The sequence below is a fragment of the Callithrix jacchus genome, chromosome 4 (assembly GCF_049354715.1).
Source record: "Callithrix jacchus isolate 240 chromosome 4, calJac240_pri, whole genome shotgun sequence".
NCBI classification, from domain to species: domain Eukaryota; kingdom Metazoa; phylum Chordata; class Mammalia; order Primates; family Cebidae; genus Callithrix; species Callithrix jacchus.
In genome coordinates this window covers 149,384,162-149,528,340 of record NC_133505.1, presented here as the reverse complement: position 1 = coordinate 149,528,340, position 144,179 = coordinate 149,384,162, and the positions used below count along the sequence as shown (strand labels likewise).

The 144,179-nt window shown below is 39.3% G+C and overlaps 1 long non-coding RNA gene across 1 annotated transcript; it reads right to left on the bottom strand.

The window, feature by feature from the left end:
- Positions 1-68,690: 68,690 nt before the first annotated feature.
- LOC128931683 (uncharacterized) lies at positions 68,691-135,272 on the bottom strand. Its single transcript, XR_013534938.1, has 3 exons — positions 135,004-135,272; positions 102,915-102,964; positions 68,691-68,933 (listed from the first exon to the last, which is right to left on the bottom strand). It is a non-coding gene; the product is annotated as an uncharacterized LOC128931683 (long non-coding RNA).
- Between the last annotated feature and the right edge of the window lie 8,907 nt (positions 135,273-144,179).

The window sequence follows — 144,179 nt, the reverse complement described above, 5'->3', positions numbered from 1 at the left end:
TTGACACCAAGATCAAGACCCACTGGGGTAGTGAGGCTTTGAGGGTTGGAGCATGGCGGCCACATGCTCCTAGCACAGTTCTGTTGGTGACTTAGGTCACTCACCACTGATGTTTGGTTGGACAGCACATCACTTCAGCTGATCAGGACCCAGTAATCTTCCTTTCCCTCTCATTCCTCCTTCATCTTTTGAGTTCTTTTGAGAATCCTCTGACTCAGTGGTTCTTGACCTTGGTCATGTATTAAAATCATTTGGAACATTAAAAAAATACTAATGTCCAAATCTTACCTGCAGAAATTCCGAATTCTTTTCAGATGAGCCTGGGCAGCAGAGTTTTTAAGGCCCCCCAGGTGATTCTAATCCATTTCCATGATGCAGTAGTGCTCCTTCTCATTCATGCTGCAAACAAAATACAGATTTAAAGCGTAGGAGAATCCTTTTCGGCATGATTATGTAGGTCCATGTGTATCTGCAGGTACAAAGGTTCTGATCTGTAAGACCGTCCCGACTGGCTTGAGCAGCTTTCTTCACCAGAGTGTTCTTGACCAGATGCAGTTTGCATTCTGTTCAGAAGCCTTGCCACAACTCTGTAAATGCTCTTAACAAATAACAAATATGCAGGAAGTTCTGAAATCTGCTGGTTCATAAGGTGTCTGGCCATCTTGATGTTTCTGATTGGAAGCTTTTTGCAAGGGCCATTTAGGATTCACACTGCCTCTACTCTACGAAAATGTAAGCTGAAGTTACCAAACACATCCGGAAAGGATTTCCTTTGGCCCAAGATTTCAGTCCCTTTTTTAGTCTCTCATTTGCTCGAGATTTCTTGGGGCTCATTACAGGATGGAACAATTCCACTCCGACATTTTCACTTGCCATTTAAACCCTAGGTTGTCATCAAGACACATCCTAATGAGTAATGCATGCAACAGGCATACCAGTATTGTTTCTTTTCCCTTCCTCCTTGCTGTGGGATGAATAGAAAATGCACACTTGCAGAATCAATCAACCTCAGTTCTAGTTCCAACTCCAGCTAAATAGCTATGTGACTGTGGGACAATCTTCATTTCTTCACGATTTACTTACTTGTAAAACTAAATAGTTGGACTGGTATCTCTGGTTTTCAACTGTTGTTGTTTTCTTTTGGTTGTGAGAGCACCCTTTCTACAAAAACATACTTTCTGTAGAAGTCAACATATGAAACTGATGGTCAGAAAGCTGAACTGTTGTGGGGCTTTGGGGCCCCTGAAATTTTCTGAGTTTCTTCAGTTTCTCCTCCTAAAACTACTCTGCCCTTAAAGGGGTTCTACAGGATCCCTAGGCCAAGACAAAGATCTAAAAAAAATATGGGCTGATTAGTTAAGGTATTTTCTGCTGTATCATTCTCTGAGTTTACATGCATCCACACATGAACATATGTGTACACATGCACATATATCCACAAGCACACAGAGTTTGATTGATGAGTGTCAAGAGGTAGCAGAGACGGTCAGACTAGAAGGGATCAGGATTTGGAAGCTAAGCATATTTACTGTGAAGGGAGGGGTTCTTGGAGCATGCCCTTGGAAATGCACTGTGCCTGCTTCTAGGGACAGCAGGGAGTGAAATACACTATGCTATCCAGAGTTTGGTAACCAGCAGGTGCTCAATGGTCTGGTGGCTCAAAATCTTGTAGCAGATGATATCTCAGGGTGGTGACTTCATGACTGGAATTCTGGGACGGGATCTTGGAGAAAGATCTGTGAGGAAGCGGACTTGAGATAGCTGGTTACTCAGAAAGTCTATGATCAATGGAAATTCACTGCCCATTGGAAGAACCATTCCCCAGGTCTCACATATCTCACACAGACTGGTAACTTCCAAATAAGTTATTATACATCCTTTATAAACAGCAAGAGGCCAGGCACGGTGTCTCATACCTGTAATCCCAGCACTTTGGGAGGCCAAGGCGGGTGGATCACAAGGTCCAGAGACAGACCATTCTGGCCAACATAGTAAAAACCCCATGTCTACTAAAATACAAAAATTAGCTGGGCATGGTAGCACATGCCTGTAGTCCCAGCTGTTTGGGAGGCTGAGGCAGGAGAATTGCTTGAATCCAGGAGGCAAAGGTTATAGTGCGTCAAAATCATACCACTGCATTCCAGCATGGTGCCTGGCAACAGAGTGAGACTCTGTCACAAAAAAAAAAAAAAACAGCAATGAAGCAATGATACATAGTGTGTCTCATCAGCACCCCTGGACCTTCAGGACATTTGCATGATTTTAAATGCTTATTTGAAAGACAGCTGCTTAGCTATCATCTGATTTAGTTGTCTCAGAAAAGATTTCATAGGATTTTCTTTGCCCCATATTTGAATGCCCTTTCTCAATTCAGAGGGGATTTCAAAAAATAAGGAAAGCACTTGTGCTTATTTCCCCATTTCCTTAACACACACATATTTAACTTTAAGCTTGCTGAGTCTTAGATATTTGTCTAATATGCCGGGGATCCTCCTAACTCCAAATGAAGAGGCCTAAAATTTCTCTATTCTTGTTAGAAAAAGGAGAGTTTGACTTGCAATGCCATACTCTTAAATAAAATCAAAAGCCATCTCAGGACAATTTCCTTCCTATGCATCACACTGCATGGTCTGAAGAGTGATTCGTGCCATTCACCTGATGAAAACATTGATAATTGGTGTTATTCAGATAAGTGAGATATCAGTCAACACTGTCTTACATGATGTTTAGCAACCTTAAAAACAATTAAACCACCCAAGAGATTTCAGCCCAAAGCAACAGTCTTGAAAGCTTTCTTTAGTTAAGGCCCAAATAACTGAATTGAAGTCCAGAAAAGGCTGGCCTGCCAGGAAGTAATAGGTGATTATGTAGGAATATGATTTGAAGGGCTCTGACCATCCAATGACAACACTGTGTGAGTTTCTTTGCTGTACCCAGGGGACCAAGTGTCAAGATCCTCACCATTGAGTGCTGGATAGAATGGGGTGGCAGGTAGTGTACCATTATTTTGGTATGCTCTCTCTGAATAGTTGTAAAGGGGAGAGGGTAGTTAGTGACTGCTGCTTTGATATTGGTTGCATTAGGCTTTAATCAGCCATTGTGGAAACACTAAAAGGGAAGTGAGTGAGGGGGTAGCCTGATGAGGGTTGATGAATAGGATACATGGTATGCTGGATACGGCAGAAGAAAAACTTAGGTTAACTTCAGGCTAATTTCTAGCAATTTTCTTGACCCTTAATCTTCATAATTTGATGAAGGACATCCTTGTGCTGAATGTTTGGGAAGAGACAATAAAAATGGCAGAGGCCAGGTGTGGTGGCTCACACCTGTAATCTCAGCATTTTGGGAGGCCAAGGCAAGAAGATTGCCTCAGCCCAAAAGTTTGAGACCAGCCTGGGGCAACATGGCGAGACTCCATCTCTGAAAAGAAAAACAAACAAAAACTAGCTGGATGTGGTGGTGCCTGCCTGCTGTTCCCCATCTACCCAGGAGGTGAGGTATGAGGATCACTTGAATCTGGGAGGTTGAGACTGAAGTGAGCCATGATTATATCACTGCACTCCAGCCTGGGGAACACAGCAAGATCCTGTCTCAAAAAAAAAAAAAAAAAGGCAGCGATGACTACTATGCCTACACAGTGTATAATTTAGAGGAAGAGATAAAACACACGTGAAATGATTGATGATGCATTTTCTAGCATGCAGCCTGCAATGGTTTATCTCTTGCTTGGTATCCCATTTTGGTGTGATAATGGTATCAGCAGAATTCATGGTGAAATGGGGTCATAGTGCTGTTGTTGTTTTTATTTTTTTTCACTGTAAGAATGCCCTGTTAACATAGAGAAAGTTTTAGGTAACTAAGAAAGTCTTATTTTCCTCATGGAAAAGATACAAAAGGTTTAATTCATTTTCTGTTTCTTTTTAAAAAAAATGTTGTAAAATGATACCTTACTCAAACTTAAACATGGACCAATCTGTTCTCTTTATCCCACCTCTTATATAAATTCATAAGAAAACATCAAGTCTCTGCCAAAGCCTCTGGGAGCCTACTGGTATCATCATGCAGATATAGCTACACAAAATGTAGTTCAAGGGCTAGTAGCATCAGCATGATCTGGGAGCTGAGAGCTCATAGAAATGCAAATTATCATCTTCCTAATCTCTGACTCTTTGAAAGGTCTTTCCAAGAAATTTGTATGTTAGAAAGATCTTCAGAAGATTCTTTTACAAGCTAAAGATTTAGAGAATGCTTACAGAAAGCAGAGATGGTTGACTGAGGACAGAGCTGGCTCTTGGTGAATCAATCTCTGGCATGCAAATTTTTAAAAATCAACTGGGCAATCTTTGTCTCTTAATAGGTATATTTAATCCTTTTATATTTAATGTAATAACTGATATATCTATGTTTATAACAATTGCCTTACTATTACCTATTTTCTATTTGATCTCCCTGTTCTATGTTCCTTTTTTCTCCCTTTTTAATCTTTTTTGAATGAATCAACTCTTGTTAGCAGCCTATTTTTCCTCTTTACAAACCTTTAGTTATATATGCTTCTACTTTTTATTTAATCATTACAACATATATCCTTGATATATCAGTATCTACATAAATTTTTTTGCCATCTCTCTAACTCTACAAAAATTTTATGACACTTTAATTCCATTTACTTTCTCTGATCTTTTAGTTATAGTTTTCATGCATTTTAATTGTATGCATATTTTAAACCTTACAAAACATATTATTTTTGGCTGTACAGCTATTCTTTATTCATATTTGGCCAAATATTTGTTCTTTCACTTGCTCTCTATCCTTCTTGAAATTTCATATTTCAAAATTATCCCAATTTTCTTTGTTATGAAAAATAATTCAATATGGGACGTGGTGGCTCAAGGCTGTAATCCCAGCACTTTGGGAGGCCAAGGCGGGCGGATCACCAGGTCAAGAGATCGAGACCATCCTGGCCAACATGGTGAAATCCTGTCTCTACTAAAAATACAAAAATTAGCTGGGTGTGGTGGCATGCACCTGTAGTCCCAGCTACTTGGGTGGCTGAGGCAGGAGAATTGCTTGAACCCGGGAGGTGTAGGTTGCAGTGAGCCGAGATTGTGCCACTGCACTCCAGCCTGGTGCCTGGCAACAGAGTGAGACTCTGTCTCAAAAAAAATAATAATTCAATATGTTTTTTATACAGATCTGCTGTTACAAATTCAGTTTTCAAACAACCTCACTAAAAAGTGGGCAAAGGACATGAACAGACATACCCTTCTCAAAAGAAGACATACATCTGGCCAACAATCATGTGAAAAAAAGCTTAACATCACTGATTATTAGAGAAATGCAAATCAAAACCACAATGAGATACCATCTCACATCAGTCAGAATGGCTATTATAAAAAATCAAAAAATAAGAAATGCTGGTGAATGTTTGGAGAAAAAGGAACGCTTTATGCTGTTGATGGGGGTGTAAATTAGTACAATCATTGTGGGAGACAGTGTGGCATTCCTCAAAGACCTAAAAACAGAAATACCATTCAACCCAGCAATCCCTATTACTGGGTATATACCCAATGGAATATAAATCATTCTATTATAAAGATGCATGCATATGTTCACTACAGCCCTATTCATAATAGCAAAGGCATGGAATGAACCCAAATGTGGATCAGTGATAGACTGGATAAAGAAAAGGTGATACATATATATCATGGAATAGTATGCAGCCATAAAAAAGAATGAGATCATGTCCTTTACAGAGACAGGGATGCCAAATTAGCAAATTAGCAAACTAATGAAGGAACAGAAAACCAAATACTGCATGTTCTCACTTTTAAAAGTGGGATCTAAATAATGAGAACACATGGATACATGGAGGGGAACAATATACACTAGGGCCTATCAGAGGGTGGAAAGTGGGAGGAGGGGGAGAATCAGAAAAAATAACTAATGGATACTGGGCTTAATACCTGGGTGACAAAATAATCTGTACAATAAACCCTTATGACACACGTTTTCCTGTGTAACCAACCTGCATATCTGTGCATGTACCCCTAAATTTAAAATAAAAGTAAAAAAAATCAGTTTTTTTCCTAGAAGTGCCTTTACTTACCTTTTACTAGTGAAGGATATTTTCAGTCTTATAGAATTCCTGGTAGATCTAGCACTTTAAAACACTTTAAATATATCAGTATGTTATCTTCTGATTTCATGTTTCTGTTGAGAAGTCATCTGTCCAATGTCATTGATCCTTTGAAAATAAGGTTGCCATTTTATCTAGCAACATTTAATAGTTGTGCGACCATCACAACCATTTTCAAAATGTTTCCATCATCACAGACAGAAACTCCATACCCATCAAGCAATAAATTCCCATTACAGCCTTTCCCCAGCTTCTGGTACCTCTATTCTACCTGCTGTATATAACTTTGTCTATTTTAGGAATTTTATATAAATGGAATAATATACTATTTACTTTTTTGTGACTAACTTCTTTCAGTCAGCATAATGTTTTCACGGTTCATACATGTTGTAGCATGCATCAGAATATTGTAGCATTCCTTTTTATGGCTGATTAACATTCCATTGTATGGATATATTGATTTTGTTTATCTATTCATCTGTTGGTGGATATTTGGGTTGTTTTACCTTTTGGCTATCATGAATAATCCTACAATAAATATTGGCATAGAAGTATCCATTTGAGTCCTTGTTTTTAATTATTTTGGGTATATACTAGGCATATACCCAAAATAATTAAAAATATATATATATATATACCTGGTATATGCCAATTTTAATTATTTTGGAAAATTGCCAGATCATATGATATTCTATGTTAACTTCATGAGAAACTGCTGAACTGTTTTCTATGGCGGCCACTCCATTTTATACTCCTACCAAAAATACGAGGATTCCTAAATCTCTGTCGCTTAGTTTGTGTCCCCTTGGCAATTTGACAAAGTTATCCTTGAATGCCAGGAAGTTTTAAAAGTTGCCTTTCTTTTAATTCAACATTTTTTGGGGTTGTTGTAAATCATGACTCTTTCTCAGAGTTCTTCCATACTTGGTTCTGATAGTTTTTGCTGCTTTTTTGATGTTCCTTTGGGGGTATGAGTTCTTGGAGCTGCCTACTCTGCAGTTTTGCTGACATCATTTCCAAGAGACTCTTTTTCTTCCATTTTTAGCAGTGTTGCTAGGGTGCCTAGGTATGATTTTCTTAGTATTTCTCTGATTTTTTTTTTTTGTTTTTTGGAGCTGGTGTCTTGAGCTGTTGCTCAGGAGTGCAGTGGTGTGATCTTGGCTTACTACAATCTATGCCTCCTGGATTCAAGTGATTCTCCTGCCTCAGCTTCCCAAGTAGCTGGAATTACAGGTGCCTGCCACTGTGTCCAGCTAAGCTTTGTATTTTTAGTAGAGATGGGGTTTCACCATCTTGGCCAGGCTGGTCTCAAACTCATGACCTTCTGTTCCACCCACCTCAGCCTCCCAAAGTGATAGGACCACAGGCGTGAGCCACCGCACCTGGCCTGATTTGGTTTTTATAAAGCTCCTTGAATGTATCTGTTGCTTAAGTCCTTCAACAGCTTAGTAAATACTAAGACATTATACCTTCAGATAGTGTTTCTTGCTCATTGCCATTCTCTCCTTGCCTCTAGAACTCCAGTTACACATATTAAAGCATTCTCCTGCTCCCATTTGTGTCCTTTGCTATCTATCTGTCAGTGTTCTCCAGAGAAACACAACCAATCAGGTGTGTGTATGTGTGAGTGTATGTGTATACATTGTTCTGAAGTTCTCACAGTTGCATCAACTTTTGGTTCACTCCTCATTGATGTGTTAGCTCCCAGAAGTCTCAGCTGAGATCCTGGAGTATTAACAGGGGCTTCTTCTCCTTGACAAGGTCTGAACTCTAATTTTTGTCACTTCAACTCTGTGAGAAGGTCAAAAACTCTGCTCTGATTTTCTGTGACTTCCTGTCTTGTGCAGCTTAAGAAATTGACAAATACCTCTAGGAGAAAATGGGCATATCTAGTCTATTTCCTCCTGCTACCCTCCTCTCTTGGATTCCATACCCTCAGGTACTGGATACTTGGGCAACTGCCCACCTCCCCCACCATTGCCCATCTTATTATTTTTTGTTTTTTTGTCTACGGCCATGTGAGATTTCTATAAGCTCTGTTTTTCTCTGTTTGTCAGCTACAGTCTTGTAAAGTGGATTCTTAACTTCTGGTTTCAAGCCAAAATCTGTCAATTGCTCTGAGGGAAAAACCTGCTTGCAGAATATCAGATCAGCTCTCTGTCATTCCTTTTTCTCTTCTCTCCAGGATCTTGGCTCCTCAAATCCTGGTTACCTCAGTCATTTTCCAATACTTTCAAGTAGAGGGTTGTTGTTTCTGATTTTTTAAAGAAATATTTATCTGGCTTTTCTATTTGTTCTTAATAATTAGTTTTGTGCAAACCGCTTCATCTTCTAGAAGTAAAAGTCTAATTCATGATTTTGAAGACATCACTTAACACATCTTTTGTTTCTTGGTCAGTTACCTGAAGAAAATATTAGCCCCTTGCCTTCATCTTCCCATTCTCCAGCCCCTTCCAGAGAATTTGACACGTGTTTGATAAACTTCAGAAATAAAAGAAAAATTATGACCTTGAGATATGCATTAGAAATTTTGAAATTTGGGGAAAATAATAACTAAATAAAATTTTGTACATGATTAGTGAAGGTATCAGTCATCCTTATGACAAAGATATTATTAATGTTTGTTCCCCTCTTATTTTAGTATACCAAGGCTTTCTCAGCCTCCCTTAAGGAAATATTTTGCATCAAGACATTTGATATTTAATCTGGATGTGTTTGAAGTCTGATTGCACCTAGTCTAGCACCTGCAAATTTTCCAATTTATTTTTAATCTCTCCTGTTTATAATTTCTACATTTCATTCAGTCATTATAAGGTAAATTATAGGTAGTCATATTTCCTGATGTTTAGTTACATCAAGCTTTCTGTTTGCTGATATTTTTCCTGAATATCACTCTGAATTAGTCTGACTATGGAGGTTGGCCTTGTCCAATACGTTAGAAGGAATTTTGTGTCTTCTTGCTTGCAATTCTCTGCTGGTTTTATTACTTGTCACCCTGAGGAATCCTGGAAGAATCAGTACTAAGCATAGGAATAGAATGCAGGTTTTCTTACTTTCTGGCCTGAACTCTAAATCAGAAAACTGAAAGGCCAGATCCCAGATGAATTGCTTTCTCTTTTATTTCTTGCATTAGAACAATCTCTGCAAGAAGTGACCTACTTTCTCACAAGCCATTTACTCTCATATTTTGACCCATCTACAGGTACACTGCCATAATGTTAGTGATTCTTCTGAGCCTGGAAACATAATTCAAACCCAAACCCAAACCCACACCAAAACACCAAACCCATTGTCTTACCACAGCTCTTGTTTTTTTAAATCGACTGGCACAGCATATAAACAGTAATTGTATAACATTGATTATATATATACCTATGTACGTGGTAAAATGTCGTAAGCATTGATCACTACCCCAATGAGCTAAGGTTGGCTCCTTAGCAAAAATAGCATTGTTTCTACTGGAGAGTAAAACTTAAATGACTGGAACCAGAAAACAATGAATTCACTCTACTTTATTCTTCATTGTTCTTGTAGCAGAAAATGCAATCATACTATTATTACTAATTCTAAAGTCTTCCACCCACCTGAAAGGGGCTCCAGACATTGTAATGTGATTCACAAACAAAGAAATCATAACATCATGGCAACTGCACAGCAAATTGGAAAAATTAAGACTGGTCTCTGAAATTGCAAGACAGAGCGGAAGTAAGGCAGCTAAAAGAAAGGTAGGAAAAGAGAAAGTTGAGGAATTATTCTCCAGCAACCATTGCAGTAGAAAACCGTTATGAAATAATTATTTTGATGTGAAGAGTGGAGGGTGGGGCAGGAACTACCGAAGAGGAAACATTTGAGGGCTAACTCCCTTTATACAGCAAATACACCAATGTGCATGCCACTAGGATACTGGGAAAACATTTTTAGGAAGCAGCAGTAAAACTAAAGTAACTTGTGATCCTCAATTGTGACATGTGGCTTCAGGTCATGTTGGTATTCCCACCCTTCCAGGCCTCTCAGGATGCCCTATCACAAGTGATTGAGCCACGCTTAAAAATGAGGAAGAGGTTCGTTAGTTCCCTATTCGTCTACCCCAGAGATGGAAGCTGGAGGTCCTCTCTGCATACTGCTATGGAAAGCCCAAGTGGGGGCATAGATTCATGAATTCATAGTGGACCCACCAGTTATTAGTAAATTTTACTTTACACTTCTTTTTGGCTTTTGAATGTATTTCGCACTCAAGACACACGGGAAATAATGAGTGAACCAAGAGACCTTTGACTGAGGAGCAGTGAAGATGCTCTGGCATTCACCACCTCTCATCTCTGTGAGTTTGGGCAAGTTACTTAGACTTCTGACCTCATTGTTTTCATGTAATGAATAGAAATAATAATCCTTAATTAAGAAATTAAATAAGATAGTGAATGTCAGGGGACTGGCACATAATAGTTGCTCAGTAAGTAGTAGCAGTTTTTGTTAAATCTTTTTTTTTTTTCACAATTAAAAGAAAGTAATAAAATAAAACAAAACTTTTTTTTTGAGACCATATTCAAGGGCTGGGGCAAAGAAAATTCACTTTTGTAGTATTTGGGAGAGGATATGAAATGAAACTCGAATGACAAGAGAAAGTTCCAATTACCTTGACATTTGCTTTAAACGCTCTTGATCAAATTTGGATAAGTGTCACCACTTCATGCCAGAAGGGCATTGAGTCTCGTTTTCTCCACTTGAAGGTTTGATGATTGGGCCCTGCATAATTCCCAAATGCCACAATATGGGCTGCAGACAAGTTCTCCAGCTTAATTGTGAGTTGACATTATCTAAGACGCCCTGACTCCAAATGATCTCAAAGATTTCCAGTATTGCTTTATGTCTTTCAGACCCTAGAAAACAAAATGTTTAACTCTGCGATGTGCTTATTTCCTTTGTAATCAAAAAGAGCATTCCTGTTAAAGGTTAGCAGTTTGCATTGAAAATGAGCTCGGGCTTAATATTAATGTGTAACCGTCCATGTCTTTCCCAGTCAGTAGCGGCAGATATTCCTAAATAGCTTGGATAATGTTCATCTTTTACATTTTTTTCTGTCTTTTTTCAGAATTTCTTATGTTGATTCTCTTCAGGTAACAGTAGCAAGTCCCATTTGATGACACAGTGACCTTGTCTTTTTCTTAGTTGCCTGTTGAGAGGGTAACTGCCAATTAAGAAGTAGATATTTGATAATTTCTGATCTAAGAAAAAAAGGGCCTGGACCTACCTGTTCCTCCTTTTAAGCCCATATGAGTTTCCCACGTCCACCATAACAAATCACCACAAATTTAGTGGCTTAACATAAATTCATTTCTTATAGTTCTGGAGGTAAGACATCCCACTCAGCCCTCACTGGAGTAAAGTCAAGGTGTCTGCAGAGCTGGCTTCTTTCTGGAGGCTCTAGGGGACAATCGTTCTCTTGCCTTTTCTGGCTTCCAGAGGACATCTCTATTTCTTAGCTCATGTTCCTTTCTTCATCTTCAAAGCAAGCAGTGTTGCCTCTCTTACTCATCTCTTTCTGATCACAGCTGGGAAAGGTACTCTGATAGTTAAGGACCCATGTGAATACACTGATCCCACCTGAATAATCCAGGATATGCTCCTCAACTCCAGACCCTTAACTTATCACAGCTGCAATGTCCCCTTTGCCATGTAAGGTGACATATTCACAGGGTTCTGGGAATTAGAACATGAACATCTTTGTGTGTGTGTGTGTGTGTGTGTGTGTGCGTGCGCGCATGTGTTGCGGGGTGGGGGGGGGCGGGTCATATTGTGCCTAACTTGAAAGAAAAATGTAATTATAACTTTTGGGGAAAACTTCTAAATAGTGACTGCACAAATTTCTAAATATTGTCTCTCTTGAGATAGATGGGTTTGTCCGAATTGATAAATATCTTGAGTAGGTACATCAGTTTCCCACCAGAGGGGAGTCTGGAGGTGGCTTGTTAGAGAGAACTTGCCAGTAGTTCCTTGACTGAATGGTGTAAATAGAGGATCTCAGCCTTTCTATGTCATGCAGCACCTTGCAGGAAGTGGGGCTCTCCATCACACTCAAGACGTTATCAAGGACACTAAAATGCCCCAAGAATCCTGGAAAGTGTGAATGAATGTGAATGAATTGAAATAGGCATAGAAAGTGGGGTCTAACCAGAAAAGACCCTAAACAGTGTGGGCAGGTAAGGCAGCGCAGCCTGGCTCAGAGATGGCCTCTCTTGAGGGAGACAGATTTGCCAGAATTGATAAATATCTTGTGCCTGGCAATCTGGGCATGATTATAACAGAAACAGGACAATGTAGCTCTGATTGGATTAGAGAACTGGAGGCAGCTGCAGAAGCCCCACAGACAGTAGAGACAGTGAAAACACCCCCCTGCCAGGCAATGTCACTGTGTGCGGTGGTGCCAGGGTGCCTGTGTCTGTCTCTGGGAGGCTGAGGTAATGGCCCCTTCTCCTCAGAGCCCTGGAGGCTGGCTGCGAGCTTCTGGGCCCAGACGGGACTGCTCTCTTCATGGGAAGTACAATGTTTGTTGTGTTCCGGTATTTGTCCTGTGCTGGTTTCCCGGGCACATTTTCTTATGCTGCAAATGAGGAAGTGAAGAAGTAGGGAGTGGAGCTGGGGGCGGGAGTGGGCGTGAGGAAAGGGGAAGTTGAAAAGGTGACGGGTTTCCTGGAGTGGGTTAGGCCACGTTCACGGCCCTCCTCTCTTTCTCTCTTTGGCCACTTACAGTAACAGAGACCATTTCCAGAAGCCAGAGGGGTTTGAACAGAGCCTTGAGGGAGGAAGAAGGACAGTAATGATGATGAAGATAATATGACTGGAAACAGGGCATGGAGGAGTGAAAAAGACATTGCAACTTTTTTTTTTTTTTTTTTTTTAAAGATTTCACCTCAGCCTCCCTAAGTGCTGGGATTACAGGCCTGAGCCATCACTCCCAGTGGCAACTCTTGATCTTGGGAAAACAGAGGCAGCTTCATTGTCAGAGAGACCTTGGACTTGCTGTTATTTTTTTATAGTTATTGAAATCTTGGGGGCCAAACTAATGAATGGCAATACAGAGATATGAGGAATAATAAGCAGTAATGTGGAGGCTTTTGGAAGTGAATCGACGTGGTAATCCTTTACAATGTATATATCAAATCATCACATTGTACACCTTGAAAATACACAATTTTTATTTGTCAATCACGTCTCAATAACGCTGGAGAAAAAAAGAAAGTAACCCAGTCTGAATGGTTAGGATCTGTGCTTTCGGAAAAAATGCATTAAAGTAGATATGCAAGTATCATGGTTTTTGTTGTTGTTACTTACAGCAGTCACAAATTATGGCACTGTGGTGAAAACTACAGGCTTTGGATTCAAATGGCCTGTATTGAATGGTCAATTCCAGCTTTACCATTTATTAACAGTATGACTTTGGGAGACCCCTCCAAACCTTGCTTTTACTCATGCAAAAAATGGGGGTAATATAATAGCTATCTTAAAGAGTTGTCAAGATAAAATAAGCTGATGTGGTTACATGAGCTGATGCGGTTAAATGAGGTGACGTGGTTAAGTGATTGGTGCCATGTCTGCATCCTGATACTCAAAAATGTTGGCCTCTATTTTTTTTTTTTTTTTTTTTTTTTTAAGACGGAGGTTCGCTCTTGTTACCCAGGCTGGAGTGCAATGGCGCCATCTCAGCTCACCACAACCTCTGCCTCCTGGGTTCAGGCAATTCTCCTGCCTCAGCCTCCCGAGTAGCTGGGATTACAGGCACGTGCCACCATGCCCAGCTAATTTTTTGTATTTTTAGTAGAGACGGGGTTTCACCATGTTAACCAGGATGGTCTCGATCTGTTGACCTCATGATCCACCTGCCTCGGCCTCTCAAAGTGCTGGGATTATAGGTGTGAGCCACGGCGCCCGGCTGGACTCTATTTTTTAACATTGCTATTTGGTGAATAAGTATTTTACAAAACTTACTCTCATTGGGCTACTATTGTATATGTACACCCTGGGGTGAATGAGTTTATCAGACCAGTTTTCTTCCATCAGAGCTCTGATAATAGGAAACATAATAGGGAACTGCTGACGGATAAGAGGATGGAGAGACCCATTCGAAGTATGGGACACTAATCAGGAGAAGTTTGATGATGCGTCCCAGGGGTGTATTATGAGGCACTGCATACTTGGGGGTGTAGAACACAGTCTGTTTTACTTATTCTAAGTGTGTCAAGTATACAACAGAGACTGTTGTCTATAACTTTGAAATGTACCAAAATTCTGTTTTCCAAGGTATTGAATCTAATTGTGTTTGTTTCTGAAAGAAAAAAGGAATCCCATTCAAGGCATCATATTAAATAGCTCCATAACCTCTGGCACACCTGATCTCTAAGATGCATGCATAGGGCAAAATGATGTCTAATATCCCCTGCGTCTTACATTCCAGGACTCTAAAATAATGCCAGGACCAATGTTATCTATTTCTTTTTATAGGCATTCTCTTTGTCTGGGGAGAGCAAGACCATATGCCAGAAGCATTGTGTAAGTCAGGTCAATTAAGAAGGATTGCTCCTTCAGCCTTGGGTTTGCTTCAGCAAATCTTTAGAGCTGGGTTTTTATTTATAACTCTGTAGAGGACCAAAACAACTCTGCATCTGACTAGGGCGTGGAGGAGCAAAACATAGCTCTATGCATTCCTAAATCATGAATTTTTCTCCTTGACGTACGTGCCATCACAGACAGTGCAGCTGCATGTCATAGATTTTTAGGGCTTGATTACAAACAACCTCCGACAGACTTCCCACGGAGGATGATGAGGAAGTTGTCCCCGGCACACAGCTGATCCTTCTCCTCCTTGGAACTGAGGCTAGAGTGTTGAAGGGCAAAGATGAACCAGTCCTGGCCCCTAGGGAAGCATGGGACGAGTTTAGGGTTGGGGTAAAAATCTAGAGCATTCATAATCAATTCTCTCATATTTTGGCTTTGGTATATATTTTTTTCCTAGTGGCCCTTAACATTCCTCACTTCTACCTGTCAAGAAATGCTAGAACTTGGGGCTGGATTTTCTGCAGCATTCGGGCGTCATTGTATTCTGTTTATTTGGTTGCCTGAGTTTAGACTGTCACCCAGTCTCATGCTCCAACACCCTCAGGTTCTGTCCTTTGGTTTCCAGGACCTTAGACTGTGGTCTCTATGCTCAGTGGTTCAGATATAACTAGGGTCTTAGAATTCACATTCCTATCTCCCCACACCCACCCCATATTTCATTCATAAAGCCAGTTAATAACCCCCAGGACTAGAATAAGTGCTTCTTGTAAATGGCCCTATAGTAACCTGTGCTTGTGCCTTTTGAAATACTTCTTATGTGTGTTATGTCTTCCTTTACAGAAGAAACTCCTTGAGGACAGGAACTGAAACTGATTCTAATTGTATCCCTAGGACCCAGCACATATTAGAGACAAAACACATTTTCGGAATGACGGAATGACTAAATCTCCTCTCAGATACCAGACATGAAGACATGAGATAATCACGTGATCGTTTGGCCCATAAGGACTCCTACCCTGGTCCAGCTTTTGGGTTGCAGTAAACAAAACTACCGTCATCCTTGATGCTCATGAAAGAAGCCTCAGCGTAGTCATGATTCTTTGCTCTGCTTTGTATACACAGTTCATGCAGCTGGTTTTTCCTCTTGAACTTCTTGCTTATTATGTGAAGACAAGCACTTGTATTTTTAGAAAGTCTGTAACATTCATTTAGACCCTTTGCTCAAGTGGAAATATGGCACTAAATGACTAAGTTGCAATTAGTCCTCTGAAACAAAGACATTTACCTATTTCATGGAAGAATGTTTTTCTGTCCTTTATAGTAGGGTAACCATATCATTTATATTCTAAACCAGAATTGCTTTGAGAGTGAACGAGGCCACTATACATAATTGTACAGGTCAACTAGGGGTAAATTTGGACTCTACAGGGCACAGTGGGACATATGGTTGACTTATTTATAGATGAAGATGCTGCTGAGCTAGCACCACAAAGCGTGTGATGTGTACGTGATGAACCAGTTACACCTCATTACCAGGGCATCTCTGTTGCTGGTATGACAGATGTGGACAAGGTTGATTTGTGCCTGGCTCTTAATTTATGGAGGTGAATGAGTGATGACAAGAGAGGCCAATACTATTGAAGGAATGTTTTAATTACTTACAGTTTCCAAGAGAAAGGGGCCACCACACCACAGAAGGCCACGTGGGGAGGCACCAGGTTTGGTCAGGAGGCAGAAAGAGGTGTAAAGGAAGACCATGGCCAGAGCCCTCATTGTGTCACACCACAGAAGGCCACGTGGGGAGGCACCAGGTTTGGTCAGGAGGCAGAAAGAGGTGTAAAGGAAGACCATGGCCAGAGCCCTCATTGTGTTTTCATAGGAGAGGCAAGGGAAGACCGGGAAACAGCTTAGGGTGGCTCAGTTTGAATAATGTCAGTGGTCTCTGGTCTAGTGGGGTGGTTTCTAGTTGTTTGGTACCTAGCCCTGGGTAATTTAGGGCAGGGGACTTCTGACTTGGTTTGTGGGAGTTAGTTAAATGAGGAGGTTCAAGGAACAAGCTTGGGATGGATTGGAGGGTTGTTAATGCAATTTTTACGGGCCAGAGCAAGGGAATCACAGGGAAGACACAAACAACTTTGGCTGTTCATTTGTCCCTGTGATTAATGGATGCCAAATGCAGAATCTAAGAGACGTAGAACAAAGGTAGTTGTTGAAAGTAGCATGCATTTCAGGGAACAGAACATAGACTGTCTCTGAGGACTCACTGGCTGGGTAGCGATTAAACCAGCAAACTTCACATCATTAGCTTGAAGCTCTGATCCGTGCTTACCCAGCCTGTTCTCAGCTTAGGGAATAACAGCTTCCAGACAGCTTGGAACCCAGAAGAGAAAGGCAGCACTGGGGGCAGGTTGAAGATGCATCTTGGAAATCAATGGTTTGGAGAAGGCTCCTGTCCACGTTTTGCATGAAGATGTAAAAATTAAATACTTCTTAGTGCATTTTAAAGAATGTCGTGGCTGATTGGCTTTGTTTTAGGAATTATGTGATTGTGAAGTTCTTCACTTAGTTTTATGTCAGGAGGTGTTTACCATGGCGAATAGATGACCCAAACTTGTGCTTTCCAAGGATGGGGTGAGGAACCAGCACGTCCAACAGGAAGTGCAATGAAGCCACAGCTCCACAAGCCCTCATTGGAGCCTGACAACAAGGCTGTGGCAATATTAATATCCTTAGTTTACAGGTAGGGAGACTGAGAGGGGTTAAGTGAAGAGTTCAAAAGGCTGCAGCTTTTAAGAGGCAGAATTTATCACAGAACCAGGTCTGTCTGACTCCTCACCCAGGGCCCTGGCAGTCTGACTTCCCTAAACTCAGCTGTGAGTTTCCATGTGAAGGAAAAGCAGTGATTCTTTCCACTGAGCCAGCTCTCGCCTGGTCTGGGGCCTGGTTTAAAACCTGCAGACAGTCTCCTAGGAATGGAAGGGCCTTCCTTCTCTGGTTCTAGCAGCGGGGAGGCTTTTGCATATCTCCCAGCATGTTGCCATTTATGGATTTGGGCAAAATAACAGCATTGCACAGCTTCAGAGTGTCAGACTTCTTTTTTTTCCTTTTTCTTCCACACTGAGCTTCCTGTTTCTATGGCAATGAATAGGATGTTTTGCACCAAGAAACACTTTAAATGCCACTGGGGGAAGGTAAGAGCCACGCATAGCTCTCTACAGAGCAGGAAGGTGAAATGAAATGCAAAGAAGAACTGAGTGAAACAAGGAGAGAAAGGATGCAGAAAAGCCGGGAGCGAGGTGGGAGGAAGGAGGGAGGAAGTTAAGAAGCAGAAATAAAACAGAAGGAGAAATAAAATAGAGATAGCAACATGGCCGGCAACTGGAGCCTTCCGAGTGGCAGCACAGGTCCCCCGTATCTTCCAGCACTCAGAAGGAGCACTCAACTTCCTGAGAGCCACAGGGGTGGAGGGACCAGCAGTCTTCCGGAAGCAGGGCTGCAGGAATGCTGGAGGCACTCACACACACTTGTACTACATAGGACCCATTTGAAGGTGTCTCCCAATGTGACCTCTAGAATAGGGAGGTTCAAATATCCCCTGTGAATACTTGCCCTGCTCATCGAGGCTGGCACAAGGCCTGTGAAGTCAGCCCTTCCACCTACCAGGTCACAACCAGGGTTTCCGCTCTGTGATGGATGCCTGTGGGCTATGATGTCTTCCTTGGGAAGGCTGTGATGTCCTCCTCTCTTTATTTGGGTGGGATCATCCATGAATATTCCCAAGGAGGCAGCTGTTTATAATTATGCAGCATAGGAGGGATGTAAAAGGGCACTTCGAAAATCAAAGTGCCAATGCAGGAAACTTTCTTTCTCTCTTTCCCCTGACCACCTTTCTCCAGCCACACACAAAATTATATAACCTCATCTGCATGCAGAAAAGAAAGGCCACAGAACACTGAAACATGGAACCTAGTAGAGCCTAAGTGCATACTAACTACTTCTCACTTTTAATTTTGCTAATTCTAATTCCTCCACCACAGCCACGCGAAATCAAATCAAGCTCTGTCTAGCTTGACGTTCCTGTTCTGTAAGGTTTTAAGAGCTATAAGCTACAATTAAAGGCACAGTAGTAGGAAGAGCCAATCAAAGGGAATCTCAAAATAGCTGGTCCCCTGGAAGGCCAAGGCAGATGTATTTGTCCAGCTGCTTGTGGGAGAAGAGCTGAGAACTCTCACTCACTCGCTAGAGGCTCATAAAAGGCTCACCTACAGCTGCTTGTGAAATTGGTTCCTCGTAAGTGAAAGTCGACCGGGAGTCCTATGAGTTAGTGGCAGCTGGACAGACAGGACAGGGGGTGCCAAACGGGGCAGGAAATGGCTGGGGGCCAGGGTAAACAACCTGGGGCAGGAGCCGAGGGGAGCATCTGTCCCAGGGGAGCTCAGAGAAGTGCTGCTTTCCAAGGGTTTGGCCAGGGCAACCTGGTTTATTTTCAGTGAAATCTGGGTATGCTCTAATTTACTATGGGAGCCTTGAATTTGCATGCCTGCTTTAAGAGACCCTAACAAGTACACATAATAAAATGTTAATTTATGCCTTCTGCTAGGATGGGAATTGAGTGTGGCTTGACGCAACTGCAAAACAGAACAAATCTGGGAACTCTGGCAGGCAGAAGAGGAGGGTGGAGAGAACACGTTTCTTTGAGTTTGGGAAGGGAGGCTGAGAGGAGTCTGGGAAACTTCCTGGCATCCAATTCCCTCCAGAACCCCCAAAGGGACTTTCTACAACAGCAGAGGGATGGCCCTTCTGTCTCTGCAGCCTGACCTAGCACTACAGTATCCAACAGCACTGGGCACAGAGTATGTCTTTGGTAAATATTTGGTGTGCTGATTAATAATATGAGAATGTTCTGAGGTCAAACACTTCCATCCATGTTTTGGGAACTATGAGGTCTTGCTTAGCTCTTCAAAAACTCCACACCCAGCTTCACATTAAAGTAGAAAGCCAGCACACCTGTGATGTTCTGAGCTATTCTAAATAGCAGTCCTCCCTGGGTGTCTGAATTCTTCTGTCCCTAAGAATGTGCACTGTCTTGGGCAGTTTTGTGGAAATGCCTCTTCCCATTCAGCTTTGCCCAGACCATTCTATCCTGATGTCATCCCCATGGCTGGCACTCCAATGTGTCCTAAACATGACCTGTTTCTAGAAATAAGACAAACATTCCCTCTATTTCTCCCTTTCTTTTGTCTCTACTGACATCGAGCTTGCAGGATGGCAGGATTAATATACACCAGCAGACTTCTGGCGGGTTGTTGTAAACACCTTTTGGAGTTCCTTTCCAGCCCTTGATGCCATTTCTCCAGGATTCATCCCCCTCTCCACAAAACGGAAGCCCAAATAACTGGGTTTCCACCATGACCCTTCCACTTTGGCCATGGATGCATCAGAGTTCTTACTGAGCCGAGCTGGACAATCAGTATCTTTCTCTTGGGAATTTGGAATTGGATTTAAAGAAATGGACAAATAGAGATCAACATCTGTGCTTGGCTCAGACATGAATTTTGGAGCCATAGTGGCCATACGAAGGGAGAATCAGAGCAAGTCAGTGTGTAACAAAACCAAAAGGCAACTCTAAAGAATGAACCAGAGTCAAAAGAGCCCTGGCTATGCCTCCTGCTATTGACTTCTGAGGATGACTTTGCATCTTTACAGTAAGTTCTTGTTTCTTGATTAGCTGAACTTCATTGGCTTTGACACTTTTAACCAAAAAGTCTGTAAAAAAGACATGAATAAGTTTCACCATCGACTTCTGTTGCGCCAATCTGCTCTGTGTTCCTAACTCTCCTCCCTTTCAAATGCCACCACTCTAGGTCATGGCAGGGCTCCCAACTGCCTATGCTGTCATGACCATGACCCCTTACTAGCTCTCAGGGCACTCCCTATACTGTCCTGCCCACCCGTCCAAAATGATTTTTCTTTCCCTCTGATGTGCTCCTTCGCTTGAGTCTGATCATGCTCTCTCCACTCTAAACACACTTCCCTGGCTCATCCTCCTCCTGTTTCCCTGGACGGCTTCCCAGGCTTGGGATGGTCTCCCCCCTCCTCTGGACCATACAAATATATGTAGATGGGACAGTAGATGTAGACAGTAGACAAGATTTTCTTGTCTGCAAATGGAATGTTTTCTACCTGATGTCTTATGTTAAAGGAACAGAAATTATCACAGTGAAAAAAGAAAAAGCCTATTGGTGGGGTACAGCACCTCCAGCCACTTGGCTTCAGTGTGCCTGATATGGTATCTTCTGATGCCTGCTAATATCTGTGTTTATGGTAATGAAATATTTACCCAATTAAAATAGATCTAAACTACTGAGGAAATGAGTGAGCTAAAATGTGTTCTTGGTTCATACAAGGAGAACGATTCTCCTTCCCTGAGGAAGACTTGAAGGGCATCCAGCCCTAGGGAAGTTAAGTGGGTCATGCGAGTGTTTTCCCAGGCAAAAAGGGTAGACTCGATCTGGGGATACATACCCAGTATATGATAATTTATCTGACTGACGTGTCTATTTGATTTCAATCCATGATCACAATGAAAGTGCTTGTGTTAGAGGAAAAGTGTATGAAATGCATGGCCGCCTCACCATCAGATGGAAGTATAACCAGGGTGATGCCTCAGACGCTAAGTGCTCTTGGTGAGGGGCCCAACAGGAAAAGGGAAATGCTACTTTCAGACAGAATGGGACCGAGCATTTCAGGACCCAGGGGCCGTGCCATAAAATATTTCACATGATATTTGTGACAAGAAGCCTGAAGAAGCTATGAATTTCCAAACTGATGTGAAAGAAACCCACTCTACCTTGAGCCACACAAATATTTAAGCCACTTGCCATTGAGCATCAACTGGGTGTAGTGTCCAGCCCTGGGTTTTAGTCTTCTGCCTTCCTTGTGGTTCCTTTGTCATATTCTTTTTCTTTTATAAGAAGCACTGTTTGGCAATAGCCACAAGAATTGTGGGGGGAAGGGGAGACCATTTTCATTAAGAGATAGCGTTGTATTCTACATAGGAAACATAAGGAATCGTAATAATTTTTTTAAGTGGTTGCACATATGAAAAGGCCTCCCGTTGCTTTGCTCCCTCCACTGGATCTCTCCTCTATTCCTTCTGGCTTCCTGTTATTCCCTGCCAAAAGAAATGTTTTTAATTTTGTTCTGGAGTGGGCTCCAATTTGTTTAAGTGTGGGATTGCACGTTGATACAAATAATTACAACTGTAATTGAAATAGAGCCCTATTAGGGAAAAACTACAGTTAAAATAAAAGCTTTCACCAGGACAAAAGCGTTTAGGAGGTGGAAGACCCATGTAACACTGAACATTTTCTAGTGATTGCCAAAATGCGTTTGTTAGTTGCTTATTGCCAACACATGGTGGGCACTGTGCGTAACAGTGATAAACCTCATGGATTCAGTAAGTTAGCTCCACTAGACACTCTCTAAAACAACCACAGCACCAAGTATTGGGTTCCACTGGACAAAGAGAATGGCTTCTTAAGGGAATGAAACATTCGATTTTCTAGTTATTCCCCAGGCCTAAGGTTGAGTGAGTAACTTCCCAGGAAATCCACAAGCTTCAGCTTTGGACTCCTCATCCTCACGCTGCTCACTCAGCTACTCTCTGTTTGCAGTAAAAGAACAGAATGAAGCAAGAGTTTTTAAAAATTGGATTATGAAAGACTGAGGTGTGCTGAAATATTGGAGATGTGGGCATCTGAAGAGAGGGGCGATGTGTCAAAGACTCACGGCTGCATGACCTGATTGGAAGATGAAACACAGGAGAACTACGAAAGCAGGGATATTGACCAAGGGCCCTCTGGTTTGCCCTTGTATTTAAAGCAATGCTTCTCCAGCCTTCCCAGGGACCCCTGAGGGGAGATCATCTGAATGCCTGTCCCTTAGGAGTAGAAAACGGTGAAAACAGCAAGGGTTCAGGAAATACCTGACTTGTGAGTGGAGGAGGGGATTCCATCAACTCTTCATGCTGCCAAGTGATAGATACCATTGTGAAACCAATCCTGGAGAAGGGGGCCGTCGCTGACAAAAATCACTGTGGAGAAGATGGCCTTGAAGATCCCGAATCTCAGTCCTCATGCGCCCCCTCGTGTAAAATGTGCGGTAGTGCGTTGGCTCCTGGGTGGTGAAAAACTGTCATTCTCTAGGGACCACCTTTGAAGAACAAGAGACGTTGAGTGAGAAGTGCATGAAAAATAGAATAAAGTTAAGTAATAAGTTAATTTTGCAGCTGTGACAATTGAAGGCTACAAATTAATAGTCTATTTTAAAAAGCAAGTAGCTTTGAATGCGAAGGGCTAAAATGTGAAGAAACTGAGCAGAACCGCCATTGAGTAGACCAGAGCTTCTCAAACTTCAATGTGCATGTGAATAACCATCCTAGGATCCTGTTAAAACCTAGATTTTTGACTTATTAGTTCTGGACGGGGCCCTCGATTCTGCATGTTTAACAAGCTTCCAAGTGGTGTAGGGGACGCTGGTCCTTGGACCACGCTTTGCTATCACTTGCAGTAGCGTGCAGGACTGACTTGTCCCCTGAGCTAAGCCTGTTGGTATTGTAGGGTTCTGAAGTTCTGCTAGAACTTCCATCTCCACCGACTCTCACAGGATCCCTGCTAGCGCACTACACAGTAATTCCTTCATTTGTTGGTAGAGCCGTAAATTTGTCAGCTCAAAGATAATTACCTTTGATTTCCTGAACCTGAGTAGCATTTACCAATAGCATGTACTGTTTGTAACGTTGAATTGTTAATTGCTACACATCACCTTGTGATTTCAAGAGTTTATTTTGTTTTTGCCCTGAAGTGGTCTTTCATAGTTTCGGGCAGATAAGAGACAATTACAGAATTAGTTGATTGGCTTCCTACTATAGGCCCTGATTTGAAAACATTAACAAATCTTTTTCCTAAGCCTGAATTTTGAATTTGAGGTGTCAGGGGGAGGAAGGGTTAAGTGTCTGAAGACAGCAAAGAGTGGGTGTCTAGGGATAATGTGAACATCTTGTAACATTAAAGATAAATGTATTCAAAGTTTTACCTAAGGCTTTTCTTAGTTAGATGTCTTGTTTTGAATTTGACTTAGGTTCACACTTAAAGTCACTCCACATAAAGCTATTCAGACATCCTGAGCAGAGATAGAACAACAAATGAATTTGATAACAGGACACAAAACAGACAAAAAAGACAAAGTCCTAATGTGCTTTGAAGATGGCATTTTAGTCAAGGAAAATATATTCTATAACTAGTGACAATATATTTAATTTTCATTTTGGTAGATCAGAGTAGCTACAATACCAAAAGATCGAGTGCAGGCTACAATTTCATGCTTGAGATACAATAGATGAAGATCGTTTCATGTACCACTGGGCTGGGCGTTTAGAGGCAAATGTGTTTCTTACCTGCCAGTGTAGACCAGTGAGCAGCAGGAAGGACATACATTCCTGGCCATGGACAATCCTCTCTCTGCATATGTGGCCAAGGATTTTTCCATACTGTCTACATTGGCGGGAAAAGTTGACTTCTGAATTTCCTGACTTTTTATTAATCATAATTATCAATAACTACAGGTTACATGTTGCTACTTACAATAGTTATAATTATTGTTATAATTACTGTTTTATGCAATAGATTCTCAGAATCTGAAGCACGATAGAGGTTAAAGAGGTAACAGCCATCTTTCTGTCTATAGCAGTCTCCTTCTCAACATCCTGAGAGTTAACACCACCAGTCACAGGCTCTGCACAAACACCCCCAGCAAAATAGAACTCCGCATGTTCCAACACAACCATTTTTGCTATACAGTATTTTCCTGTCATAAGAAAAATAATTTGCCTTCTCTGTAAAACAAAACTTAGTGTACAAAATTAATATTAAAAATATCTGCAATACTATTACTCAGAGATAAACACCATGAACCTTCTGATGTATGTGCCCAGGTGTGTGTGTGTGTGTGTGTGTGTGTGTGCATGTGTGTGTGGGCGTGTGTATGCATGCCTTCATTTAAAAAAATTGTGCTACTCATATTTTAGAAACATTTTTTATTGTACTTCATTATTTGTCTATAATATCACTTTTAAAATTTCAATAAGCATATTTCTTTTTTAAATAGCTACAATTATTAAGAGTCTTCCTTTTATCAAGCTAACTCTTACCTCTTTATAATTCATATGCCTTGCTCCTTTCTCTGTCCTCCAAAGTCAGGTGCAATAAAAAGTCTCTTCCCTCTTTTGCAGGACAACACTTTAAATATGGGAAAACTTCTTTCTAGTCTCCCCACCTGTCTCGTTTTTCATTTTTTAACACCCTTATTGAAGTAAACCGGTGTTTTTAATGTACAACTTGATTAATTTTAATATATGCATACACCTGTGAAGCCATCTCTAAAATCAAGGTGAGAAACACATTCACCTCCAAAAGTTTCCATGTGCACCTTTGTGTATGTGTGTGTTTGTATCAGGTAAGCATATGTATTTCTTGTGGTACATACACACCATGGAATATTATGCAGCCACAAAGAGGAACCATATCATGCCTTTCGCAGGGACATGGGTGGAGCTGGAAGCCATTATCCTCAGCAAACTAACACAAGAACAGAAAACCAAACAAATACTGCATTTGAACACATGAACATTGGGAGGGGAACAGCACACACTGGGGCCTGTTGGTGGCAGGGGAGGGAGAGCATCAGGATAAATAGCTAATGCATTTGGGTGCATTAGTCAATGCCTAGGTGACAGGTTGATAGGTGCAGCAAACCACCATGGCACATGTTTACCTATGTAACAAACCTGCAGGTCCTGCACATATATCTGGAACTTAAAATAAAATTTAAAAAATTTAAAAAGAATATTTATTTATTTTGTTTTAGTTTTTGGTAAGAATATTTAATGTGATATGCCCTCTTTAATACATTTCAAGTGCACAATACAGTTAACTATAGGCATAGTGTTGTATAGTAGATCTCTATAACTACACATCTGGCAAAATTGAAACTTTATACCCATTGAACAACAACTCCCAATTTGTGCCTCTACCCAGCCCCTGGCACCACCATCCAAGTCTTTGCTTTCGTAAGTTTGACTATTTTAGCTACCTCATGTAAGTAGAATCATGGAGTATTTTTCCTTCTGTGACTGGCTTATTTCACTTAGCATAATGTCCTGCTGGTTCATCTATGCTCTTTCAAGTGGAAGGGTCTCCTTTTGCAATGCCAAATAATATGCCACTGAGTGTATAGACCACATTTTTTATCTGTTTATCTGTTGACAGACACGTAGGTTGTTTCCATATCTTGGTCATTGTGGATAATGCTATAGTGAACATGGGTGTGCACTACCTCTTTGAGATCCTGATTTCAATTTTTTTGGATATAAAGTCAGAAGTGGGATTGCTGAATCAGATAGTAGTTCTATTTTGAATATTTTCTGAGAAGCTCCAGAGTGTTTTACATCATAACTATACCAACTTACATTTCATCATCAGTGTACAAGGGTTCCCTTTACTCTGCATCCTCACCAAAACCTGATGTCTTCTGTTTTTTTGTTAGTAGCCAGTCTAACATATGTGAAGTGCTATTTCGCTGTGGTTTTGACTGCATTTCCCTTAATGATTAGTGATGTTGAGCCTTTTTTCATATATACATGTTGGCTATATGTATGTCTTCTTTTGAGAAATGCCTATTCAAGTCCTTTGCCCAATTAAAAAAATTGGGTTATTTGATTTTTTTTTTTTTTTTTTTTTTTTTGCTACTGAGTTGTAGGAGTTACTTATATATATTTTGGAGATTGATCCCTTATCGGATATATAATTAGCAAATATTTTCCTTAGTTTTGTAGGTTGCAAAAGAAACAATCATTCTGCTGATGATTTCCTTTGTGGTGCACTCTTTTAGGTTTGATGTAGTCTTACCGGTCTACTTTTGCTTTTGTTGTCCACGCTTTGAGCATCATATCCAAGAAGTCATTGCCATGACCAATGTCAAGAAGCTTTCCTCCTAGTTTTTATAGAAGTTTCAAAAGACCCTGAATAGCAAAAGTAGTCTTGAGAAAGAAGAACAAAGCTAGAGAGATCACATTTCTGATTTCAAAATATAGTATAAAGCTAAATTAATTAAAACAATATGATACTGACGTAAAGACATATGTCTAGACCAATGGAATGGAAGAGAGAGATCATAACTAAACCTATTTGTATGTGGTCAACTGATCCTCACCAAGGGTATCAGGAATACACAGTGGGAGAGGATCGTTTCTTTAACAAATGGCTTTGGGAAAACTGGATATTCACATGCAATAGAATGACATCGAATCCGTATCTTACACAATACCCAAAGATCAGTTCAAAATGGATTAAAGACTTAAAGGTAAGATCCAAAAATCATCTTTTGGTTTTAATCAGTCTCAGGGTTTTAGGCCTCTTTCATAGTTCACAGGCCCAACTATCAAGTTAGCTTGCCTCTGGATTAATTTCAGTTTGTCATTTTCCCCAGAATTGGAAACACAATTTAAGGATGACTGGAAGTGAATTATCTCCTTCTTTTTTTGGTGGAATTTTCAATTTGTTGTGCTGTACTAACTGTTTGAAGTCTTGACTTACTTCTTGACTTACTGCTGATGTAGTGAGTTTTCCATATTTTGCAGTCATACCTGCCACTCTTTAGCTGGCACAATCTCCACCACCCCCCTGCTACAGCTACTAATCATACACTAATGCCTTTAGCCAAAATGCATAACATTTTGTATATTTCTTTTTTAATTCAAAGAATTTTTATGAAACACTTGTTATGTGCCAGGAACTGCTATGAGCAGTACATAGGAGTACAATGGTGAATGCAATAAACTTGTTCTGCTGCCCTCAACAGATTTACAATCTGCAACAAAGAAAGGAACAGAACAAGATGCTCCAGAAGCACATGGGAGGTCTTATATGGTCTAATGCTTGGGGGAGGCCTTGCTGAAGAAATATGATTTCAGTTAGGTCCTGAAGGAGAAGTGAGATTTACTGGTGTTGGATTTGGCCCATTGTCCCAGCCTTTGAAATAATTTCAGATCTGAAGTCAATGTTTTTAAAGAATTTTTCTTGTAAATGATAGAAATAGCATCTATACTGTCATGTGAATCTCAGAGAAATGATGAACACGACGAGGCCCAGCACAGATCTTTGTGACACCACAGATTTTCCTCTAAATTTTTCCGGATGCATCCGATGGCCTTTTTCTTTAAGGAACTTTCAGTTAATATTAAATTCACTTAACTTTTTGCATTAGGATTTCCTGCTTAACTCACTGATATGCTTAAAGCTCCAAAGGTTTGCTCTGGACCAAATGTGGACACATTTCACACAGCCTCCTGAAGTAAGCTGCCAGTCATGAGCTCTGGCTCCTGAAGCAAACATCTGCCACTAAAGCCTCATGTTTCTTTGGGTGGTACTCTTAGAAATTGCTCTCAGCTGGATGGTAAGCATGTGAAACTGCATTTTCCACCACGTTCTGCAGCCTCCACTCCAGAGTTTTTCATTATTCTTACCCATATGTTTACAGTCCTTTTGCCCTTTTAAATAAGTGTGTGCTCATAATTCCTCCAAGTTACACTTTGCAATTTCCAAAGGGACCAATTCAGCTCACAAACAGTCAAATATTTGTTTGCATCACCAACATAAACAACTGAGAGACTAAGTGCATCTTTCATTCTTCAACCTCTTTTGACATTGTGGAGACACTTATTGATCTTCCCTTGCTCTCAGCAATCTTCAGCCACTACCTGCATGAAAAAAAAGATAAAGCAATATTTTCTAATCGTAAGATTGATTTTTTTTTCCCTGAATTGTTTCCTCGTTTGATCATAAATATGTGCTTTGGATACAGGATTGTAAACTCTCAGAAAGACTGAGTGGTTTGCTACAAAACGTGAAGTCAGAGTTTTTGTACCATGTGCAACACAGGGACTGTAGTTCTATTAGTGACTCTCAATCCCAGTGAGGAGCCAGGGAAACACAAGGAGGGATCTATGTCCATGGTGCAGAGTAACTGCTGTTGAAAATGATGCTGCTGATATATTTTTTTGTGGAATGATAATTTTTTTAAATTACTTCCAAACTTGCTTTAAATACAGTCTTGCCAAGAAAGCCAGACTATCCTTCCCTTCTCATAACTCTATGACTTCATTCAGTTAAAGAGAGCATTTTTCAGATGCATCTCCTCTGTTTTACTTCTGCTATTTGATATGATCTTACGTCCTTCCATGAATTTACTGAAAAATTAGACCTTTCTCTTTTTTTTTTTTTTGCATATTTATGTTCTAATGCCACCATTTATGCAAATTCATTGCAGGCTTGTTTTTAGGGTTTAATTTTTTTTAATTTTAGCAATAACATGGTACTGAATTTCTGTGCAGAGAATACTTTTTTCTGTCTGGCAGTGAGTCATGGTTTTAATACCTTGAACGGCTTGCCACAGGCCCCTTTCTCACATGTGGGTTGCACTTTGAAATAACAGTGGGTTGAACTGGCTGATGTGATTTTTAGGTTAGCTCTTTTGCTGAGAGCATACAAAGAAGAGATAGAGAGGTATTTTGTTAGAGGTCTCGGGCAGGGTGAAAGTCCACTTTAATAGTCACTGTCAACTTTGATGACACAAAGAAAATATCTCTCCCTGATACCAGCCATGAGGCAGACCCTCAGCGGGAGCCAGGGCTAACTGTCAGCTTTTCACATTTAGCAGGCTTTTTTTTTTTTTTTTTTTTTTGTAAATGATACTTTGATGTCGCTCTTGGAGCCATCAAACACATAGAAATCACTGAACATTTCTGCACTTCTCTAGGCATATTATGTATAAACTAGCACCTATTTTCAGGTCACATTTTTCAGAGCAGAGTCCTACATTTTACTTGCATCTTAGCAATGACTGAGCACCTCTTCCACATAATTGAATGCTTTCCTCATTTGGGAAAATTTGGGCAAGGAATATAAATTTGGCCAGTCAAAAATATAAGACTGAACTGTTGATGTGCAGTATTTATTGATTCTCTAACATTTAATAAGTTGAATGTTAAAACACTAAAAGGGGGCAGGGCATCGTGGCTCACATCTGTAATTCCAGCACTTTGGGAGGCCGAGGCAGGCAGATCACCTGAGGTCAGGGAGCCTGATCAACATGGGGAAACCCCATCTCTACTAAAACTACAAAATTAGCCAAGCATGGTGGTGCATGCCTGTAATTGCAGCTACTTGAGAGGCTGAGGCAGGAAAATCACTTGAACTCGGGAGACGGAGGTTGCAGTGAGCCAAGTTTGTGCCATTGTACTCCAGCCTGGGCAACAAGAGTGAAACTTCATCTCAAAAAAAAAAACAAAAAAACAAAAACAAACAAACAAACAAACAAACGAAAACACTACTAGGGATTTAAAAATCTTGACAATTGGTTATTATCCATTTATCCCTTTCCTGTGGAACAAACAATTATTAAAAGTTCTGCACTGAGCACAGAAGATAGAAAGGTGAATGAAGCATTGGCTCACTTTCTATGAGTTTACCATCTATTTAATAGCAGTACAGCAAGGTGATATGGTTTCGCTGTTTGTCCCTACCCAAATGACCCCTTGAATTGTAATAACCCCCGCATGTCATGGGAGAGACCTGGTGGGAGGTAATCGAGTCGTGGGGCTGGGTCTTTCCCATGCTGTTCTCATAATAGTGAATAAGTGTCACAAGATCTGATGGTTTTATAAAGGGAAGTTCCCCTGAACACGTCCTCTTGCCTGCCACCATGTAAGACATGATTTTGCTTCTCATTCACCTTCCACCATGATTGTGAGGCATTGCCGGCCATGTGGAACTATGAGTCAATCAAGCCTCTTTCCTTATAAATTACTCAGTCTTGGGTATGTCTCTATTAACAGCATGAGAACAGACTAGTACACAATGAATGTCGGGAAAAAAATTATATTTATTTTTCTAGAGGGAAAATAGATGGGGGATCACAGAAGAGAGTTTATTTTATTCTTTATTGGAGAAGAGATAGAGGTCCAGGGAAGACATCAAGATCTAGTAACATTACACAAATATCAGGAAAATCCTAATGTAATTGGCAAAACAGAAGTACCTCACACAGAGCAGCACTGGTCAGTGTGATACAGGATCTGCCTAAGTGCTGAGCCACAGAGCATCCATGCTCTGGGACTGCAGTGGAGAGGTGACCCATAAAGGCAAGAGTCCTCATGGAAGCCTCTATGCAGGGACTGTGCTGAGCATGAAGGAATGGTGAGCGCTTGGGTAGGTTTTTTTATTTGTGCATCTCAAGTAGGTTAATCCAGGACAAGAATATTATCTGTCATAGGAGGCCACCATCTATGTTTCCTGGAGATACATGGAGTAAATAATTCAAAGACAATTTCCTTTTCAGTGATAAACCCTTAGGTAAGGTTAAGTAGATCTACATGTACCACATCTGACTTCTGAGACTGAAATTGAATAAATATCTATAGTGAAAGTAACAGATGATAAGAATAATGAACTAAAGTCACACATTTTGAAGGGAGTGGGCATGGGGATACATTGCAAGGAAAGGCTGAGAACAAATCCCAGTTTTTATAGAAACAAGAAGTAGCTTTCACAGTTTTACAAGAATTGATATATTTTTGTTGATCACATGAGAAGCACAGGATGGAAATTAAGGAATGTTGAGATTATATACAACTTTCTAAGAAAGGGAACTTAAGGCTCTTTAATGCACTGAAGGGGGTCAAAGGATGTGGTTAAAAGATATAACATGCTTCAATAGTCACTAATACATGCATCTGCACTGCAGGTAATGAGCAGATGAGATGCATTAAAGTCATCTGTTCTGCTATTCATTTAACCCACTTACATAATTCTGGGTCAATGTTTAGCAGGAGGTTTCACTGAGTTTCCTCTTCCGTAGTTCCCAATAAGTGATGAATCACTGTGTGCTTAAGCTAAAGAAGACAGATTCCTGACAACCAAGAGCATAATTTGGAGTAAGTGGGGGTAAAATAGTTAAACAAGAAACTCCCTGTGATCAGAAAGTTCATGGTTTGATTCACAACTGCTGTCTTTCTGCGGCCATTGGCCGGTGTGATTCAGGAAGTCACCTTGGGTAATGCCTTCCACATAGCCGGGAAGCATTCTTTAGACAATATTCAGTTCAGACATTTTTTTCATGCCGAAAAGCAGGAAGGGCCATAGAAGCCCTTCCGTGGCTGTGGGCACAGAAGAGAAGGGTTTTTTTGTAGCAGGCAAGTGGCAGCAATCCCACGTTGTAGAGTGGGCCCTGGAGGCGAGCCATGCTTTCCATCGTCTTGCATTTGCATAAGTCTGTGCATTCACAAGTAGGAATAGAAATAGCTAGAGTTATATAAAGACAACTGATGAAGACTCTGAACTTTAATGTGTGAATGTTGTGAAATCATAGAAGCCACTAAGAATTCTCCCAATCTGTCTATAAAGAAGGTCACATACACACTGGTATGGAATACAGGAGGATTCCTGCCCTTTTGAACGAGGCCTATAAAATGAAGATGAGAACAGAACCATGACAGAAATATTTGTCTTCCAGGTATCTGTCTAAGTGTTTATATTAACATGTTGGAAAGATCTGAGGTACTGCATCAAACCACCCTATAGTTATATCTGTGCAGTGATTGTTGCTAGTTGATGCAACTGTGGATCTTTATGTGTAAATATATCATTAATAAATTGATGCGTGGAACATGGATGCACAGCTTATTAACATTCTGCTTACACACAAAGATCCACAGTACATCCATAGATTTTTGTCTCCTTTAAAACTCTAATAAAACATAATCTTACCAGGACTTGCTACAGAAAGATGTGTGAACTAGGTAGGCCCAATTGACATTGGCAGAAACAGTACAGAACAGGCTTCCCTAAACGGAGCCAGAACAGGTCAAATTCCCCTTTGGGTGTGCCACATGAACATTCGCAAGCTGATGCTTGTTAAATAGACCCATGGAATGTGTGAGAGCTGAACAGACACCCAGCCCAGGGCCTTTTATTTTGTAGGCAACGATGCTGAGGCCATGGGGACTTCTCAAGGAACAAAATGTCATCCCAAGACTAGAACCCCGGACCTCAGCTCGCAGTTGGGTGTTTGTACAAGTACACTCACTCAGTCTTGGAAAAAGGAAAGATGGGATCTCTATTGGTTTTCAGTAAGAAGATATTGTAAAAAGTAAACGTTTTTATCTACTCCCAAGAAAATTGCATTTCTCAATTTGATGAACATATCCTGCATATATGTGTATATATTTTGAGACAGGGTCTTACTGTTGCCAGGTTGAAGTGCAGTGGGGCAATCATAGCTTACTGTAGTCTCAGTTACTTCCCAGGGTCAAGCGATCCTCTTATTCAGTCTTCCAGTAGCTAGGGCTAGAGATGCACATCACCACACCTGGCTAATTTTTGTATTTTCTTTTTGTATATTTGGGGTTTTGACATGTTTCCCAGGCTGGTCTCAAACTCTTGGGCTCACGAGATCCACCTACCTTGGCCTCCCAAAGTGCTGGATTACAGGATTGAGCCCATATCCATGCCCAGCCCATATCATGGATATTAAACAACCATGACAAAGAAGCCAGCAGAGGTCCCACTTAGAGGTTCTCTTGCTCTTTTCCTTTTTCATGGGCTACCAGAGAGAATGACACATCTAATCTTTTCACTGACTCCTCTTCTTTCCTTTGCATGGCTAGGAAATAACTAATTTACAAAGGCTGACAGCAAGAGTATTGGGGGAATTGAACAGTTTTGGGAACTGTGACGGCGGATGCATCTCACCGTCTGGATGGGCACATCTGTGGTCTGAACACTTAATGAGCTCTCAGGAGGAGTCAAGGGTTCTTCTTCACTCCTGTCTTTCTAGTCACAGACAAATCCTGTTAGATTACATGTTGCCTCATCATAAAACAGAAGAAAGCCTGCTTTATTTATTATAGGAAAATGAATACCACTTTCCCTTTGAGAAAATATGAGCATTTCTGAAGACACATCAGCGATTCTTTTAGAATAGTTTGAGCCTAGAGGGATGGAAACATGCAGGATGAACATCCCTTACTGGGGAATGAGTTTATGAGATGCAATGCAACCTCCTCCCTTAAATGCTTATGGGCAAGTCTTGGGACCCCCGAGTTGTTAAAGGTCCTCAGGAAGGGGCATAAAACACAGGGACAAAAGATATCGAGATGTCTGAGAACTACAGCGTGACTACACTGCAACAAACCAGGTTCATCTGAGTCTGTGGAGAGCTGAAATTTTTGAGGGACCTGTGTTCTTGCACTTCCTACTGTCTCCCTCTATGTTCCACTATTGTTCCTTAAAGAAAATAGTAAGAAATATTTCAATTGAGAGAAGTCATGTGGGGGAAACAGACTAAGTCATAAGGAGGAAAGGAAAAGGCAGGAGATAGACAGTGGTGGGAACACAGGAGACAGCCTGGGAAACCTGCCACCACGGAGACACATGGGCTCACTCTGCAGCCTGCAGGTGACCCTTGAACACAGCAAGCTTTTCCTGCCACAATGCATTTGCACTCATGCCCTCTTTCTGGAATATTCTTCCCCTATCTCTCCCCAGAGAGACCCTTCCTAGCTATATGATCCCTGCTTCCTGCTCTCCCTGTCTTCTCTTTTAAAGGACACTTTTTATTTCTTTATCAAAACATGAATCACAATTCATCACGTTTAAAAATTTTAGTCATTCAACAACGATTGATAGAGCACATGATTATTTTATTTCAGGCACTGTTCTAAGCACTGAGATGACAATGGAACAAGCAGACAAGAGGTCCCTGCCCTCTGAGCTTCCATTCCAGCGGGGAACTATAACAGCCTGCACATAGGCAAGGCTGACCCCGAGCCAGACACTGTGCTTAGCCTCGAACACATACCACTCATTCATCCCCACACCAAGCCTACACAACAAGTGATGGCGGGACTATTAGCAGCCCCCTTAAGCAGATGAGAAATAGGCGGCACAGGATGATTAAGACACTTCCTCAGGGTCACACAGTTTGTTCATCATCCTTTGGTGTTTCTTGTTTATAATCTATCGTTTCCAGTAAAATAGACACTCCATGAAGTCAGGGAACTTCAGTGTCTTTTTCTCTGTAGCTTCCCCAGCATCTGGTACATAGGAGGCACTTATAAATATTTACAGAATGAATGAAAAAAAGGAACTTAAAAATATCCAATAGAAACGGGCTGGGCTACTGCCATTGAAATGCTGTGCATTTAAGAAAATGCTATTCCTGGCCACATTGACAATGTGTATGACAGAATCAAACTGTATCTGCCTTTGACTCTGACCCTTTTCTCCACTGTATAGAAATGCATTCTATTGTATACCTACCTTTAACTATTGCATGCTTTGTAGCTAATATTGAAGCTGAGGTTTAAATTCCTCTTTTATCACTGCCTCCTTTCTACCCTATTTCTTGATGCCGCTTTGTTTTGTCTCCAGGAAGCTAACCCAACTTCCTGCAACGAAAACCACCTCCCCTCGGCTTGGCTTTCGGCTGAGTGACTCAGGGGTTGGCTCTGACACCCTGGCATAGGAGCTCAACAGCCAGAAGTTTGGAAGAGGCTTTATTTTGGTATCTAAGTGAGAAGGAAATACCTAGTACAACTTGTCAGCATTCATGAGGAAAACAGAGTAATAATAATAAAAGATGGTATCCTGGGTGAAGGTGAGACTGTTTATACGCATATATCCTGTACTCAGTTTGCTTTGCAGTGTGCGTTGGGAGGTTCACTCTCAGCTCCATGGAAGCAGGTCTCTGTTGTTCGCAGATTCTTGTATTTTGGAGCTGCTTTGGAATGACTGGAGATTATTCAGATTCCAACTTAGTGGATTAATGGAATTCACACACGGTTGAACATACTTAGGAAGAGGCTAAAAAAATGGTTTTCTGGGCAACATAGTGAGACTGCTACTCTACAAAAACACCACAAAAATTAGCCCGGCATGGTGGCGTGTGCTTGTACTCCCAGCTACTTGGGAGGCTGAGCTGGGAGGATTGCTTAAGCCCAGGAGGTTGAGGCTGCAATGAGCCAAGGCCATGCCACTGCACTCCAGCCTGGGCAACAGAGTGAGACCCTGTCTCTAAAAAAAGTTTTTAAAACCTTACAAATAAAACCAACTAAACAAGAAGGAAAAGAAAAAAAATCTCATATCGGATGTTATTTATTGAAAGATTTCTCCTCTAGTGGACAGAAGAAGTTGATGATAAGAAAAAGAAGAGTAGGACTGGTATTGTCAGGCGCTGGGTGAGACCTTTCCGCGTTATCTCATTTTTTTCTTACGATCACTCTATGCCATAAGTAGGATGGTCCCTGTGTCGCACATCAGGAGGCTGGTTCAGCCTCTCTGTGATGAAGTTGAGATTCTACTGAGGTTGGAGTGACTCCCAGGCTTCGAGGTTGACCACGATGCTGTATTTGACAGGATCGCCTTCTGGGTCACCTGGAGAGGACAGGGGGTAGAAAACGGTGGACCCGTGCTCCTGGCATGTCTGTCTCCTCTCATTTACTTGATCTGACATGGAGCATAATAAGATATTGGGCTGTAGCAAAAAAATCTTTGGATTTCTAGGATGTCTTCCCTGGACTTTCTGCTATTTCCTGTCTGTCCCCTGAGTATTTTAGCAAGTAATTTGGTGCATTTGGGAGAGGGGTCAGGGAAAGAAGGAGCTCCTTGGTTCCTCATGGGGGGGAACTTTTCAAGGAAAGAATACATTCCATTTTACAGAAAGAACACTGCCAAGAAGCATCGCAGGGATTAATTTGCATAATATTATAGGGGTTCTAAAGGGTAGAATCCATATTTGAGCCCAGACTTTCTCAGTCGAAAGCTTTGTTCTTTACACAACCAAACTGGGTTCCTTTCCCATGGGGGCTCTCTCCTCCTCTTGCTGGGATATGCGTGGTCAGGAGCTCCCCTTCAAGTGGAGTGGGGTGGGGAGTCACAGCCCATGCTGCCCCATGTTTTCTTCTATGTCAGCTCCTCAGCTGCAGATGCCACTTAATCCATCTCTGGTGGCTGGTGGGGGGACTGTTGATTGAGCTGTTGACTATTACTTGATTCTTGTGGTCAAACCTCGTTTTGGGAGCACACATGTTGTACAGGGAGGAAAGTGGGAGTAACCAGGCACAGGAGGCAAGCTTTCTTAGATGCTTAGGGGTCACTGTGAGAACTCAGGCTTGTTACAATAGAAGGTCCTGGGAGAGCAGTGGGTGGATGAATTGTAGTGCTCTGAGTTCAAAAGACAGAATTGACTAGGCTGAAAAGGAGAGAAGGAAACTGGAGGCCCAAGAAGGTGCTGCAGCCTCCTCCCTATCACACATTTATACACAGAGCCCCAGAAGGAGGATAGCTCCGGGGTGGGGGAGTGGGCTGAACATAAATGCTGAGCTCAGTGTGTTTGCTTGGCATGGAAGCTGAAAATCCTGCTTCAAGGGACCTCCTGGGCTTGGGAAGCAAACACGCTGGTGATGAGCTCATATGGACAGAAGACAAGGCACCCTCTCCTAACACTGCCAAATGCCCAGGGCCACTAGGAAATTTGCATGACCTGGGAGAGAGGAATAAAACCCCAAACAATGAACATGATTGGATTTTTCATAATCCTGGAGAAAAGAGAACTTGTAATAAATTAAGAAAAGAAATAAGTGTGGCATTTCTGACACTCTAGTTTCTGTGGACTAAATTTCATATGCACTGTGGGTGCATTGTGTTGGTTCTAGAAAATGCATTGTTAAAAGGCAGATATAGTTGGAAGAAATTTACAACCGAAAGTCCATGATCAAGCACCTCAAGAGATGGGCAACCAGGAAGGCACACAGCTCACCTACAATGGCCCCTGCCTGGGTTTTCGGGACATGCTTTTCATCTTCCTATGAAAGTCCATATTGACAGATTCCGCAGCTCTGTCTTCCTCCCGTCCTTGCCTTAAGAACTGGGATTGAAACCTGAGAGCACATAAGAATGAAATCATTTACTAAATGTTTTTCCAAAGAAAGAGAAGAAAGAAGCACTCAGTTTTGGTGGGAGGAAGAATCAGGCCCTCTTCCCGGGTGGGTCTTGTTGTGTTAGATGCAGAGACAGAGGCCCAAGGTCACACCAGGGAATAATTATTCAAGGTCAGCAAGATGGTATGCTCTGCTTGAGCAAAGGGCTAAGTTCATAAAAAGGGGAGGGAGGCAGGAGGCACTATCACCATTCATCCTAGGAGCTATGCTGCCCAGAGTGAAGGGTGTAAAGAAGCTGAAACTATGCTCCCTGAGACACCGGATAGTCTGTCTCCAATAGTTAGTAGCATCGAAAGGGGGCAACTGGACAGCCTTAGCAGGCTTACCAAGGTTAGACCTGCTAGGGACAAAAATCTCATCCCCACTTTTTACAACAATGCCTCTTTCCAAATCTTAGCATCAAAGAAGGCATGATTAATTAGCAACATTTTATATTGTAGAAGAGATGCTTCAGTGCAATCCCTTCATTATATGGGATATTTAAAAGAAGAAAGGAACAATAGCAAGAGCTTTAGTTTTCTCTAAAGGGAAAGATAAATCCACCTGTTTAGTGATCCTTTGATAAACACTCCGCTTTCTCACCTGCTGATCACTGATGGAAATAGGGCCTGTGTCTTTCCCTCTATCCCTCCCTGTGTCCTGTTCATCCTTCCCAGTCCCAGTCATCCTTCCCTGTCCTCTTTCTCTTCCTCTCTCCCTTTCTTCTTCCCCTCTTATTTCATAATTCTTCTCTCCTTTATCATTTCTCTCTCTCTCTCTCTCTGGATACCCCACCCTATTCAGAATTTCAGCCAGCTATGATGATAAATGTATTGCTTGATCAACTGATGAACAGATGAGAACATGTGAGACAAAGTCCGAATAGACAGAGAAACGCAGGGAATCAAGTTAGAGATCACATTTGTGCCGTGGAGTCCTCTGCATTCTCAGTGGGGATTGCCTCTTGGCTCCGAGCTTTCCAGAGGCCGATGTAAAGCAGGAAGCCGGAACCAGGACTGTGTCACCAGGCAAGAATAAATCAGTGGCTCGTCCAGTGAGCACGAGATGCAGGGGCACATCTCCTGTGGGTGCTGAGACTGGAGAAAAATTGTATTTTGGTGTTTACAACCTTGAGTCTGTTTTAGCAAAATTTTGTTAGGTTTTGAAGAGGAAACAATTATGGCACTGATTAGGGGACAGAAGTCCTTATTCACCGAGTCCCAGTACTTTCCACGTTCTTCTGGCATGGAGATTAATATGAAGTTGCTTGTGGGGTTGCAGGTAGAACTACAATAGGCTGTAGCTGTCTGCTAGATTTTACAAGGCTGTTTGCTTCTTTACGGCAGTCAACATGTAGTGGAATGCCAGGACTTATTTGGATATGAAACAGTCATCTTGAAAAGATTCAGGTGTTGAATTTTGAAGAAATAATGCCCTAACTCTCAACATGTCACTTAATACTTTAGGAAAGGTAGTATTAACTTGCAGCGTGCGATTCCAGGCAGAGCGGAGCCTTGGAGTGTCTGCTGCTTTCCTAACCATTCTTAAATTAAGGCTCTGCAATCTGTTACATAAATCTCTATTTTCTTATTTTAGGTTCAGCCAGCATTTTGCTAGTGAATAAATCAGACATCCCAGATGTCATTTCTCCCTGACTAGATATAAATCACAACCAAAAGTCTTGCTAGGTTTGCCAAAATTGCTTCACATGTCAACAGAATCTAATGTAATTGCCCCAAGTTTTGTCCTCCCTCCCCATACAAGGAATAAAGAGATCATTCGCCATCAGTAGGGGATCAAAGAAAATCCAAGCCCCTCATTAAGCAATGAAACCCTCCCCCTGAGTTTTTACAGTCTGTAAGTGGATGGGATGCACCCCTTGCTCAGGGGACATGGAGCAGCCTCTTGCATCGATGCTTTTCACATGAGAGATATCATGACTGAGACGTTGAAAAAGTTCAACTGCTTCCCAGGACTAGAGGAAGAAGTGGAGTTCATCCTTATCGGTCTATTTCTTTATTCACTGAATTAGCCAGGGAAGAGTACTGCTGTCAGAAATAACTCCACGCCTCAGTGGCTTCACACAGAGATGAATTTCTGACATCACTCATCCAGTGTGGGTGCTCTGTTGCCCTCAATTATTCAGAAGTCTGAGCTCCCTCTGCCCAGTGTCTCCACCATGCCCCAGAGACCCCTGAGAGAGCTGCCTTTGATCTGCAGCTGAGTGGCTTGGGGAAAGGCAGAGCATGTGCAGGTTTGTACAAGGCATTTTATGGGGGAGGCCTGGAAGTGGTGAGTACCACTTCCACCCACATTCTGCACATCCCAGAACTCACTCATGACCACTGCTAACTTCCAGGAATGGATGGCAAATGTGGCTTATTCCTAAGCTCAGAAGGAGAAATGAGTTTGTAGGCACCTGGCCAGCTCTACCATAGATGGCCACACTCCTTCTCTTTCCTTCCTCTTCCCCTCCTACAATTTTCCTTCTTCCTAGAGTCTACTTAGTTCTAGGGCTCTGGTGAGAAGCTACCATTTTCTACCCCTTTCTGAAGGTCCCTTAGTTGTCTGGGAGCCAGGGCTTTGTACTGGAATAGCTAACTCAACGTTGGACAGGTGGTCTGGAAAAATATTTAGAAAGAGTACTTTTCAAATGTTTAATTATTAAGCATTAAACGTGCAGGAAGGCATAAAGTATGACTGACATGTGTATTATTTTCCACAGAAAAATGGCAAAATTTCTGACATGGTCTTTGCCATGTCGATATTTCATGGCAGTGAAGTATTTCCAAAATAAATTTAGCCAGATATTTTCAGCAGACATAAATTTATGGAGGAAGCTCTATGTAGCCTAATTTATTATTTATCAAGAGGAATAAGGTGTATAATGAACAATAAACAGTAATATTTTAAGTTCAAAGTTCCTATTTTAAAAATGATTTTGCTAATTCATGAAGAATATATTTCGACTTTCTGTCTTTACCTACCCTTGATGATCAAAGGCTCCTGGCTGATTTTTATTCAAAAAGAGAAAATTAGAAATTTAAATTATAGAAAGAAGGATATGTCCACCTCCTCTCACTAATGCCTACCTCAGTCACTCATTTTTCTGTTATTGTTGGGGGAGGATGGGGGAAGCTAAGTGGGGTGAACTTCCTCATGGGTTAAATGCATCACTTTGAGGTTTTTCATTAACAGTATTTTATTCAGTAGATTATATAAGACACAAGTAATTTTTTTAAATTGGCCATCATGTCTGTGTTTTTGCTCTCATGAGAACTTTAGTGAAGAAATCAATGTATTCGTAAAAGACAGTTAAAGGAGACAAGAAGGAATTAAGCAGGGATAGCTCACAAATTAGAGAAACACTGGCTTTAAGCACAGAATATAATTTCATGCAAATATAGTTCAAATAGTTCTTTCTGGGGCACAGTTTTTACTTTTATCTTAGTTTATTTTTAAAGTGTTTCCCTTGTGGATGTACCAGTTAGGTAAAGGAGAAATGTAATAATTTTTTATTTCTACTTTTCAAGGAGTAATCAATCCATTTTGGTTTATTCACTTGTGAGACCAAAGCCATTTTGTTGAATTTAATAAATCTTAATAGACAAGTCCCATTTACCTGTAAGCCCAAGCTGATGTGGTAGAGTTTTCCTTCTTTCCCTGGATGGCTGCTTCGTTTGTTATAGAGAGATTCTTTCCTCATCATTTTCTCCCTAGAATATAAGCTTCCTTAGGGCAAATTCTTGACTTACTCCTATTGTATTCCCAGCTTCTAAGAAAATATTGCACAGACACTGACTTTCAATAAATATTTGTTGAAAATTTGAAGAAATAAATGGAAGCAAGGGGTCTTTAGTGCCTCTTGGGCATAAATAGAAATTATCGTGCCAGAATGTCCTAGGTGTAGACCTAAAGATGAATTAGTTTTGTAACCTACATTGACTCTTGTATTAAAATTTTACTCATTCATTTAAATTTTTTTCAAATTGACGTGTTTTAATTACACATATTTTGGGATACAATTTGATGTTTGATACATATGTATATACTGTGTGATGATCAAATCAGATTTAACCATCACCTCATGCACTTATCATTTCCTTGTGGTGAGGACATTTAAATGCCTCTCTTCTAGCTATTTGGTAATATACAATACCTTCCTGTTAACCCTGGTCACCCCACTGTGCAATGGAACACCAGGACTTATTCCTTCTATCTAGTTTTAACTATGTACTTGTTGACCAGCCTTTCTCCATCCTCCCCTCCTACCTGCCCTACTCAATCTATGGTAACTACTGTTGTACTTTCTGCTTCTAACTCATCCACTCTATTATTTATTCATGAATGTATGCTGTGTATCAGGCACTGGGTTAGGCATTGAGAACAACAAGGGTTTATAAGACACAGCCCCTGCTAAGAATTTAATTCAATGTAGATTAAAAGGCCAATTCAAACTTAGGCAATATGATGACACACAAGTTGGATTAGAACTGCCAGAGGAGAGTGTACGCCCATTTATGAGGCACTGTGGGACATGACTTTGTCTTGACGGGTCTTGAAAAGCCAGAGACTCTAACAAGTTCTTGCAACTAGATTGGCAACTCCTTCAGAGCAGAAATAATGTTTTCCCTTGTATGTTTTATAGAAGGAAGAAGCTTTCTTCTAACTGGAAATCCTTAAATATATGTTGGTTGATTGAGTTATACTGATAACAACGCCCTAACCAGTTGAAGAGATTTAAAATGGTAACAGCGATTTCAGTTAGTCTTCCATGGAAAGCAGGGGTAGAAATGACTTTTCTCAGGCTAACTGGCATTATTGGGTGCCCTTAAGATATCCAGGGAAAAACACATATTGCAGAGCTTCTGATAGTCTGAAACTAAGAAAGCTTGACTATCTCCATGGAACTTTTCCTCTGGAGTGCCTATAAATTCATTTCCCTCAACTTGGATATAAATGAACTGTGTCTCATTTGCATTGTGTAACCCACTAAAAAGGAAGTCACCCTACAGATAAAAGAAGATGCGGGGAAGCATTTTCCAAGTGGACTCAATTTTAAATGTTTGTCTCATGTTATCTGAAGAAAGTAATACCTTCCTTCATCTCTTTAATGTACCACCATTTGACAGGGGGTGGGAAGTTATAGCTAAATTTTATTTGTGCCTCCCAATAATAAATCTCTAATTAAATAAATGTTAGATCCAAAATAGACAAAAACATGAGATGGAATAAAAGATCCTTGCAATAAACATAATGAGAAAAGTATTTTTAAATGGAGTTAACACTGTTTGAAAAATGAGGCAAATTTGATTCTGTCAAATCTGGGGCTGTCGAGAGGTGAAGTTTCTGTACACACAAGCACAGATGTGTGCTGACAGATATTCAGAAGCGAGGGAAGATCATTCTGGAAAGGCAGACATGAATTGGTCATATGAATCTTTGGAACAATCATAGATGAGTCAAGGCAAGTTTTTACAAAGAATGCATGTTAATAAAACATTTATGATTCAACCAAGGTGTCTCAATATTTAAAAATTGTACTAATTAGCAAGAAAAAGAGCTAAGTAATGAGGAATCAGTTTCTCTCAAACCAAAAGACAAGCAAGGAAGGGAGGATATAGCCAGCCTCTGTAATTTCTTTACCGTAGAATGTGGAGTAATCAACTTGCCATTTTTTTTTTTTGACTTTGAGATCTTTGAAAACTGTAAGTTCTTAGACACCTGAAATTGATCCTCTGTGTGGATATCCTTGTCTCTGATATAGGTTATAATAGACCATAAAGAGCAAAGGTACCAAGTAGAAAGTGATAAACCATAAGAGAAAGTAAAGCTAACCTGCCCTGCTTGTTTAAACGTAGGTGGCTCTGCCCTGGGAAGTCACAAGGGACCCAGGCTCATCCTGTCTCCTTATCTGTTGCCCTTACATGTGATTTCCATCTTGTGGTATGTTCACACTACAGCCAGCAAATTGAGGGCATACTTCTTCTTTTACAATAACATGTTCTGAAAATTGTACACTTCAATTCATCTCAGCTCCCATTGGCCAGCACCTAGTTTCAGGGCCACACTTAGCTGCAAGGAAGCTTGGGAAATGCAGTCTTTGGCTGAGTGGCTGGCGATCAGCTAAAACTCAGAGGAAAGAGGCAGAGAAAATATACCAGAAGCAATTAACAAACTCTGACACCCCGCTTGGAAGAGTAATGTGGGCGGGGTCTTGAAACTGAGATGGCGCAGGTTGAGCACCAGAGCCGGGGTATGTGAAACGGAGCAGGGGCAAATGGGGTAAAAACTCAAGCTGTGGCTGATAGATGAACTGATGATGATGGATAAGGTACAAGGTCAATATTTATTGAGAACTTACTCAGGGCCAGATCCTAGATGGTTTGTGTAAACTCACTCATTTAATCTATCCTGCAACCCTTTGAAATAAGTATAATAATCACTTCCATTTAAGAGACTTAAAAAAAAACTGAGGCACAGAACAGTTTAAAAATTCACTCAAGGTCTTTGTATTAGTCTGTTCTCATGCTGCTAATAAAGACATACCTCAAGCTGGATAATTTATAAAGAAAAAAGGTTTAATGGGCTTACAGTTACACGTGGCTGGAGAGGTCTCACAATCATGGCAGAAGACAAAGGAAGAGCAAAGGGATAGCCTACATGGTGGTGGGCAAGAGAGCATGTGTAGGGGAACTCCCATGTATAGAACCATCAGCTCTCATGAGACTTATTCACTACCACAAGAACAGCACGGGGGAAAACTACCGCCCACCCCCCACCAGCTCCAGCATGATTCAATTATCTCCTCCTGGCCCTGCCCTTGACCCATGGGGATTACTGCAATTCAAGTGAGATTTGGATGGGGACATAGCTAAACCAAATTAGTCGTATGCCAAAAAGCTGCCAATGTAGAAAGACAAACTTAGGATGAACAGACATTTAAACATGGAGGTCAGCATTAAATCCATATGAAGGTGGAAAGGACATGTCTCTTCACTATGCTCATTTTGGATAATCTCTTCAGATGGGGTTTATAATCCTGTAGCACAGCCCATAATTTGGCCTCCCAAGGAAACATTTTTGAAAGTCTATCTTCTCTATTCATCATAACACTTCTGTCTTAAGACTCTTCCAATGACGTCCTCTGTCTATTTTTCTTTCCTAAGCAGTGTTCAGCCTGTGATGAGGTCTTCTTGGCTCCAGTAAACAGTTCATCAATCCCAAGGCAGGACCACCTCTGACTAGCAAAGCCTCTGGCATTCCAGACAATGGTGAGGATGGGTCCTTTCCCTACCTTATGCTGGAACCATTGGCTTTGACTGGTTGATGCTGCCAGGCTGAGCCTGGGGTCTTTCCTCTCCTAAGAGTTTTCTACTCCAGCTGGCCTCCCTGTGCCTGCTCTACCCATAGAGGCCATAAAGTATCTGGGCACATTTCAGTAAGTGGTTTGGCCAGCCAGAGCAAAACTATCTATATATAACTAGCTGTTTAATTTATTAAAATTCAACACATTCATTATGCATAGTGAGGCCTAGAAATATTAATGAAAAACAACCTGTGACCCCAGAAGTCTTATAATCCATGCAGAGGGGTCCAGTAAAAAAAAAAAAACAAGGGAGAACAAAGTAAGCACCAAACAAGAAGAAAATATCTATTGGAAAAGCATGATATCAATCCACTTTGAATGACTGACAGAAAATCACATGACTAATTTACATGAGTTGAATTACATGTGCTATAAATTAGAAGAGAAGAAAGAAACAAAGCAACTAAGAGCAAGGCCATTTCCGTCCACCCTACTATTTGATGAGAATGAATCCTGGTCAGAGCATGAGATGGAAGACATGAATCTACTCTTGCCTCGGCAGCCTCTGTTCTCTTGGGATGTAGAGGTTTACAATCACCCATGCAAGGATATTGAACTTTAAAGGTGATTTTAGGATTTTAAAAATTAACTTTGACCAAGTTGATTTATGCCTATCTGTTGACTTTATAATGTAACTCCTGCACTGGAAGTGACTCCACATTATTGGAATTTGACAAGCATAGAGGAAGAAAAGAACTTTCCTGGCAGAGGGAATGGCATGAACAAATGCACAGATGGGGCAAAGTAGAATATTGGAGCACAGGGCGAACACGGGGAAGAGGTGGGAGAGAAGCCTTGGGAAATCAATTGGAAGCTGAATATTTACCCATCTGGAATTCAGTTTTTCTATTCCACTCAAAATTAATCAGAGCTGGAGTTCATTTCACTTTCACATGCCAGATATCACAAGAAGCAGAATTGTGAAGTAGGCACCAGTGGCTTCCAGCTTCCTCCATCTCTCTGCCATGTGTCATGTTTCATACCTTCTACCTTCCTACAGTTCTTATGAGGAAATGAAATGGAGAGTGTGACCATGAATCCCAATCCAGATGCTGATGTAAGTAGCTCTGTGAACCCGAAATCTTTGGAGCTCATTTTCTTTTCTCTCCACTATTATGCTTGCCTCTAACTCTCAAGTGTGTCTTGAGGCTGAAGGTAAGATAAGATAGGATAGGATAAGATAAGACAATGTGATTGAGACTGCCAGTGCTGGGAAAATAGTTGACTCTCTCAGTATCCCATACCTGTTGGTGGCACTGTCAAAGTATTTCTCCTAGTCCTGTAATTTCTTGCTAACTCTCTCTCTCTCTCTCTCTCTCTCTCTCTCTCTCTCTCTCTCTCTCTCTCTCTCTCTCTCTCTGTGTGTGTGTGTGTGTGTGATTTTATGAAGCAAGGGAGGGTGGCTGGTTGCTTGCCCTAAAAGCTTTGCTCCCTTCCTGACTCACTCTCCCCATGAAAGTCCCATCTTACCCCATCAGGGCTCTCTACTTGGGAAATGACAATGTATTGAGCACAGATTCTAATATGCATTCCCAATGACACACCAGCATTTTCACTGAGCCTTCGGCATAGATCCTTACTCCAAAAGGTGAGGGTGGGAATTTGGAGGCTGTGGCAATTTGTAAAGGGAATTTTAAAACCAGAGATGCCTTCTTTTGTACTCTTCAAATAACATTGTGTTAGGAAGTTGCCAAATCACCCAACCTAAGGCATGGCAGCCTGGTGGAAAGATAAATTGCTATCTATTAGTGAATAAAAAGGGTTAAAATTCTAAAACTGAAAAAATAAATTGGCTCTTCCCTAGGTTTTTTTTTTCCTCTCTGTGTGCATTGTACCTTCAAGTGTTTTGTCAATAATTACTTACAAAGGAGACAAGCATATAGGAATTAGAACTATTGAAACAGCATGTAACTGGGTTTTATGAGATTACAGATTAATTATGTAGAAGATGCCAGACTTATTTGTAGATGTCATGTTAGAAATTTGGAGAAATGAAAGTTCAGGGCTGCTGACATGAGTGTATTTCTTTTGGAAAAAAAATACACCATAACAACTTCAATGGCAATAACTGATTTATCCTTCATTTCTGAGTTTTAATGCAGATCTGATTACAATGAAGTACACTGTCCAAGTATCTAAAATTGGTCAGCCTAACAAACTGAAATAATTGCAATCAGATGTAGCATAAGATAAGGTCAGCAAGTTATCTGAATGAGGGAAGAAATCGTGTAGAATTTTAAAAGGCAATCCCAATATGTTAGCGTTTATCACTTTACCCCACACCCCCTTCTCCTCTTTTTTCCTTCCTGCTTCCTGCCTTTTTCCACAAAAGCTCCATTATTTGGGTCTAAGTTATAAAACAGTTCATTAAATTGACAAACATTAAAAGAACAATAAGAATCTGCCTCAATGGGAAACATAGTCACAGCAGGAAATATACAGCCTGATCTAGGAGCAGGAAGTGACAGAGAAAATAGAAAAATTTTAAAATGATCTTTGAAGCTCTAGAAAAAACTTTAAAACCCTCCATCACTGTGGTCATGAACAAAAATGAAACTTCTACAAACGTTTCTAGGAGGCAAGGGTGGCCAAGCATGCTGTGTTATTCGCCCCAAGACATCTTTCCTTTGGTCTTTTTATTTACGAGATAACTCTTAGGAAAATGTTTAGGTAGATTGATCTTGGTGTTGAACAGTCCCTTTGCAAGTCTATAAAAATAACAACCTTTAATAGAATAGAAAGCAAATATGAGTCCCTTTTGCATTTTGATTCCCTTTTGCAAATATGAGTGACTGTGAAAAGAGAGTAAATGAGTCAATGGTATACAGAAAAATGATCAGATATTTGGGGAGGTGCCAGAGAGTATCCAGAGAAGACACTTCTTTGCAGAAGCGACCCAGTCCTCATTCTGTCCCTGATCTCTGTGAACTTGGAGAAGAACATTTCCTGATTAAGAAAACCTGACTTCTTGTTGGCTATTATTATATTATCCATAAAAGAAGTAGATTGGACTTCATAAATGATTTCTGACGTGCTCTAGGAGCCCTGGGGGGTTCTGTGGAGCTGCTTAGGAACCACAGAGGTCCAAAGGTCAAGATGGGAGGGTCTGCCAAGCCAGGGGCCTGGTATTACCCAACTGATTCCATCATAACATCTCTACATACTTGTTTTACTTCTTTATGTTTCTAGTTTATAATGCTTTTGAGCAAATAATTCATCACTCAAAGTAAAAAGTAAAGCAAAGTTTGAAACTTCTGAAATAAAATAATCTCTGTATTGGGAATTCCCTCCCACTCCCATCCTACTGTGGACAGTTTTTAAAGTCTTCATAAAAACTTTACTAAACTCTTTAGGACAGGATTTACAAAATTATGGATTTATAGTCTTGTGCAATTTCAAAAACCTGAGAGATCTTTACCCCTCAACTGAATCATGGCAACATTTGAATTTTCTGATGTCATATACCTGGTTAGGGATGAAACTGAATTAGAACTTAAACCTCTGTCTCCTTCACCTTTGAATTTCCCATGTCACCTAGCACAGTGCTTGCACATTGCAGGCACATAATGTATAATCTTAGAATAATTATTTGATTTTGCACATGAAAGCTGAAGAGAGACAGGGCAAGTCTTATTTGCTCAGTGATTGTGGGGTCTTCCTGTGGATGTGTGTTTCTTCTAGTTTTGGTTTCTTCCTGTTAAAATGAGTCTAGTTTCTGAAATACATATCTCTCTTAGCTCATAGAGAATGTATTCAAAGACTAAAGAGTTTTTACCGATGATATTAAATCCTCTCAGTCTATGCTTCTATGATTTCTCAGATTTCACCCTAAGTGGTTCATTATTAATGACAGCCCTACATTCGTGTTCAGTAGTGCACTGTAGTGCACACCTAGTCCCTGCTATGGATTTCCTGTGATTAGAGAGTGGATTCTTTTTCAGTTTACATGATCCTGCATCTTGAGGTGCTCATTTCACTTGCATCTTGGCATTCTATTCTGATTTATAAAGCAGCAATCAGAGACAGAGGAAATTCTACTATTTTGGTGGGGATAACCATTTCCTGATTGAGGTCCATGTTAAAGACAAATACCTGTCTTGGAGCTGTTAATAAAAAAATGGTGAATATGGAAAAAGAGTTAGAGGAAAGGAAGGCTGTTATTCAGAGCATTTTCTAATGGGACCATCCCAAAATTACTTAGTTCTCTAGAGGAATTGATATGCTTTGTAATGTGGTTTGGCTGTGTCTCCACCCAAATCTCATCTTGAATTGTAGCTCCCATAATTCCCATGTGTCATGAGAGGGACCCAGTGGGAGGTAATTGAATCATGGGGGTAGGTTATTCCTGTGTTGTTTTCCTGATAGTGAATAAGTCTCATGACATCTGATGGTTTTTATAAAGAAGAGTTTCCCTGCACATGATCTGTTGCCTGCCTTCATTTAAGATGTGACTTTGCTCCTCTTTCACCTTCAGCCAGGATTGTGAGGCCTCCTCAGCCCATGTGGAACTGGGAATATATTAAACCTCTTTCCTTTGTAAATTACCCCCTTTATAAATGATAAATAAATTTATAAATTCCTTTATAAATTACCCCTAGTCTCATCTCAGGTATGTTTTTATTAGCAGCATGAGAACAAACTAATACAGTGTGACTGTGTTCCAACCCAAATCTCATATTGAATTGTAATCCTCAATGCTGGGGTAGGGGCTTGGTGGGAGGTGATTGGATCATGGGGGGTGTTTACCCCCTTGCTGTTCTCATGAAAGTGCATGAGTTCTCATGATCTGGTTGTTTGAAAGCGTATAGAACTTCCCTCTGCTCCCTTGCTCTCCTGCTCCCCCAAGGTAAGCTGTCCTTACTTCCCCTTTGCTTTATGCCATTACTGGAAGCTTCTTGACCTCCCCACCATGTTTCCTATGCAGCATACACAACTATGAGTCAATTAAACCTCTCTTCTTCATAAATTACCCAGTCTCAGGTAGCTCCTTACAGCAGTGTGAGAACAGACTAATACAGGAATATATTTTTGTTTGACTTAGGGCCCATACTCTGTGAAGTGTGTTAACTTGTCGATTTTGTCTGGAAGAGCTTCAGAGAAAAAAAAAGTCCAAAGGTTATAGTTATATTTACCATTGGATATTACCATTTTGAAACTTTCTTCCAACTGGACACACTTATTTCAGCATGCTATTTCTGAGACTGTATTTCTGAAATGCACTCACCCTGTTTTAACTAAATTTGGCTGGTGGCCTCATTAATAAGTTAAATAAATTTTGAAATGTGTTTATTCTATATTTGTATGAATCTTTGTTATGGTCTGAATGTGTGCCCCTAAAATTTATATGTTGAAATCTTAACCCCCATGTGATGGTATTAGGAGATGGGGCTTTGGGAGGTGATTAGTTAATGAGAACAGAGCCATCATGAATGGAATCAGTGGCCTTATAAAACAGGCCCCAGAGAAACCCTTTCCCCATTACTATGTGGGGACACAGTAAGAAGGCATCTGTTTGAGATAATGGGTCCTCACCAGGCAATCTGTGATATCTTTGATCTTGGATGTCCCAGCCTGCAGAACTAGGAGAAATAAATGTTTATTGCAGTTTATGGTATTTTGTCAAAGCAGCCCAAATGGACTAAGACACTCATGTTTTTTAAGCTTTTGAAATTTATACAATTAATTATTATATAACGATTTTTGAGGTCACTCCACTAAGATGTCCCAGTGGACTCACACTTACCAGAGCCAATTAAACTATGTTGTCAAATAAGCGTACTTTCTGGGCTGCTTAAGACTACGTACGTCTTTTCTGGCCTCCCAGAGTGAATTTCAAGTAGCGTTAGAATCTTGTTTTTTTCCTGAATCTTGTTTGGTTGGTTTTCTTTTTCTTCTTCCTTTTTTTTCTATTTCTGTGTTCTTTCTGTTTCATGGCTAAATCTATTAGTCTATCAATATCTACCTGTATCAGAGCGAGGGCTGTATTCCTTTCCAAAGGTGAGACCAGGGATTAGTAGTTATCAGATCACCAGACTAGTTGTGACTGTGTAAGTAATAGAAAAACTTGAACATAAATTGGTTGTTTGAGTATTGTGTCTTTCTACTGCTGGGTTCAGAGATTAAAGGTTACCAGACTACTGGGCTGAACTCATCTGAGTAGTCAGAAAAGCATCTTGTGTAAAGGAATATACTTTGTGCACCACTGGTAAATTATTCACTGTTGGAGACTGTGATAACTGGGAACCTTGTTTTATGATCTGATCATTTACTGATATCTCTCATGTGGACAGTGAAGAGCTGTCTTTGAATGAATGAGAGCAGAGGAATTGAAATTGTTAGCCTTTTTGTTAATATGTTTTTAATGAAGTCAAATCAACTATAAAATATTTCATGGTCTCTAGATAGGAGAGAAGCCTTTTGAGATCTGGACTAGTAACATGTTTTTGTTCTGTGTTTATTTTTTACCCATGGCTAATGTTGTAGAACTGATGTTGTAAGTTCTCTTTGCATTTGTGTGACTGTATTTGAGAAAAATATTTATTTCTTGTTGTATAGTTTTCTACTTCCAGAAAGTATTAATAAATTAGATTGCAAAGCCCATACAATTGAAAGGGCTCTTTTCTGATTGCTTTATATATTTCATTCATTTAATTCTTTTAAAATTACTTTTTTCAATAATTTTTGGTTTTCATTATACTTATTTTGCACAATTTTTGTCTAACTTACCTCTAAATGTTTTATATATTTTGATATTATAAATGGTATTGTTAATTTAAATATCTAATTGTTATTGCTGATATAGAGAAATACAAATAATTTTTTAATATTGATCCTGTATCTCTCTTACTAAACTCCTTTGTTAGTTTGAATCATCTTTTTGTGGATTACTTATGATTTTACACAATGACATGGTAAGGACTTGTTCATTAATAAAACATTTGTATGCCTTATTTTTCTTGCCTTATTGCATTGTGTAATATCTCTAATATAATGTTTAATGGAGGTGGTAAGAACAGAAATTTTTGCGGTAAGAACAGAAATTTTTGCCTAAACTGTTCTCTCTTAGGGGGAATACATTCGTTATTTCATAATTAAGTATGGTATGATATCAGTTACTGTAAGTTTCTAGTAGATGTCCTTTATCAGGTTAAGTTGTCTTTCTTTATCTGTTTATGGGTTCATATCTGTTGAGATCATATGTTTTTATTTTCTATTTCAGCTTGTTAATATGATGAAATACATTGACTTATTTTCTAATGCTAATCTAAACTGGCATCCCTGTGGTAAATACCATTTGGACCTTTTATTATCCTTTCTATAAATTACTTAATTCAATTTGATAAAATTTCCTTAAGGATTTTTACTTCTATGTTCATGCAGGATATTGATTTGTAGTTGTTTTTCTTATAGCGTCTTTGTCTGGTTTTCTTATTAGGCTAAGATCAGCTTCATAAAATGAGTTGAGAAGTGTTCTCTCCTCTTCAACTTTCTAGCATTATTTATGTAAACTGATATTATTTGTTTTTTAAATGTTTGAAAGTATTCACCAAGGAAAACATTTTGGCATGAAAATTTATCTGTTGGAAGGTTTTAACTACAAATTCAATTGTCTCCAACCAATAAACTGGGGCAACTGGCTCTCCTAATTTTCTTCCCTTCTCTCAGGGATAATGCTCCTTTGCTTATTATTGTCCCATGTTTGAAAAATCATTGCCTCATATATATTTTTTCAGTGTTCTGGTTGTTTAAGGTGGAATGATAAATCCTGTCTCTGTTACTCCATGTTGGTCAGAAGAGAAAGATTTTGGCTCTCAAGAGTTTGGTTTTGATGTGTTTATTTATAATATGGTTTGGCTTTGTGTCCCCTCCCCCACACTCTGCCAAATCTCAGGTTGAATAGTAATTCCCGATGTTGGGAGAGGGACCTGGTAGAAGGAAATTGGATCATGGGGGCCGATTTCCCTCTTGCTGTTCAAATGATAGTGAGTTCTCATAAGATCTGACTGTTTAAAAGTGCATAGCGCTTTCCTCTTCACTTTCTCTCTCTCTTTCTCCCACCACCATGTGAAGACATGCTTGCTTCCCCTTCACCCTTCCCCCACGGTTCTAAGTTTCCTGAGGCCTCCCTAGACATGCCTCCTGTACAGTCTGTGAAACTGTTAGTTCATTAAACTTATTTTCTTCGTGAATTACTCAGTCTCAGGTAGTTCCTTTTAGCAGTGTAAGAACGGACCAATACAATTTATAAAATCATTTTGTCAAAAAAAAGAGTAGAGTTTCCAATTTTTCAAACTGCAAGTGACAAATTAGGTTTAGAGTACCTAATCTACCCTTAAGAAGCGCTAATACAAGAATATTCTATACTCATTGGATAATCTTGCCAGAAAGCAGGATTTTATATGTCAGCAAAATAACTTCCTGTGCTTTGTAATGTCTGTTATGTCCTTGATTTGTTTTAAGAAACAAATGACAAGAGTTTCTGAGCTCTGAACTGTTATGATTTCTTCCAATGTATTTTCTTACTTTATGGTTTTTAAAAATAAGATAGTGTCACTTTAATTAACATGTGGTTAAACTCAACCAGTATTACCTCAATCATTCATTATTCTTACTCACCTATGTTCCAATGTTAATCAAATGATAATCTCTTCCCTAATGTCACTTCTCATTTTCTCTTCACAAGTCTTAAATTAAAAAATAAAGTCACAATGTCTTTTACACTTAAAAGTATCTTTGAGATTTTTCTCGATGAATATTAGAAAACCATAAACATTTAAGCTGGGTGCAGTGGCTCATGTCTGTAATTCCAGCACTTTGGGAGGCCGAGGTGGGAGGATTGCTTGAGCTCTGGGCTCTGGAGTTTGAGACCAGCATTGGCAACATAGCAAAACTTCATCTCTACCAAAAAAAAAAAAAATTAGAAGGACATAATGGTGTGTCCCTGTAGTCCCAGCTACTTGAGTGTCTGAGGTGGGAGGATCACTTGAGTCTGGGAAATAGAGGCCACAGTGAGCTATGATTGTACCACTGTACTTCAGCCTGGGCTACAGAACAAAATACGAGAGAGAGAGAGAGAGAGAGAGAGAGAGAGAGAGAGAGAGAGAGAGAGAAATAAGCAAATCATAAACATTTTCATCTTATAGAAAGATGATAAAAATAATCAGACTTCTTGGTATGTTTTATTGTTCTTAATTAGCTCAACATTGTTGCATGAATTTCATAAGTAAAGTTTTCAAATAAAGAAGTTCAGCTTTCTCTAGGTTAATTTTTGTGCAGGGAAAACGTTAATATAAATATATATTTTACAGATTGAACGCATTACAAGATGCATTGGAAGGCCATACAAATTTGTTAGTCCATAGAATTCTTACCCTGAGTGGAAACATTGATCTGATCCTTACAAAAGAGTTGTGTATTTATGTACTTAAATAGAGAATTTTCTCCATCACTATGTTATTTATTACTGCACCAAGTTAACAGCCATTCAACCTTGACATTGCCAAGTTGTTTCTGCTTTCTGCTCACAATTGCCTGAAGTCACGAATTTGGTTGTCAACAAAGGAAAACTTGAGAGCTTCTTGGGAAAGACTAAACCAGTTGGAGGTGGGAAGGGTGGAGTTTGTTAATGGGTTCTATATGTATACATAAATATACATATACAGTTAGATAGAATGAATAAGATCCAGTATTTGATAGCACAATAAGGTGACTACAGTCAGCAATAATTTATCATACATTTAAAAATAACTAAAAGAGTGTAACTGGAATGTTTGTAACACAAAGAAATGATAAGTGCTTGAGGCAATGGATACCCCGTTTACCCGGATGTGATTAAGTATTGTATGACTATCGAAATCTTTCATGTACCCCATAAATATGGATACCTTCCATGTACCCATGAAAATATATTTTAAAAGGACTAACATGGATATACTTAATGTTATAAGCTGAATTATGTCCTCCCAAAATTCATATGTTGAAGTCTTAACCCCCAGTGCCTCAGAATGGGTCTGCACTTGGAGATGGGGGTTTTTAAAAAGATAATTAAGGTAAAATGAGGGCACGTTGTGGGCCCTAAACCAATATTACTACTGTTCTTGTATAAAATAGGTTAGGACACAGACACAGAGGAAAGACAATGTGAAGATAAAGGGAGAAGATAGCCATCTGTAAGCCAAGGAGAGAGGCCTCAGAATGAAACCAGCCCTGCTGACATGTTGATGTTGGACTTCCAGTCTCCAGAACTGTGAGCCAATAAATGTATCTCATTTAAGCAACCCAATCGGCAGTATTTTTGCTATGGCAGCACTTGCAAACAAATGCACATAACGTTGACATTTTATAGTGTGGGATTTTCAAACTGACATGACTTAGGCAACTCTGCATTTGGGTACTAAGTGAGGATTTCCAGAACTCTTCTCAATCTAGAATGAGATGATTTTATGAAAGCAACTGCTGTCCCAAGATCCAGCAGAAAAAAAAAAAAGATTAACTAGGACTCATAAGGAGGAAAATAGAATTATGGTTATTTGCTTTGAAATATTATTTATAGTGTTTTTAATATTATGTATTTTACCGGGTATTCCAGAAAACCCTATTCCCTTTCTCTTGATCTGTCTCTATCCCTCCACTTACCACAAAATAATTCTGCAACTTGAAAACAAACATTCCTTAAATATTATCTTTCCCTTCTTGACCTCTCAAAATATAAAAACAGGCATTTTACCATGTTTGTTTACTTTTCATGGCAATATGGTTACTTGCATGGGTTCACTATGTACCTGATTATTTTTACCATGATACAATTGAACAAATTTATTGTGTAACCAAATGCTTATTTGGTGTGTCATGTTTGATAACTCAGTTAACACTTTTGTGATAAGATCACAACTGAGGAACAAAGGTAGCTAATTCACAAGTGGAATCAATACCTATAAAGCCCTCCCAGGAAACTGGTTTGATACCTGTTTAGTGTTTACAGAGTCCTAGCATTACAGGGAGCAAGAAAGGTCATTTCTCTGAAGGTCAAGTATGTTAGCAGATACTGATAAACACCAGGAGGGAGGAGTTCAACCACATATGTAGATATTGCGAGTAAAACTAACGTGAGAGAATTTCTTGGGCTTGGCTTCCTAGCTTCAAGATTGAAGATCAAATAATAAAGGCTTTTAAAAGTTCATTCAGAGTTCAAGATGCTTTATAAAATTTCCAGACAAAAGTTAACGCTATGGCTTTAGTAACTGCTTGATAATGATAAAGGTTTGATGATTATAGATAATTTTATATGGTTTAATAACACCCCTTTCTTTACTTATATAAATTAATCAGGTGGAATCATTGTGAAACCAGCGCTTTGGAATTAGACAAAATCCTTTGAGATTAGTTTGGCTGGAAGGTTCTAAGAAAACATATCTAAAACATGAAAATAAGGGAAAAGCATGGCTCCAAGTTCTTTCAATATCCTACTGCACTACCCAAGAGATAGTCAATTACATTGGGATACGTGTCTTTGTTTGACCTGCTGCATACTACTGATTGGAGCTAAGACTCTGGGATGTTACATGTTCTTTCACTGACTTGTATTCAATAGAGATGTAAATAATTTATGACCATGGGAAAAATGATCCCAAAGGTTGTGGGTTTACAGCCTGCAGGCTGTTTGTCACTTTAACCTCTAACTTGGTAAACTTACTTCAACATACCTTTTCTGAGGAATATATAAACTGCTGTTCCTCAAATGTTCCTGAAATTCATTTTCTCATCCTGCTAGTTCTCTGATGAACAATTTTTGGATACCTGTTCACTCTACATTTATATCAGTATCAAGTTCTTGACACTTTGAAAATCATACTTTGATATGGCAGAGGCACTGATGTCTTACTATTTTCTCTGCAATATAATTAAATATTCATCCTGATTATAGTTACCCATGTGTTATGGGCTGAATTTTGGGGCTTGCTACATTCATGTGTTGAAGTCCTAACCTTGGTACCTCAGAATGTCACTTAGCAAAGACATGAAATCAACTTAGATGCCCATCAACAGTGAACTGGGTAAATGTAATGCATATACACCATGGCATACTACACAGCCACAAAAATAACAAGATTATGTTCTTTGCAGCAACATGGATGCAGCTCGGGGCCCTTCTTCCTCCTCTTCCTCTTTTTTTCTTCTCCTCCTCCTCCTACTTCTCCTTCTTCTTCTTCCTCTTTTCACTCTGTTGCCTAGGCTGGAGTGCTGTGGTGCAATCTTGGCTTATTGCAATTTTCTGGGTTGAATCAATTCTCTTGCCTCAGCCTTCTGAGTAGCTGGGACAACAGGTGTGTGCCAATATGCTTGGCTAATTTTTTGTATTTTTAGTAGAGACATGCTTTCACCATATTTGCCAGGTTGGTCTCTAATTCCTGACTTCATGATCCACCTGCCTTGGCCTCCCAAAGTGTTGGGATTACAGGCATGAGTCACTGTACCTGGCCTAGGGGCCATTATTCTAAGCAACTTAACCCAGAAACAAAAAACCAAAGACCACATGTTCTCAGTTATAAGTGGGAGCCAAATATTGAGTATACATGGACATAAAAATGGGGGCAGTAGACACTGGGAACTACTAGATGGGGGAGGAAAGGAGGGGGACAAGGTTTAAAAAACTACCTATTGGGTATTGTGCTCACTACATACGTGGCAAAATCATCCACACCCCAAACCTCAGTGATATGTAATTTATCCATGCAACAAACCAGCACATGTAACCCTTGAACCTGAAATAAAAGTTGAGAAAAAAAAGTACCTCAGAATGTAACTCCTTGGAGATAGCATCGCTGCAGATATAATTAGTTAAGATGAGGTCACTGGGGTGATGAGCACTAATCTAGTATGAATGATACACTTATAAACAGGGGAAATTTGGACACAGATGCACACACAGAAGAACACCATGTGAAGATGAAGGCAGATACCAGGGTGATGCTTCTATAAGCCACAGAATACCAGCAAACCACCAGTAGCCAGGAGAGAGGCATGGAACAGATTCTCCCACACAGCTTTCAGAAGCGACCAGCCCTGCTGGCTCTTTGATCTTGGATTTCTAGCTTCTAGAGAGATGATAGATTTCTGTTGTTTAAGCCACCCAGAAGGCTGTGCATTGTTATGGCCAACCCTAGGAAACTAATATATCCAAGTAACTACTTTCCACCTGAGATTGTGTAAGTAACAAAATACTTGATTAAGTAAGTGACCCAAAGGTTTAAAATGTGGTCCTCTTCCCTGAAAGGCTTATGATTTTCATGGTAAGATATAATATGGTTTTTAAAAATTAACAGGATTCAAGTGAGGCCGGGGTGAGGAGTGATTCACACATCTTTAAAAGGAATTGATCTAATAGCTGGACCAAATAAAATAGAGAAAACTCTCTAACAATACCGCCCTGGAGATAGTAACTATGGTGGAGATATTAATGAAAGCACAGTATTGGTACAGCATTGAGTGAATGTGCTCATCTGTTGGTGAGGGAAATGGGGTTCAATCTTTCAAACCCAAGGCAAGAACAGATTCATACTCATAAGGGAAGTAAGGAAGGACAAAATGAAGGTGAACAAAACATAAATGTGGGTGGGGAGGAGGAGAGAAAATGGAAACTAATGTATATGGAGTATGTATTACTTGATAAACATTGTTTTAGGTTTTTATTTTTTTTACATTCCATCTCATTGAATTATCCCAGTAACCTTGTTAAATACCCATTTAGAAATTAATAAAATTGAGGCTCAGAGAGATTAAACGTGTTGCGCAAGCCCACGCAGGCTCAGCTAACACGTGGCAGAACAGGGTTTTGAACCTATCTGGCCCCAAAATGCGTACTCATTTTACTACCTTCTCTCATATTATAATGAAATGGCATAAATATAACACAAGTAGCTGAAGAGTAGTTATAGTTACAGTGTTTGCTGGAGCTGCCCATCAGCTTCAGCGTAGGGTACATGGATGACTGTGCCTCCTGGCTCCTTTGTGGTTGATTGGGACATGGATTGTTTCTGAACAATGGTTCTGGCTTCTGTGGAAAGATGTCATTCCTGGGCCAGAACTTTGTCACTAGGGAAAGATCTTCCAAAGCTCTGATTTCTCTGCCTCAGCAATAGTAGAAGCATGTGTTGTGATATAGACTCTATTTACCTGGGTTCCTGAGAGACTGTCATCAACTAATATCTTCCCATTGACCTGTAATCGATATATAACTTTAGTGAAAAGCAAGCTTTGGCTGGTTTAAAGTTATTTTGACTGATAAAGTAACATACATTAAAAAAAATTTTTTTTTGGTAAAATAAGTAGTATAGAAAGTAAATGCCCTTCATCTCTAAAATTCTACGATTTAGTAGGTTTTGTCACTGTAAGAACATTTAAAAATCTAATTAGTAGTGCATTCTGCAATTTTGTAGGTATGTAAATGAAGTGATTAAATTACTATTTAGGATAAGTTCTGATGTCGGTTTTTTGTTTCCAATCATCTTATATTTGATAGTGATGATAAATCTGCCCTTTAAGCTTCAAGGTGTCTGCCTCCCCCACTCAGGGCTCACTTTTCTTGTGCCTCCCGGTGATGAGGAGGAGGATGGTCTCATGCAGCAAGGGGCTCTTGTGTGGCACCAAACAGTAATGGAGGAGATTGAAAGGGTAGGGAAATGAATCGAAAGTTTCACAGACTCAGAGGCTATCACAACTATATATGCTTTATTTTTGAACACCAGGCAGAAAAATAAATGCTATGGATATACGTGATGAGAAACCACTTTGAGCTGGTATACCTGAGCACAGTTCATGAAAAAGACTGAAGTTGAACAGAGACTTAACAACTTAGAATGAAATAGACTAGATGTCTTGTGGGAAGCAGAGGTTGGAGCAAAGTAATGGGTTAACACATAGAGATGGCAAAGAAGAGGTGTAGTCAAGGAGCAGAATGTGTGTGAAGGGGCCAGAATGTGTGTGAAGGGGTCAGAATGTGTGTGAAGGGGTCAGAATGTGTTTGAAGGGGTCAGATAAGCGTTAAACATTTAACGTCTAAGTAAAAGATAAAACTCCAAATCTACGCAATATTTAGCATATTTACAATGAGATAAGCATGCTACAGTGATCCCAGCAGGCCTGAACTCCTAAGTGGTAAGCAGAAGGGATAATCAGTGGTATATGAATGCTTGGTGTGAGCCGCAAATGAGGTCACTCATATTGTGCATGAGGGAACAGAAGCAAGAGTCTGGAAGCTCTTGATGAGGAGCTCACTGATCCAGCTTCCCAAACATCTGACTCTGGGGGCATAGGACTGTGTAGCCTCCCACCTGGAGAAGCCTTCTGGGGCTGTGAAGTCCCCAGGGAAGTGGCAATGCTCAATCAAGGCTAGAAGATGAAAGGAATAATCATGGACTTAGAATTGGCTTACCATGGATATGAAGTTCCAGAGAGCACTGAGGAAAGGTTAAGAGGAGAAGGAACTTGTAGCAGGCTTGGGTGAGAAAAAAGGCAGCATAGAGCAATATGAGGACAAAATGTTGAAAGAGGGGAGAGGATCAGAACCAAAAAGGCAAAGGAGGTGAGGCATGGGGGACTTAGTGGGTCACTAGATGCCAAAGTTAGCCCCAATAGTCCCCTATTGGATTCAGAAGGCAGGACCCTGAGACCCAACAAGAGCTAGCTGTACTGGGGTTCCCTGTCCTTCCCAGGAAAGAAAGTCTCTCGGGAGGTAGTTGCAATCGGCCTCTTTTCAATGAGTCAACTGAGGCAGAGATGAACAGTGCGTATTCCAAGCACAGCCTCCTTGAGATTTTTCATATTGTCCATAAGTGGAATAGGAAACTCCACACTGCTCTGAATAGGACGTGCGATCCACCACCCACTGCTCAAGGCTATTACCAAGACTGCACGTGAAGCAAGTAAGGAATGAAAAAATTCATGAAAATCTTCTTGGCACCTCAAAGATCTTCCTGTGCATGGGGAGGCTCCATCTTATGGTACCATCATCTTTAGAAAGAATTGCAATTCTTGGGAATATCACATCAGTAATGATTATGTAAAACACAGGCAATTTAGGCTTAAAAATTATCTTTATGGCTATTTTAAGTTCATGCCCTTTTCACTATTCTGGGGAATGTGGTGCCATCGCAAAATTGTTAAATTATAGTGAAAAGGAGAACTTACTAAAACTGTTTCTTTCATTCTGTATCCCATAAAGGCCACTGCACTCCAGCCTGGGCAACAGAGTGAGACTGCCGCAAAAAAAAGAAAGAAAAAAATTAGAACATTTTTTGCTCCTTTTTGTGAATGCTCCAATATTCCTATGCAGCAGCGCTGCTCTGCTTCGCTTGGATTCTGGGCGGAGGGGAGCAGCACTTGCTGCAGGGCCTGGCTGCAGAGGTCACATTCTTCCGCCATGGGTACAACACCAGGGTCTCCCTGAAATGCTGCACTTTGTGCAGCTTCAAGCCTGAATTTGACATAGAGGACCTATTTCGAGAGGCCACTATTCCAATTTTCCTCTGACCTCCAGCAGCAGAGACAGTAACTCAAGTGCCATATGATGCTCACAAAGTCTGATAGCAGAGATGCTTTAGTCACCTGTTACCACCACGGATTTGCTTTCTACTCACTCCTAAACTTATTTAAAATCTTTTTCTGCTCTCTTTCATATGGCCCATGATTAAGTTATCCAAGTTAAGCCGCCAAAAGCAACCAAAAATGATGGAAATAAAGATAAGGAATGGTTTTATTTACAATGCAAATGATCTGGTTCACTCTCAAATAAGAGAACAAATTAAATTAGCTGCTCTTCAAAACGAGAGGAAGGCACTGCACAGACCCGCCGGCAGTCATCAGATCGGGGTTCTCCGGTGGATCTTGGCTCTGGGGAGGGCTTCAAACCAATTTCACTGTAGCAAGGGTTTGATTCACTGCATGTAATTGGAATGAAAAAAATATTGAATATATTGAATGCAATGGCAATATACTCCATTACAACATGACAAAATGCAAGTGCCAAGTGGCTGTCAGAATGTTTCAGTGCACAAATGACAAATGCCCTGGGGAAATGATTGGAAGTAACAAGGACAGCATTTATTAGCACTTCTACAACCTTGGAGACTGGAAGAATGGCGGATTTACTTAATTCAATCTTTCCTCCTCAAGGGGGAAGATGGGCACAGCAGGAATTGCTCATAGCAAGAGGGCTAGGGTAAGGGGTTAGGTGAGGGATAGAAATACATGTTACCACTGGGTTACTTTCCAACTCATTGCCAAGTGGTTTTCTCCCTGGAATTTCTCAGAAATGCTTACTATCACTCAACGCTTCATCTTGCTTGTAATAAGCTTTCTCTGTTATTTTAAGTCTCTCTCACAGTTTAACAACCTGCCTTACTAGCTGGACAGTCTGCCCTGAAGCAAGAATGTAAATATACGGTGCTCTGATAGTCAGAATACCACCAATCCCCCTGCAAAGAATCTTATAAGTTCATAGAAAAATAGGGCATAAAGAGAAGACAAAAATCCACTTTCTTATTAGAACAGTTTCTTTTTAAAAAAATGACCCTCTTTTGCAACCTGGAAATGTTCTTTTGTTGACTTAAATCTCTTTTTTCTCTCTCTTAGCAAAGCAGAAAGCACATCAGATAAAGAGTAAGTTGCTGTGGCTTTATTTGTTTTAAATGTATTTAATCATAATCTTTAATTGACACATAATAATTGTACATATTTGTAGAATACAGCGGGATGTTTCAATACATGTATTTATTGCATAATGATCTAATCAGGGTAGTTATTTTCATTATCTCAGACATGGCTTTTGTTGTTGTTGTGAGAATGAACATTTAAAATCCTCTCTTCTAACTATTTTTAAATATGCCATAAAATTTTGTTAACTGTAATCACCCTTCTGTACAACAATATTCCGTAACTTATTCCTCCTGTCTCCTAGGAGATTCCTCCTAACTATGATCCTGTACCATGAACCCATGACCTCCTCCATTCCCCAATCATCTATTTGCTTGGAGGACAATGGTAACCACTATTCTACAAGATTAGCTTTGTTAGTTTCTGCATATGAGTGATATCATGTCTTTCTGTGCCTGGCTCATTGCACTTCACATAATGTTCATCCATGTTGCTACAAATCACAGGATTTAATTTTTTTGTGGCTGAATAGTATTCCCTTGCAGAATATATGTGTACATACCACATTTTCTTTAGCTATTCATCTGCTGGTGGACACTTGGGTTGCTTCCATATCTTGGCTACTGTGAACAGTGCTGCAAAAAAACAAGGACGTGCAGTTATCTCTTCATCTTGCTGCAGTTCACAGGGCAAGAGTCATATTCTAGAAGGTGGTGAGCACCCACCCTCTGCTGCAGCTGAGTCTCCTGAATGGCTTGAATCTGGGATCCTGAATGGAATGCAGCCTTTTGGGAACTGTAACCAAGTGATGAGATAAATCCCAGAAATATTTTTGCCTTTGTATTTCCTCAATTTGCTAGTGCTGAGTCCAGAGCCAGGCCTATAGTAGGTGTTAGTAGGTTTTCTAATGAAAGAGAAATAGGTGGCTGGGATCCTAAAACTCTGTTGTCCTCCACCATCTGCCTACCATCTTTGCAGGTCTTCAGGAAGGCAAGCAGATGGGACCCACCAGGAGAATTAACACTTACTAACAGGGGTTTGGGCCTAAGCTATTACGTAGCTTCCTATGGAGTAAATGAGTTGCACTGTGCATTGTCTCTGAGGACTCTGTTACCCAAAGTAGAAGCTGGGGAAAGGGACAGCTGACAGTTCATTCACTTTCAGCCTCTTGACATTTCACTCAACAGATCTCATCACTCAGCAGCTGAAAGGATACCTTTCCCCAAGTGGCTGACAACACTATCTTCCTATTACAAGACAAAGAGGCAATCCAAAGGAGACTTCCCCAAAGTGAGATTCCACACAAAAGCAAAAGCATTTTTAGGCTGAGATCTGGGCTCAATGCCTAATCTCAACACTTTGGGAGGCTGAGGTGGGGGATCACTTGAGGCCAGGAGTTTGAGACCAGGTTGACCAATGTAACAAAACCTCATCTCTATTTAAAATACAAAAAAATTATCTGGGCATCTTGTGCACACCTGTAGTCCCAGCTACTCAGGAGGCTGAGGCATGAGAATCGCTCAAACCCACAGGGGCAGTGGTTGCAATGAGCCGAGATCTGGCCACTGCACTGCAGCCTGGGCAACAGAGTGAGACTGCTGCAAAAAATAAAAAAATAAAGAAGAAAGAAAGAAAAAAATTAGAAAATGTTTTGCTCTTTTTTGTGAATGCTCCAATATTTACTAACCCAGCTCAATTTTTTAATCTTTGACTTTTACCTGAACTTTTGTCAATGTGGAGTAGGTAGTTGGGCAAAGAGTTTGGGTATGCCAAACTCTTCATTTGCAAAGAGTAGAACATGCATCTCACAGATGATATGCATAAATCCACAAGAAAAAGCATAATCTGTGTTTCTGCACCTCCTCCCTGTATGTCAGGTTCCTATCCGTACTGATAAATCCTCTCCGTGTACAGTGTCTGAGGTGGCCGAGCCAAGCTGACGTCATCCTTCCAATGATCACACTCAATGTCAGCTCCTTCCAAGAATTATTTAGATCTTTTTTTTTTTTTTTGAGACAGAATCTCACTCTGTCACCCAGGCTGGAGTGCAGTGGCACAATCTTAGCTCACTGCAAACTCTGCCCCCCAGATTCAAGCAATTCTCCCTCTCAGCCTTCCGAGTAGCTGAGATTATAGGTGCCCACCACCATGTCCAGCTATTTTTTTTTTTTTTGGTAGAGATGGGTTTTCACCATGTTGGCCAGGCTGATCTTGAACTCCTGACCTCAGGTGTTCTGCCTGCCCTGGCCTCCCAAAGGGTTGGGATTACAGGCATGAGCCACCACACCTGATAGATCATTCTAATCTCAGTGACTAGTCAATTCAATCCTGTTTGTATTGGGGGATTCCTAGTAAGAATTACTTTGGCTAACTCATTATTACATTAACATTATTATTAATCATCAAACATTTTACAGTACATCTAAATTATCATATTATTACAGAATGGGAGTCCTTGTGGTCTAAGATATGTTTATCCTAAGACTTAGAACCTCCCAGCCCCCAGTTTTTTATAAACGCAGTGGAGGAGATGTAGGAGTGTAGTTCATTGTAAAGACAAGAAAACCAAGGCAAAACCACTGATCCTCAAGCAGTGAGGCCCCAGCAGCACAAGCAGCCTTATGAGAAGTAGGAGCAGCTGAAGACATGTCTGGAATAAAGAAAAACAGTCACGGGATCCTTAGGGGAGTATAGAGCAACTAATTTATGAGTATATTTAAGAAACTTTAGGAGATATTCAGAAGTAGTTGGGAAATTTTTGAATAGTGGATGCAACACCCAGGAAATTAATTTTTTTGTTTCTCTAATTGGGACTGTATGTCATCTGGGAAAGAAAAGGTAACAAAACTCACATTGCAAAGAGAAAACTTCACAATTGCCAAGTGGAATGCTCTCATTTAAAAAATGATAAACCAGAAACTCGAAGAAAAGGAAAGTCTCACCAGGCACAGTGGTTCATGCCTGTAATCCTAGCACTTTGGGAGGCTGAGGTGGGAGGGTCACCTGAGGTCAGGAGTTCAAGACCAGCCTGGCAACATGGCAAAACCCCATCTCTATTAAAAATACAAAATTAGCCAGGCATGATGGTGGGCGTCTGTAAGCTCAGCTACTTGGGAGGCTGAGGCATGAGAGTGGGTTGAACCCAGGAGGCAGAGGTTGCAGTGAGCCTCAGAGGTTGCGGTGAGCCACCAAGGTTGCACCACTGCACTCCGGCCTGGGGGACAGAGCAAGACTCTGTCTCTCCCCTACATACAAAAAAAAGAAAGAAAGAAAGAAAGGAAAAAGAAAGTCTCTTAAAGGCCATCTGATGATATTCCCCATCTATTTTAAAGGTGAGAAAACTGGAGCAGGAATGGAGGTTACATGGCTGTGTTGCAGGTTGTTTTGGAAGTGTTACCACCTAGATTTGGGAGGAATGGTGTCTACTTACGGGATTCAAAGGTAAATGGCTTCAGTGTCCTGTCAGAGCAAAACAATAAGACTTCTTCTGCAATATATTTTTTCATCCTGCCTTCAACTATTATGTCATAACTTCAGGGTGAAACATTACTGAATTGACATATCTAAATTCTAAAATTAAAAAAAAAACACTAAAGTGAAGAATCACTTTGTTTTTATTCAACGAATAATGCAAAAGAGGGAAGTCTTCTGATATTCATTCAACAGACATTCCAATAGTATTTTACAGGAAAAACCATCTGGCTTTCTGCCTTCCAGATACTATCATTCTAATTAGAAGAATGACATTTGGGCAAAAAGAAACTAGAGCATAGTGTAATAAGTGGCAAGTGCTACACAAGACATCAGATTAGAGATTATGGAGAATTTAATTCTTTGAGAGGGGACTGGGGGAGTTTCCAAGAAGAGCAGGTACCTGAGAGAGGACATTGGATAACAGGTGGAATTTCAATGGTTGAAATTATAAGTAGGAGTAAAAATTTATTTTCTCGCAGAAAAAAAATTAATAAAAAGAGGAAGTTAATAACAACCAGGATAAAAACAAGCTACCTTTTATTGAACATCTGCATTATGAATATTAGCTGATGAATGTCTCAATGATAATCTTATTATTATCCCTATTTAACAGATGAGAAAACTGAGGCTCAGGGAGGAAAACTAGCTTGCTTAAGAACATGCAGTGAGTAAGTAGTTTGCCCTTGACTCTGTTTGATTCCAAAGCCTCAGCTATTTACCTCAAAGTATGTATAATAAAGTAGGGAAAATACAATTTGTATTCAGGAATCCTCAAGCAGTCAGAGCAACTCTAGTTAGGTGTTAGTGTTGGTGTGTTGAGGGGAACGTAGAGATAGGTTTGATTCCACGGCTGACAGTGAAAGAACTGGGGAAAGGTTCCATTTCTTAAATATTTTTCTGTGATTAAGACTCAAAAAAGAAAAAGAAAAAAGTCAATGCACAACACATTTCTTTTAATAAGCATGTATTTAGAATCACTAAGTTAAGGAAAAATTGCTTTAAATCATGACATTATGAATTTTAAGCCAACATGGATGCATGGAAAAGTCTAATACTATTTAAATAGTATTTTAAAATTAAATATGTGTGAAATCTGGCTTCTGTTTCTCAATGACCTCCCACAATATCCATCCAAAAAATATTGGAAGCAATTCTATTAGTCTTACTGTTGTGTAATGTGATGTATTTGTTGTACATGTACTTAAGGGGTCAGAGAAAAGCACTCAACATCCTGTTAGTGAAATTACAGTCCACCTTCTGAGAAGAGACCTCAGTTTTGCCTAATAGAGATCCAGCTATTGAAATGCTAAACTGAAGCACCCACAGGGAGTGCATCTTCCATTTTTCATATCTTGACTTTTGCCTCTGCCATTTCTCCTTAATTGAGATGAAAGAACAACAGATTGCCATCTGGAATCCCTATGTTAAGGTTAATAATTATCCTTTCTGTTTTCACTGCTGTTGCCATTTAGAGAAAAGTTTTCTGGCTGACCAGGATGAATCTTCAAGGAAATCAGTGGCATTTCCTTATCTGACTGTCAAAAAAAACTGGCAGAAAATGATCTTTCTGGTTTGGTTAAAGAGCAGCATTTCCCAGAGGCTGGCAGTCCCTCCAGCTCTCTGGGTGAGTGACTTCTCTGGGGCCTGGGAGCCGAGAAACTCAGTGTTGAGTCCGCCTAGTCTTGGCTACTTACTGTCCTATGCTTCCTTGTCAAAGAAGGACAGCATTGGCTCAGGGCAGGGAAGCACCGGGAAGGTATGTGCTCAAGTTTGCCTGGATGGCAGCAAAGATGCCTGTTCAAACAACTGGCTGAGGAGGATATTGCTGTTTTGAAGATATTTGGATTTCTGTCTTAAACAAATACTTTTTGGACTCACTCTCCATCTGAATGAACTGTCGGCATTCCATATTTTGGCAACTATGGAACTGTGAAGTGTGCTTTGAAATAAAGACAGAGGCTCTAGCTGCAAACTCCAGCCTTTCCTTGCTGAATAACCTCAGGAAAGTTCAACATCCCTGGATCTCAGTTTCAAGTAAAAAGTCAGTGTAAAATTACCCTGAGTAATTTGGCGGATTAAATATGCCAGTGCTTGAGAACACTTTGGCACATAGCAGGCATTCATTAAACCCTCCTTGTTTGAAGTGAATGTTGCTCACCCTTTGACATACTTATAGAGGCATACATATGTAATTCCTGGGTCTTTCTTCTTTTATCCAAAGAACAAAGGATTTTACCCCAGATGCCCTCCTGGTTGAGAGCCACAGCTGAGTAGACCTGCACATGGGGCAGGATCTTCTTTTCTTTTCCTATCTTGGAGCCAAAACTCCTTTACCAGAAACATTACCATCAATATCAACGCCATTATCTCTGAGATGTGATTCACAAAACTGGCACAAAGCACATAATTACAAAACATTTATTGAGTTGATTTTTGAGGTAGCATTTTCAGGTTTTCAGAATAAGGAGAGTCGTTTTTTCACTCAAGGGACTTGCAGTGTAGGTAAGGGGTGGAGATGATCCCTCTCGCTTTGTTCCTGCAGTCCACTCAGAAGCGCCACCACTCAGCATGTCTCAGATGAGCTCTCCTTCTAGTTCCAAGCTCTAGCATCCCATGATCCAGCTGCTTCCTTTAATCTGGTGGAGAGCGGCACTGAGATTAGGCTGGGGAAAAAGCATATATTCTATTAAATCTTAGGCAGACAGTTTGAGAACTACGGTCGGAGCAGGGTGGGGAGGAGTATAAATCAAAGAAAGCTTCTCAGAGGAGATACTCTTCCAAGGCTGTGTTTGTGACAGCTACGTTCCTCCAGTTCCCATTACTCTTATTTCTTTTTTCCAGCCTTGGTGCTGTTCCCCTTCCTCAGAACGGCTGGATCTATGTCAAATTTCCACTCTTTCAGACAGATGTCTTTACCTTACCAGTAGACACACAGCATAGACCCCTGGGATTTGTTTTTTACTTGGGGAAAAAACAGCTAATGAGAGTAAAGCCTGGGGAAAAAATCACAGAAAAAAAGCAATTCAGATCCACTGAGACAAAACCCTAATGAAGCCTCAAAGAAAAGATGCCAGACTCTGCACATACTTAATGCTGCTTCCCCCTATACTTTATATTAGTTTTGTTCTTCCTTTCAGCCCCTGAAATTATTAAAACTGATGCCGCCCCTGCATTATTGAGGGTAAGGTGAGTAGTTATGTTCCAAGCATCAGTTCCTAGGGGAAGTGCTAGCTCTGATACAGAAGAATGTCACTGCATGTATCCTACACAACAAGGGGTTTTGTTCAACCTCTCTCACTAAGGAAGGAGTCACTCTTTCCACCACAGGCATTAAAAAATGTCCTCCCATAGCCACGACAGAAAGAAGAATTCCAATTTTGTGAAGAAGCTGTAGCTGCGAAGGATTTTAATTAAGGAATGAGAAGTGTAGCTTTTTTCCTTTAAGCCAAGGAGCAAAGACCAGAAACCATCTCCTGTGAGCAGTCAAGGCCCCAAGCAAGAAGCAAAGATGGGGAGCAGGCATAGGGCAGGCACAGGAGAATGAGAACTGCGTGGAACACACATACGATGTTATACTGACTGAGGCTTTTTACTAGTCCCTTGGTGAGTGGGGAACTAGACTATTATCAGAATAATGGGTAGAGAAGTGGTTACATATTTGTATATAAAACAATACATTCCTTTAGAATGCATTGTTTTAGTTCCTCACACTCACTTGCTCCTTCCCACCGAAGGACCCTTGCACAAGTTCTCTAACTGGATCAAGCTTCACTCCCCTCTTTGTCTACTTAACTCCTAATCATACTTTTGTATCTTTACTTCTTCAGGAAGCTTTCCCTGCAAGGCATCTCCTAAGGTGTGTGCCAAAAACAATTTTTTTTTTTTTGAGATGAAGTCTCTGTCACCAGGCTGGAGTGCAATGGTACAATCTTGGCTCACTGCAACCTCTGCCTTCCAGGTTCAAGTGATTCTCCTGCCTCAGCCTCCCAAATAGCAGGGATTACAGGCACCTGCCATCATGCTTGGCTAATTTTTGTAGAGAGGGAGTTTTGCCAGGTTGGCCAGGCTGGTCTTGAACTCCTGACTTCAGGTGATCTGCTCACCTCGGCCTCACAAAGTGCTGGTATTACAGGCATGAGCCACTGCACCTGGCCTGGAAAATTCTTTTTATATATATTATATCGACCACTGTCAATATAAAAATCTTGATTTAAGAATGTGTTACACAATTCAAGCAAGAAATCAATGAGGATCATAGAATAATGGGTAGAGAAGTGGTTACACATTTGTGTAAATTCTCAACAGGGCATACGAAAGATCTTTGGGGTGACTGGGCACCATCACTTCCTGTTCAGGTTTAGAATCGTCTGTTCATGTTCTTAATTGTCAAATATGCTGCCCTTGGCTAATTTCATGTATCTCATAGTGAGAAAAAATTTGCAAATCAAAATGCCATGGCTCTTCAGAATGTTTAACAGAAACAACAGATCTTCTGGCTTCTACAGTTCCCTAGCATCACAGATTCCATGCTGGTGACATCATTGCTCAGGATGCTGGGTTATCCACAAGCAGCCCATGAGTATGGGCTTTTAGTGACTCATTCGAAGGCTGTTACTTTGCTTGGTTAATGATGACTGCAAAGGTTGCCCCCAGAGTGTGTGGAAAAATGTGAATAGTATTTTGTTTTCTTCTCATGTTAAATTTACCATTAGGAATTTTATAGCATAAACAAAGGATAACACATCTTCCAACCATGACCTCTCTAGAATTCTTCAGGTTGTAATTACGTGATCTCTTTCAATAATGACCATGTTCCCGGCTTCCACAAATCTCCATCAGGGGAGACTAGGGGAGATATCATGGTAGAGTGATCCACCCACTTAAGCAATGCCTGTTAGCATGGCTTATGGTAAGCAATGATATCAACACATTGACAGAAAGCAAGGAGGACATCTATTTGAAGGGTGCATTTATGTCACAGAATGAAGGACTTGAGAGCCATGAGAGAAGTACAGCTACCTCCAATGGAGGACTGCTTGATAAGTAACTTGGAGCCTATAGAGGAGGTGAGGGACCATGCTGGGCACCAGTGATGAGGACACACAGGCTATTGCACAGGTTACATTCTACCCTATGGTCCTGTAGAATGGGAGATGGCCACATAGGGTGAGAACTCATGCAAGAGCCCCAAATGGGACTCATGCCTAAGGATCTGCAGCAGATCATCAATATCCTCGAGCCCCAAACTTGTCCTATGTGGAACAGAGTGAAACTCCTCCAAATTCAGCACTTATCACCCATCTGGTGGTCCAATGGCCCCTTATGCTGCAGGCATCTAGGAGCCAGCCTGGTGCTATCAGCTAGGCCTTTGTGCGGTCATTGAACATGAATGATTTTATGGGACATCAACATCAAATGAGGCCACTTTGTGAGCATGATGTAAATTGTAACACGCTGGACAGAACAGCCTCCAATAACTCTGTGCCAGACATTGTCATATCGAGACACTTTTGCATTCATTATAGGAATTTGCACTGTCCTTGTCATTACCTAGATCCTTTGTGTTTAAAATATAGTGCCTGGCCAGGCGCAGTGGCTCATATCTGTAATCCTAGCACTTTGGGAGGCCGAGGCAGGAAGATTGCTTGAGCCCAGAAGTTCCAGATCAGCCTGGGGAATACAGGAGACTCCGTATCTGCAGGAAAAAAAATTACCCAGCCTGGTGGTGGGTGCATCAAAACAAGAACAAGACCACTCTTTAATCATATATAAATGTGATTACATGAGATGAAACATGAACATGAACCCTGTTCCAGAGATGAAATTTCAAGCAGCCCTCTCTGCACAGACAGTTTGCCCCACTACTGGTCACATGGCAAGGAATGTGGGTGGCCTCTAAGAGCTGAGTGACTCTGATTGACATCCTGAAGGGAAATAGAGACCTCCATGTTACAACTGCAGGGAACTGAATTTGGCCAGTAACCCGCATGAGTGTGGAAGCAGATTCTTCCTCAGAGTTTCCAGAAAGAAATGCAGCCTGGCTGACAACTTGATCTCAGACTTGTAAAACCCTGAGCAGATAATCTGGTTACATTGTGCTGGGACTTGTGACTTACAGAACTGTGAGCTAATACATGGGTGGGTGTTGTTTTTAGCCTCTAAGTGTAATTTGTTATAAAGCAATAGAAAACTGATACAGACATTAAAGCTTATGCTCTTACTTAAGATACTTTATTTCTGATTTTACACTGCATTTAACTGTAGCAACTGGTTAAAAATAATTTTTCTAGAATTTTCTTCCTACAGTGAACTTATATAAAGTGCATTCTATACCACTTGAATAGAGTAGGATAACAATGCTCTCATCAAGTAATGCTCTCATAATAATGCTCTTATCTCTGCTCCTCTTCCACCTACCCTGACATCAGCAACTGCAGTTTCTCACATCCCCATCACTGCCAACTTGGCATAGATGCTCCAGGTTTTATGTTTGGCCTCATATTCATTCACATGTTATCTAATCATCCTGAGGGTAAAGCTTTTGCTTTTGTTTGCACAAAGACCTGTCTGAGAGAGAGAGAGAGAGAGAGAGAGAGAGAGAGAGAGAGAGAGAGAGAGAGAGAGAGAGAGAGGTTTCAAACTCTTTGTAGATTAAATTTGTTGAACTTAAATATCTGAATTAAGAAGTGTGTGAGGAGACTTCAAAAATTTCACAGAAAAGGAAATAAAATTTGAAAACAATAAACTTTATTTCTCATAAAAAGCACAAGCTTATAAACTCTATAAGCTCCATCAAATTCAAAACACTTTTGTAAACAATGATACCAGACATTTAGTCCATCCTCTACAGAACTGAGGGTCCTGGGAATTTACTTGTGTCAATACAGGCTTTTTACATTATTAACTGAAAAAAAATTAATGCCCTTTAAATATTTTGTAAGTTTAGGAAACAAAAGACATAAGGAACCAAATCAGCAAGGACTGTAAGGTGGATGCCTGATGATTTCCTACAAAAACTCTTGCAAGATGTCCCTTGTTTGATGAGAGGAATGAGTAGAGAAGGACACTCCAGTGAAGATTTTCTGGGTCTGTTTCTGCTAAAGCTTTGGCTAACTTTCTCAAAGCACTGTCATAATAAGCAGATGTTATCATTCTTTGGCCCTCCAGAAAGTCAACAAGCAAAATGCCTTTATCATTCCTCAAAAATGTTACCATGACCTTTGCTCTTGACCATCCACTTCTGCTATGACCAGACCACTTTTACCTTTTGGTAGCCACTGCTTTGATTGTGCTTTGTCTTCAGGCTCATACTGGAAAAGCCATGTTTCATCTCCTGTTACAATTCTTTGAAGATATGTTTTAGGATCTTGATTCTACTTGTTTAGAATTTCCATTGAAATCTCTGCTCTTGTCTGGAGCTGATCTGGTTGCAACAGTCTTGGCACTCATCAAATGGAAAGCTTGCTCAACTTTAATTTTTAAGTCAGAATTGTGAAACCTGAAAAAATTGAGATGTCTATGGTGTTGGCTATGGTTTCTGTGATTTATCATTGGTCCTATTTAATTAAGGTATGGAAAAGGTTATTTTTTCCTTGAAACTTAATGTGGATGGTCTGCCACTGCAGGCTTCATCTTCAATGTCATCTTGTCCCTTCTTAAAAGAAGTTACCCATTTGTAAACGGCTGGTTTCTTTGGGGCATTGTTCTCATAACTGTTTGTAAATCATCAGTTATTTTACCATTCTTCTGCCCAAATTTCACTATAAATTTAATTTTTGTTCTTGCTTCAATTTTAGCAGAATTCGTGTTGTTCTGATAGAGGTTCTTTTGAAACTGATGTCTGTTCTTTCTTAGCGCTTCCAATTAAATTCTTTTCAGAGTATAACAAGTTACTACAGGTTTATTTTTGTGCGAAACATTTGAAATCCATGCATTTTTTTTTACAATATGCATTTTTCACGGATTTTTTTCAAGACCCCCCCATACTAGATTTTTGTTATTTGGACTTTTGCCTTTTCATAGCATGTTTTTGGTTATCTAATGAAGTATCCAGAAAACTGGAGTAAATAAATTAATGGTATTTTTTATCCAAGATGGTTCAGACATGTAGACAGAATTGCTTGAATTAATGCTTAAAATATTGTTGGAGATACGGTATTATCTCTAAGTTTGAATTGGACAAATGTTTTCTTTCTTTGAAATTGGCACAAAACATACCTTTAAAGGTGAACGTTTACAATTGTGTTTGATTAAAAAGATGCACAGGATGGTTAGTAGGTTGCATAACGTCACGGTGAAATTTAGTGATCTGGTGTTTGCATATTCCTCAGAAAGATGAACATAAGACTTTTGTTCTTGAATGTTTTGGACATTTCAAGCATGTGTCTTCTGTCTTATTGGAACTAAAGACCAGTGGATGAAAGTCCAAAGTTGTCTTTCTTATTTCCCAAACCACACATGTGCAATAAAAAGAAAAAAAGAGTAAGTCAGTTTCACTAAGAATGTCCTTGTGGAAACAGTAATCATGTTACCATTTAAAATTCTGATACTTGAATATATATCTTTTTAGGTTTTCCTTATGAAAAATAGGAAATGTACATAGGCCATTTCTGTTGCATACCAAAGTATGATGGCTGTTTAAAGCAATGTGAGATTGTTTCAGTTGCAAGTGGACTTAGCCACTTTTCCCAAGAATATCAGAGCTTTTTTTTTTTCTTGAAAGAACTACTACCAGATGAGGTACAGTTATTCATGCTTGGGTAAAGGGCAGACATTTTCTTGAAAATTAATGACATCAGACTGTTAGTTCAGGAAAACAATTATCACTCTTTGTTGCTAATGAGAAAATTAAAGCTTTCAGGAAAAAACTGAAACTTCGGAAAATGTAATCTGCCATTCTTAATATGACAGTTTCCTAGTATTTAAAACTTTCCGATGAGATTGGTGGTGATGTTAATGATGCCACTTATGATATTGCTTAGCAAAATGTGTTAACATTTGGCAGATCTGCCTAACTTGGGGAACCAGTAGGAGTTTATGAATGAATAAAAGGGGAATAGATATGTAAAACTTTATTGATATGATTTGATTCTACATTGCAACCAATCTTTAAGAAATTAGCACTTGTCTACTTTTGATATTCACAACTATATAGAAAAATATCCACAAATCAAAAAAGAATATTCACAAGTATCTAAAAAGCCAATTTAAATATTCCTCTTCTTTCCGAAGGAATATCTGTATAAGGCTGGATTTTCTTCATATACTTTAACCGAAATGATAATTGTCAACAAATCGAGAGCAGAAGAAGATATGAGAATTTAGCTGGTGTTTATTCAGTCAGATATTAAAGCAATTTGCAAAAATATTTTTAAATGCCACTTTCTCATTGTCTGGTTTCCAAAAATAGAGCAATTTTTTCAAAATATGTAATTTATGTTACCATGTAATTTTTGTTGGGATTTTAAAATTCATTAATAACTACATATTTAAAACTTCTTAGTTTTTTTTTTTAATCATAACATTGATAAGTATAACTTGTAAACAAAAGTTGTTTGTAGTGAGCAACAGTTTTGAAGACTTTAAAGAGGACCTGAGGACAACATTTTTGAGAACCACTTCCACAGGTTTTACTCCATTTGAAAAATAAGATACAACCACATACAGAAAAGTGAATAACATACAGAAAAGTGGATAACATAGAGCTATATCATTCAACAATAAGATTAAAGTGAACTTCTGCATAATCTCCAGCGTGGTCAAGAACATTACAGGCATCCAGAAAGCCCCTGTTTGCCTTCCCCAATCACATTTCCCTCTTTCCCATTTTTTATTTTTTCTTAAATACTTTAAAATTTGTTTACACATATGTATAGCTCACTATTTATTAGTTAGTGCTCTATTTGCTTTAATTTATTTAATCTTTATGTCAGCCCTAAGAGGCACTATCATTAACCCACTCTGTAATTGAAAAACTTAGGGTATAGAGAGGTTAAATCACTAGTCCAAAGCCAAGTGGTGAGTTAATAGTTACACCTAGGCAATCTGGTCTAGCATCAAGTTAGCTGGTTACTTTGATCTATAATAAATTCTTACCTTGAGGTCCATAGGGCAAAAGTGGTCTTGGTGTTCTGTTTGGCTCTTTGGGTTTCTGTGTCAGTTTATTAATAAAATCTTGCTTGCTTTTCAGTGCTTTTAGAAATATCTTAAAATATGCTTTCAGGAAATTGTAGATGCTTTCAATGACAGACTTGGTCTGATTACTTATCTTTCTTTATGATATATTAATATAAGATCCCATTCTGTGTTAATATTGAGCCCCTGGAAACGTAATGAATGTTAAAAGATATGCTTGGGGCTTTGTTGATATTCAGTATTTTTTTTAGCTTTATAAATAGTGCCTCAACTGGTCAATATCTTTAAAGTCTTCGCTTACTTATTCATTACCTTTTGCCAAAAGAACTGTAAGCCTCACATCTTCACAATACCTTTCAAAACTTTCTAAAACCATTCCCTGGGCTATAAACTATAGCTCAATGTCTGTAAGTATATATATCTATGATTGCAGTACTTTGTGCTTACCCACAGAGAAATTTATCTACAATTTTTCTCCACTGATTAGACCAAGTTAAAGCTCCTGTACTCCTCATTAATATGGTGTTTTCACTACTCTAAAGAGTTTAATGCCATCTTTAAATGTCCACATCACCCTACTGACTACTCCAAGACATTTACTTATTACATGAAACTAGTTAGAGTACTGATCTTCCATGGTGTAAAGTCCCTCATCCATTTAAGGGCACATATATCCTTACACAAGGCATTTCTTTGTTGATGAATCGACTTTCTTTTCTAGTCACCAGAGACTGTAAAGATAGTCACACTGGAATGCAATATCCATGGTAGATTTTTAAATAAACCCTTTTAAAGGACTTTTGGATGTTGAAATCATATTTACCGAGTTCCCTCTTTATCTATGAATTCCCTTCCTTCCGTCCTTCCTTCCTTCCTTCCTTCCTTCCTTCCTTCCTTCCTTCCTTCCTTCCTTTCCTCTTTCTTTCTTTTCTCTCTTTTTCTCTCTTTCTTTCCTTTCTTCCTTTTTGAGAGAGAGTCCCAATCTGCTGCTCAGGCTGGGGTACAATGGCATGATCATGGCTCACTGCAGCCTCAACCTCTCAGGCTCAAGTGATTCCCCTGTCTCAGCCTGTGGAATTCCTGGGACTAAGCCATACACAACCACGCCTGGCTATTATTTTATTTTATTTTCATAGAGACAGAGTCTTGCTATGCCCAGGCTGGTCTTGAACTCCTGGGCTCAAGTGATCCTCCCACCTCAGCTTCCCAGCATGTTGGGATTATAGGCATGAGAGACTGCATCTGGCTGAATTGATTTTCTTTCACAAATCTCTGATGTATTTGTTGTAAACGTCATTCTTTTCTCTCCATAGGTAAGGTTTTTGTAAATATCCAATGATTTTTACTGTCTGTTACAGATTCCACTAAAACAGAAAATAGCTTAGTGCTTGTACTGCAGAATGGGCTCCTAAATGTACAGAGAAAATATCTTGCACAGAGGCACGTTCCCTGAAGACCCAGTGTGTTGCCACAATGATCTCATGGTAGTGAAATACTTGGGGGGTCTTTATTGCTGTTTTCTTTTGTCCACCTTTAGATATTATCAAGAAGTGACTGTGTTACTATACAGCAACTACTATTTTACCTTTTTATGAAGGGAGCTAGTTTGATCAAAATTTTTTGTTTGTTTGTTTCTATATCCATTGAGCAGAAAGAGGCAGAGGTGAAAAAATCATAGCTATCCAGTGGTCCTTTAACAGAGGCTTGCATCAACTCTTTCTCTTACATGACACAAGTGCTGCTGCTGCCCCCACTGAGTCAGAGGCCACCGATCAAATAACCCCTAGAAACCCCTGCCCTTCCCTGGCAGGCTTAGGGCTGAGACTAGGCCCTTAGACAATTTGGAGTGACCAATGATTTCAGCTCTCATCCCTTTCAGATCAGCATATATACATATATCACTGTAAGTTTCCAATATAGTCACCCAGGTCTGGGTCTCAGACCTACTGATATTGCCAACATTAATATCTGTAACAGATCACTTATTTGTAAGTCCAAAGTGTTGGAAAACCATGCTGAGAACAGGTATTCCACTAACCAGTATTTTCCCAAATATTTTATGTTTCTTAAAGGGAAAGAAAGTAATTACTCCCTCCTCTGCTTAAATGGTAAATGAGTGGACTGCAGGAAAGAAGTCTTTCTCTGAATGGTCATAATTTTGTCAAGATTTTGGGAGATGAAGGGAAGGAATGCCCAAAGGGCTGAAAAATATAGGAGTAGGATGGCTAAAGAAATCAGAGTCACTTAAGAAAAATTATGCGGCTAACATGTCTTCATTTATACAAAGGCCTAATTAGCAAGGTGCTGGACACTGTTACTGATACAACTTGAATAAAGACAAGGGAACTGTTGAAGTTCAAGGTTTACGTTAGAAACAAGGGGAAATTATCTTACTAGAAGTAGTAGTATCTACTAACAAGATAAATATGTGGTCAGCTTAGTCCCCAAAAAATTCCTTTTTTTTTTTCTTTTTAAGAGAGAAAGAAAGAGTCTCGCTCTGTCCCCCAGACTACAGAGCAGTGGTGCTATCACAACTCACTGCAGCCTAGAACACCTGGGCTCAAGAGATCCTCCCACCTCAGCCTTCCTGGTAGCTGGGACTATAGGCACATGCCAGCCACCATCCCCAGGTAATCTTTTATTATTTTATAGAGATGAGATCTCACTATGTTGCCCAGGCTGGCTTCGAACTCCTGGCCTCAAGCAATCCTCTCTTTCAGCCTCCCAAAACACTGGGATTACGGGCATAAACCCTTAAGTTGTTTATTTTGGCCTTAGGCCTTGTTATGGCCTCAACACAGTCCACTTGGCCCACGAACTACAGCAGCCATGAAGCTCTGGAGTAGTCAGTCAGATTGACCACTAACCAAATGAATAAATAACCACTGTCAATGCTAAGTAGATAATTACAACTATTTCTTCACAAATCCCCAAATTCCATTTTTGCTTAAGTTTCCCAGAAATGTTAGTTAATAATAGATACACAGTTCAAATTTTCTACATTATTTCAATTTTCCAACTGATAGAGATAGAAACGCAGTCCAACCTATTGTTAAATAATGCAAAGAGTGGTTAAAAGCCTAACTGAGGACACCTTGCACAAAGAGAGAGATGGCTGGATTTTGTCTGAAAAGATTTGAGCAAAGCCGGCCTGGGGAGAAGACTGAATAAATGACTTCTGCAATTTCTAGCAACCTTATCATTCTGCAGTCTATATGCTGGCTTTCAGCACAAATAATAAACAATAGGTGACTGACTGTTGACTTAAAGCAATATGTGGGTCTGTATCTGCTTTTCTTCTCCCTGGACCCTTTTCCCCCTTCTCTGATTTCTGGGTCAGGGATATGTCTTTACCTGTGTGAGGAAGGGCCCTGGCTTCTATAGGATGTCCATGCTACCGTGACAGAGCAGGAAGAGTGGACAGGAGTTTCAATCAGTCCCTGTGCCTTTGTGTCCAGCTCCACACACTTGAGCTCCAGCTCGTGTTGCTCTCCTGCACTTTGTAACTGCCTTAGGCCATTTGGGCTTCTACAACAAACTACCATATACTGGGAAGCTTATAAACAACAGAAGTTTGTGTCTCGCAGTTCTGGGGGCTGGGCAGTCCACGATCAAGTGCCGGCTGATTCAGTGTCTGATGAGACATCTGTGGAAGTGAGGAGAGAGCTCTCTAGGATTTCTTTTATGAAGACAGTAATTCCATTCATGAGGGCTCCACCCTCATGAACTAATCACCTCCCAAAGACCCCATCTCCTAATACCATCACATTAGGGGTTAGAATTTTAATAAATACGTTTTGCTGGGACACAAACATTCAGTCTATAGCAGTAACCTTCCTATCTGCCCTCTGGACTTCCTGCACTGGCATCTGACTTAAAATGTAACCAGCTTCCACAGCTGTGAAATCCCTAACAATATACTCATGCATATAAATCTCCCAGTGTTTCTGCTTCTCTGGTTGAACCCTGCCTAGTACACATGATAAAATTCTTCCAAGAAAGTGAGACACCAGGTGAACACTTAACGAAAGAAGTAAATGCCTCCACTAAGATTAGAAATGTGCAGTTGGTAGAATTCCACATCCTTCTATAATCAAACCACTTCCTTAAACTTTGCTAGAGCCAAACCATAAGAGATGAACTGATAGAGAAAACTACTTAACCACACTCAAGGTCATTTGGTACCAGCTTTTAAATATTGATAGAGAAATACTCCCATCTCATACATAGGGAAAATAGAAGATCAAAAGCTTAAATAAACTTGAGCCCCTGGCTGCATTAAAGGGAGTTCAAGGTTGAGATTTTACAATATCCATATGGTTCCAGTTAGAGTTGGATGGATGGAGGGAAGCTGTGATGGTTATCAGACTGACTTCCTGGACTCAGATGGAAGGAAGTCACATATATAGTGTATGCTAGATATTTGCTGATTTCATTCTCTACTCTTGGCAGCAATGACTTCCCATAGAACCTCTAAGAGAAAAACAGTCAGAGAATAATGTCACATGTAAGTCAGTGTGGGTATACACACACATGCACGTACACATATAATAATAGCTAACACTTCTATAATCCTTTGGTTGTAGCAACTTAATTAGTCACCAGCATAACTTGTAACTAGGTAATATTATTACAACTGTTTATCAGAGAGGAAAGGAAGGCATTATGGGATTAAGTGTCTTGAGAGGGTCATGCTGAGGTAACTGATATCTACAGCCTAGTAACCAATTCAGTCTTGCTCCAGGGCCTCTCCGCCTATTAATTTCACTATGCAAGTGTATAATCCATGTGGGCGTGCAGGTGTGCAAACCTGACATTTGTAGTTCATAACCTGGCTACAAATTGCTTCTTCAACTACATCTTTGTTCTTTCTTACATGTTCTAGCATTTAAAATTTCCATTACATTCTTATGTTTAAAAATTTTTTGAATGTATTTATAATAGCTGTTCTGAATTCCTTAAGTTTCTCTCTCTATTGTTTCCGTGTCGGTGTCTATTGACTGAGTCTTTTATGGTTTTAGGTCACATTTTTCATGCTTCTTCATATGTCTGGTGATTTTTTAATGGAAGCTGAACATAGTGACATCACATTGCTACAAGTGTCTCTCTCTCTCTCTCTTTTTTTTTTATTGAGATGGAGTCTCGCTCTGTCGCCAGGCTGGAGTACAGTGGTGCAATCTCGGCTCACTGACACCTCTACCTCCTGGGTTCAAATGATTCTCCTGCCTCAGCCTCCTGAGTAGCTAGGACTACAGATATGTGCCACCACATCCAGCTAATTTTTGTATTTTTAGTACAGACCAGGTTTCACCATGTTGGCCAAGATGGTCTTGATCTCCTGGCTTCATGATTCACCCACCTCAGCTTCCGAAAGTGCTGGGATTACAGGTGTGAGCCACCCCGCCTGGCCCTCTCTCTCTCCCTGAGCCACCCTGCCTGGCCCTCATCTATTTATATATATATAATGAGAAAGAGTGAGAGAATATATATATATATACACATATATAAATGTATATAATACAATATACATTCATATATTTGCATATATTACTGAATAATATATTTATATATTATGTTTGCATATATTATATTATTTTAAAATACATATAAATATATATATATCTCTTTGGGGTTTTATTTTTCTTTAAGTAGTATTAAATTTTCTTTTGGCAGTAAGTTAAGTCATTTATATGTGAGCTCCATCTTTTTAAAGCTGATTTTAAAACTTGTTAGGATGGGTTTAGGCCAACCTTATTCTAGAAGTAGTTTAGCTTTATTATTAAGATTGGAGTCTCCTGAGTCTCTCCTGAATATTCTGGATGTTTTAGCAATATACTCCACTAGCTGGATGGATGAACCTCAAAGATGTCCCAGTCCTGCGTGAGCTCTGGTAGTTATTCTGCACATAGCTACCTGCTTTTTGTTGTTTTTCTTCAGAAGTTGTTTTTTATTGCCTAGCCTTGTGGATTTTCACAGTATGCTCATGTTATTTAGGCAAAGACTAGAGAGGATTCGATGCGGATTTGGGGAACTTTTTTTTTTTTTTTTGAGACAGAGTCTCACTGTGTCACCCAGGCTGGAGAGCAATGGCGCAATCTAGGCTCACTGCAACTTTTGCCTCCCAGGTTCAAGTGATTCTCCTGCCTCAGCCTCCTGAGTAGTTGGGATCACAGGTGTGCACTACCACGCCCAGCTAATTTTTGTATTATTAGTAGAGATGGGGTTTCACAATGTTGGTTAGGCTGGTTTGAACTCCTGACCTTGTAATCCGCCCACCTTGGCTTCCCAAAGTGCTGGGATTACAGGTGTGAGCCACCACGCCCAGCCAGGGGACATTTTTATCTGCACAGCTTGCTTCTCCAGCAACTTGTACCACACATTCCAGTCTCCCCATCTCCCCTGAACTCCAAACTCTGTATCCTTAGCTCACTGAGAGTGCTATGCTCCTTCTCCCTGTATTGTGGCCTAGAAGGAAGGAAGGTGAGAAAATTCCGGGGGTCACCTCATTTGTATATTTTCTCTCAGGGATCATAATTCTGTATTGCCCTTTCTAAGATCTGATAACAATCCTTTTCTATACTCTGCTATGTTTTCTAGTTGTTTACAGTAAGAAAGCAAATCTGATATCGGTTATTCCATCATGACTAAAAGTGGAATTCAATACTTTTGTAGTAAATGAATTATTAATAGATAAAATAGTTTAAACAAGACTAAGTATGGATGAATTCATATAAAACTACATTGACTAATGCTTTATGTTTGTGTTCTTTCAAAAGCACATTCCAAAGCATATAGCTTACACATTTTCTTTTCTAGGTTCTCAGTTGGATTATGAGAATTCTTATGCTTGTAGCATCTTTTCCTGCATGTACGTCATCAAAGGGCCCTGATACATGGTTTTGCAAGGCACATCTAGGGATTCTTGCAGATATTTCAACCATATAAATGAGTACTATTTCGGGCTCAGATCAACTGTGGATACATATAATGAAAATTTACTGGTCTATATTTTTCTCTCAGTCCAACTATACCAGGAGATTTATTAAAAATGAAATAAATCCTGTCAGCATTTTTACAGCTCTTAGGGGCAAAAACCATTACACTTTTAAAGAAAACAATAAGTGTATTTAGTGGTCAAGGGACTAGAAGAGCTAGAGGTACCCCAAGAACTTCACCTATCCTAGGACACAGATGTCCTGGCTGCTGCGTAGGGTTCCTAGGCACTGCTTTAGCTGAATGCTTGGTTATCAAAGGGGAGTTCCCTAGCGATGGAACAAAACTGATCATTGGAGGAGAAGGCTCTGAAAGGAGGTCAGGTGTCTGAAAATCTGGAACTACTTGTCAATCTCACTCCTACTTTGAATGAGAGTCTTCTTCGTATGGAAAGTACTTTCCTATTATCTTTGAGCATTCAACAGGGGCTCAATACATGCTTGTTAAATAAATTATTGTGAAGGGTGAGCTCAGGCCCATGTAAACATCTCCCAGCCCTGTGCACACTCTTCCTCTTAGGTTTTAATTTGTTTTTGTTTGTTTTCTTCTCACCAAACAAATAGAGGCCTTTTCATGAGAGAATCGTTTTCTAAAAAGTACACAGAAATTAAATGTGAAGTGGATACTTGGCAAGTTAACTAACATTTCCCGATGCTATGGGGACAGTGTTATTTATTTATTTGTTTGTTTGTTTATTTTGAGACAGTATCGTTTTGTTGTCCAGGCTGGAGTACAGTGGCATGATTTCAGATCATTGCAACCTCTACCTCTCCAGTTCAAGCAATTCTCATGCTTCAGCCTCTCAAGTAGTTGGGACTACAGGCACGTGCCACCATGCCCAGCTAATCCTTTTTTGTATTTTTAGTAGAGACAGGGTTTCACCACGTTGGCCAGCCTGGTCTCCAACTCCTGAGCTCGGGCAATCCACCTGCCTCGGCCTCACAGTAGTGTTCTTTATAATCCAAAGTCAAATTGCCATCTCTGTAATCTATCACCTGGACTGAAGAAGAGCCTAAGGGGCACTGTGTGGCATTAGCACTCGTGTCCAAGTATGCTATAGGTACATCAAAGATGCCACGCAAGCAGTTTAGATGCAAAGTCAGAATCACCAGATTTTCTGTCATTCCCCAGAGTGGGGTTTGGGGAATCAGTCAGTTACGAAGCACTTCAGAACTCCTGGGAGATATCAACAAAATGAGACATCCATGTATAAAATATAATTATATAGCTCCCAGTAGTGTTCTTTTGAGAGACAATAACCCATGTAATATTTTGAAATGGCTTGCCCAGACAGCATTCTTTGGAACATCTTCAGCTTTTCTTGACCTCCATCTCAAAGGTCTTCCAGCTTTTAAATAATTCCACAGTTCTCTGGACTTCATGAGGAAAGCAGCTAAGATGTCTCATTGTTGCAAATGAGGTTTTTTCAGAATTTCAGATTGCTGGTATCGAAAATGTAATGAAACAAAAAGCGGCTTAAACTTGTTCTTCACTGGTCATGTTCTCTTATTCCATGTCTTCCTCACACATTCAGAGCATGAATGTAGATCCAATTAGACTGGGCTACTTCTTAATCTATATTCTTGTCTTTGGAAATGAAATGTGAAAGTGTACCCTGACTACCACTGATGGCGACCTGCTTTTACAAATACTTCACAGTTGCCCAGTGCATACTTAGAAATCATTTGAGCAACAGAAATGAAATCAAGCAGGAATGTGAAACTATAAAATATAGTTTCAGTTAGAAGGCCTGGGTCAAAGCCCTGGAATTAGTAGTTCCTTAGTCATGGAAGGTGGCTCCTTAGATAGTCTAATCACAGTCTCTTTATATGATGAGTGAAATATTTCCCACTTTATGTACTACATAGGATTAATAAAAAGATTAAATAAAATCGCATATAGCGTGCATATATTTCTCTATACATGTGTGTGTTTGTATCCCCTATTCATATTAGCTAGGCAATAGTTTCCAATTTTTTCAGGAATCTCATAAAAGCAATTTTTATATAAGTAATTTATTGGTAGTGAAGTGGACAAGAGTAATAATCATGATGATGATGATGAATAACTACCATTTGACCATTTTCGTGGTACCTCTTTAAATGCTTTTCATACATTATTTTCTTTAATCTTAGCTTTTCCAGTTGAGGAGATCACTTTTCACCAGTCACACATACACATCATGGAATACTATGCAGCCATAAAAAAGGATGAGTTCATGTCCTTTGCAGGGAGGTGGATAAAGCTGAAAACCATCATTCTCAGCAAACTGACACAGGAACAGAAAACCAAACACCGCATGTTCTCACTCATAAGTGGGTGTTGAACAATGAGAACACATGGACACAGGGAGGGGAACATCACACACTGGGGCCTGTAGGAGTGCAGGGGGGGTTAGGGGAGGGATAGCAGTGGGTGGGGAGATTGGGAAGGGATAGCATTAGGAGAAATACCTAATGTAGATGAGAGGGTGATGGATGCAGCAAACCACTACCTCACATATATACCTATGTAACAAACCTGCCCAATCTGCACGTGTACCCCAGAACTTGAAGTATAATTTAAAAAGAAAAGAAAAAAGTGAACATCTCAATGGAAAAAAAAAAAAAGAAAAAAAACTTTCCTCCAGTCACACAGCCAGGAAGCCCAGCAGAGATTCACACTCAGGTTTTATTGGGGTCTACATTTGTGTTCTGTATACTACTGTGCCCCTCTTTCCCCCTGTCTGGTAGAGCCAAAAGAATCAGCAAGAAAATAAGGAAAAGTAGTTTGAGACATATTTAAAAATAAATTCACAATACAGAAAGGATCTCTTGCCCAATCATTAAAAAATAATATATTAATAAATTATGCAAGTAACATCTGCCAGTATAAATATGGAGTGTGACTGGAAACCAATGACAAAAAGCAAATTTTACTTGATTGGAAACCAGAATCCTTTTAAAAATAAATCTTGGCCTGCTGCAATGGCTCACGCCTATAATCTCAGTGTTTTGACAGGCTGAGGCAGGCGGATCGTGAGGTCAAAAGATAGAGACCATCCTGGCCAACATGGTGAAAACCCATCTCTACTAAAATTACAAAAAAATTAGCCAGGTGTAGTGGCGCGTGCCTGTAATCCCAGCTACTCGGGAGGCTGAGGCAGAAGAATCACTTGAACCCGGGAGGTGGAGGTTTCAGTGAGCCTAGATGACGCCACTGCACTCCAGCCTGGCAACAGAGTGAGACTCCATCTCAAAAATCAATCAATCAATCAATCTTGAATAAAAGGAAATATACAAATCAAAATTACAGAACTTCTAGAAAAACATGCTTATAGAAACCATGTTAACGTTTTTAGGAAATAGCTAAAAGAAAGAAAATGAAAGGAATAAACATACGATTCAAAAGTTAAGAAAACACACAAAGACACTAAAACGTCAGAACAAGGAAAGAGTAAGAAATACATGTGAAAAAAATCAGTAAATTAGAAAAAAAAAAAAGAAAATGCCCAGCACATTTATTGTTTATAGTTTAAAACCCAGGATGCATGTGTCTGATATGCAATAGGGGCTTTTCAGGGCCCTGGCCACTTAAATAGTTGCATGCTCTCATCAGAGCAAATTGGATAGGAGAAAGCATGAAAGGCAAAAGCATCCCCACCCTTCCCCAAACTCCAAGCGTAAGCAGAGCCCAAATGGTGTCTCTGAACATGCACCCTTACTGGTCCTGGCTGCAAAAGATCACAAGATTTTGGAGGACAGTTAGAAGAATTATAACCCCCAGGGTATAGAGTACTGTAACTATTCAAACAAGCTAGCAAATAAAAATTTTGTCTGGATTACAGCATGGCTAAAACTGATAATAGAGAGTTAACCTCAGAGGCATCCATAGAATACATAAAATAGCTTCAGGCGGTGGTCTCATTACATGAGAATTTTCAAGCTAATGGTCAAGAGAAAAATTAATGAATTTTTCAATTGCTTTACTTAAAAAGAAATTAAGTGCCAGGCATGAAATTGAACAAGTGCCTGTTTCTTGGCATGAGTTTTAGAATAATGCTTGCGAAAGTCTGATTTTATGTTAGGTTTCAAATTAGTTTTACATGTAAATTAAATTTTATAGGGAAAGAAAGTTTCCTTTTATACTTGCGCAGTTTTTAAAAGACTGAATTTTAAAGTGAATTTCAAGGACAATGGTAAAATCCTTAAGACAATGTTCCTTGTACTAAAACAAATGAAACAACTTGATTTTCTTGCTGCAAAAGCATTTAGTTTGGTTTTAAATATCTTATTAGAAAATAGTGCAGGGTCTTGAGCTATAATAGTATATAGACTCACTATAAAATGAAACCATTTTAAATTTACAATAACTTTCTGATTCTGGTATGTCTTTATTGAACGTATGTTATAACAAATTAATACCTTGTCATAAATATGATCTCTTTTCTCTCTCTCTCTATATGTGTGTGTGCATGCATGTGTGTATACACACATATAGACATATAAACAAACACATATATGCAAAAATTTTAATTCATATATATGTATTGTGATATACATATTCCAATATAATAGTACTTGGTCATAAATATTACCCCAAGTGCTAATGAATTGTAGATATCTGATTAGGATGACCTTATACCTAATCACAGGAACTTCAAAATACAATATTATCTACCTTTTGAAAGTCACAGACTTGACTTTAGAGCTGTTGTCTATACAGGGTAAAATTTAAACACCAGAGGAATAGATATTAACTTGTTGATATGATCGGAGTTGTGCTTCAGTTCACTTTTCTCCTCAAAACTATGTCCTGATAGTTTTGAGGAGAAAAGTGAACTCAGGTATCATAGCAACTGAAATTAAATGTATGGGTAGAGCATTGCAATTCTCTGGCTAGAGCTTCTTTAAAATGAAATTGCTTTGGAGAAGGATTAGCTCATTAATTTATTAGACCTTGTCATGAATTATTTATGTATCAGAGGCTTTCTATTATACCAGATAACTTGGGGCCACACATAGACAGTGTTAAGGGTCTACAGAAAAGGATTTGGTGTGAGAGACACATCCTTACCCACACCATGGGCAGGACCAGGCGTGGTGATGCTCTGCCTGTTAGAATGCTGGCCCCAAGAGGGTAGACAAAAGACGCTAATAAGCCATGTCACTGTGGGTGACTTGGAATCATCAAAATACATCTCTTTTATTTCTCTCCAGATGATCTAAAACAGGGATCATTAACTAAAATATTTAGAGGGGACCCCCGGAGACATTCATGAGAGAAGCAGGCCTCATAAGGCTATTACAAACTTGAGAGTGTGCTCAGCTCTCGTTCAATGAGTAGCATCATGTCTTCAGGGTTTACAAAAATAACTGGAATGCTGTATCTAATGTGAATTTCCCATATTTAAAATTTTGGCAATTAATACAAAATGTATTTGTGTTAACTGCATAGGTCCTCAAAACTACACCATTAGGATAGAGCTGGTTCTTGGTTTCAATGAATTATGCTTTTAAAGAGCTTAGTTTTAGGTCTTATTATATGAATAAAGACAGTGGGGAAGATTAGGTAGTACAGTGGTGAGGGTGTTGTTGATTATTCCTTCATTCATTATAAATTTAAAGGAGGATCTACTGTATCCTAAGCCTAGTTCTATTCATTGTGGGTAAAGTGGCGAACAAGTTCCCTGCCTTTATAGAATTTGTATTCTTACGAGTAGGAGTAGGTGAGGCTGCTCCTACTGGATAAGGAAAGATGAGAAAGAAATGCCATGAAAAGTGCAGATCCATAGAGTTTTTGAGTGGTGTGAGAGTTTGTTCCTTCTTATTTTGCAGACATGGAAAATGACTCCCATAGAGACCACTGGATTGCTCAGGATGTAGTAAGTTACTGGAAGAACCCAGGGCTGAGTTTGCTGTTGTGGAAACTATGCAATTACACAGGGCCCCACGCTTGGTTTCATGCTCTGCTGTCACTGTTAGAAATGATTAATTATCTCAGAACTTGTGATTTGTAACAGAAGCGCAATGCAATGGTGAAACTTGTGCTGTTCCTCGCCACTTCATGTGCCTGGAGCCTGTCATGGTTCTGAGCACAGAATTCTGTTATCTACCACAGTGTTTGGAGTTCAAGGAGACTCCAAGTGATTGCAAGGTAAGCCTGTTAGGTTCATTCTGAGTAATTGGGAGTGATGGTGGTGGGGGCTCCCGACAGCCCTCTTTCCATTCCAAGGAGAACTTGCTCAAAACACAGAGAGACGAGTGTTCCAAGAAACTCAAACCACCAAGGAGCTCTATCACGTCCTTTCTTGTGTGTGTTGCTCCCTTGCAGTAGTCAGCCAGTTATGCTGAACATGATGACATGGAAGGAAAGGGAAACATAGGGCAACCCATAGTTCTTTTTCCTTTGAATCTTTCTTTAGCCATCAGTAACACCAAAGGTAGGCAGAGTCTGTAGAATGTGCAGACTCTGTGTGCATCAATAATTGAAATAAACACAGTCAAGTTTGTTCTGTGTGGTGTTTCCACTGTTCTGATAAGGACAAAATAAATTGCATGTAAAAACTATAAAATATGAGTTGTTTGATTTCAGTGATTCTGCATACACATCAAATGCTCTTACATTGGCATTTAAAATGCATTGCACCAAATTCACTATAATTAAAAATATATTATATATACATATATTTTGGAGATGAAGTCTCACTCTGTTGCCCAGGCTGGAGTACAGTGGCACGATCTCAGCTCACTGTAACTTCCACTTCCCGTGCTCAAGCAATTCTCCTGCCTTAGTCTCCCAAGTAGCTGTGACTACAGGTTCATGCCACCATGCCCAGCTTTTTTGTATTTTTAGTAGAGATGGGGTTTTACCATGTTGACCAGGCTGGTCTCAAATTTCTGAGCTAAGGCAATCCACCAGCCTCGGCCTCCCAAAGTGCTAGGATCACAGGTGTGAGCCACTGTGGCCAGTTGATTAAAAATTTTAATTTTATTTACTTAGAACCACATTAAACAACATTAAATAGAATTTAAAACCCAATGATGAAGAAGGAAGGAAACTTTATATTATTTTAGTGCCCTCGATGACTCTTTTCCTGCTTTTTACCAGTGAGCCCTGCATTTTCATTTTGCACTAGTCCTGCAAACTACCTTGCAGACACCAGCCCTGCAAACCCAGGTTAGAATCCATTCTTTTCATAGTAAGTTATAGTGCCTCCCTGAGTGCTGGTTTCATGTTCCAGAATTGAATGGTGATGATTATAGGTCTAGAGCAAGGAAACAAGGAAGCCTTGTTTAAATAGTTTTCACTTTGTAAGTTGTCATAATCATAATTTCATAGTAAGTATTAATGCACCCAAACTTGCCCATCTTTTGTCTGTTCTGGCTTTTAATTAATTTAACTCATAGCCCTGCTCATGAGATAAAATGAGGTAGTACAAGCAACTCATGAGAGAATTTATGTGAATTACTGCTCTTTTGGCTTGATCATCGAAACATGGTTATTTATCTGCTGTTGAAATAAAAGACCAGTTCTTTGTCTCAGCTGGAAACACATGATTAGGATATAGGATGCCTTTTCCAAAGAGAGGAGCTTTTCAAGGTGCACATTGTCATTATTTTGGGAGAATTATTCTGAAGAGACAATATTTGCCCCTTTGTCTTTTCATTTTCAATGCTCTTAACATAAATTTGAAAAGATTTTGATAGGCATTCACATCTTCTATGAGGTAGCATATGAACCTGGATACGATTTGGTTTCCAGAACATTTGGAAGCATTAGCCTTGTGTATCAGCTTGCTAGGTTTGCCAGAATAAAGTGAATACCACAAACTTAATGATAGTCTTGAACAACAGAAATTTATTTTCTCATAGTTCTGGAGGCTGGAAGTCTGAGGTGAAGCTGTCAGTAGAGTTGGTTCCTTCTCAGGGCTGTGTAGAGACCCTGTCTTACGACTCTCCCCTTACTCTGGGTGCTTTGCTGGCAATCTTTGGTGTTCTTTGTTATGAACAAGCATCACCCAGATTTCTGCCTTCATCCTCACATGGCTTTCTCCCTGAATGCATGTCTGTGCCCCCAACTTCTCCTTTTTAGAAGAACACCTGTCTTATAAGGTTAGTGTTCAAACTAACGACTCTGCTTTAACTTGTTTCCCTCTGTGAAAACCTTATCTCCAAAGAAGGTCACATTCTGAGGTACAGGAATTAGGACTTCAACATATCTTTTGAGGGGATACAAGTCCTTGAAAATATTAAACTTGACCAGGACAAAGATTCAAAATTTGCTTCCAGTCTCCATCTGTCTCTGGCTTAATATTAAATTCTTCAGTGGAGGCCAGCCTGTAGAGACCTCAAAAGGCTGACACCAAAGGTCTCCTGGTGACAAAGATCAGAGAAGGATATGTCTGTTCTACTCCAAGATATTGGTCATCTGAACAGAAGGTCATGCTCCTTTCACCCCACCACACTGTAGTTCCAGACACGTGCGTGTGTGTGTGTGTGTGCGTGCGAGTGCACACGTGTATTTAAAAGGAGTCAGAAGGACTTGGAAATGTTGCAGCAACTTACCCCCAGAGAACAGTAGACTTGTGTGGATAACAAATACCACTCCTACCACATGGTTTAATTAGGATATTTGACAGAGCATCTAAAGTCCCTGAAACTTGGAGGACATTCAGGAGTTTTTTGTTAAATAAATCAAACTAGTGAGTGGGGCTCTGTTTCTTACATACTTTCTTCAACTTTTCACTTCCTGATCTTTTTCATTGGAGTCTAGACCATGAGTAGAGGATGGGGATGTATTTATATGTTTAGTTACTGGTCCACTGTTTGTGGAGTACATCATTATTCTCAACTGCTTGTACCCACAACTCATGCTTTTCATAAACTCGTGCTTTTCATAAACAAGGTTGATGCTTGCAGGACACAGACAAGTTTACTCCATATAGATCATCTAGCTTTTTCCTACCCTTGGATATTGCTTGGACTTAGAGCAATGATTATGCAGGTGTGTTTGTGAGTGATCTGCCTGTGACTGAAGTTGACAATCTGACTTCCATCTCACTATTTTGCTGCCTAAGCCTTTTTGCCGACCTTGGGTGGCAGGGCAGGTTCTTCACCAGACCCCACTTTTAGACATCTATTCCAAATGGAAGAATGAAGTCAGCATGTTATATTTCAGCTAAGTTTGACTTCATGAATGGGAAATAGTTTGAAGGCTTTTTATATGCTAATCTTAGTTAAATTGAAAAACTGTTCACAATTTTTGTTCAATCACTCATTCATTTACATGTATATGTTTGCATACTTATTTGACTATTCATTTAAATACAAATATATTTATACTTCTCCTAAGTGAAGATTAGACACTAAGATGAAGAAGGCAAAATACAGTTTCCTACGTTGGCAGAATGTTCAGGCAGAAATATTTTTCAGGATGTTGGAAGATGGGTGTGGAGTTTGGGAAAGATATTTGAGAGTCAGTCTCTCAAGATGATGGCTGGATTCTTGATATTAAATGAGATTACCAGGACGAAAGTGAAGACGGAAGAGCAAAGAAAAGGGACCAGCGATAAATCATTATGTTGGGCCAAAAGAGACAAAAGTATTCAACTGATCCCTGATTTGGGACTTTGATGTCTTTTTCTGGAATGTAAACAAGTTTGATTTAGTGTTAAAAGAAAACCACAGTCCTATCTCTCATAAATTTTGTAAGTTTGTAAATCCATGAAAAACTTCTACTACTCACCGTGACCGACATCCTCACAACCTAAACTGATTATGTCTTGAAAGCCAGGGCTAAAAATAATGGCTACAACTTATGTAGTACTTTCTCTTGTTTTAGGCATTAAACTGAACAATATTTACATGTGTAATACCATTTAATCTTCAAACTAATGCTATACATCTATCAATTATCTCCATTTTACATCCAAATAACCAGGAATGATGAGGTTAATTTGTCTAATGTTAAATAACTGAAAACCGGCAGAGTTCAGGTTCACACCATCAGCATCTATGTGAGAATATGTGCTCTTAACCATGACCCTGAATGGCCTCCCATGCCTGTGTTCTGAAGATTAAGGCAGAGTCTCATTCACTTTTCTAATCTCCTGTCTAGACATTATAGAAATCAACAAAAAATAGTTATTATTAAGTAACTATTACCCAGTGGCACAGACTTTAATTTGAAATGGTTTAAGGAATATTTTTTAATATAAAGAGGAGGCCAACATAGTAAGTATGGACCCTTGGGCAAACTAGCATCAAGTCTTAAGAAAAACTAAGTAGGCCAGGTGCAGTGGCTCACACCTAACATCTTGGGAGGCGGAGGTGGGGGTATCGTTTGTGGTCAGGAGTTCAAAACCAGCCTGGCCAACATGGTGAAACCCTGTCTCTACGAAAAATAAAAGAATTAGCCAAGCTTGGTGGCACGCACCTGTAATCCCAGCTACTCGGGAGGCTGAGGCAGGAGAATCACTTGATCCCGGGAGGTGGAGGCTGCAGTGAGCCAAGACCGTGCCACTGCACTCCAGGCTGGGTGACAGAGTGAGACTGTGTTTAACAAAGAAAAAGAAAAAGAAAGTTGGTAAGTTAGGGTTGTGAAAAGGTGCTCATATTGTATCTTCACATTAATAGCAGCTATCCCAGACCTTTACCTCATTAAAGGTCACAACTCGACCCCTGTTCCCATCACCTTACTGTGCAGCCACAGCAGGGGAAAACAGAGTTGTTCGTGGAAAATGCAGGCTGCCAATGTGTTATGTTTTCTGCTTTCCCAACAGTCACATTCCTTAGGGCTTATTTAGATGGTTATTTATTCTTTTGACCTTCCTACTTTTAAAATTGTATTTATTATCTTATATTTATTTATTTAAGACAGGGTTATGCTATGTCACCCTGGCTGGAGTGCATCAGCATGAACATAGCTCACTGCAGCCTCAACCTCTGGGCTCAAGTGATTCTCCTGCCTCGGGCTCTCAAAGTGCTAAGACTACAGGCATGAGCCATCAAACTCTGCCAACTTTCCCACTTTTTCTTGAGGGAAAAATGTGCCTGTCTATTTCCAAGGCTTGCCCTCAACACAAATTGCATATAAGACTACAATAAATTTTCTAAGTTAAGATGATAAAAATAATTGTAAAGTGTCAGGAAGTTCAGTGACTGTTGAAATCATATTCATGTCTATGTTCTTAACACAGAGTCTGGCATACAATAAATCTCCCAAGAGTGCTTTCTGAGACAAACTAGAGTAAGATGGAGGACAGATTTCTAGCTCAGAGTATCACCTAGAGAGGGCAGGCTGGATAACAGCCAGAAACTTCAGGCAATTCAAAGAACGCTGGAGACCCAAAGCCTCAGAAGGGAAGAAGAGAAAAAAGCACTAATTCTCAGTGCTTCCTCCCTGTAGTTCCATGTTTGGAAGGTTTTGGGATCTGTGTCTCCATGGATGCTGACAACTAGCTTCTGTTCTTGTTCACATTTAGTTTTGCTGGTAACCTTAGAAATTCTAAGATGTCATCATCCTTATGGTAAAAGGAAAGGTAAAAAGATAATTAATGCATCTTAATCATTTCAAGCATCTCATAAGAGCTCTTCATTATTCAAACTTGCATCAATATTTGGTACTTTTGACATATATATCAATACTTTGAAATACTTCTCTGCACACATTGGGAAAGTAGCAAGCAATGATAGTTTGTTGAATGAATTAAAGAAAAAGTATGTTTCTGAGAGATAAACTAAGACCAGAGACCATTATTCTGTAGTATAGCCAACTGAGTCATATATTTTGATTTTTTTCAGCACCCAGGATGCCAGAAACAAACAAAAAAAAAACAGTGGTTCACTTGACAGAAAACAGGAGATTTGCTAGGTTAAGTGGGGTGGAGCACATGAGATTACTGATGGGAAGGCAGAGGAAAAGGTGGGTCTATGCAAGACAGGGAGCTAAGCATGAGAGGAGCCCACATGAAAGAATCCAGGGACTGAAGATGGACACTGTCCCAGGGAAGATATGCTGAGAAAGCAGGGTAGACTGGAGACTAGGATTTGAAAGTTCTCATCTCAGAATTAATTATACTAAAGTGGAAGACTTCAGAATATTGATGAGGGGAAAGGGTAGCTATGCATTGTTTGATGAAATGGAATTATGAGAGTGAGTTGTAGGAATCTTTCTGAATGCTCCTTGAGGTTCTTGTCTTCATCATAGTTAAACATAGGGAGACATACCTCCTGACTGGTCCATTTCAAGTTATCCTACACAGCATTTCCAAAAGCGAGAAATAAGAGAGGCTGATCGAGGCTTAGTATTCATATTCTCTTTAGGAATACTTCCATCTGTGCCATGCTGTACACGGACTCCTCTTGGCTAGCCCAGATCTGTTCTTAGCAGTCCAGATCTGTTCTCTTTGGACTATGCTGGTTTTGAAGATACTCACTGGACTGTGTTTTTGGAATATGGACGTCTTTGGTTCTTCTCTTACCTCTCAGATGCTAAATTTAATCTCTGCTTAGAAACCACTTACTTCCCTCTCTATCTTTTGGCCTTGACTCTTCTCTCTTAACTCTGGGTGACTTTGCTACCTTCCCTACAGTGGATGAACTCATAGCTGTGGTCTCCTGTCTTTACAGAACTTCATTGTCCATCAAACTCCTTTGGTTTAGCTACACAGTTTAGGCCTGCCTTTCTTTGAGTTTATTCCATTTAGCTATTTTCCAAGACTTTATTCAGTATCTCTCAGGGATCCATTCCTAAAAGCACCTGCTCTTTAATTCTTACTTGGCAAGATTAAGAGATGAGACCACACTTCAAATATTTGATCTCATTCACCTGAGATGGGCCCAAGGGGCAGTATGTTTCTATAATGATGGCAACAACAGTACCACTCAAAAAGTAGGGTGTATGTTTTAGGGCAGAAATCTCTTTCCCTGTGTCCTTAGAATAGCTGGAAACACTATGGGTTAGAGAGTAAGCCATTGAGGCCTCTTCCTCAGCTATTTCAGAGCAAGACTAGGCTAGCCTAGATGAAGAATTAGTCTGGCAGATAATATTTATTGTAAAATACAGTAGTACAGAATGTCTAATAAGGAAGTTCAAGGATGATTTCTCTTCCTTGAAAATTGCAGCTTTAATCTTTTGACCTTTCTTGGAACATGAAGACAAAACATATCCGGCAATGGAAAGTCTCCTGTTGTCATTTTAATGTGTGAGCTCCCCTCCTAATAGGATGCTTGTGTGTATGAAAATGGGGAGCAAAAGGGCTCTGCTGCTGGAGAGAAACTGACTTTGGAATGAGGCCTGCCACCCCAGCAGGCGCTCAGGAACCCAGCATTAGCAGGTCTTATCTGTGTTTTGAGAGACAGCTGGTCTAGTGAAGTGAGGAGCATTTTGTTCTCTAAGCAAAAAGCTTCAGGGAGGAAAAGTTTGGGAAACTGTGAGGTTACTTTGCATATTCAAAATTAGTTGCTTTTACTTCCACATAAATTAATTGTTTTATTCTGTCATTGTGTGTTTTGAATATGTCTGTTTCTAAAACCTTTGTTTGGGGTTTTTTTGTTTCTAAGTATTTACCTAAAATTGTTTTTATTCTGAACCAAATAAACACCTTTGTTTCTTCAGCTTTTCCTGTTTTTTTTTTTTGGAGATGGGGGCAAAGCTGCAGATTAATGCATTTGACTACAAACACATCTACTGATAAGTAGTTTGCAAGGATGAAACTCAGCTCTTAGGCCTCATACACCAGAAAAATACAATGTCTTCTGATGCAAAGCCTGGGCAAAGGTAGCCGCCCATTCATGCAAGCTAGAAATGAGGTTTCTCTTGGCCTCCTTTTATCCTTTATTCTTTATGTCTCATTCACAACACACAATACACAATTTGACAAGAGCCATAGCACTAGATGGATGTATTGTTTCTCTGGATTAACTTTAATCAAAGTGTCTTTAGCAAAATACTGGCTTCTACAGATACTCTAAAATATTCTCCACATAGTTAATTTGAGAAACGTAACTGGGAAATTAATTCCAGGCAAATTAGTTTGATAGTATGGGAAATAATGACTTTTTAAAAAATTCACAATATACATTAGTGAATTAAAGGCTCTGAAAAGTCCCACAGCAATGAGCCCTCTTGAACATTATCTTTTTGCTTCTTTTTAAAATCAGACAGTAGCATGAAAATTGGGGTTTTTGTGTTTTTTTCTTTAAGAACCACTGTGCCTATTCCCTAAGTGTTAGTTCACCACACTTTCAGTAGGTTTACTCTCTCGAACTTTTAACCCAGAGTCTCTCAAACTTATTTAAAGAGGAAATCCTTTTTATTTTCTTTTGTATAATATCTATTCATTTCAGATAAAGCTCAATTATTAGCTAGGGACATAGACAGTTCTTTGACTCTGTAGAACTGGCTTTACTGAGGTGCACTTTAGCTCTCATTCATCTGTCTACACTGAGGGGCATCCTGAAGTGTCCTGGAAGCTCTTTATTAAATTAATGGAAGGACTGATATTGAGGAAATGTTCACCACAGACCACTTTCTCTTCATGAAGACTCGGAAAATTTTGTCCTAGTCTCGGTATTAGGAAAACTATGATTCTTTTGGGTAACAAGTATGTTTTTATTTTATAGACACTTTACAATATTATGGATACTAAACATATTATGTCCTCTGTGCCAGCAGATAGAAGAGTCAGATTTTAAGACACCTGACCTGAGACTCCCAGCATGCAATTTATTTACTAACCTTTTTACTGGCTTAAGTTTTCTTAAACACCTTATTTCACTCTCCTCACCTATTTGATTAATATATAGTTTCCTATTCCAGTGTATGCATTTTATAAATTGGAGTACATTTCTGGTAACAAGAAAGGGTGTAAATACATCAGGTTTAACATTTTCCTTCAACATTTAAATAAATGAATGAGACAAGGTGGTGATTAAACTCTCACATAGTTCTCTTACAACACACACTATACTAGCTGCTTTGAAGAGTATCAAATTCAGAAAAATACTGACATTAGTAGCTTTATAGTTTTAACTTTTACATTTAGACTATAATCCATTTCAAATTAATTTGTACATGTAGTATGAAATAGAAATATCTTATCTTTTTCCATATACATATCCAGTGCTTCAGTACAGTCTGTTGAAAAGATCTTTTCACCATCTAATTACACTGGCAGCTGGAGTAGGCTGGATAGTGACCCTCTCTCAAGTTATCAGCAACTAATCTATGGAAAATTTACCTTCTCAGTAAAGTTTTCACAGGTGTGATTAAGTTAAGGGTCTTGAGATGAGGGGATTGTTCTGCATTATCTGGGTGAATCCCAAATACCATCATAAACGTTCTTCTAAAACAGAGGCAGAGAAAGATTAGAACACACTAAGAAGGCAGAAGGAGATGTGATTATGGGAGGAGACAGAGTGATGTGAAGATGCTATATTGCTGGCTTTAATGGTGGGAGGGACCATGAGCCAAGGAATTAGCTTCAAATATGGAAGAGGTTAAGGAAGGAATTCTCCCCTACAGAGTGCAGAAGTGGCCCTGCCATGATATTAGCCTAGTGACACTAACGCTGGACTTCTGGCCTCCAGAATTCTTACAGGATTTAAAGAAGCTAAAAGACATTTGGCTATGGTATAAATCACAGAGCAGGGAAAAATTGAAGCTCACAAAGGAAGTCTCCCCACCATCTCTACAGGGTGGGAAACAAAATACCCTTTGGAATTAGGGAGAATTTCGGGGAGCAAGTTAGAGAAGACTACTAAAGGCAGAGACACTACTTGAGTTCCTTGTAAACTAGCCTATGTCATTCCCTGGCTTTGCACCATGATGGAAGGATGTGAGGCAATATAAATCTCAGACAATTGGAAAGCAGGTGCGCTCCACTTTCTGTTTGGAATTATGAGAGTCCCAGAAATCCGCATAGTAAAGCAATGGTCAAGTCGTCATGACCAGGGAAAGTTCTAGCAAGTGGGCTCAAGAGAAGATTCAGGAGAGTTTCAGAGAAAGTAGCTGATTGTTTCTGAGCACCTGAGGAGGCTTCAGGGAAGTACAGTGAGAGCTGAGTAACTAAAGCAAGACTGGAGAAAAACAAGCTGCAGAAGGCAGGGAGCTGCCTTCTGGAGGAAATGACTAAGCTAACATTTCCATTTTACGGTTAACGAGTGTGAGGCTTAATGAGTTAAGTGAACTGTCCGTGTACACAGTGTACATGGAGACAGACTTCAAATCTTCACATCCAGGTTCACTCAACTCCAAAGTTTGTGCCTTTTCCATTGTTAACACATTGCCTCGGATGGAGACACAATCATGAAAAACCTATTAACACCACAGAGAGTTTTCTTCACTTTCCTCAGTTCTCCACCTGTAAGACAAAGGTCCTTCCCGGATCAAGCAACGTCGAATTCTATCATATGGTTTCACAGAGAAAAGTCAGTGATTTATTTCTCTGTAAGGTACTTTGAGAGTTACCATCTTAATTATATTAAAGTTGAAATGTGAAACAGTTGAGAAATTGAACCCGAATTTGATGGAAAGCTTGGCATATGACTTACTCATTTCTTTTCTTGTTGGTAGAGAGTGGGAACAAGGAGTCAGAAAAGTTTTATCTCGCCACCAGCATTATTCAACTTGAAGGAAGATAAAGTAATTGGAGTTTTGTTTGTTTGTTGGGTTGGGGGGCAAGGAAGAGAACTCTGCAATGTTTTGCTCAAAGCAGGTGGTGAGAGCTAACTTTTACCATAATGAAAGTTGTTAGGCTTCTAACAAGTATCAAAATCTCTTTGCAACAAACCTCTTATTATATAAAGTTTGTTTTGGAGACACCTGTTTCAAATCTAATAGGAATCAAGATGGGAGAGAGAAAATAGAGTTTCTAAATAACTTTTCTTATTCTAGATTCTTCTGTAAGCATTGAGAAAAAGGATATTCTTCAAATGATACAACTAGCTGCAGAGATCTGTTTCTCATTGCTTGAAAAAAACCCATAATTCCTAATTAAGCCTTTTCTGTACCCCTACTTACCTTTTCTATTTTAGGCGGCCTTTTATTTGAAAGAAAAAAATGTCTAAAGGTTCTCCTAAAAGGTTGAGAGTTTTGTCTTTCAGGACTTTAAGGAGATTGCTCTACTGTCTTGCTTGCATTGCTTCTGATTAGAATGCTGCCATCATCCTTATCTCTGTTTCTCCTTATTAATCTGTCTTTTCTCTCTGACTGCTTTTAAGATATTTTCATCATTACTATTTTTTGGCTATTATAGGCTGATATGTGTTCCCTGAAAATTTGCATGTTGAAACCTTAACCTCCAGTGTGATGGAATTAGTGCCCTTTTAAAGAGGTAGAGAAATCAGAACATTCTCTCTGTGTGTACATATACCATGGAAAGGTTGTGTGAGGACACAGCAAGAAGTTGTCCATCCCCAAGAAAAGAATTCTCACTAGACACTGACCCTGCTAACATTTTGCTCTTGAACTTCCAGTCTCCAGAACTGTAAGAAAATAGCTTTTGAGTATGTAAGCCACCCAGCCTACAGTATTTTGCTATGGTAGCCTGAGAAGACCAAGATATTAGTAATCTGTCTGTGCTATTCTTTGCTGTAATGTCCTTTATGTTCTGTGTATTTGGAGTTCATTGAGATTCTTGGACATGTGCATTTATTGTTTTTTCAAACATGAAAGATTTGCAGCTATCATTTCTTCAAATATATTTTCTTCCAATCCCCCCATCTTTGAGAACTCCAATATCACATATATTAGACTACTTTCATTTCACCTGCCCCATAGTTTACTAATGCTCTTCAACTTTTATTTCAATCTATTTTCTGCTTTACTTTGTAGGTTTTCTTTTGTTATGTCTTTAAGTTTACAGACCTTTTCTTTTGCACTGTCTAACCTACTGTTAATCCCACCCATTGTAGTTAGCATCTCTAGAAGTCTTTTTAAAACATATACTCTTGGCCAGGCACGGTGGCTCATGCCTGTAATTCTAGCACTTTGGGAGGCCGAGGTGCATCGGTCATCTGAGGTCAGGATTTCGAGAACAGCCTGACCAATATGGTGAAACCCTGTCTCTACGAAAAATACAAAACTTAGCCAGCCATGGTGGTGTGCGCCTGTAGTCCCAGCTACTAGAGAGGCTGAGACAGAAGACTTTCTTGAAGCCATGAGGCAGAGGTTGCAGTGAGCTCAGATGGTGCCACTGCACTCCATCCTGGGTGACAGAGTGAGACTCCATCTCAAATATATATATACATGTGTGTGTGTGTGTGTGTGTTTGTCTCTATTTTACATGCTCGATTTTTCTCTATTGTGTATATGGACTGAACACGTACCCCCCAAAATTCATATGTTAAAGCTTTAAACCCTACAGAGTTTGGAGGTATGGTCTCTTAAGAGGTTTGGACCTCATAAGGGGATGAAGACAGGCCTGAATGCTCTCTCTCTCTCATGCTCTGCCATGTGAAGACAGAGTGAGAAAGTAGCCATCTACAAACCAAGAAGAAGGCCCTCACCAGAACCTGATCGTGCTGGCAATCAACTTTCATACTTCCCAGCGTCCAGAACTATGAGAAATGAATTCCTGTTGTTTAGGCCACTAAGTTTATGGCATTCTTTCAAAGAAACCTTGACTGACAGAGACAGAATCCAATTATAATAATGTTTTTAATTTTCTTGTCTACGAACTCTATCATTTTCAAAATTTCTGGGTCTCAATCATTTATATTTTTCCCCCTCCTCACTATGGGTCATATTTCTAGCTCTTTTGTATGTCCGACCATTTTTATTGGATGCCAGACATTGTGATGTTAACTTGTTTGGTGCTAGATGTTTTTGTATTTTTATAAATATGCTTGAAGTTTTCTCCGAGACAAAGTTAAATTATTTGGTAATAGTTTTATTCTTTTGAGGATTACTTTTCAGCTTTATTATGTGAATCAGAGCAGTCTTAGTTTAGGGCTGATTTCTTCCCACTATGAGATAATGCCTTTTGTGTTCTCTACTCAATGTCCTGTGAATTATGAGGTTTTCATTCCCCTGCTAGAATGAACACAAACAATTCCCAACTCTGAGTGCCACAGATTGTTCCTTCTAATACTTTAGGGTGTTTTTTCCTCCCACCCCAGGTCATCTTCTTCCAATACTCAACCATAGATTTGCATGAGATGCTGGGGGATTTCTGGAATTCTCTTTCTGTGCATTCTGTCTTCTCCCATGATATTCCCTGCACACTCTTCTCTCCGGAGCCTCTCCAGGCTTTGAACTGAATGTTCTCAGTTCACAGAAATTTCTAACCTTCATTTGGGCTCTCCTTCCCTCCCCTATGACCTAGAAACTCTCCCAACTGTAAGCAGATGCCTTCATAAGTCTTACCTTCCCTCTCAGGATTTATATCCTGTACTGTATATATAATATCTAATATATAATGTCCACTGTTTTATGTATTTTGTCAGAGTTTTTTGATCTTTCAGTCAGGAGGGTAAATCTGGTTTCTGTTACTCCATCATGGCTGAAAGGAAAGTCAATTTACTTTTACTTACGCTTATACTTGGTTTTTTCTTCATGGACCTTTTCTGGCTTCCGTCCTGGCCTAAACAAATTACGAAAAGTGTTTCAGTCAGATTTCTTCAGAGAAACAGAACCAGTAAGAAAACTCTATTAATCCGTCTGTCTGTCTGCCTATCTATCTCATATATAAATATATGAGAAGGAATTTCTTATGGGAACTGGCTGATGCAATTATGAAGGCTAAGTGCCACTGTATCACTCATGAGCTAGAGAAACAGGAAAGGCTGTAGCATGGCTCAGTCCAAGGCTGAAGGCCTGAGATTCTAGGGGGCTGCCAAAGTAACTCCAAGACTCAAAGCTAAAGAATCTGGAGTCCTAATGTCCAAAGACAGGAGGAAAAGGGTATCCCAGCTCCAAAAGAGTGTGCCAGAGAGAGAGAGAGCACACACAAATTCACTTTTCCTCTGCCTTTTCATTCTATTCAGATCCTCAATTAATTGAATGGTGTTTTCCCATATTGGGTGAAGACAGCTCTACTTCCTTAGTCCACGAAACATAAATGTCAGTCTCTTCCAGAAACACTCCTACAGACACATGCCAAACCTTTCCTTTACTAGCTCTCTGGGTGTCTCTTAATCCAATCAAGTCAGCACTGAAAATTAACCATCACATTCAGTAATATTTAAGTTATGTTTGGTTGTAGCTTCATGACTGCTGCTCTTAAATCTCAGACATATATAACTCTGTCATTATTATTATTATTAGGTATTTCCATCACATGATTCTAGTGCTGCATTGTGCACTACGATAGCCACTGTGTTATAGTAAGGATTCAAACTTGAATCTTTCCCTCCAGGAACCAATAACTTACTAGAAGGGTAAAACAAAAGCACAAACATCAAAAAAACATGGTAGAATACAAAAGAGATAGAAATGAAGTTACAAGTCAAAAGAGGTGGATGTTTTGTTTAACTTGGCAACAGGGGACCACTGCAGTTTGGAAAAGTTTGAAAGCCTTCCAGAAGGAGAGGGGCTATTGAGTACTTACATTGTGTCTAGTCCAAGTTGAGATGGTCTGTAAGTGTAAAATATACACTAGATTTCAAAGGCATAATAGAAAAAAGTAAATATCTTCTTAATAATTTGTTATATTTACTGCATTTTGGATTGAATATATTTTGCACATAATTTGATGTTTCTTTTTACCTTTTTGTTCTTATTTTAAATGAATGTACTAGATAATTTAAAAATTATATATGTAGCTTGCATTATGTTCCTATTGGATAGCGCTTTCCAGAACACTTTCAAAGTCATTTGGAAACATCTACTCCTAATCTTAGGATAGTTGCTATGTCATTGACATGTTAAGAACAGAAAATGTGTGACAATGAAATCGAGAGAAATCTAAATCGATGACTTAAGTTGTCACTTGTTTCTCTGAGAAGATGCCCACAGTGACCTTTGCAAAACTTTGCCACCATTCTCCAGGCTCCGTTAGCTACGTTGCCACTCTCAGAGGATAACCTTTTTCTAGTCCTGCATTTTCCTCTGTCTGTGTCAGCTTAAATATTCTTCCAAGATAGTGGGTCTCAAAGTGTAGTCTCTGCTCCAGCAGCATCGAAGCTACTTGGGAATTTCATAGACATGCAAAATTTAATGCATTTATGATTTGAAACTCTTGCAGGTGGAGCCCAGAAATCAGTGTTTTCATGAATATTCTCTTTAATTTCGATGCACGTTAATTATTGAGAGCCATTGCTCTAAGGGCTTTTTTTTTTTGAGACGGAGTTTTGCTCTTGTTACCCAGGCTGGAGTGCAATGGCGCGATCTCAGCTCACCGCAACCTCCGCCTCCTGGGTTCAGGCAATTCTCCGGCCTCAGCCTCCTGAGTAGCTGGGATTACAGGCACGCACCACCTTGCCCAACTAATTTTTTGTATCTTTAGTAGAGACGGGGTTTCACCGTGTTGACCAGGATGGTCTTGATCTCTTGACCTCGTGATCCACCCACCTTGGCCTCCCAAAGTGCTGGATTACAAGCGTGAGCCACCGTGCCTGGCCCAAATATTATTTATTCTTAAAGGTAAGTTCCAAAGGCACTTCTGGGAGGTTTTCAATCTTTTCCAACCCCTAGTGGTCCCCTGTTGCCAAGTTAAACAAAATATCCATCCCTTTTGACTTTTATTTTCATCTCCTTTATACTCTACCGTGTATTTTGATGTTAGTGCACAAGTTTTGCCTTTCAAGTAAGTTATAAATTTTTTGAGGGAAGGAATCAAGTTCGATTTATCTTATCTCCTAAGAAATGGGAAAGAGAGAACAAATATTTCTTATATATACTCTCTTCCAGGGTCTTCATTATTTTTATTCTTGTGCCACAAATAGTCTTCCCCGAAACGACTCTTCCTCACTTTCTTTAAGTCTCTCCTCAAGTATCACCTCTCAGAGAGACCTTTTTTCTTTTCTTATCCTATTGCCTTATTTTTTCTTCATACCACTTACTCCTACTGGACATACACACACACACACACACACACACACACACACACACACACACACACAAATATATTTCAAATAGCTTGAAATAGAACTGTTTATTGAATGAATTAATAATATGTCTAATTCCTAAGCTTCAATCACTGCATCTTTAATATATGGATGATTAGACCTACATATCGGAAGTTTGGAAGAATAAATGAGGTGACAGAAATTCTACACAAAACACAGCATTTGAAACGTTGCAGCATATGGCAACTGGAAACTATTATTATCATTATCATTATTATTCTATTGATACATACTGTTTTGGGGATCCTGCCCTTTCTCCCTGGTAGATTTTATGACATCCGAGTGCAATGACTTTGGCTCATCTTTGTACATCAAAAAGAGGTGTCTGGGTCCTGGCACAGTGGCCCACACCTATAATCCTAGCACTTTGGGAAGCTGAGGGCATGGATCACCTGAGGTCAGGAGTTCGAGACCAATCTGACCAACATGGTGAAACCCCATCTCTACTAAAAATACAAAATTAGCTGGGCGTGGTGGCAGACTCCTGTAATCCCAGCTACTCAGGAGGCTGAGGCAGAAGAATCGCTTGAACCCAGGAGGCAGAGAGGTTGCAGTGAGCAGTCTGTGCCATTGTACTCTAGCCTGGGCAACAAGAGCAAAATTCCATTTCGGGAAAAAAAAAAGATATCTGGTAAATAATCACTGAATGCGTTATGACCTCAGCATATCATGCAACCTATCTGGATTTCAGTTTCTTGATGTGGAAACAAGGGAATTAGAGTCTCCCAAGTCCTTTTGGGCAGCACTTTTTCACTAAACAACTTGTTAAATACTGCATGGTCTGATAGTTTTGGGACAGAGGTTAGAATTGAAAGACTGTGCTCCTTTTAGTGGTATATTCTTTCCTACTTCATATCTTTACAATATCCTCAGTGAGAGACAGACACAGGCTTCCTGGATTTGATGTTTACCAAAAGGCTCTAAATATCCTCTCCTTCTTTTCTATATAAAAATACATATGTATAATTTTCTCCACTTCCTCTTGATTAAACACAGTTCTTCTTTCTGTCTTTCTGGATTTTACTCCCAACATATTCTTATGGTAAGTCAACCAACTTTTTATAAACCACTGAAGCTTGGTGTCATTTGGTATGGATTGTGCTGCACAGTGTTTCTGAGAAGTTCCTGACAATCGAGGTTCATTACAGCCTTTTAAATTAGGTATCCTCCATGTGAGAGCATAAACAATTGTTCTCAGTGCTGTGCTAGAATTCTGTCTTTGCTGGTTCTAAATCTCAGTGTGTTTATTGAGCAAACATGTGCTCCTCTCTGCTGTAATTTTACTGAACTTTTTGCCAGTTCCTGCAGATCTTACATTGTCTGGCTGACTAATGATATCTTCCCTTTTTTCTTGAGCCATCCTATGATTTCATCACATAAATGGTAGCTCAGTTTCTTTCCTTGAATACTCAGAATGTTGCCTTTTATATGGATTGCCGCAAGCATCAGTAGAATGGGATCTGACGTAATTTATTTGACCTGAGGATGTAAAAGCAGAGGCACATTTCTGATGAGAAGGAAGTTTTGCTTCTTGGAAAATGTTATTCTAAGATCAACCAGAAACATTATTATCCCTTCAGAATAATACAGAGAGTCGGTGAGATAACCCCAAATGGCTATTTAGATTAGGCAAGTAATAGAAAACTAGTGAAGAGAGCTGAGAAGAGAATATGGTGAAAAACACCTCAAAGGGCTAGCCATGTTTGAGTCAGACAATTGTTGCTATGCTAAACCACATGGACCCAGCATTGCCGACACTTCTGGTTTTTCAAGAGAAAGTAGAAATGTAGATTTTAATATTAATTTTTCTGATTTTCAAAGATTGACAATGAATTAAGTAAGAATGCAAACAGCATTATTTGAGTGCTGAACACATGTCTGTGTCCAAAGGCTAATAGTTTGTGATCTCTGATCTGTGTGTTTTCATAGATTTTTTTTAGGTGAAGTTATTAAATAGAATATTTTCATTTTCTGCTGAGTTTTCATGGAGAAATGCATCTCTCAGGATAAAATGTTCTCCAGAGATATTTCCATTTTCTTCAGAATTTAAAAGTCTTACATCAGTTGCCTATGATGTTCAAGACAGTATGAAGATGCAGAGCTAAGGCACTGTCTTCCTCTTTTTTCAGGGAACTCATTATTCCGTTAGGAGAAGTAGACAGAATATCTTCCTCCTCATAAAGGACTATTTCTTACAACCATGACAAATGAAAATGTCAGGAAACTATTTGTAAACATTACAAAAATTGTTCAGGAATTCAGGGCTGGGCATGGTGGCTCATGCCTGTAGTCTCAACACTTTGGGAGGCCAAGGCAGGAGGTTTGCTTGAGCTCAGGAGTTTGAGACTACCCTAAGGAACACGGCAAAACCCCATCTCTACAAATAAAAATTAAAACAAAAAAATTAGCTGTGTGTGGTTGTTGTGCCTGTAGTCCCAGCTACTCAAGAGGTTGAGGTGGAAGGATCAGTTAATCCCTAGAGGTCGAGGCTGCAGTGAGCTATCACCCCACTGCATTCCAGCCTGGGTGATAGAGCGATACACTGTCTCAAAAAAAAAAAAAAAAATTCAAAGCAAGAGGGAGAGATAATTATGGCTGTGTTGATCAGGGTAGACATTATGAAGCAGAAAGCATGGATTTAGATATGGATAAAAAGACAGGAGAGAACTGCAGAGAGGGAGCAAAACTGCAAAGATGGGATTGCATGTGACAACTATGAGTAAATAAGAAAACCAGTCTCTTGGTAGTTAAAAGTTTTATGTTGGGAAGTAAGGTGGTGAAATTCGTATTCTAACTCTGGTGAAAAAAAAAAAAACTTTGAAAACATGAAATATAAAACCAAAGAATTTGGGGTGTCTAGTCTTGGCTATGAAGAGGAACACATCAGCCTTTTAGGTTCCTTCTATTTAATATTAATACTTTAATTGGAATTAATTATTTCCTTTAGACTTTGTGCTCAACAGATAATTCTCTGATTCTCACTTGATATTCCTGTGAACTGGTGAGATTAGCCATAAAAGGCAACACCTGGGTCACAGAAACTTTTGATTTATATTATTTTGGCACAGCTGATTTTACTCTTTTCTCCAAGGATGTTGACACACTTAATTAAATATGTATTACATACATATAATATATACGGGGTATGTGTGTCTATGTGTATATATACATATAATATTTAGTAATAAAATGTTGCCAAAATATTATTTTCCAGGTAAAAATTCATTAAGCCAGGTTATTGTTTAATTCTCTCTAAAAGCAGTCAAATAATTTTGAACTCTTATCTTTTACCATTTTTGTCTTACTATAATTATTTTCAGTGGGCTCAATTGTACTATGGATTTTACTCGGTCACTTCTGAACACCAAATTAACTTTTATCAGATATGTCTTTTCATTTAGAGTTTTCTCTTTTACAGTTATTAGTTCTACCAAGTCTGATTTTCTAAAGTCAAAATTTAAATTTTATGTTTTATTTTTTTCCAATAAATATTTTGATAATTAGAATATTCATAGGTTAGTCTAGCTATTTATATTTTTATTCTCTGTTATCTTCATTATATCTATTTTTGGATTTCATGATATTATGAATTAGACAAGAGACTATTAGCTTGTTTTTCTTTCTTAGTAAGTCTATGATATAATGGTCAACAGTTGCCTCTAGACATTTCTGTCTGAATTAGATTTCTTTTTTTTTTTTAGGATGAAAAATTCTGTCATTATGCCATCAACAAGCTTATAAATAAAAGCTCAGTACCACTAATTATTAGAGAAAAATACAAATCCCAATGAGATTTCATCTGACATTAGAATTCTCTTATTAAAAAAGTAAAAAAAATTACATGCTGGTGAGGTTGCAAAGAAAAGGGAACACTTATATACTGTTGGTGAGAGAGTAAATTAATTCAACCTTCGTGGAAAGCAGTGTGGTGATTCTTCAAAGAGCTAAAAGCAGAACTACCATTGACCCAGCAACCTCATTACTGGGTATATACTCAGAGGAATAGAAATCACTCTAGCACAAAGACACATACACTCGAACGTTCACTGCAGCACTGTTCATTATAGCAAAGACATGGAATTAACTGAAATGCCCATAAATTGCAGATTGGATAAAGAAAATGTGGTACAGATACACCATGGAATACTATGGAAGCCATTAAAAAAATGAGATGATGTCTTTTGTGAGAACATGGATGGAGCTAGATGCCATCATCCTCAGCCAACTAACGCAGGAACAGAAAACCAAATACGGCATGTTGTCATTTATGAATGGGAACTAAATGATGAGAACTTACTAACACAAAGAAGGAAATAACAGACACTGGGGTCTACTTAAGGGTGGAGGGTAGAAGGAGGGAGAGGAACAGAATATATAACTATTGGCTACTGGGTTTAATACTTGGGTGATGAAATAATCCGTAAACAAAATCCCATGACCTGAATTTACCTATTTAACAAATCTTCACATGTCTCCCTGAACCTAAAATAATCATTGAAAAAAGTATGTTATTAATCACTTTCTTCATGAACTTCTTTTTTTTTTTTGAGACGGAGTTTCGCTCTTGTTACCCAGGCTGGAGTGCAATGGCGCGATCTCAGCTCACTGCAACCTCCGCCTCCTGGATTCAGGCAATTCTCCTACCTCAGCCTCCTGTGTAGCTGGGATTACAGGCACGCACCACCATGCCCAGCTAATTTTTTGTATTTTTAGTAGAGACGGGGTTTCACCATGTTGACCAGGTTGGTCTCGATCTCTCGACCTCGTGATCCACCCGCCTCAGCCTCCCAAAGTGCTGGGATTACAGGCTTGAGCCACTGCGCCCGGCCCTTCATGAACTTCTGATCAGATTATATACCATGTAGTCACTGTCCGTGACATTGGTGGAACAGAGAACAAACAACAGGATCAAAGTAGAGGGACTGAAGGCACTATTTCATGGGCAGCTACCTGAGACTCCCTGGTATTATGTGGTTATCTTGGGCTCATTTGTTCAGCAAGTATTTATTGAGAACCTACATGTGTAAGACACAACACTTTGCAAATAGGGTGAGGACGTTCCTATAAACCCTGTGCTCATGGAACTCTCAGTCCAGTAGGGAAGACAATATGATGATCAATTACCGTAATGTTTGATGGATATTATGATAGGAAAAATGCTAGGTGCAATGGAAGTGCAAAAACGTAATGCAGCCCGAGGGCTGGGAGGCCCCTCTAAAAGGGCAATATTGGGGCTGAGGCCTAAAGGATGAACAGCAGCTGGCCAGAGGAAAAGAAAGAAAATGTGGAGAGTAACAGCATTCCAGGAAGCTCTGTCACTGCTAGAGCCACAGAGTGGGAGGAGAGTGGATCTGATGAGGTAAGAGAGAGGAAGAGATCAGATCATACTGAGCTTTGTAAGCTATTTTAGAGTTTGAAATTTATCTAAAACACACTATGAGCCATTAAAGTATCTTTAAAAGAAGAGTGAGATATGAAACTCTGAGAACAGTATGGAGAATTCGTTAAAGACCACGGGCTGGAAGCAGAGAGGGTTGGCTACCATTGTGAAGGTGAGAAATGAAGTTTTTGTGGCTAGGAGAGTGAAATTGAGAATGGAGGGAATACAGTAACTTGAATATCTATTTATTTATTTTTATAATTTCAACTTTGGTTTCAGATTTAGATTCAGGAAGGATATATGCAGATTTGTTACATGGGTATATCGGGTGATGCTGGGGTGAAGGATATGAATGATCTTGTCACCCACATAGTGAGCATAGTACCCAAGAGTTAGTTTTTCAACCCTTGCCCCACTCTCTTCTCACCCTTATAGTGTCTCCAGTGTCTGTTGTTGCCATCTTTATGTCCATTCGTGTCCAATGTTTAGCTCGCAGTTATAATTGAGAACATGTGGTAATTAGCTTTCTGTTTCTGCATTAATTCATTTACAGTAATGGCCTCCAGCTGTATCCATGTTGCTTTGAAGGACGTGATTTCATATCTTTCATGGCTACATTGTATTCCATGGTGTACATGGACCACATTTTCTTTGTCCAATCAACCACTGATGGTCACTTAGGTTGATTACATGTCTTTGCTATCATGAATAGCACCGTGATAAATAATAAGTCCACATGTCTTTTTTTCCTTTGGGTTTATACCCAGTAATGGGATTGCTGAGTTGAATGACCTCTGTTTTAAGCTCTTTGAGAAATCTCCAAACTGCTTTCCAAAGTGGCTAAACTATTATACATCAAATAATTTTTAAAAGGTAAAATTGATTTGACACTTGATTAGCTGCAATGGGGAATGAGTGAAGGAGGAAACACCCATTGGAGTTGAGCTCCAGGTGTTTGCCTTGCACAGGGAAAATTGAAGGAAATATTTGCTAATGTAGAAATCTCTAGAAATATTAGGTTTGGGGAATAATATAATATCAGGTTTAGAAATGTATGGTTTAGTGTTTCCATGAGATAAGAGTTTAATTATAATTGATTATGATAGTTGATGATAGTTTAGAGATGTTTAGTGGATAGTTGGAAATGAGACTGAGGCATTCTTGAGGGAGATGATCCATATGACTGATAATGGAAGCCACCAGCATAGATAAGGACACCCTGGCTAGATGAGAAGAGTGGGAAAAGCATTGGGCCTATGGCAGAACTCAGAATTACCAGTGCCTGAAGTTTAGGTAGAGGAAGATGATTCTACAGAGGATAATGAAGCATCAACAGAGGTAGGAAGACAACTAGGCAGGAGTGATGTCAGGAAATCAAAGAATTATAAAAGTGCCAAAATTTTGCTGAAAGATAAAGCAAAGTTGAAGTCCAAAGAAGATGTGTGTTTGATTTAATGACATTTTGTTGGTAATAGGATTTTGGTGAAGCAGGAAACTGGATTGAGGAGTGAATAGGATATGTGAAAGTGAAAACAATGAATTCAAGAAGTTTGCTTGAAAAGAAGCACACAAGAAATAGAGCCACAGCTGGTGTAGGACAAAGATGAAGATGTTTGTTGTGAAAAGATGCACAGATATATTTCAAGGATGACGTAAAGAAGTCCCTAAAGATGGAGAGGATGAAGCTACAGAAAAAGAGTAAGAGGTTGGGAACCAGAGGACAGTTGTGTGATGACCCTTAAGTTTCAAACAAGCAAAGAAGTTTTTATCAGTTATCTTCATGGCCCCCTGAAACTCAGCTTGACATTTTTCTCTTGGCTCTGTGCTCAGATTTTTAACCCTATGTTTTCTGTATTTTGGAAACACTGGAAATTCTGATTGAGCCTCCTCCTCTCTCTTTTCATTCTCAATCTCTGTCTTAAATGCTGCCTCCCGGCCGGGCGCAATTACTCACACCTGAAACTTCCTGTGGTGAAAAAAAAGGGATGGCATTAGGAACTCCCGTCATTCACATCCTTCCCATTTCATGGTATAATATTCAAATTTATCTGGATGCTCATAGATAAAAGATTTTCTTAAAAAACAAAAACTCGGCCGGGCGCGGTGGCTCACGCCTGTAATCCCAGCACTTTGGGAGGCTGAGGCGGGTGGATCACAAGGTCAAGAGATCGAGACCATCCTGGTCAACATGGTGAAACCCTGTCTCTACTAAAAATACAAAAAATTAGCTGGGCATGGTGGCACATGCCTGTAATCCCAGCTACTCAGGAGGCTGAGGCAGGAGAATTGCCTGAACCCAGGAGCCGAGATTGCGCCATTGCACTCCAGCCTGGGTAACAAGAGCAAAACTCCGTCTCAAAAAAAAAAAAAAAAAAAAAAATGCTGCCTCACTTTGCCCTTGTGAATCCATAAATATGTCACTTCTTCATGTTTCTCATCAAAGGAGATAGATGCTTAAGCCAGATGACTGTGGGTTTAATATGCATGTCATCACTCATTTCTGTTGTTTCACTCTGAACAATAACCCAATCTGAGCCCTGGTTTTCTTATTTATAAAGATATCTATCTCTATCTATCTATCTATCATCTATCTCTATCTATCTATCTATCTATCTATCTATCTATCTATCTATCTATCTATCTATGAGACAAGGTCTTACTGTTGTCCAGACTGGAGTGCAGTGCAATAATCATAGCTCATTGTAGCCTCCAACTCCTGGGCTCAGGCGATCCTCCTGTCTCAGTCTACTGAGTAGATAGGACCACAAGCATAGACCACCACACCGGATAATTTTTAATGTTTTTTTTTTTTTTAGATGAAGTCTCCCTTTATTGCCCAGGCTAGAGTGCAGTGGTACAATCTTGGCTTACTGCAACCTCCACCTGCTGGATTAAAGCAATTCTCGTGCCTCAACCTCCTGAGTAGCTGGAATTATAGACGTGTGCCACCACATCCAGCTAATTTTTGTATTTTTAGTAGAGACAGGGTTTCACCATGTTGGCCAGGTTGATCTTGAACTCCTAAACTTGAGTGATCTGCCCACCTTGGACTCCCAAAGAGCTGGGATTACATTAAAAAAAAATTATTTTTTGGTAGAGATGGAGTCTCCCTGTTTTTCCCAGGCTGGTCTTGAACTGGCTGCAATTCTCTTGCCTCAGTCTCCCAAAGTCTTGGGTTTACAGACCTGAGTGACGGGGCCTGGCCAAGGATATAATTTTTTAAAAATTAAGTAAGAGAACATTGTAGGCCTTAAATGTGTTTATTTCTGTCTGTTCCCTTATTAAAAAAAAGTTATCTCTCTCAATTGGCAATCACCTATGTGATCTACATAAGCATCTCTGAGGTTCTCATTCAGTCTTAGTCAGTTCTCAGTCTTATTTTATCCTAATGTTGCTTTTTTCCTCACAATACTGGTTATCCCACAAGTCTCAACCATTATGGATCATCTGTTACCACCCTTTAAATCAAACTTTTGGGGGCAGGAAGAAAGCAAGCTTGAGGGTGGGGAGGGGAGAATTAGGGCCAAGTTGTTTCCAAATCTGTACTCTTAAAACAGCAAAGAATCAGGAAATAGCATGCGTTAGACAGAAACAGATATTCAATCCTGGTTTCAACACTGGAGGACATATTGACCATTTCAAACAATATTGTTTGATCTTGTTTATTATTTTACAAAACAAATATTGCAAGTCTTTAGTAAGGATTTGAGAAACTTGAACAGGGAATTCTTGAAATGAGAATTGTGAACCTGTGATAAATTTATTTATGTGTATAATATGTTGATTTCTGGGATAGAGATTAAAACTTGGGAGCAGCCAAGGACCTGTTAGCATAAACAAATATCTCATAGAGAATCATTCGTTTTTCATGTGGTCCAGATTAAATCCCCTTGTTCTCAATGGGAGTAGGAATTTCACACATCACAGTGAGATGCTAGTAAAAGGTGCATATGAATAATGTCTTCAAAAGTGATTTTACAGGCTACAAAATTGCCCACTCCCCTCATTTAAAAAACTCTGGCTCATTTATGGATGTACCATTTCATTATATGAATACTCACTTCAGTTGAAATCCTTTTGGTAATTAACCCATGTTTCCATATAGCTTTAAAAGGGGATCTTCAACAGCATTCATGTAATATTTCAACTCCTAGACAATGGAATAAGCTCTTGAGTGTTCCTAATAGAGGTCCCTTGGATTAGAAGCAAAGTAGAAAGTCTTGACTATTCCTATCACTGTTTTGTTGGAGACCATTGAAATGCTGGAGCGCCTTCTTTCTGGCACTTTTATTGAAGGGACGAACTGTTCTGACTCACGATAAATAAAATTGGAAATGGGAGGGAAAAAATTAAATCCTGGGAAATCAGAAAATAAAATATAGGAAAAGCAGCTGTAGTGCATGACACTACAGAGTGTGTCAAGCTGTTTTTGTTTAAAATAACACACAAAATGCAGCTTAAAAAAATATGTAGGTGTTGAAAAGCATTTCCTCTTTGGGGTGGGTGTGGTTGGCTTCTATTCACTCCCTCCAGAGCTGTGAACTCTCTCTCACTTGGAGACTCGTCTCCTCTCACTACATCTCATTTCCAAACTTCATGAAAAACGAGGTGTCAGACATTGAAGTAATTTCAATTTGGCTAACAGTTCAAGAAACTAAACTACTGATTTCTTTGTAAGTCTCTGTCCTGAACAGGGCAACTGAACACTATGGGACTGTTTATTTCAGAATAGAAAATTCAATCTATGGCTTTAAAAATAATTGGAAAGTCCTTAAATTGGCCAAACTCAATGTCGGTTACTTTCACGCTATCCTGTACACATTGCCATGTGAAATTATTTCAGGATACCCAAGCCCTATTTTCCATTCAGCTCTGATTTGTACTTGCAAACATGTCCCCTCTTTTCCTCCCATTTTTCTCCTACACCTCTGTACTCTAAGGGCTATCAATTTTTTCTGGATTACAATTATGGAAAAGGGATCTTGGTAAGGCAAAGAGGCTGCAAAAGGGATGAGAGGATACAAAAATGCTGCTGAGAACAGGCATTCTTGAAAAAAATGCAGTTTTAGGAAGCAGGACAGACTCATGGTCGAGCTGTCAATCTGAGATTTCCAGCTCTCCAAATCTGAGTAAGTTTGCCTTGAATGTCCTTCCAAGATTTTTGTGTTTCTGAGAGGGATTCATGCCATCTCATGGTGACCTCTAATTTGGACTTTTTGCCTCTACTGAGTTATCCTTGTTGGCTTTGTGTCTTATAGTGTTTGTTTATCTCTCTGACGGTGTCTCCCAGAGGTGCATGCAGCCATCATTCCTGATTTCTACAACAAATCTATTTGCCAAGAGCCTTCTTATACACAGCAAACTTTGCCAAACGTTAGAGATTTAAATTTTAGGAGCAGAATAAACATTACATAGACTGTTAGACATCTTCATTCATAAAGATCCTGTAGCAAATCTCCCACGTTTCTGGAACAAGAGAACTCCCTTCTTGCCACCCTCTTCTCTCCTTTTGACTCTTTTCTGCTCCATCTCTCTAAGGAGAAAAAAAAATGTCTTCCCATTTTAGGTATTTCCAACCTATATATTCCTACATAAAAAAGTCCTTTTGCATATCTAGCTATTCAGATGATGATTTGAAATTTCGATTTGGCTTTTAGATATCTTTAAAAGAATCTTTATAAGAATCTTTAGATTCTTCCAGGTACTCAGTGGGAAACAGGATGGGAAGCAGGGTTGGGAGAGTGGGGAGCTATACATCTTCTTGTCTCTAATAACTGAGGATGTTGTGTTAGTAGTGATATAGTCCCAGTGTTTACCCCTCTAGCGTGGGGTCTCATTCTGTCACCCAGTGTGCAGTACAGTGGCACAATCTTGGCTCACTGCAACCTCTGCCTCCTGGGTTCAAGTGATTCTCCTTCCTCAGCCTCCCAAGTGGCTGGGATTACAGGTGTGCACCACCACACCCAGCTAATTTTTGTATTTTTAGTAGAGACAGGGTTTTGCCATGTTGGCCAGGCTGGTCTCGAACTCCTGATCACAGATGATCTACCTGTCTCAGTCTCCCAAAGTGCTGGATTACAGACACCTGGTCGTCTTGGGTTATTTTTTTTTCTGTTAGCTTTGTGGTTTTAGCCTTTATGATTTGATCTATGATCCAGCTTCATTTGTGTGTGCGTGTGTGTGTCTGTGTGGGGGGGGAATCAAGGATTTGTTTGTTTATTTCCATGTGGATATTTACTTATTTAAGCCCCATTTGTTAAAAATACTGTCTAAACCAATTGACTGAACAAATATGAGTCTATTTCTGGGCTCTTCATTTCTTCTGTTGAACTATGAGTCTATTCTGACTCATATATCCTGATTATATCTTACTGTGTTGATTATGATAGTAAATTTTAAATTCAAGTAAAGTAAGTCTTCTAATTTTGCTCTTTTCCAAGATTATTTTGGCACTTTTAGGTCTTTTTCATTTCTACATAAATTTCTAAATCACCTTCTCAAATTCTTTTTCTAAAGCCTTCTGAGATTGGGATTGGGATTACATAGACTCTGTAGAAAAATTTGTAGAGAACTGACACCTTAAAAAGTTTAAGTCTGGCAGTCCGTTGAACATGGTATAGCTCTTTCTTTATCTCTGTCTTTCTATTATCTTATCAACGTTTTACAGTTTTCAGGGTAGACATTTTACGTGTTTTGTTGAATGTATTCCTAAATATTTTACAATTTTGATGTTATCTTAAAGCTATTTTTAAAAAGATGTTGCCTTTTTCATTGTTTGCTCCTAGTGTATAAAAGAACAAATTTTTTTCTCTACTGACTTTACATTCTGTGACCTTACTAAAATCTCTTATTTACTTTTTTATTTATATTACGGATTTCTTACTATTTTCTATGTACATAATCAAGTTTTCTGTAAGTAAAAGTGATCTACTACGTAGGAATACAGCTAACTGAACAGGTGAAAGAGCTCTACAAGGAGAACTACAAAACATCATGCAATATGGATTGCAAGAATCAGTACTGTTAAAATGACCAAAGTGCCCAAAGTAATTTATAGATTCAGTATTATTTTATAAAGCATCATTGTTATTGTTCACAGAATTAGAAAAATCTATTCTAAAATTCATATGGTACAAAAAAGAGCCAGAATAGCTGAAGTAATCCTAAGCAAAAAGAGCAAAGCTGAAGGCAACATAGTACTCACCTTCAAACTATAAGACTATAGCAACCAGCATGGTACTGGTACAAAAGCCAAATAGATCAATGGAAGATAATAGAAAACTCAGAAATAAAGCTGCACTCTTACAGCCATCTAATCTTTGACAAAGCTGACAAAAACAAGCAATGGAGAAAGGACTTCCTATTTAAAAAGTGGGTGGGTATAACTGGCTAGGCATAATCAGAAGAATGAAACTGGACCCTTATCTATATAGAAAAATTAACTCATCGCATGCCTGTAGTCCCAGCTACTCAGGAGGCTGAGGCAGGAGAATGGCTTGAACCCAGGAGGTGGAGGTTGTGGTGAGCCAAGATCGCGCCATTGCACTCCAGCCTGGGTAACAAGAGCGAAACTCTGCCTCAAAAAAAAAAAAAAGAAAAATTAACTCATGATTGTTTAAATATTTAAATGTAGGCTTCAAACCATAAAAAGTCTAGAAGAAAACCTAGGAAATACCCTCCTTCACTCTGGCCATGGCAAATAATTTTTGGCTAAGTCCCCAAAAGCAACTGCAAAAAAAAAAACCCAAAAATTGACAAGTGGCAACTAATTTATAGAGCTCTGCACAGAGAAAGAAACTAGCAATAGAGTAAACAGACAACCTACAGAGTGGGAGAATATATTCACAAACTATATATCTGACAAAGGTCTAATATTCAGAATCTATAAGGAATATAAACAAATCAACAGGCAAAAATCCAATAGTCCCTTTAAAAAATGAGCAAAGGACGTGTACAGACACTTCTCAAAAAAAAAAAAAGGCACACAAATGGCCAACAAACATATGAAAAAATGCTCATCATCAGTAATCATCAGAGAAATGCAAATTAAAACCACAGTGAGAAACTGTCTCACAACAGTCAGAATGGCCATTGCTAAAAAGTCAAAAAATAACAGATGCTAATGAGGCTGTGGAGGAAAAGGAATGCTTATACACTGTTGATAGGAATGTAAATTAGTTCAGTAACTGTGGAAAGCAGCTTGGAGATGTCAAAGAAACTTAAAACAGAGCTACCATTTAGCAATGCCGTAACTGGGTATATCATGATACCAAAAACATTCATGCACTCATATGTTCATAGCCAAACTATTTATAATAGTAAAGACATAAAATCAACCTAAGTGTCCAGCAGTTGCAGATTGGATAAAGAAATGTGGTATATATACACTATGAAATACTATGCATCCATAAAAAAGAATGAAGTCATGTCCTTTGCAGCAACATAAATACAGTTGGAGGCCACTATCCTAAGCAAATTAATGCAAAATCAGAAAACCAAATATCTTATGTTCTCACATATAAGCGGAAGCTAAACATTGAGCACACATGGACATAAACATGGGAACAACAGACACTGTGAATTACTAGATGGAGGAGGTAGAGAGAAAAGCATGGGTTAAAAAATTACCTGTTGGGTACTAGGCTGATTACCTGGATGCAATACATCCATATAACAAACCTGCATGTGTACACCCTGTATCTAAAATAAAAGTTGAATTTTTATTAAAGAGTAATCTACTTCTTCCATTCTAATCTTTGTGCATTTATTTTTTTTCTTGCAGTGTTCAACTGTCTAGTACTTCCAGTACAATACTGAATAGAAATAGAACCCACTTTTGACTTTCTTACATTTTCAAAAGTTGTTTTAGGTTTTCTACTTCATTGATTTCTACTCTTTTCTATTTCATATTTTTACTCGTTTTAGATTTAATTTGATCATCTTTTCCCAACTTTTTAGATTGATAGCTTGGAATATTGAATTTAAATGTCAATTAAAATATATATAAATATAAAAGCACTTAAAGCTGTGAATTACTTCTATGCACTGCTTTAACATAAATCCCAGATATTATAATGTTGTATTTTTATTACCATTAGGGTGAAATACTTTGTTTCCTCTGATTTCTTCCTTAACCCATAGGATAGTTAACGGTGTGTTAATTATTTTCCAAGTACTTCGGGTTTAATAAATATTTTATTTTTATTGATTTTTAATTTAATTCTATGTGGTCTGAAAACAAACTTGGTAAGATTTTAAACTTTGAGTGTAGTATTATTTATTTATTTATTTGAGATGGAGTTTCCCTCTTGTTACCCAGGCTGGAGTGCAATGGCACGATCTCGGCTCACCACAACCTCCGCCTCCTGGGCTCAGGCAATTCTCCTGCCTCAGCCTCCTTAAACTTTGAGTGTATTAATGCTTATTTTAGTTCACTTCATGTGAGGTGAAGTTAGAAGAAGTGTTCCATAGTTATTGGATTATTTGTTCTATAAGTGTCAATTAGGTTGTGATAGTTGATCATGTTTAAATCTTCTCTATCCTTGCTTCTTTCTTGTTAAGTTCTAGCATTTGCTGAAGCAATTGCTAAAATCTGTAATCATGGATTTAGATACTACTCTCTAATTTTGTCAGGTTTTTTTTCAGGTATTATGAAAGTTTGTTATTGGATACCTACTCAACCATGATTGCTGTTTTTCCTGATTGACTGTTTTAACATTTAAAAATATCTTTCCTTATTGCTCATAATATTTCATATCTCAAGGCTTATTTTGTCTGATCTTATAGCCACTCTAGCTTTTTTATCTGACTTTTTATGATATATCTCTCTATTCTTTTATTTTCAACTTCTCTTTGCCCTTACATTGAAATTGCTCCTCATATATGCCAATGAATTGGGTCCTTTTCCCATTTAAATTCACTTACAATATCTGTCTTTTAATTGTAGTGTTTTGATTTTATTTAATATAATTATTTATACAGTTGGATTTAGGTCTATAATTTTTTCTAGTTTTCCCATTGCTTTAAAAATCTTACTCTTTTTCTTGCCTTTTTTGAATAGCTGTACTTTGTGAGATTCATTTTTAGTTTCTCTCATGGTTTCCAGTTTATTTCTTTGCACTATTTAATTAATTACAATATAGGATATTGTAAAAATGTGAAATACACTCTTAACTTATTACATATGCTTGGCATTAATATTATACTATTCTATATGAGATATGAGATGTAAAAGCCTTACAAAAGTATAATCTATTTTACCCCCATTATAAATATAAATGTTCATATACATTATATCTCTACACATTGTATGCCCCACAATATGGTACTATAATTTATTCTATAAACAATCATATACATTTTCCAAAAAAATAATAGAAAAAAATTATAGCTTTTTATGTTTACCCACATTTTTACCATTTCCAGGACTTTTCTTTCCTTCATTTGGAAACATGTTTCCATCTGACGTCATTTCCCTTTGGCTAAATAACTTCACTTTGCATATCTTAAAATTAAGGCCTGCTGGCAATGAAATCTACTTTTGCATTATATGTAAGTCTTTGTGTTACATTCATTTTTGATGAATATTTTCTTTTTATAAATACTTTAAGTTCCGGGGTACATGTGCAGATCGTGCAGCATTATTTCATAGGTACACACATGCCATGGTGGTTTGCTACATCTAGTTTTCTTTGAAATATAGAATTCTGTGTTGACATTTTTTTTTCTTTAAGAATTTTGAAGAAACCATTAAATTGGTTTCTGACCTCTATTGTGGCTAATGATATAGACATAAACTACTAATATGGTGTGGCTGTGTCCCCATCCAAATCTCATCTTGAATTGTAATAATCCCTATGTGTCAAGGTCAGGGCCAGGTGAAGATAATAGAATCATGGGGGTGGTTTCTCATACTGTTCTCATGGTAGTGAACATGTCTCACAAGTTCTGATGGTTACATAAATGGTAGTTTCCCTTCACAAGCTCTCTTGCCTGACGCATGTACGATGTGACTTTGTTCCTCCTTTGGTTTCAGCCCTGATTGTGAGGCTTCCCAAGCCATGTAGAACTGTGAGTCCATTAAACTTCTTTTTCTTTATAAATTTACCCAGTCTTGGGTATGTCTTTATTAGCAGTGTGAGAACAGACCATTACAACTGTCATTCTTCTGTCACTTCCTGTTGTGCACTGTGTCATATTTTCCTGACTTCCTTCAAGATTTTTTTTATTATACTTTAAGTTTTGGGGTACATATGCAGAACATGCAGGTTTGTTACATAGGTATACATGTGCCTTGGTGGTTTGTTGCATCCACCCCCTGTCATCTACATTAGGTATTTCTCCCAACATTATCCGTCTCCAATTCCCCATCCCTGCTATACAAGCTCTCTTGCCTGACACATGTATGATGTGACTTTGTTCCTCCTTTGGTTTCAGCCCTGATTGTGAGGCTTCCCAAGCCATGTAGAACTGTGAGTCCATTAAACTTCTTTTTCTTTATAAATTTACCCAGTCTTGGGTATGTCTTTATTAGCAGTGTAAGAACAGACCATTACAACTGTCATTCTTCTGTCACTTCCTGTTGTGCACTGTGTCATATTTTCCTGACTTTCTTCAAGATTTTTTTCATTATACCTTAAGTTTTGGGGTACATATGCAGAACATGCAGGTTTGTTACATAGGTATACAAACCTCAATCCTGACAGGCCCCAGTGTGCAATGTTCCCCTCCCTGTGTCCATGTGTTCTCATTGTTCAACATCCACTTATGAATGAGAACATGGGGTGTTTGGATTTCTGTTCCTGTGTCAGTCTGCTGAGAATGATGGTTTCCAGCTTCATCCATGTCCCTGCAAAGGACATGAACTCATCCTTTTTATGGCTGCATAGTATTCCATGGTATGTATGTACCACATTTTCTTTATCCAGTCTGTCTTTGATGGGAATTTGGGTTGGTTCCAAGTCTTTGCTATTGTAAACAGTGCTGCAGTAAACACATGTGTGCATGTGTCTTTATAATTGAATGTTTTATAATCCTTTGGATATACACCCAATAATGGGATTGCTGGGTGAAATGGAATTTCTATTTCTAGATCCTTGAGGAATCACCACACTGTCTTCCACAGTCGTTGAACTAATTTACACTCTCACCAACAGTGTAAAGCATTTCTATTTTTCCACATCCTCTCCAGCATCTGTTGTCTCCTGATTTTGTAATGATCACTATTCTAACTGGCTGGGATGGTATTGTATTGTAGTTTTGATTTGCATTTCTCTAATGACCAGTGATGATGAGTTTGTTTTATATGTTTGTTGGCTGTATAAATGTCTTATTTTGAAAAGTGTCTGTTCATATTTTTCACCCACTTTTTGATGGGGTCATTTTTTTTCTTGTCAATTTGTGTAAGTTCTTTGTAAATTCTGGTTATTTGTCCTTTGTCAGATGGGTAACTTGCAAAAATTTTCTTCCATTCTGTTGGTTGCTGGTTCACTCTAATGATAGTTTCTTTTACTGAGTAGAAGCTCTTAAGTTTAATTAGATCCCATTTGACTATTTTGGCTTTTGTTGCCATTGTTTTTGGTGTTTTAGTCATGAAGTCCTTGCTTATGCCTATGTCCTGAATAGTATTGCCTAGGTTTTCTTCTAGGATTTCTATTGTATTAAGTCTTAATTTAAATCTTTAATCCATCTGCAGTTAATTTTTGTATAAGGTGTAAGGAAGGGATCCAGTTTCAGCTTTCTGCATATGGCTAGCCAGTTTTCCCAACACCATTTATTAAATAGGGAATCCTTTCCCCATTGCTTGTTTTTGTCACATTTGTTAAAGGTTAGATTGTTGTAGATGCGTGGCATTTCTGAGACCTCTGTTCTGTTCCATTGGTCTATATCTCTGTTTTGGTACCAGTACCATGCTGTTTGGGTTACTGTAGCCTTGTAGTATAGTTTGAAGACAGGTAGGATGATGCCTCCAGCTTTTTTTTTTTTTCCACTTAGGATTATCTTAGTTATGTTGGCTCCCTTTTCATTCCACATGAAGTTTAAGGTGGTTTTTTCCAATTCTGTGAAGAAGGTCAGTGGTAGCTTGATGGGGATAGCATTGAATCTATAAATTACTTTGGGCAGCATGGCCATTTTCACGATATTGATTCTTCCTAACCATGAGCATGGAATGTTTTTCCATCTGTTTGTGTCCTCTCTTATTTCCTTGAGCAGTTGTTTGTAGTTCTCCTTGAAGAGGTCATTGTCATTCATATCCCTTGTTAGTTGTATTCCTAGGTATTTTATTCTCTTTGTAGCAATTGAGAATGGGAGTTCACTCATGATTTGTCTCTCTGTTTGTCTGTTATTGGTGTATAGGAGTGCTTGTGATTTTTGCACGTTGATTTTGTATCCTGAGACTTTGCTGAAGCTGCTTATCAGCTTAAGGAGATTTTGGGCTAAGATGATGGGGTCTTCTGTACAATCATATCATCTCCAAATAGAGACCATTTGACTTCCTCTTTTCCTAATTGAGTACCATTTATTTCTTTTTCTTGTTTAATTGTTCTGGCCAGAATTTCCAGTACTATGTTGAATAGGAGTGGTGAGAAAGGGCATCCTTGTGTTGTGCCAGTTTTCAAAGGGAATGCTTCCAGTTTTTGTCCATTCACTATGATATTGGCTGTGGGTTTGTCATAAATAGCTTTTGTTATTTTGAGATACTTTCCATCAAAACCTAGTTTATTGAGAGTTTTTAGCATAAAGGGCTGCTGAATTTTGTTGAAGGCCTTCTATGCATCTATGGAGATAATCATGTGGTTTTTGTCTTCGGTTCTGTTAATGTGATGGATTACATTTACAAATTTGTGTATGTTGAACTAGCCTTGCATCCCAGGGATGAAGCTGACTTGATCATGATGGATAAGCTTTTTGATGTGCTGTTGGATTTGGTTTACCAGTATTTTGTTGAGGATTTTCGCATCATTGTTCATCATGGATATTGGCCTTAAATTCTCTTTTTTAGTTGTGTCTCTGCCACGTTTTGGTATCAGGATGATATTGGTCTCATAAAATGAGTTAGAGAGGATTCTCTTTTTTAGTATTGTTTGGAATCTTTCAGAAGGAATGGTACCAGCTCCTCTTTGTATCTCTGGTAGAATTTGGCTGTGAACCCATCTGGTCCTGGACTTTTTTGGTTGGTAGGCTATTCATGGCTGTCTCAACTCCAAACCTTGTTATTGGTCTATTCAACTTCTTCCTGATTTAGTTTTGGGAGGGTGTAAGCATCCAGGAATTTATCCTTTTCTTTTAGATTTACTGGTTCATATGCATAGAGGTGTCTGTAGTAATCTCTCATGGTAGTTTGTATTTCCGTGGAATCGGTGGTAAGATCCCCTTTATCATTTTTTATTGCATCTATTCAATTCTTCTCTCTTTTTTACTTTATTAGTCTGGCTAGTGGTCAATCTATTTTGTGGATCTTTTCAAAAAACCAGCTCCTGACTTATTGATTTTGTGTCCCTATCTCCTTCAGTTCTGCTCTGATCTTAGTTATTTCTTGTCTTCTGCTAGCTTTTGAGTTTGTTTGCTCTTGCTTCTCTATTTCTTTTAATCATGACGTGAGGGTGTCTATTTTAGATCCTTCCTCACTTCTCATGTGGGCATTTAGTGCTATAAATTTCCTTCTACACACTGCTTTAAATGTGTTCCAGAGATTCTGGTATGTTGTGTCTTCATTCTCATTGGTTTTGAAGAACATCTTTATTTCTGCCTTCATTTGATGATTTATCTAGTAGTCATTCAGGAGCAGGTTGTTCAGTTTACATGTAGTTGTGCAGTTTTAAGTGAGTTTCTTAATCCTGAGTTCTAATTTGATTGCACTGTGGTCTGAGAAGCTGGTTGTTATGATTTCCATTCTTTTTCATTTGCTGAGGAATGACTTGCTTCCAATTATGTGGTCAATTTTAGTGTAAGTGTGAAGTGGTGCTGAGAAAAATGTATATTCTATAGATTTAGGGTGGATAGTTCTGTAAATATCTATTAGGTCCGCTTGGTCTAGATCTGAGTTCGAGTCCTGGATATCCTTGTTAATTTTCTGTCTTGTTGATCTGTCTAATATTGATAGTGGAGAGTTAAAATCTCCCACTATTATTGTGTGGGAGTCTAAGTCTCTTTGTATGTCATTAAGAACTTACTTTATAAATCTGGGTGCTCCTCTATTGGGTGCATATATATTTAGGAAAGTTAGCTCTTCTTGTTGCATTGATCCCTTTATATTATGTAATGCCCTTCTTTGTCTCTTTTGATCTTTGTTGGTTTGTCTGTTTTATCAGACTAAGATTGCAACCCCTACTTTTTTCTTGATCTCCATTTGCTTGGTAAATCTTCATCACATGATTTTGAGCCTATGTGTGTCTTTGCATGTGAGATGGGTCTTCTGAATACAGCACACCAATGAGTCTTGACTCTTTATCCAATTTTCCAGTCTGTGTCTTTTGATTGGGGCATTTAGCCCATTTATATTTAAGGTTAATATTGTTATGTGTGAATTTGGTCCTGCCATTTTGATGCTAGCTGGTTGTTTTGCCAGTTAGCTGATGCAGTGTCTTCATAGTGTTGATGGTCTTTATAATTTGTCATGTTTTTGCAGTGGCTGGTACTAGTTTTTCCTTTCCATGTTTAGTGCTTCCTTCAGGAGCTCTTGTAAGGCAGGCCTGGTGTTGATGAAATCTCTCAGCAGTTGCTTGTCCATAAAGGATTTTATTTCTCCTTCACTTATGAAGCTTAGTTTTACTGGATTTGAAAATTCTTTTCTTTAAGGATGTTCAGTATTGGACTTCACTCTCTTCTGGCTTGTAGAGTTTCTGCCAAGAGTCTGATGGGCTTCCCTTTGTGGGTAATCCGACCTTTCTCTCTGGCTGCCCTTAGCATTTTTTCCTTCATTTCAACCCTGGTGAATCTAAGGATTATGTGCTTTGGGGCTGCTCTTCTCGAGGAATATCTTCGTGGTGTTCTCTGTATTTCCTGGATTTGAATGTTGGCCTGCCTTGCTAGGTTGGGGATGTTCTCCTGGATAATATCCCGAATAGTGTTTTCTAACTTGGTTTGATTCTCCCTGTCACATTCAGGTACACCGCTCAAACGTAGATTTGGTCTTTTCACATAATCCCTTATTTCTTGGAGGCTTTGTTCATTTCTTTTCACTCCATTTTTTCTCTAATCCTGCCTCCTCACTTTATCTCATTGAGTTGATTTTCAATCTCTGATATCCTTTTTTCCACTTGATTGATTCAGCTATTGAAACTTGTATATGTTTCATGAAGTTCTCGTGCTGTGTTTTTCAGCTCCATCAAGTCATTTATCTTCTTCTCTAAACTACTTATTCTAGTTAGAATTTCTAACCTTTTCCCAAGGTTCTTAGTTTCCTTCCATTGGGTTAGAACATGCTCCTTTTGCTCAGAGAAGTTTGTTATTACTCACCTTCTAAAGCTTGCTTCTGTCAATTCGTCAAAGTCATTCTCCATCCAGGTTTGTTCCCTTGCTGGTGAGGAGTTGTGATCCTTTGGAGGAAAAAAGGCATTCTGTTTTTTGGCAATTTCAGCCTTTTTGTGCTGATTTCTTCCCATCTTCACAAACTTATCTGCCTTTGGTCTTTGAAATTGGTTGAGGTCTCTGAGTGGATGTCCTGTCTGTTGATGTTGAAACTACTTCTTTCTGTTTTTATGTTTTCCTTCTAACAGGCCCCTCTGCCATAGGTCTGCTGGAAGTCACTCCAGACCCTGCTTGCCTGGGAATCACTCACAGGGGCTGCAGAACAGCAAAAATTGCTGCCTGTTTCTTCTTCTGGTAGCTTCATCCTGAAGGGTACCCACCAGATGTCAGCCAGAGCTCTCCAGTATGAGGTGTCTCTTAGGATACACAGGGGTCACAGAGCCACTTGAGCAGGCAGTCTGTCCTTTATCATAGCTCAAGTGCTGTACTGGGATATCCATTGCTCTCTGCAGAGCTCAGTTGGAAATGTGGAGATCACTTGCCTCTGTGTTGCTCTCACTGCAAACTGCAGACCAGAGCTTTTTCTATTTAGTCATCTTGGCAGAAGTCCCCCAAGATTGTTTTTAAATCCTTTATCATATCCAGTTTGATTATGATGTACTGAGGTAGAGCTGTGTGTGTGTGTGTGTGTGTGTGTGTGTGTGTGCCTTTATCTGTAAGATATACTGTGTGAGGTTCACTGGTCTTCTTTGATCTGTATGTCAGTGTTTTTAACCAAATTTTGAAGCTTTTCAGTAAATGTTTTATAACTATTTCCCTATTCTCTCCTTTTTGTACCTCTTCTGGAACTCTAGTTAAACGTATATTAGAATTTTTAGGTTCCAGAGGTTCTATACATTTTGTTTTTTGTTGTTAATCCTGTACTCTCTTTTCTTGAGGTATGGATAACTTCTATTGCTCTGTCTTTGAATTTACTTAGTCTTTCTTCTACCATCTCTAATGTGCTGTTAAGTCCATCCAATGGATATTTTATTTCCAATATTATATTTTCCAGTTCTAGAACTTCTTTTGTATTCTTTATATTTTTCATTTCATTCCTATCATTTCCTGTAAATTCATTTTTTATGGCCATTGACAACCAAAATGGGTGATTGCAGCAGATGTCCCAGTCAATCAAGGTTTACTGAGTCTGCTTGAGGATGCCCCTGGGAAAACACAAGTCACAGATGGATCTGTGGCTATTCGTTACAAAGAAGTTCTCAGGAGATTTAGTATTTGTATTCGTTCATTTTCATGCTGCTAATAAAGACATACCTGAGACTGGGTTTAAAAAAAAAGAGGTTTAATTGGACTTGCAGTTCCATATGTCTGGGGAGGCCTCAGAATCATGATGGGAAGTGAAAGGCACTTCATACATGGTGGCGGCAAGAGAACATAAGGAAGAAGCAAAAGTGGAAACCTCTGCTAAACCCATCAGATCTCATGAAACTTATTGAGAAGAATAACATGGGAAAAACAGGCCCCCATGATTCAGTTACCTTGCCCTGGGTCTTTCCCACAACACATGAGACTTCTGGGGGAAGTTGAAGCCAAGTTCAAGTTGAAATTTGGGTGGGGACATAGCCAAACCATATCAGTATTTATACATTTTCCTTAAAGAGGTTGGGGTGTGCGGTGGGGCACAGTGGGAAGAATAATGACATACTCATGAGACTTTAGCTAGTGTCCGGTAAATCTACAATATACATAAGATAAGGTGACCATCTGAAGAAAATGGGAATAGAGAAAGCAGACACTAGATGAGGGGTGAGGGAATAATTAATATCATTGTGACTTATTTTGTGTACCTGGGAACATAAACTACTAGTCAACATTATCGGTGTGAAGTCTTTGAAAAGGGTGTTTCTGTAAGACCTTACGGATGAAAGCCTAATGATGGTAACATGGTTAGGCTTTGTGTCCCCACCCACATCTCATCTTCAATTATAATCTCCATACTCCCCAAGTGTCAAGGGAGAAACCAGTTGGAGGTAATTGGATCATGGGGGTGATTTCCCCTATGCTGTTCTCATAATAGTGAGTGAGTTCTCACAAGATCTGATGGTTTTATAAATGTTTGGTATTTCCTTCTGTGTTCATTCTCCCTCCTACCACCTTGTGAAGAAGGTGGCTTGCTTCCTTCACCTTTTACCATGATTGTAAGTTTCCTAAGTCCTCCCCAGCCATGAGAAACTGTGATTCAATTAAACCTCTTCCTTCTAAATTACCTAGTCTTGGGTACTTCTATATAGCAGTGTGAGAATGGACTACTACAGATGGTTACTGAGGGAGGGATATAACAAGGCATGTCCAACCTCCCATTCCATTATAGCTTGGAACTATAAGATTTTCAAGATTTCTTTGAAGTCCCCTTCATCAAGAGGGGGTCTATTCAGTCAGTTGGGAGGAAGAGTTTTATTTATTTCTCACCCTCTTTGACTTTAGGTCATTGATTATATTGTAATTGTTTCCTTGAAGTTTTCGTCTTCTTATTACAAATTATTAGTTGTTTCAGGATCTGTTTTATTGACTGTTTTTTTATTCTCTTCTATGAGTAACATTTTCCTGTTTCTTTACACTTCTAGTAATCTTTATTGAATAATTTTTCTAAGAGTTTGCTAGGGCTGCAATAATACAATAGCACTAACTGGGTGGCTTAAACAACAAAAATTATTTTCTCACAATTCTGGAAGCTACAAGTTCAAGACTATGGTGTCAGTGGGTTGTGTTCCTTCTGAAACCTCTGTCCTTAGCTTGCAGATGGCTGCCTTCTCACTGTGTCATCACAGGGTCATCCCTCTATCTGTTCTTGTCTGTATCCTAATCTCCTTTTCTTGTAAGGACATCAGCAGATTATATTAGGGCCCACTTTGAAGACAATATTGTAACCTAATTATCTCTTTAAATGTTCTATCAGTTACATTCTGAAGTATTGAAGTTGGAGTTTCAACATACAAATTTTGAGGGAGCATAGTTCTGCCCATAACAATGTATATCATGCAAGATACATTTTAGAACTCTCAATTCTGTTATCTCCCTCTGAAAATATTGGTTTTTGTTTTAAAAGGCAGTAATCCTGGCTGAAAACAAATTAAAACTCTGTCTCTCCTGAAGTAGGCAGCAGCTGAAATCACCCATCAATTTCTGTTTATTTTTATGTTTTAGTCTTCCTGTTGTTACTTTTTGCTGAACTACTTGAATTCTCCCTTACACGGGCATTAATAAGTCTTCAACTAAGGAATTGAGGGTCTCTCTTGCTCTTATAAAGCCACCAGTTCCACTCCCATAATAATCCATGAGTCCATTAACCCATTAATCTTACACTCAATTCTTGAATGGATTAACCTATTCAAGAGGACTCTGCCCTCATAAATCATTCACCTCTCAAAGGCCCCATCTCTCAATACTACCACATTGGGGATTAAATTCCAACATAATATTGGAGGGGACAAATATTCAAACTACAGAATATATAAAATATATGTATGTAGGTTGGTGATAAATTATATTTTACTTTATCTTATATAATTTTTATAAGTAAAATAGAATATCAAGCTTGTAAAATAAAATGCTGATTTAATATAATACTTCTAAACAAATATTCTCAAAATACTTTAAATAAGTACTTAAACTTAACTTTTATTCCTTGATTATGTGTACACAAAATTCTAACCAGAAATTCTTAAGAATGTTTCCTTCAAATAATTTACTATTACTATTGATACTAACCTTTGTTTAAACAAGCAAATAAAGCAAAGAATATTTGTCACCTAAGTTCTTTTTAAGTTGGCTTTTATGGAACTTTGTTCCAGAGAAGGAATCTCAAATAAGACTTTTTTAAAGCTGAGTCCATGCGTGGGTTTACACCCTCAAACACCTCCAAGCTGAGTACATTTCCCTCCTATTGAGGTCCCAAGATAACTTGGGGCCCCAGGGCCTGTTAGAAAGTGACATTCTTTACGTACCACTGGTCAGAAACCCTGTACAGGGACTGTGCAGACAAAGTATGAGATCAGTTTTTCTCAAAGAGCTTTTATTGGCTCTTCAAGTCAAGTTTGATTCCCTAAAGGAAAGCAAGCCATTTCAGTCAAAGCCTTGGTAAAACAACCAGTTTCTCAATTGTGTTCTGTTACCAAAAAACAAAACAAAACAGAAAAACAAATTCTTATTTTATTTATGCAAATAACTATATTGCCCTAAGTTAAGATGCTCACAAATATTAATAGTTGTCAAATTCTGGAGAAATCAGATAGAGAGAAACAAATATGCTCCAACTTTTGTTCATAAGAGTATACTTTACTCAATTGTTAAACGCTGTCAATAGCTCAAGAGAAACGTTTCCTTGACTTTGAAAAACACAACAAAGGATCAGCAACATTTTAAGCAAAGAGTCAAAAAGGTTACTTTAGTCTTCTATTAGTTCAGTCCATGCAGTTAACTCTTGTTCTGCTTGATATTCATGAACATTTCAGCTCTCTCTGAGAGCACTGAAAATTTTTCCCTCTATTTTAATGTTACAATTTCCAAAGTTATTAGAAACCTGCATTTAAGAGCACCTGTCAAAGTCCTATAGCTGACTATAACCCACTTTCTAAGGAGGACAAAAATAAGACAACAATTGTCTGTGGAATAGCTGACAAAATGTCTTAGTTAGGACAGCCACTATTAAAGCCACAATTGACAAGGAAATTTTGGTTACCTCTGTGGCATTCAACGATTTTATGTAACAATTATAATTATTAATAGCAAACACTAAGCTCTATGAGAATTGTAGGAGTTTCACATAATTCTGGAACACATACCAATAACATATTTATACAAATATAGCCCAAAGAAAGCCAACTTCATATTTTACAATGCTTCCTGCAGAACTTTTATACTAAATAAGTCAAATTTTACTGTTGCATTAGTGTACTATTAATGTTAAAACCAATTCTTAATAAAACTGTATAGACAAATTTATTCAATCTTAATCAGTTTGACTATAAGGTAAGATTCTTATAAACTTTTTTTTCCTCACCTCCCCAGCAAAGTGGATTGTAAACTTCTTATAATCCTTTATAATTTTGGTGAAAGAGCAGATCAGTGCTCTAAGAAAAACCTTATGTGCTTATATTCCAATGTTCAATTTATGGGAAGATTGAATAATACCTTTAACCTTAGCCAATATGTTCACATTCAGAATTTCTTTTACAAGATTAACTTTTTACAAACTTTCCACAATTTGCTTAAACCTTTAACTTTATCTTATCTAATTTAAGACAATCCTTCTACCTTTATATCTAGGCAAAATAAATCCATATTCCCATGCCTTCTTATAATCTTTTACCAAAAACACATTTCACTTTTCTTACATACCTTGCATGTATGTCATGATATTGAGTTCTTATTTTTATTTATTTTTTATTTTTCAAAGATTACTCCAGTCATGCAAAGAGGAATTCCACTTTTTACTTTTCTGACAAAACTTTTGATTTAAGCATTCATTGTTTTTAAGCCATTAATCAAAGCTCTTTTATATCACCACACACAACACATAGAAATACATAGACAGAAGAAGATGCAGTAGTTGTAAGACATTTCATTTGCCAGTTTCCTAATTGTATCACTGGCTTTAGCATGTAGCCCTTGGAAGAACAGGGCCAGGAAAGCATACGGTTTCTATAGCCTAATAAGCAGGCACAGCTGGAAGGCAAAACAGACCCACAAAATTAAGAGTCCAATTTTTATACCAGATCCTGGATCCCAAAAAAAAGGGAATCAGTCCATCTCCCATGGGAGCCTTATCTCTCATCGAATCCAGGGACATCTGCATACTTCCTAGATGGCCAAGAGCATGCTTCTCTTATCCATATGACACGAGCCAAAAGGTGAGTATTCTTCCCTATAACTGCTATTAGCCATCCCCCAAAGCATATTTCCTACTTAGTTATTACACACTAAACTCTCTTATAATGCAAAGTAATTTCTGATACCCCCCAAAGTAAAAAATGTCAGATAAAAAAATGCAAAACAGAACAAGCCTTAGATTTTGAGAGGGATCTATTAACTTTCAATTCCTGGGGTTTCATGAGGAAAACAGAGTTTTTTCCCAAAAATGGGGTCTATGGTACCTCCTGTTTTCTCCAAGGAGTCCCAGACTGTTAAGAGCTTGAATATCTACTTTTAATCAAGCTGACTTTTAACTATAACACTCTTTTTTAAAAAATTTTTATTTTAAATTTCTTTCCCAACGACAGCCAGGCCAAATGGCCAATATTTCTGGCTTTTCAACTTTACTAAGAGAAACCTCCCAGGTGCTCAGAAAGGAAAATTCAAGATGGTTCAGGGAGGGAAAAGGAATTTAAAAATGGCAAAGATCACACAGATATCAAATCAGAAAGGACTCATTTCAAAATCTGGGAATTGAACCCAGGCCACTGTCACAAAATGGCAAAGCCTTAGCTGCTGAGCTACAGCTTAGGTGGTGTCCATTGTACTTTCCAGAAGGAGGTTAGAGAAGTCAGTTTTGAGCTTGCAAAGACTTAACTGCTCTAGATAACTATTAGGGCTAGCTCATGAACCTCAAAATTCCTATTCCCTGCAAGGCAGAGACCAAGAGAAAGTACCAACACATGATTACAAGGTGAGGCTCCAAAGGACATTTTTCAATATGTGGTTTCTGGGCAAGATGATTGCTCTGAGTAACAGAGAAGATGAAAAAGGGAAAGGAGAGTGTATTAGTCTGGTCTCACACTGCTGTGAAGAAATATCTGAGACTGGGTAATTTGCAAAGAAAAGAGATTTAATTGACTCAGTTCTGCATGGCTGGGGAGGCCTCAGAAAACTTACAATCATGATGAAAGGCACCTATTCACAGGGTGGCAGGAGAGAGAATGAGTGCCAAGGAAAGGTCGAAGTCCCTTATAAAACCATCAGATCTCATGAGAACTCACTTACATCATGAGAACAGTGTGGGGGAACTTCCCCCATGATTCACTTATCTCCATCTGGTCTTACCCTTGACACATGAGGATTATTACAATTCAAGGTGAGATTTGGGTAAGAACACAGAGCCAAATCATATTATTCTGCCCCTGGCCCCTCCCAAATCTCATGTTCTCATATTTCAAAATACAATTATGCCCTTCCAATAGTCCCCCAAAGTCTTAACTCATTCTGGCATTAACCCAAACTTTTATGCTCTGCTTCCTCTTGAATGCTTTGCTGCTTAGAAATTTCTCCTGCCAGATACCCTAAATCATCTCTCTGAAGTTCGTCTCTAGGGCAGGAGCAAAATCTTGCCAGTATCTTGCCAGTATCTTTGCTAAAGCATACTAAGGGTTACTTTTACTCCAGTTTCCAACAAGTTCCTCATCTCCATCTGACACCACTTCAGCCTGGACTTCATTGTCCATATGACTATCAGCATTTTGGTTAAAGCCATCCAACACATTTCTAGGAAGTTCCAAACTTTCCCACTTTTCCATTTTCTTCTGAGCCCCTCCAAACTGTTCCAACCTCTGCCTGTTACCCAGTTCCAAAGTTGCTTCCACATTTTTGGGTATCCTTATAGCATCACCCCACTCCTGGTACCAATTTACTGTATTAGTCCCTTCTCATACTGCTATAAAGAAATACCCAACACTGGATAATTTATAATGAAAGGAGATTAAATTGACTCACAGTTCTGTATGGCTGGGGAGCCTTCAAAAAACTTACAATCATGGTGGTAGGCACCTTATCACAGGGCTGTAAGAGAGAGAATAAGTGCCAAGCAAAGGGGGAAGACCCTTATAAAACCATCAGATCTCATGAAAACTCACTCACTATCATGACAACAGCATAGGGGAACCACTCCCATGATTCAATTATCTCCACCTGTTTCCACCCTTGACTCATGGGGATTATTGCAATTCAAGGTGAGATCTGGGTGGAAACACAGAGCCAAACCATACCAGAACAAAAAAGAGAGAGAGAAGCATTGTCTGTAGCGGGGTGAGGAAGATAAAATGTGCTGGGAGACCAGAGAAAGACTCACCCATTCCAGCAACGCTGAATCAAAAGTTCAAGTGGCCGCTTGTCAGTCATGAAGGGATCTTTTACAGCAGTTTGATGAGTTCTCATGGTCCCCTTATGGGGAGGAAAAAGCTCCCCATATCCCATGATCCTGTATATGCCTAATTCTGTCAACCATAGCCAACAGACAGAGTCATCCAAAGAGAATGGTAGTTAACATCCCATAGTGCCAAACTCATTTTTAGCTGACGGGACTTTACTGAGATGGGCCTCTAACAACCCAAATCTTAGGACAGGCTCTAACCTTCCTAAGTTTTGATTCGAACCCAAGTTCAGTCTTACCTTTTTGTTAAGAGGGACCTTTAACTCTCTCTGTCTTAGGAGAGGCTCTAACTCACCTAAGTTGGGCCTCTAACTCAATCTGATCCCTTTTCTGGGTACCCAACCACTTAACCAAAGCCAATCAGTACTGCGGTATTTCTTTTGAATCAGGGGTCTCCTCAGTAAAGTCCCTTTATGGTCACTAGAAACATGTTACTCGAAAAGGGTCCCAATCCAGATCCCAAGAGAGGGTTCTTGGATCTCACACACGAATTTGAGATGAGTCCATAGAGTAAAGTGAAAGTAAGTTTATTAGGAAAGCAAAGGAATAAAAGAATGACTACTTCATAGGCAGAGCACCTTAAGGACTGCTGGTTATCCATTTTTATGGTTATTTCTTGGTTATATGCTAAACAAGAGGTGGATTGTTCATACCTCCCCATTTTAGACCATATTGGATAACTTCCTGACGTTGCCATGATATTAGTTAGCTGTCACGGTGCTGGTGGGAGTGTAGCGGTGAGGACGATCAGAGGTCACTCTCATTGCCATCTTGCTTTTGCTGAGTTTTAGCCAGCTTCTTTACTGCAACCTGTTTTATCAGCAAGGTCTTTATTACCGTATCTCGTGCTGATCTCCTGTCTCATTCTGTGAGTAAGAATGCCTTAACCTTCTGGGAATTCAGCCCAGTAGGTCTCAGTCTTCTTTTATCTAGCTCCTATTCAAGATGGAGTTGCTCTGGTTCAAGTGTCTCTGACAATCATAACTTTTATCTATTTATGAAAACATTCCATTTCTCATTGTGATTATAACTTCACCTTCTCTGGCTAGGAATGCCATAAGCATAGTTTCTTTTATGTTTACCATTTGTTTAATACTCTTTTTTTTTTTTTACATTTGATGTTTCTTTGTCCTTTTGATTTATATATTAGGAGTCTGATAGCCCAGGTCATTTTATGTTCACTATGGATATTTGACCTTTGGAAACAATTTTTTTTTCTGTTTACTTTCATTATTGTCTTAACTAATTTACCTGTTTTTTCTTCTCTTATTTTGTTTTATGCTACTCCTTTTTGACCTTTCTTAATAATTATCTTATTTTATTACATCTTGGTTTCTGTTTTATTCCCATCAGTCATATATCTTTGTTCTGGAGCATCTATTATTTTATGATTCTCTTTCCTTGGTTTTCCATGTTCATCATCAATCATCTTCACTCTCAACAATTTGAACTCTTTTATTTTTTCCTTGACATTCTGAGAAATGTTTAAGTCACTATTCCACAGGACCAATTCATTTTATGTATTGCCAATTTTATTCATTAATACCTCTGATTCACATTCATTTTAATTTTGTATGATTATGGAACACTTTTTGCATGTTAAAGTTAAGAATGTTTCTTTTGTTTTTTTATCTCTGTCTTCATCTTAATGCATTTTCTCCTTGTAATTTTCTGCTCTTTTTTCATCACTACCTTGTAGTCCTGCTTCCTTCAATGACATTAAGAAAGTGTCATCATAAATTTTTTCTTTCTGATTTAAAGTTATTTTTCAAATACAAGATTTTTCTCTGAATCTTTGGAAATATGTTTACATTCCCTTCTAATTCAGTGTCGTTTCTCTAAAGGTCTGTCTGTTTTTATATGTTCTTGCATGTGATCTATCCAAATTTGATACATCCAAATCTAAGATTTTGCCACAGACAAGAAGCAGATGTCTTTGGTCCTGCTTAGAGACCCCCTGAGAGTTGACCGCTTACCCATTTTATCTAACCTGAAGAGCAGAGCTTCCCCTCTAAAAATATTTGAAAACACAATAGAAAGCCATCTCTCGGAAAAAGTTTATCAATAAACTATTTGAGGTCAAGGGAATGAATTAGGTAATCACTCAAGAACTCATCCATCCCCCAAATTTTTCAAACTTTTCTCCTTGCTGTAACTTACCAGTTGACTGGTTCCCTCTCACAACACCAACCTGGTGCGTTCCAAGCACATAGAACACCATGTGCCTTGCTTAGGAGCTCTGTGGAAAGTGCTGTTTGTTTGAACTGGATGACATCATTTCCTGAGAATTCAAGGAGTTAAAAGTTTAAAAAAATTTCTCTAACACTTTCAAAATGAGCAAAATTTTTCACATCATTCTTTGCTTTGGGATTAGCACTGCTAAGACAGCTGCAATAGCAACAGAAATTTAAACCCCAACAAACCACATAGTTAAATAACAGCTTTCTACTTTTCAAAACTCAGGGGGAAACTATGCACAAGTCACAACTTGTCATTTGCTACAGTAACTGGAATGTAGTGAGGTGAACTTCAGGTAAGCATCCCACTGAAACAAGGTCAGATTGTAGGCGTCTATGAATACACAGTTAAAAGGAAGATCAGTGGGACAGACGACATTTATTGTAATGCAGTTTGCTTCCATTGACCTTCATACTGGCTAAAATCAGAAACCTGGAAAAATAGGTTTTGCATTTCGGGAGGTCTTACAATTTCCTCGGAAAGAGTTGTTTTTTGTTTTTTTTTGCTGTTGTTGTTGTTGTTTTTAAGCTTAATTTGTCATCTATTGTTCTATAAGACTCTAAACTTGCAAACTGCAAATCCTGACTGAGAGTAGGTGTTTCTGGGGAGGGTGAACTGAGAAAGGCATGGATGTGGTTTGGGAAAAGAGGGATGTGAATTTCAGAACAGCAAAATGACTGTTTAAACCCATTTCAGAGAGAAGGAAGTGGCTTAGTGACAAACATCTCAGGTGTGGGAAGTGAACTGAAATGCCTTTGATTCCGTAGTGTGGAAAGAACAAAAGGGTTCTTTGCTTATCATTCAGCTGCCTCAGACTCCTCCACCCTTTCCCTCTTCCTGCCTCCCTCTCATGTTCTGTAAGCTCAGTCCTTTGGAAAGTAAAATCTCGCTGTTCCAGCATTTAACGTCATGCCATTGCTCAGCAGTGATCAGGATCTGAAAAATACCTCATCAGCAATTTTAACATTAATCATAGGTTTTTGAACTTTAAATAGATGCTTGAACTCTAGCAAATCTTGAGTTAGATAAATAAAAATGCACACAAGAGGTTTCAGTTGTCATTCAAATTCTCACCGTTTATTTGGTCTCTGGGGCTCTGCAGGCTGTAAGAAAGAAGGAGTTATTTGCATTTTGGTACTTCTAGGTAAAGAGAGGTTGCAAAGGGTATGTAAGGTGCTAGCTCACATTATGCATCTTCTGTGAATTTCAGGGAAATGTGAGGTTAGAGGTTTGATTAGTCTTTAGCTCTTTTCCTTTGCCACTCTAATTCATACCCATTGATGAGTCAGAAGCAGACTCTCAGAAAAGAGAACTAAAGCCATAGCCCAGAATTTTTATTTAGTGTTATGTGTTACTTTTATTAAAGAAACCATGGAGAATTTTTTGAACCAAAGGAAGACTATCATGTGGTTGGCTAGAAATGAAGATAAAAGGTTTCTCCAGAAGGCAGGAGGCAAACTCACAACATTTCCTCCCTGTTGCTAAGTTATGTAAGGAGCAAGATCATAATCAGAATGTTTCTTTGGTGAGCATGGAGCTTAATTTAAAAAGGAATTCAGATGATCTCATAAAGAGTCCTTCAACTGAAAGAGGAATAGCCTTGCCTGTGTATAAGGCATTTATAGTTCCACTGACCAAGAGCCCTCTCACTGGGCTGTACAGAATAAATATCCTTCAATTTTTTTGTGTGTGATATGCAGGTTATCTCTTGGTGATATGCAGGTTATCTGATGGTGATACATTTTATTTTCTTTACAAACTCAAAATTTCACAGGATCATGAGCAAAGGCATATTTCAAAAATTCGATTTGATTTATACAAAGAAATTGAAAACCTCCCAAAAAATAAAACACAAAAACATATCTTTTCATAAACTTCTTCACGAGCACATGAATCCAAATCAGGTGTCTACGGGTAAAATAATGATGTGGGAAGAAATGTACAGGGAGGGATAATTTGGTTGGAATCTACAAGAATGGAGGGAGGCGCTCTCTAGACTCCCTTATATACATAGGTATGCTGACCTGCATACCCACTAATGTGGTGTTCTCTCTTGATGCCAGTGCCTTATAATCAGAAGGGGAGGTTCCCGGCATGGTCTTTTCAATAGTGGAGACGGATTTGACTTAATGTATTATCCATACCCTCTTGCTTGGTCCCCCTTGTGGCTTTTGAATAGGATTTCTGAACAGCTAGGACACAGTCTGTGGTCATGGAGCAGTATTAGGCTAACAAGTGTTCAAAATCTTGTTTTTGGCCTCCAGGGTGAGGGGATATACCCAGCTGAGAAAAAGGCCATGTAGATAAAGTAGGTTCAGTAGGTAAGAACCTATCTATGGGGCAGAGGCTCTCAAACTTCCATGTGTATTCACTGCCCCAAAGAGGGTGTTCAGAATGCAGACATCAAGATGACTCCTAGAGATTTAGAAAGTTAGATATTGGGTGCAGAATTTTGCATTTTTAACCAGCAATCCAAGTGAAACTGCAGCAGGTGGTCCTCCTTAAATTCAGTCTAGAAGTTGAGTTGACTTTTGCCTCTCCTCTTTGGCTCAGGTCCCTTTGAATTAGGCCCATTTACAGTGTTTAATCTGATTTTATTTTGATGAAGCCAGTTTTAGATCACAGTTTACTTCTAGAATGCTCTTACTGTTATTCAAAATAGTATCATTTGGCAACGTGGAAATGATTTTGAGAAGAAGGAACATAAAGAGCTTTTGAAAAGAAAACCAGATCATAAGATGGCCTATTAAGCAGCAAGAATAGATTCAACTTTGAAGCTACAGAGCATTTCAGCAAATGGTCTCAGTGAGGAAATGATTAATGGAGATTTTGGGAGCCGAGGGAAACGAAGAGAGCCTTGTACTCCTGTCAATAGTTGGATCAAGAATGTTTTTTCTATGAGAAGACCTTGTGACACAGGGAGAGCCAGGTGACTGGGGGTTTAGTGTTCACAGACTTTTATTCACTTATGTAGAAACCATTCCCGCTGAATTCTAGTTTCCAAGGCTGTGGAGAACATCCAGGAAAAAAATTGCCTGGATTTATAGGAAGTCAAGAACCTTGGCCTCAGCATATTTGGATCTTAGGTCAGAACAGCTTAGAGATCAATTTGTGTTCCCTGTTATTAGAAAACACAGTGTGGTTAATTATTTAATAAGAGTCTTAGAGGGAGATGGGCTTAGGCAAGCAAGTGGAATCTGGTGGATAATTTGGAAAGAGCAACCTACTGGTACAGAGGTCTAGCCCCTCTTCCTACACAATGGTCATTTTCATAAAAACAAAACAAAACACACAAACAAAATGCACATCCCTGGAAAGTTGACCAATTACGCAAAATGACCAAGAGGCATAACGACTAGCAGCAGCAGCAGCAGCAGAAAATGCTCTGTTATCTGTTCTCACTATAATTGAATTCGGACAGTCACCATAGGGAGTGAGGACTAATACCTAATAATAAAATTAAGAAAAACATGACTGAGGCAGGCAGTCTGAGCCAGCGGTGCGTAGCATCTGGAAAGAGGAAATTTTTCCTTTTGGCAACTAGGGCCAGGACCTACGGTGTCTCTAGGCTTCCCTCTGGTGGTCACTTCTAGCACTGCATGGTCTTTTCCAGGCTTCTCTTGCAGAGTTCTTCCAGGCCTTGGAAAACAAGACTTCTCTACCTGTCCTGCTCTCTTCTGTTAAATCGGACAAGCCAGTAGTTTTTAAATACTTGTAGCTGTGGACTCTTTTCTTCAAACAGCACTTCATGCAGAAGCCCAGTGCATAAAAGAGAAGAGATAGTAGAGCTGCTTAGCATAGGGTGGGGTGGGGCCTGCTGCCACATCTGTCTGGCCGCCACCTGGAGGCAGCCCCAAGAAGCACAGTTGGGCCACCTCCCTCGTCAAGTCCCTGGATTCATGTTAGTCATCTTACGGGATATATTTGCATTTAAACAGAGCCATCTTGAAAATGATACACGTTCATCAAAACTTTTTAGGTCGGAATTAACAGAAATGTAACTCCAGCTAATTAAAGCAAAAATGAGAATCTTTTGCTTGGGAATCTCGAAGCTACAAAGGTGTGATCTGAAATAGGACCAGATGCAGGTGCCCGGAGGATGCAAATGGGCAATAGTCTTTCTCCTTATCTCGGGTCTTTGTTATAATTTGTAGATTTGTAGGTTTTATCTCCTGTAAAGTTTCCCAACAAAGCTGGGAAACATGCCCTCCAGATGGTAGACTTAGCTCGACTCATAAAAAGGAGAGAACATCTTTTCCTCTTTGGCAGAATCTTTGTCCTTTCCTTCACGGCCCCGCTTAACCCATCTAAAAGGCCACCGAATGTCTCTGGACAGGACCCAGGTCCATCACAGCATCAGGTAAGGAGGTATATGTTTAATTCCAGAGGACTGAGTCCCATGGGGAATAAGTGCATTGGCAATGCTTCCTATTGCGGAAAATTCAACTTTCTTTTCCTTCTTTTTTTTTTTTTTAATTGGAACTTGCTCAGGCTGGAGTGCAGTGGCATGATCTTGGCTCATTGCAGCCTCCACCTCGCAGGTTCAAGCAATTCTCCTGCCTCAGATTCCTGTGTAGCTGGGACTATAGGTGCCTGCCACCATGCGCAGCTAATTTTTCTATTTTTAGTAGAGACAGGGTTTAGCCATGTCTGCCACACTGGTCTTGTATGACCTCAAATGATCTGCCTGCTTCGGCCTTCCAAAGTGCTGAGATTACAGGTGTGAGCCATGGAGCTGAGCCTTTGTTTTTTCTTAAAAGAAACAGATCATTTAAAGTGAAAGCCAGGTGGGAATTCAGGCTCCAGAGGTCCACAGCACCATTAAAGCGGCAACTCTGTTTCTCCACTGTTGGCTCCGCCTTACTTCTCCCGTCTAATTGTCCTGTAAACCAAAAATAAAATTCTGAGGCCCCGCAACCATCTGCACGGACTTCCTCCTCAGCCAGGGCACTCTTAAAACGTAACCTGAAAGACTAGTTCAGGCCGTGTTGGGAAGTAGGGGTTCGGCATGCCTCATTATACCTCTCTGACGTTAATATCAACACAGATTTTAATTCTTTCTGAAGCCTGCTACCTGAAGGCTTCCTCTGTAAATAAGAACTCTGGTCTCCATGATCCTTTATCTTAACCCAGACTTTCCTTTCTACCAATCCCAGATCTTTAGATAAACTCAATCGTCAACCAAAAAAATTTTAAATCTACCTATAAGTTGGAAGCTCCCCCACACACACCCTTTTTAAAACCTGCCTACAAGCTGGAACCCCTTCAGCCTCTGTTTAAGCTTTTTGGACCAAACCAATGTATTTCTTAAATGTATTTGATTTAAGTTTATACCTCCCTAAAATGTATAAAACCAAGCTGCACCCTGACCATCTTGAGCACATGCTCTCAGGACCTCCCAAGAGCTGTGTCACAGGCCATGGTCACTCATATTTGGCTCTTCAAATATTTTACAGAGTTTGACTCTTTTTGTCAACAGTGTGCTGACTAACTTCACCTGAGCTAGTGAGATGGCTGCAGGGAATGCCCAGGGCCGTGTACGCTCTTACTCATATTACCTGGTGAGAGACCTGGACACCCCTCTCACTAGATCAACCTAGCAAATGTGCACAGCCCTCAGCCCATCACTGCTGCTGGGGGCTGAGGGGTCACCAACTGACTCAGCTCAGTCAGGGTATGCTCCTGTGGCCAGGGATGGCTCAAGGAATAGGACACTTTGAGTTTGGAAATCAAGGGGTCATGGGAAATGGGCAACCTGCCCTACACTTTAGTGAGAGAAGGCAACTCCCCATAAGGTACTGTACTGATCAGTATTTTACCAAGCAGGATCACCAGGATACAGAAATCCAAGAAGATAGATTCTGTGATTCCATTTCGTGAATGAGGAAACCAAGCTTAAAGGACTTCAGTAATTTACCCAAGGTTGCACAGGTACTTCCATTGCAATGAACTCGCCCTAAGTCCCTTCATCACGTACCCACCTTCCTTCCTTCCTTCCTTCCTTCCTTCCTTCCTTCCTTCCTTCCTTCCTCCCTCCCTCCCTCCCTCCCTCCCTCCCTCCCTTCCTCCCTTCCTTCCTTCCTCTTCCTATCTTTCTCTCTGTTTCTTTTTCTTTATTTTTTCTTTTTTCTTTCTCCTTCCTTCCTTCCTTCCTTCCTTCCTTCCTTCCTTCCTTCCTTCCTTCCTTCCTTCCTCCCTCCCTCCCTTCCTTCCTCTTCCTCTCTTTCTCTCTGTTTCTTTTTCTTTATTTCTTTCTTTTTTCTTTCTCCTTCCTTCCTTCCTGCCTACCTTCTTTCCGTCCTTTCTCTCTCTCTTATCTCTCTTTCTTGAGAGTCTTGCTCTGTCACCCAGGCCAGAGTGCAGTGGCCCAATCATGGCTCACTGCTGCCTTGACTTCCAAGGCTCAAGCAATCCTTCCATTTTAGCCTCCTGAATAGCTGGGACTACAGGCATGTGGCACTGCACCTGGCTTGTTTTTTTTTGTTTGTTTTTTTTTTAATTC